This window comes from Pinus tabuliformis, chromosome J, assembly GCF_031772625.1.
Source record: "Pinus tabuliformis cultivar Carrire ecotype Pingquan chromosome J, CPIR1, whole genome shotgun sequence".
Taxonomy (NCBI): Eukaryota; Viridiplantae; Streptophyta; class Pinopsida; order Pinales; family Pinaceae; genus Pinus; species Pinus tabuliformis.
In genome coordinates, this window is record NC_142295.1 from 1360425573 (window position 1) to 1360569751 (window position 144179).

The window sequence follows — 144179 nt, forward strand, 5'->3', positions numbered from 1 at the left end:
ATTCCAATTTTGATTTGTCCTTGAATCAAAATTGAGAATTAAAATTTGAATTTAGTCTCACCAGCTGTTTGAAAATTAATTAATTAATTCATCTTGAGTTAATTAGTTGAAGAAATTCAAACATGAAGTCTTTGTGAAGACATGCAATAGTTATCGAAGTCTTTGTGAAGACATGCAACAGTTATCCCTTTGATTGAGGAAGTTATCCCTTAATTAAGGAGATAAGGATGAGTTGTATTTGAGTTGTAATTAGTTAGCTCAGTTAACTGAGTTAGTCCAGTTAAATTAGTTGTAAACAGTTGGAGGAACTAATTGTGAGTTTAGTCAGTTAATACATGCATGCATGCAATTAGTGTTCTCCAGATAAATGAATATTCTCTCATAAATAACTCACGCATATCAGTTCAGACAAAGGCCCAGTTGAGATTAAAGGCAAGGACAATGTACTATCAGTTGCTAGGATTTTCCTATAAGAAAATCTCTTGCATGCAGAAGGAATTCATTCCTTCAGGATTGTGCAGTTACTACAAAGGTCAAAGCAGTGTGTGAGGTGAGAATCACACAGGTTACAGCTGGAGGACCCAGGAGAAACTGCGCACGGAAATAGGAGGCTTGGAGGACTGAAGGAAGGCATATGTGTTGTATATTATGTCTATGAGCAGCAGTGAGGGATTGTACTGAGAGCTGGATAGCTTGAGAGCTCAAGCTTTGTGTAATCCTGAGATATTTCCACTTGTATGATAATACAGATAACACGGTTTTTAGCTGAGGCTTTCCCCAGAGTATTCTTCTGTGTTTCATGTGTGATTGAATCTTCTTCTCTGTTATATGTGTTCTATTTTATCTTGCTCAAAATCGATTAAGCTTCCACAAGTTTGATTGTAGAAGTAGATTAAGTATTTTGCTTTAGTACATTGCATAATCAATTTAATCTACAGTGAGAATTTCTACATGGTATCAGAGCAAAGGTGATCAAAGCGAAGAACAGTATACAAAGAAGGGAGAAATTCGAAGTTTGAAGTTCTTGATTGTAGGTACAAAATCGATTTCTTATCACATCTCAAATTTCACCAATGGCGGTCAATGGCTTGAGACTCGAGTATGCCCTGGATGGCAGCTCGAATTACATAGCATGGAAGGATCACATGGAAGCGATATTAGAGGACAATGGTTTGAAGGACTTCATTGATCAAGAAGTCCCCAAGCCAGCAACAGCTAATGCCAAAGAATTGGCGGAATGGAAGAAATGTGTGGCGAGAGCGAGGAGGATTCTTCTAGAGGGAGTTCGAGACCATATTGTCTCGAGTCTCCATGGGAAGGAGACTCCGTTTTCAATGTGGAAGACATTGAAGGACCTATATCAGAATAGCAGCGACCAGAGGAAGCTGGCGCTGAAGGACAAGCTTCGGAAAATCAAGTGTGAAAAGGGCAACACGATCTATACATATTTGAACAAGCTCACCACCTGCAAAGATGAGCTTGGAAGTGTAGGAATCACAACAACCGATGATGATATGGTGAGTCTTGCTCTCCTCGGTCTTCCTAAGAGCTGGCATAGCTACCAGGACTCAGTGAACGGAAGAGAGAAACTGCCAGATTGGGAATGACTGTGGTCGGATCTGATGCAGGAGGAGATCAGGAGGAGCACTAGAGATGGTTCTTCATCCAAGGAGGATGAAGAAAATTTCGCCTTAGCGAGTAAGGCAAGGAAAGGGAAGGAGAAGGATTCTCATCCCAAATCGAGTTCTTCTCATGGAGGGAAGAAGATTGACAAATCTAAAGTGAGATGCTTTAATTGTCATGAGGTGGGCCATTATGCAACTAATTGTCCATTGAAGAAATCCAAGAAGGGATCCTCGGAAGGATCTGAAGGTGAGGCATTGGCCTCTCAGTTCGAATTGGATTTTACCCTCATCGCATGCATGGTTTCATTGATGATGGGTTGTGGTTGGTTTCTTGACAGTGGAGCCTCATTCCACATGACCAGCGATAAGAGTTTGTTCAGTACCTTGGAGGAGAAAGACCTCTAGATGCGCATAGAGATGGGTAATGATGAAAGGTATAGTGTTTCAGGAGTGGGCACGGTTGCTTTTCAGAGGGAGCATGGAGCTCTCATCACCTTGACAGATGTGAAGTATGTGCCTAGACTGAAGAAGAACTTGGTATCGATCGTGATGTTGGAGGACAAAGGCTATGATGTAGTCTTCAGTAAGGGAAAGGTTTTCCTTAGACACATCACCACGAGACAAGTGAAATAGATCAGTTCACGAGTCAAGAACCTGTATGCTCTTGAGGTTCAAGATGCATGCAAAGCCTTAAGGAGCAAGGCAAATGTTGGAGACTTGGTGGCTGAGAGGGAGAGTACATTACCTCTCAACATACAGTGCCAGAAGAAGTCTCAGACAATTGTGGAGGAGCCACAACTGGTGAAGTAGCTTCAGGAGGTTGTGGAGTAGCCACAACTGGAGAAGCCGAGAGGAGACCGAGTGGAGGCATCCACTCATGTAGAGACCTCCAGTAGGGGGAAATTTCGAGCCAAGTGGGCAGAGGGATCACATGCAACCATACCTCTAGGTGGGAGGTGGGGCGATCTGAAGTGATAGTCCCAAGAAGGATGAAATAGGGGCAGGATCCTTGAGGTACCTAGCCTCTTTGATTAGACCTTGCTACGGGAGCCTCGACGAGGAGTAGCAAGACTAGCTAAGTGGGTAGAGACAGATGCGGATGGAGGGGCAGAGGAAGCTTCAGCATCAGAGGGTGTTTTTAGCCGAACAGGGAGGTCAGTTGGGAGATCAGTTACTTACTTCTCAGTAACTGAGTTGCAGTGCAGCATTGGGAAGCACGGTGCAACATGATGAGAGGAGGTGCAATGCGGATGTAGTGCTGGGACAAAGGACCAGCAACAGCACGGATGCAGCGGGAGGAATCAGTGAGATCGATGCAGTCAGAGATCAAAGTGATAGAGGCTAGAGCAGTCAGATACTAAAGAGCGCAAAGAAGGACCAACTAGGCAGAGTCAGCAGAAGCACAGAGTTTTCAGTTGACAGAGGCAATAGAAGTCAGAGACTTTGATGACAGAGGCATCATTCTGATTCAGGTTGGATATTTTTTTTTGTTTCTGCATTGTTGGAGCAACAACACTAGTGAGAAGTGTTGCATGTAGAACATTCCAAAGGTTTAGGATCGGGATTGAGTTGAATTCCTTTCTTGTTGAGAGGGAGTGTTGAAAATAGCAACAAGTAATGATAAAAATAGAAATGCTAAAAATAGCATTGCTATAAATAGAATTTTAGGATATATTCCAATTTTGATTTGTCCTTGAATCAAAATTGAGAATTAAAATTCGAACTTAGTCTCACCAGCTATTTGAAAAATAATTAATTAATTCATCTTGAGTTCATTAGTTGAAGAAATTCAAACATGAAGTCTTTGTGAAGACATGCAACAGTTATCGAAGTCTTTGTGAAGACATGCAACAGTTATCCCTTTGATTGAGCAAGTTATCCCTTAATTAAGGAGATAAGGATGAGCTGTATTTGAGTTGTAATTAGTTAGCTCAGTTAACTGAGTTAAGTCCAGTTAAATTAGTTCCAGAGAGTTGGAGGAACTAATTGTGAGTTTAGTCAGTTAATGCATGCATGCATGCAACTAGTGTTCTCCAGATAACTGAATATTCTCTCATAAATAACTCATGCATGTCAGTTCAGACAAAGACCCAGTTGAGATTAAAGGCAGGGACAGTGTACTATCAGTTGCTAGGATTTTCCTATAAGAAAATCTCTTGCATGCAGAAGGAATTCATTCCTTCAGGATTGCGCAGTTACTACAGAGGTCAGAGCAGTGTGTGAGGTGAGAATCACACAGGTTACAGTTGGAGGACCCAGGAGAAATTACACAAGGAAATAGGAGGCTTGGAGGACTGAAGGAAGGCATATGTGTTGTCTATTCTGTCTATGAGCAGCAGTGAGGGATTGTATTGAGAGCTAAAGCTTTGTGTAATCCTGAGATATTTCCACTTGTATGATAATACAGATAGCGGGGTTTTTAGTTGAGGCTTTCCCCAGAGTATTCTTCTGTGTTTCATGTGTGATTGAATCTTCTTCTCTGTTATATGTGTTCTATTTGATCTTGCTCAAAATCGATTAAGCTTTCGCAAGTTTGATTGTAGAAGTAGATTAAGTATTTTGCTTTAGTACATTGCATAATCAGTTTAATCTACAGTGAGAATTTCTACAAAAGGCGAGGTAAAAACCAATTTTTACATGAGTGATTTAGCAAGCAAGAATGAAAGAGAGGCAAAACCAGTTTTTACCTGCTTAATTTAGCAAGCAAGAAGGAAGGTAAAACTAGTTTATAGACGCAACAATTGAAAATATCATATAATCTTTCTCTTTACAATTTTTCATAGACAAAATAAATAGCAAAAAAGTATTTTCCTTTTTCACTTCTAAAAATGGAATTTATGTTGAAAGCACATTTTTTTTCCTTGTTTACTAAGGAAAACATATGAACCAACATTACTAAACAAAATGTTCACGTCATTCACAAAAATCTTTTCATCAAGTTCTCTTGTATCATGAATTGCATCATAATTATTTTCTGTAATTCTTATGGAATTGCATCTTAATTATTTTATGTAATTCTTATGTTTGAAACCAGAAAGTTTTCTGTAAGTCTTATGTTTGAAACCAAAAAGGTTTCCTGCATAAGAAAGACACTCAAAATAGCTAAATCCCTTTGTAAAATGCCATAGCAAACCAATTAAATCACCTTTAAATTACAAATTGATAAAATTGGAAATTCCAAAATCATATTCACACAAATATAATAAATGTAGTGTCCATACTCCCATGATTATATGCTTCGAATTTCGAGCTTCAGATTTTGAGCTTGGAAATGGGCTTTTCTTCATACATTACTTGGGTATAAAAAAATTCAGTTGTCTTTAAAAAAGTCATCGTTTGAAGTATGATTGATGTTGCACACAGAAACTAATGACTAACTCCCTTGCTGGATCCCCTTACTGAATTGAGTACAAATTAGTCGAGACATGGTGAAAGCAGAATCTTGCAAAAGTAAAAAAAAAAATAGCCAAACCAAACAAGAGGCACGGTTGAGAAATGCATACCAAAACCAATTAAATAAAGACCTTTTGAGTCCACAGACTTTGTCATCCTCTTGTTCTTATCATCCCAAAGCTTGGTTAGATCGAAAATTTGCACACCTTAACTGCGTAATCCAAGGGCAGAAAATATGCATCTAAGTCTCAATGGAAGCCTATAGAAAGAGCAATGCACCGTTTTTTTGGTAACCTCATCGTTCTAGTTGTTAGTGTATTGTATGGAGACAGATTTGAATTTGGTGGAGGCTTGTTGTATTGGGTATCAAAAGCCTTCAGTGCCTACTCATTCTCTCCCCCATGCAGTTCCTTTCGTCTCTCCCCCATGCAGTTCCTTTCGTTAGTGTAATAACACCCAGCGAGGAAATCAAATGCAGTTGTCTATAATGCGATTTTTTAGAAGTTTTTTCGGTGGGTTTTTCTGGTCAAAATCCGGCAGCAATTTATTAGAATCGCAAGTTTGATAACTAGTTTCTGCACAATCAAAGCTTCCCTGGGGTTTTCCAGGGTGCTGAATCCAAATATGAAGTTAAAAAACCATTTTAACTGCAACAAATAAAGATTTAACCTCAATTTCTTTCGCCGGATTCCGTCACCAGAGTCTCCAAAAAATCACATTATAGACAACTCCAAACCAAATAACCTCTTTGACATTGTCTCACTGGGAGCGAGGTATCCATTATAGCCGGTGGCAGCTAACATATCTCACTGGTAGTGAGGCATCCATTATAGTCGGTGGCAACTAACATGTATTTGTCCCTCATTACAGGCATCCATTATAGTCGGTGGCAGCTAACATGTCGTCGTCCCTCATTCCTTTTACAAAGTGGATCAAGCAACAGTTATTGACCTGGAACCGATGGTTGATCCATTTCCAATAATGGTTTTTCCCACCGCTAAAACCTGCTAAAACATGGGAGGTCATAATATTAATTACTTAAAAAGGCAAAAACGGGATGCCTCCATGTACCTCATTCAAAAAGGAAGCCTTCCTCCATGCACCATAAACATACGATACGCCTCGGAGTCCCATGGACACAACTTAAAGCATGTGGGCCAAGTGGCTGACGATGGCCTGCCATTTGGTCAATACATACAAATGTTTTGTAAGACTCTAATATGCATTAATGATTTGCATTTCAAGGTTAGGTACGCATCAAAAATTTGAACATGTATTAACTTTATTGGATGTGGCTAATACAAAAACATCAATGTTAAAAACAATTATGAAGTTGCATTTATTTTAGTTGCTCATGGTATCATCATTATTTTACTTAAACGATTTTTTTATTATTTCTTTTGTTGAAAGCTGTTTTTCTATGAAATCCTTAATTTTAACTTTCCAAGTCGGCACAATTTATTCTATAAACAAACATTTCATTGCCCTCTTTCTAGTTTGGTGTTAAAATTGATTTTGATTTTGCCAAAAAAATATCAGCTATATTAAATTGAGAATTTGATAGTGAAACTTCACCTTCGCGGAATCTCTGATATGATTCTGTGATATTAAATTTGACTTCATATTGGGAGATAATTCTTGGTCAAATATCCATGGTTACAAATTTTCTTAAGTTATTTACACATCTGCGTTTTATGAAGAGGAGTTAAAATTTTTAAATTAATGCGTTTTATGCAAAGGAGTTAGAATTTTTAAATTACTACGCCAAAATACTATTAAATGCCAAGGAATGATAATGTTCTTGTATATTGGGAGATATTTTTTAAAATCATATTTCAAACATCCATACATCCTAATTATCTTCTTAACATTCACAAATCTGTGTTTTACGAAAAGAAGTTGAATTTTTTAAATTAGTGCTCCTAAATATTAAGTCATGCAATTGAAGTTATAGAACTAACATTGTAAAAGAAAGAATCCATAGGAATTTAATTATTAATTATCGCATTTATTGCTTACAAAAAAAAGTTGCTTTAACGAAGTGTTTTTTTCCAAAAATAATTTCAAAGTGTTTTGGTCTTTTGTTGGAATTTGTTCTTCAATAGAAGAAATTTAGTTTTTATAAAATTTTTAATATAAACTGTGTAGATCGAATTGTTTTTTCCAACCTCATAAAATCATTCCTATTCTCATCTATAGAAAATTATGATAAACCAGAATAAGAAAATACAAATCACTCTGAGATATCTTAATAAAAAAATTGGAAAAAAAATCTACCCATCATAAGATTGAATTCTTGTCAATCTAAACCCACTATTCATAATCAAGGATTCGTTGTTTATAATCTTTTTAAAAACTTCATTTCATAAATCTTTATTAAACCGTGACCTCTAAACACAAACTTCTTAATAATAATAATAATAAAAATACAAAAACAAAACACAAACTTTATAAAAAAAAAACAAAAAAACAAAACAAAACAAAACAAAACACCTATAATATACTTTCACCTTTATAGTATATAGGTTTTTTTTTTTTTTTTTTTTTTTTTTTTTTGTGTTTTTGTGTTTTTTTTTTTTTTTTTTTTAAAATCTATTCTAAACACCAAAATTCCAGCGGCCGAGATTGCTCAATTCTTGTGAGTTATAACTTGCGTTGTGTGCAAATCTCTAAAATATAGAGGGTTTTTTAATTTTCTGGCTGGAAGCGCCTAGGGCTGCGGCCCTCTCTCTATTCACAGAATTCAACAAGTCACTGCTTCTCTGCTGCGAGGTGGCAAAAAAACAAACTTTGACTCTTGCTATGACTTAACGCTCACGATGTGGCTCTACAAGCTGCATCATTTCTTCTCTCAGAAACATGTCTTCTTATTGCCTTTTCATGGTTCCACCAGTGCGTTGCGTTGAAAATGTGCACATCTCCATTATACCAAAGATGTGACAATCCATGGCATCGACTTTAAGCGTGGTTCGAACCTCAGGTGGAGCTCCTATAGGCGGGCGGTCCTAGAAAACCAAAAAAGATGCCTCTATTGTACAATTACAATCTTCAAATTTGCAGGACATAAATTCCTTGTGCTTTGTGATGGGATTTTCATGGACTTTGCAAATCCGAGTCTTGTTTGGAATTTCTCAGGCTAGTGTGCAAATAAGAGACTCCCATTGATTCCTTCCAATGGAATCTCCCATAAACACCACACGACCGTTCTGAATTCTCTCGAGAAAAATGTTTGCATTGAACCTGAAATTCAACTCAAACAATATATTAAATAATATATTTGATGAATGTTGAGAAGAAAATGAGCTCAGAAATACATGCACAAACAAACCAGTGATTTTAAACTTACAAAGACACAACATTTATCAACATTATATACAGTATTCACCGTCTTTGCGCATTGAGCAATTTCAAAGGAGGTGGCAGCACAATCGAAGCTCATTTCCTTTTTCAAAATCATGTCTGGATGTTTCATTTCTTGGCTCCTTCTGCCGATGATATGAAGTGGGTCATGCAAAAAGATTAGGGGAAAGAGTAATGGTCTTATTATTGTTACTATATTCTATAGAACTGAGTTTGAGGGGGCTTAGGTAGATAAAAACCCATTAAGAATTGTTGAGATACCAAAATACAGAACCAACAGTTGAGCCACTATAATGGCAGAGAGCCAAGATATTGTCGCATTTCGAACAATACAACAGATTCTCATTGTGGATGCAACAGGAATCCTGGAGGGCTTCCTCTGGAATTCAAGCGAAAAAACTTAGAGTTTAACATCCTTTGTCCTATTCAACAATGAGTCTGCAGAGCTGCGCTTTCTTGTTCTCTTTGAATAATTGGGGATTGGGTACCTGTATTATGATGGCGTAGCTGAACCGGAATGACAATGAAATTTGAATGTTTCTCTCTGGAATGCAGTCTCCCCTTCATGCAAACACACCATAATGCTGCAAGTTGCAAGATAGTAGAGGGAGTTTGAATTTCTCGATGATGAGTTGGAGTTAGTGCAGCTCGAGCACGTGGAGGGTGGCATGCATTAACGAAATGAAGAGTGGAGGACCGAGCTAAAGAAAGAAAGAAAGAAAGAAATCATTTTAACGTCCACTAGACTAAAGATAGTTTATGGGATAGATTGCTTTTTCATCTGCTTGATGTTGTAGATGTGTTAGAAAACCTTCATAGATGAATCTAGCTAGTAAAGGTTGAACACACAGCATTGCAGAGCAAAAAAACTAAAAGAAAATCAAAAGAAAAAAAAGAATGATTGATTCAGAAAATAAGTTACAATGCTAATGATATAGCATTACTAGGTGAAGATCCCAAGGTAATGCACCATAGTGGTGTTCAATGAGAGGACTCGACACCTACAGCAAGTTCCAGAGAGAACTAGCCAGTTGCAGAGTGAAAGGAGGAGCAAATCAGGGAACAAATCATGCAGAAAGGATCTTGCATGTAGTCCCATGCATGCATGGATAGTGAAAGGCGCCAATCTGGTGAAGATTCCAATGTTGAAGCCTTGCATGTTAGTGAATGCTCTAACTAAGTGTCTGCATGTGCCAGTAATGAAGGTCTTAGGTGTGTAGTACCTCCAACACCCCCCTGAACACCACTATGAGGAAAAATAGAAAATGGGCCCTGGAAACTAAGGCCAAAGGTCACCCAAAATACAGTGCAACTTATACTAAAATAGAGGAAAGAGGGAAACCTTGTGGGAAAAAACCCCCTCAAAATACAATGTAACCAAAAGAAAAGAGGAAGAAAACACCGTTGCTAAGCAACTATGTCCTTCACTCTAAGATGATCGTGCAGAGAGTGAAATTTCTACTCAGTGAATGTCTTGGTGAAGATATCTGCAGTCAGTTCTGCTGAAGGACAAAACTGCAAATCAATGACCCGATCATGTACTAAGTCTTTGATGTAGTGCATATGGATCTCTATGTGCTTCGTCCGCTGCTGCTGTACTGGATCCCTGCAAAATTTGAGAGTGCTCTGGTTGTCACACCAGATGACAGTGGGCTGGTGGAACTGGACGCCCAACTCAGTGAGGAAGTGTTGTAGCCACAGAGCCTGAATGGTGATGTTGACTACTCCTCTGTACTCGGCCTCAGCTGAAGAGAGAGCAATAGTAGCCTGCTTCTTGCTCGACCAACAGATAGGGCCAGACCCTAGACTGAGTGAATATCCGGAGGTGGACTTGTGATCAATGTTGTCGCTCGCCCAATCAGAATCTGTGAAGCCAAGGAGATTCAGTAAAGTGCCTGTTGCATAATGAATCTCGAAGGTGATGGTGCCCTGCACTTATCAGAGGATGCGCTTGGAAACTTTCTAGTGTAGCTCATGCGGCTCCTGCATGTATCTGGAAACTGCCCCTCCTACACATGAGAGATCTGGTCTAGAGTGGGTGAGGTACAATAAGCTCGCCACTAGCTGTCAGTAGAGAGTACTGTCAACTAATGGAGTGTCACCTCCATCCTCAAGGCGGACCCCAAACAAAAAAGGAGTCAGTGCTGGCTTGTAGTTAGTCATGTGAAATCTCTCGAGGAGATCACGTGCATACTTAGCCTGAGAGAGTTTGATGCATGTGGCATCCTGGCTGATCTCAAGACCAAGAAAGAAGTGTAATGCACCAATGTCTGTCATCAAGAACCTATCATGCAAGGTCCTCTTGACTGCCGCAATGGCTGAAGCCGAGCTGCCGGTGACCAGGAGATCATCCACATACAAAACTAAGATAAGAAAAGAATCATGTGTCCTGAGCATATAAACATTCGGATCAGACTTACATCTTTCGAGGTTTTTTGATAAGAGAAAAGAATCCATCTTCGCATACCAAGCTCTCGGGCCCTGCTTAAGGTCGTAGAGAGACTTCTTCAGTCTGCAAACCAAAGATGAATCCTAAATGAAACCATGTGGCTGCTCCATGTAGATCTCCTCAGATAGGTCTCTGTGAAGAAAGGCATTCTTCACATCCATCTGTTGTACTTCCCACCCCTAGGCAGCCGCAATGGCAAGTGCAAGGCATATGGAATCCATCTTTGCTACTGGAGCAAAGGTCTCATCATAATCAATGCCATGCACTTGCTGGAAGCCTTTGACTACTAGCCTGGCTTTCTGTCTGGTGTTTTGCCCATCTGCAACACTCTTGGTCCTATAGACTCATTTGAATCGGACAAGTTTCCTTCTTGAAGGAAGGGGGACCAGACCCCAGGTCTGGTTCTCGAGGAGGGAGTTGTACTCCTCCTCCATGGTGGACTCCCAAGAGGGATGCCCAACAGCCTCAACATAAGACTGTGGATTAGAACACTGAACCAAATGACAAGGCCGGGATGTCATTGGTTCAATTACATTGAGGGCAAGAGGAGGCTCAATAAATTTTGAGCTAGTCCTCCACGGATCATAATTATCCCCCACAAGACCATTTCTAGCAGCTGGGTGGTCTTGTGCATATATCTCACTTAAGCTCCTTGTTCTCTGATTTATGATAGGAAAGTTGATTCACTGCTGGAAGCTCGATCTGGGCTTGGATGTGGATCATCATATGCATGCACTGGATTTATACCTGAAGACTCTGTCTCTGCATCTGCATACTCTACCTCGGCATTTGCATGCTTTGTATCTGCATCTAAGTGTACTGAGTCATCATCCTGGTCATGAGGTAGATAAAGGTGTCTGCATGTGGCAATTGAGGTGCATGTGAAGACTTTCCTCAAATTGGACACTTCGCTCAATGATGAGCTTGTCCATGGAGGAAATCAGGAGTTGGTATCCCTTCACACCATCAGGATATCCAGCAAAGATGCACTCAATGCTCTGTGGATCAAGAGCACTCCTCTTTTCAGAGGGGATCCTAGCCCATGGTCGGGAGCCGAAAACACGGAAGTGGATGACCTCCGATTTAGTGCCACACCAAGCCTCAAAGGGGGTCTGATCCTTGACAGATCTATGAGGAGATCTGTTCTGGATGTAGTTAGCACAATTAAGTGCTTCAGCCCATAGCTTATGAGGTAGTGACTTAGCATGCAGCATGCAGGAATCCATCTCTTTGAGAGATCGGTTCTTTCTCTCAGCAACTCTGTTCTTCTGCGGAGTGTATGGAACTGTGTGCTACAATTGTATGCCAGACTCAAGGCAAAGGTTCTGAAGTGTTGTGTTAACATATTCCCCCCCATTGTCTGTATGAAGGGCTTTGATCTTTCTCTCTGACTGTGTCTCAACTAGTGCTTTGAATTCTTCAAAGTGCGCAAAAACTTCAGATTTGGCCCTGAGAAGATATACCCAAGTATACTGTGAGAAATCATCAATAAACACATACCTTGCTTTGTTGATGGAAGGATGAGGAAAAGGCCCCATGAGATCACTATGGATCAGATCTAGAGGAGAGGATGCTCTGTGAGTCTTGTCGATGTCAAATTTTTCTCTAGGATGTTTGCCAAGGACACACCCTTCACAAACTCCTTTGCAGAAACTGATATTTGGTAAGCCTTCCACCATCTCATGCTTGCTTAGTTGTTGCATATACTTGTAACTTAAGTGACCAAACCTCTCGTGCTAAAGCCTACTACTATCATCAGCATGTGTAAGCAATAAGGAGGATTCAAATTCAACAAATTCAATGTATATAGTCTAGCTCCATTGTTTACCTCACCGGTTGCAATTTTGGAGTTGTTATGTAGGTCATATATGTTCACTACATCTGGAGTGAATTCCACTCTGTTTCCGGTGTCGGAATGAGTGATCTGATAAACTGAAAGCAGGTTTACAGAAAGTTTTGGAACATGAAGCACATCTTCAAAACTTCTGTGTAAAAGTTCCACTCTACCTTTTCCGGTGACCTCAATAGGTGAGTCATCCCCCATGAGGATGGGAGGTCCTTTGCATGCATCCAAAGAGGAATAGACTTCCTTTGCTGCAGCGATATGATGTGATGCACTAGAATCTATAATCCATGCATCAGAGGAAGAGTTAATTGCAACTAAAGCATGAAAATTGTTACCTTTCCCGTGTAGCGGATCCTTAGTTTTCTTCTTGGCGCCCTGAGGGATGTGGTCCCCAAGGTTGTCCTTCTAAAGGATTTCTGCCATTTGGTCAATTTTTTTGTTCATGCAAGAGGATTCCAGATGGAATCCTCAAGTGACAGTAGGTGCATTTGTCTCCTTTCTTCCCTTTCTCATTTCTAGAGCCGGAGGAGTCATTGAAGGGCTTGGTGTACCCTCCTTCTTTGGATGGGAATGCGCTTTTCCCTTGTCTTTTTGCTGCTGATTTTTCTGATTTGAATCAGATCTGTGATTTTTTTTGTGGCTACCATTATGCACAGCAAGTGCATGCACTTTTAGAGGTTTGATTTTCCCCATGCCAATGAGTTTATCTTGCTCAAAAGTGAGGGACTCCATGAACTCTTTGAGAGAAGGCATAGTGTAGGATTTACCGGTTGCGAGCCTTACTGAATGAAATGTAGACACAAAGACGGGTATTCTGGTCTGAGCTTTGACATAATAGAGAGAACTTGGCGACTCTCCTCCTTGGATTTGTCAATTCCACAACCCTTGAGTTGCAACAATAGATCATTATATTTGGTGAAGAAGTCTTGAATTTTGTCATAGTTCTGTGGATCCAATGAGAGCAGCTCCACTTCGAGTAGATGTCCTTTCATCTCATCCTGTTTCCCGTAGAGTTCTTCAACCTTTTTCCAAATCTCATTGGGAGTACTGCAGGAAGATAGATGAAACTACAACTCTAGGGAGATGCACATGCATATGGATTCGTGGGCCTCATCCATGCGGTTGAGGTACTTGGATTTCTCTATGGCTGAAGTGGGTTCCACTTCTGCAGCCATGGTAACCCTGTACAACCCTTTCTGACGAAGGTATCGAGCCATTTGGTCCTTCCATTCATGATAGTTGTACGATCTTAAGATTGATGCTTTGGAAAACTCCATTTTTCTGTCGATCTTTGATCTCCAAGCTGTAATACCTGTAAAATAAAGAACTGTTGCGCCTTTTATCTAGCAACCTGTGGGCTCTGATACCATGTAAATGTGTTAGAAAACCTGCACAGATGAATCTAGCTAGTAAAGGTTGAACACCCAACTTTGTAGAGCAAAACACTAAAAGTAAATCGAAAGAAAAAAAGAATGATTGATTCAGAAAATAGGTTACAATGCTCATGATATAGCATTACTGGGTGAAGATCCCAAGGTAATGCGCCATAGTGGTGATCAATGAGAGGAATCGACACCTACAACAAGTTCCGAAGAGAACTAGCCAATTGCAGAGTGAAAGGAGGAGCAAATCAGGGAGTAAATCATGCAGAAAGGATCTTGCATGTAGTCCCATGCATGCATGGATAGTCAAAGGCACCAATCTGGTGAAGATTCCAATATTGTAGCCTTACATGTCAGTGAATTCTCTAAGTGTCCGCATGTGCCAGTAATGAAGGTCCTAGGTGTGTAGTACCTCCAACACACCCTTGAACACCACTATGGCGAAAAATAGAAAATGGGCCCTGGCAACTAAGGCCAAAGGTCACCAAAAATACAATGAAACTTGTACTAAAATTGAGGAAAGAGGGAAAAGCTTGTGGGAACCCCCCCTCAAAATACATTGTAATCAAAAGAAAAGAGGAAGAAAAGACAGTTGCTAAGCAACTGTGTCCTTCACTCCAAGACGATCGCGCAGAGAGTGAAACTTCTGCTCAATGAATGTCTTGGTGAAGATGTCTGTAGTCTGTTTTGCTGAAGGACAGAACTGCAGATCAATGACCCGATCATGTACTAAGTCTCTGATGTAGTGCATATGAATCTCTATGTGCTTCGTCTGTTGCCACTGTTACTGGATCCCTGCAAAATTTGAGAGTGCTTTGGTTGTCACACCAAATGACAGTGGACTGGTGGAACTAGACGCCCAACTCAGTGAGGAAGTCTTGTAGCCACAAAGCCTAAATGGTGATGTTGACTACTCCTCTGTACTCGGCCTTAGCTGAAGACAGAGTAATAGCAGCCTACTTCTTGCTCAACCAACGGATAGGGCCAGACCCTAGACTGAGTGAATATCTGGAGTTGGACTTGCGATCAATGTTGTTGCCCTTCCAATCAGAATCTATGAAGCCAAGGAGATTCAATGCAGTGTCTGCTGCATAGTGAATCCCAAAGGTGATGGTGCCCTGCACATATCGGAGGATGCACTTGGCAGCTTTCCAGTGTAGCTCATGCGGCTCCTACATGTATCTGGAAACTACCCCTACTGCATATGAGAGATCTGGTCTGGAGTGGGTGAGGTACAGTAAGCTCCCCACTAGCTGTCGGTAGAGAGTACTGCCAACTAATGGAGTGTCACCTCCATCCTCAAGGCGGAGCCCAGACAGAAAGGGAGTCGATGTATGCTTGCAATCAGTCATTTGAAAACTCTCGAGGAGATCTCATGCATACTTAGCCTGAGAGAGTTTGATGCACGTGGCGTCCTGGCTAATATTAAGACCAAGAAAGAAGTGTAATGGACCCATGTCGTCATCAAGAACCTATCATGCAAGGTCCTCTTGAATGCAACAATGGTTGAACCCGAGCTACCGGTGATCAGGAGATCATCCACATACAAAACTAAGATAAGAAGAGAATCATGTATCCTGAGCATGTAAACATTCAGATCAGACTTACATCTTTCGAAGTTTTGTGATAACAGAAAAGTATCCATCTTTGCAAACCAAGCTCTCGGGGCCTGCTTAAGGCCATAGAGAGACTTCTTCATTCTGCAGACCAAAGATGAATCCTGAATGAAACCATGTGGCTGCTCCATGTAGATCTCCTCAAATAGGTCTCCGTGAAGAAAGGCATTCTTCACATCCATCTAATGTACTTCCCACCCCTGGGTAGCCGCAATGGCAAGTGCAAGGCGTATGGAATCCATCTTTGCTACTGGAGCAAAGGTCTCATCATAATCAATTCCATGCACTTGTTGGAAGCCTTTGGCTACTAGCCTAGCTTTTTGTTTGGTGATTTTCCCATCTACAGTATTCTTGGTCCTGTAGACCCATTTGCATCAGAGAAGTTTCCTTCTTGAAGGAAGGGGGACCAGATCCTAGGTCTGGTTCTCGAGGAGGGACTTGTACTCCTCCTCCATGGTGGACTCCCAAGAGGGATGCCCAGCGACCTCAGCATAAGATTGCGGATCAGAAGACTGAGCTTTTTCATAATTAAAATATAAGACATCCACGTTCCCAACCTCTAGGGATTAGTGGTAACAGCTCGAATGTGTTTATTTTGAAATAGGATTTTGGAAAACATTTAATTTTTACGAAATAAAATATTATTTTGTAATAATTTAAAATTAAAATTGTTTTTGAAAGTAATGTTTTTATTATAATTTTAATTAAATTGTTCATTTATATTTTATAGTTAAATATTTTTTAATTTGTTTATACATGTGTTTATTTTGGAAGTAGGTTTTTAGAATTTTAATTTAATTATTGATAATTATTAGGTGGATGGTAGTTGATATATACACATACATGTTTTATGGGAGGTTTGCAACTCAAAAGTTTTTCTCCCACAGTAGCGATGTGATTTAGGTTTTTAGCTTTCGTCGGTTCTAGCACCTGCCTGATGGGTCCCTGATTGTGATCTGTAGATGATCAGGATCTTTTAACGTGAACCTATGTTTTATTGGGCTTAAAGCTTGAATGCAAAATATCAAGCTTGACAAAAGCTATTAAAAATTCGATGACATAAATAAAACAACTACAGATAACACAAAAGAACACAAACGAGGTTGATAACGAAGTTCACCCAGTGTGGGTTAGGTCTTTGGTTCGTTTCCAATAGAGTGGCCTCTTAAATTATGATGCAAAATGACTCAAATTACATCAAATCCCAAATCTCCAAAGCTCGCTCTTTACTTATGCAGCTTCTCAAAAGATTCTAAAAACCCTTCACAAAAACTCTCCTTTGAAAATCCTCCAAAAGGACAAAAATTCTATGACTTATCACAAAAACAGTGATGACCACAGTACAAAATTACAAGTGCTTGGCCTCCCTACGAATCTCAACAATGTGTCTCTTTTGTAGCTGCACAATGACCTTTACAAACTATTGTCAACCTATCTCTCCTTTTGTTGCACCTCAAACGGGTTGAAAGTGTGTTTAACAAAGTATACGCAATGTAAAAATAGTTCGTAAAACATAAGCATAAGGCCTATTTCTCACAACCACAAAGTTGTAGCTCAATGGGAAAACGTTTTACAAATATAAGTTTTTGGGTCTGCAGTGCCAAGGTCGAACCTGTGGGGGTTACAGTCGTTTGTTACAACAACATATTAAAAATGACAAATTTGTTTTAACAAATATACCATATGTAAACCATACGGTAAAAATAACCTTCGTTATAACCATATTGCAACCACATGATAATTCAACATTATCCGTCATTCAATGCATACTACGATGTCGGCGTTATAACCATCGAGGTATAGTCTTGTTGGTAGGTTGGCTGAATTTTCGTTGAACATAACCTCTTGTATTATATGCCTCCAACCATATATTATATTTGTGGAAAATAGCCACGGGGACTTCACTCAATGAACCTCTAACATAACACATGCGCTCGTGGTATACTAAACAATACCCTTAATTTGACTACATATTGGAAAATACCTCGAAAAATCACATTATTTAACCCCCTAGCAATACAAACCCAATACACCTTCCCAATTAAAAAAACCCCCTACTTTCACTAGATATTGTAGGTATTCATTTTTTCATTAAATTTGAGCTCCATTTTTTACACCTTCAAATATAAAAACCCTTCACCCCCTATTATATACTCAATATATTATGTCATTTTTTCCTCAATATATATCCCCCAATATGAACCCACGTGGCATGGTATTTCTCCCCTAGTGAATCCCCTGTGCAAATAGCTCCAACGACGCACCAAACATCATCCATGTGATCATTGTTGGTTGTTGTTATAACCAACATATTTAATATATAATACGTGGCATTTGATTTCGTAGCAGATTTCACAGTTTCGCAGCATCTACCTAATCGTCTACCTTATGCCACATGTTAGCACCATATGTTGCCATGTCATTATCACATCAACAATCATCTTTCTACCATGTTAGTTTCCATATATTATGTTGCCATGTTGACTTTGATTTTTTGTTGAATAGTAAAAAATCTTCAAATTGTGATATTTTCCTCTAACAGACTCGGTTTGACATGATTCAAATTTCGTTGGAATCATCTCATCAAGCTCTTCAACTTGACACTACTTCCATCGAAGTTTGGGGACTTTGAATTTTAGGCCATCCTAGATCCTCCTGGATCAATCCTCCCCATTGGGAAGCTTTTGGACCACCAAAAGGTAAACTACTCAACAAATAGGTGAGGGTATTTCTCCCTCACTTTCCTGATCTCAATCCACCATGCCTTGCTCAGATTCATTCCCTTAAGACCCACTCGAAGATATTCCACATCTCCATGATGTGAAGTCCTTGTCTTCCTGTCTAGAATGACATCTTCCTACAACTTATCCAGATATTCAGGAGCAAAATCATCAATGGAAGGAACTTGAACACTCTCATCTTGATCCATGATCATTGGTGGCTCATACAATTTCAAATTCTCCACATTCACAACTGAATAAATCTGCATATATGGTGGTAGATCTAACCGGAAAGCATTACTTCCAATCTTCTCCAAAATAGTAAATGGGCCATACCGGATTGGCTTGAGCTTCTTACCTTCCCATGTTAACCAGCAAAGATAGGTTAACCAAACTCGATCACCAACTTGGAAATGATGATCCATCCCGTGTTTATCATGTCTAGACTTATATTGGGCTTGGCTCATCTCCAACTATTCCTGCACTGCTTGATGTACCATCTGAATATTCTCTATGAATTTTTGGGTCTTATCTTCATATTTTTGTTCATTAGAAACTTCAAATGGAGATCTTTGAGTTGACGAATGCAATCCACTTGCATCGATATCTATCTCAAATTGCTTCTACAAGTCTGGCAATACTAACATAGGTGCAGTACTAATTTTTTCTTTCAATGTATCAAAGGATTTTTGTTGCTTGCCTCCCCACTGAAAGACATGTTTCACACTAGTCAACGCATGTGAAGGAGATGCAATGAACGAAAAGTTAGCAATAAATTTCCTCCAATACTGGATTGCATGTAGGAAACTTCTAACTTTTGTTACTATTGTAGGCTTTGGCCAATTCATAATTGCTTGAACCTTAAAGGGATCAATTTTCAATTCACCACCCCTTGCAACATAACCCAAGTACACTAATGATGTCTTGCCAAAATCACACTTTGACAACTTCACATACAACTTCTCCTTCCTCAAAGTATCAAATACTTTCCTAACATGCTTGATAGCTTCATCCCAAGTTGTGCTAAATACCAGAATATCACCTAGATAAACAATCACAAATTCATCTGTGAATGGTCGAAAAAACATCATTCATCAAATGCGTAAAAGTTGTCATGGCATTGGAAATCCCAAAAGGCATCACTAACCTTTCAAACAAACCATGCTCAGTTTTGAAAGCGGTTTTCCAAACATCACGTTTTGCAATTCGAATATGATGATAACCACTTCACAAGTCTATCTTAGTAAAGTAAATTGCATCTTTCAGGTGATCTAACAAATCATTGATACAAGAAAGAGAGTATTGATTCTTTACTGTGATCTTATTTAACACGCGAAAGTCGACACACATTCTCCACATACCATCCTTCTTTGGTACCATCACAATAGGTGATCCACATGGAGAGGTACTCGGTCTGATGACTCCCTTCTCAAGCAACTCTTGAACTTGCTTCTTAATTTCTGCATTTTCAATCACGAACATCTTGTACATTCCAATATTAGGAAGAGGGGCACCTTCTTGCAATTGAATTTCATGTTGTATCTCCCTCTTAAGAGGCAATCCTTCAGGTTCCTAAAAAATATCATCATAGTTAGAAATGAGTTTAACCAATTCATCCTTATGAGACAGATCACAACCCTTAAAAGCATCAAATTGTCCAATATCCTTTTCTTTCACAACCAGAAGTACAAAATTCTTGCTAGCATTAATGAGTCACTTCATTTGCCCTGCACTAACAAGTGATAAATTAGTCTTCATGTTGTGCGCTCTTACAATATACTCAACCCCATATTTGGTGAGGTGATATTTGTTCTCATGTCTAAAGATACAACTTTCCTGTCATACAAATAAGGTCTTCCCAAAACAATTCTGCAAATATCAAGAGGAACCACATCTAACTTAACCTCATTAATAAATTTCAAAGTGATAGCAAATCTCAATTTAGGCTATTTCGTCACTCGCAACTTCGCATTATCACAAACCCAACCAAGAGAATAAGGTTTCTTGTGAGGTGTCGTTTCTAATCCCAACTTCTTGACAATTGCCTCAAAAATCAAATTCACTTGGGAACCAATATCAAAAAGAGTATCTACTTGTGTATTCTTAATAATCACCCTCACATGAAAAAGCTCACTTCTTTTGCTTTCATCACTAGGAGATGGAATAAAAGAACTAGCATGAACAAATGCTTTACCTTGTACTCCAACAGTTGTGACTTGTGATTCATCACCTGAATCCAATCCCAAATCTTGTTGCATTGTCACAACAACCTTTGGCTTTCCTTGACCTCCAAACCTATTAGGTCTTTGATCTAGATGTAGCTTCGAATAGTGAGCATCATCATGCCCTTCCTTCTTACAATGTGAGCATGTTGATGTTACCTCTTCTTTCTTCATTGTTGCAACTTTCTTACTTTCCCTCTTTCCTTCAGATTTACCTCCAATGAACTCGAATGGTTGCTTCTTCGCAAATCATTATGCACACTCTTTCCCCTAGGCTCAATATGAGTAGCTTGGACATATACTTCATCCCAATTAGTGGGATTAAGCATCAAAAGAGTATGGCAAAGATAAATATGCAATGCACCAACATATTTCAAAAGTGTTTATGGAGAATCTAATGGAATGTTAAAATTCGATGCTTTCTTCTTAAATTCTTCAGTAAAACTTTGTACGCTTTGTCCTTTTCCTTGTCTTAAATTTTTTCATTCCATAATTGTTTTATGAGTATAAGCTAATGGATAAAACTGCTTCTTTAATGCATTAATGAATTCCGACCAAGAAGAAAGGAGCTTACCATTCTTTTTGCTGGCTTCTTTAAGTTTGGTTTCCCACCATACCAATGTTATGCCTTCAAGGTGAAGAGAGGCCAACTGAATCTTTATATCTTCCTCATCTATCTGCTAAATATGGCAATAAACTTCTATTTGTTGAATCTAATTATCCAATCTCTCTGCATTAAGCTCGCCATTATATAGTGGTAACTCAAACATAACATCCAACTTCAACAATGGCTTCTTTAAAGCAATATTCTTATGAGGATGTGGTGGTGGTAACGAAGAAGAAAGAGGTGAAGAATGAGGAGGAGATGGAGGTCATGAAGGAGGAGGAGAAGTAGGAAGAAGAGGGGGTTGATCACCCTCGTTTTTTTACTTGACTAGTACCTTCTCCTTTTTGAAGCTCTTTCTCTTTATAGAGCTCTTCCACCTTTGACTACAACATAGCAAACACCTTGAGAAAATCCAAGAAGACTCTTGTCTTGGTGAAGACATCTCTCCTCTTTGAGTGAATCTCCTTAAACCAATTTCAGGATTGTAAACTTCAAGTTCACCTTCTCCCTTCTTAAGCTTAGACCTGGTAATCATTCACACTCAACAACCAAATCAAACTAGCTCATCAAGCTCTGATACCAAACTTGATTAGGATCTTTTATCACGAGCCTATGATTTATCGGGCTTAAAAAATGAATGCAAAATACCAAGCTTGACAAAAGTTATTAAAAATATGATGACAAAAATAAATAAATAAAAACTACAGATAACATAAAAGAACACAAACAAGGTTGATAAAGGAGTTCACCCAATGTGGGTTATGACTCTGGGTCCGCTTACAATGGAGTGGCCTCTTCAATTATGATGTAAAATGACTCAAATTACATCAAATCCCCAATCTCCAAAGCTAGCTCTTTACTTTTGCAGCTTCTCAAATGACTCTAAAAACCCTTCACAAAAACTTGCATTTGAAAATTCCCCAAAAGGGAAAAAATTCTATGACTTATCACAAAAACAGTGATAACCACGCTACAAAATTACAAGGGGTTGTCATCTCTACAAATCTCAACATTGTCTCTCTTTTCTAGTTGCACAATGACCTTTACAAACTCTTCTCAACCTATCTCTCCTTTTGTTGCACCTCAAAAATGTTGAAACTGTGTTTTACACAATATAGACAATGTAAAACCAGGTCATGAAAGACAAGAGTAAGGCCTATTTCTCACAACCACAAAGTTTTAACTCAATGAAAAAATGTTTTACATCTATAAGTTTTTGGGTCCGCAACCCTAGGGTCGAACCCGTGGGGTTTACAACCCTTTGTTACAACAACATATTAAAAATGGAAAATTTGTTTTAACAAATATGCCATATATAAACCATATGGTAAAAATAACAATATTGCAACCCATGATAATTTATTGTTATCTGCCATTCAACGCATATTATGTTGTGGCATTATAACCATCCATATATAGTCCTGTTGGCAGGTTGGCAGGATTTCTGTTGTATTATTGGGCAGAGTTTTCGTTGAACATAACCACCCGTATTATACGCCTCCAACAATATATTATATTTGTGGCAAATGGTTCCAACGATGCACTAAAATTCATCCACGTGATCATTGTTAGTTGTTGTTATAACCAACATATTTAATATGTAATATGTGGCATCTGATTTCGTAGTAGATTTCACAGTTTTGCAACATCTGATTTTGTAGCAGATTTCATAGTTTTGCATCATTTGATTTCATAGCTAATTTCATAGTTTCATAGCATCTGCCTAGTCACTTACCTTATGCCATATGTTACCATGTCATCACGATGTCATCAGTCATTTTTTTCCCACGTTGGTTTCCATGTTGACTTTGACTTTTTGTTGAATAATAAAAATTGTTCAAACTATGATATATTCCTCATATGGACTCAGTTTGATGCAATTCAAATTGTGTTGGAATCATTTCATCGAGCTCTTCAAATTGACACTACTTCCATCAAACTTGGAGAATTTGAATTTTAGGTCGTCCTAGATCCTCCTGGATCAATAACATGGTTTTTGTGTGAGATATATCAAATGGAAATTAACATTGTCGACTACCTAGATAACCCACTAGTGGGCATACAAATATGGGCCCAACTGGAGGAGTTTAGGGCCCATTTCTCTTCTCTGTCGCAGATGTTGTCGGAGGTTGACTTAATGCCCTTTTACTGGTACAATACCTTGTTCTCCATCCAAATATAAAACTCACGTGATGGACTTGGGTTTTAGCCCTTTGAATGCAATGAGGGCTTCCCCTCCTCTCGTTTTTGTACCAACTCCCCTTTCTCGTTCTGCAGCCTCTGTTAGTTTCACAGTCACACATTTTCGTGCACTCAACCTTGCCATGGTGCCTTCCGCAAGTCATAATTGCAAGTCTTCCCTATCACAAGATCTTATTGCTCTTCTTATTTTTGGGTTGGGTCTTGACCCTATCACCCCCCGCCCCTCCCCCCACCCTATGGTTTCCTTGAAATAAATGTCCTTTGGGAATGTGACTTTCTCGAGCCTGGGGCCATCTACCCAGCTAGTAGGAAAGGAGCCAGCTAGTCATAGTAAAAAATGTGTGAAGCATAAGGTCGTAGAGACATTTACTCCTGGGGAATGGAGTAAAGTTGAATGACATCTCCAAAATGGAGGAAACGATGGTGGTTGGAAGGTTTGTGAGTAAGTAGGTGATGATGGCGGTCTTGTGGTGATGGACTAAAAAAAAATTGCCCCATTACTGGGTTATAACCCAAGCTCCTTGATACTAGCTAAAGGATGGTTGGGGTGGTTGTTGAACTTCAAAGAGGATGGGGAAAGGATTTTATAGCATAGATGGACTTGTGGCTCTCAAGCGTTATATTTGAAGAGATCGACCACAAAATTTGACGCTTGTTCAAAATAACTCAGTATTGTCCCTATCTAGGTAAGACTCTCTGCCCTCCCTTTGCAATTCTAGACTAAAGAAGTCTTTAAATTAATAGGCAACATTCTTGGGTTATTCTACAAAGTGGATATGTCATATAGGGAAACTCGGTACATGGAAATGGTTAGGATTCTTGTTGGAATAAACCTATATGTTGGGCTCCCAGACTCTATATCAATTAAGGTGGGCTCCAAAGTGCATAAATAGACCTTAGACTATGAGGGTATCCCCTTTCATTGTGTTAGGTGTCATTCTTATGGACACTTGGGAGGGGAATTCCCTGTAGGGAAAGTTAAGAAAATCTGGATAAAAAAGCCCCAATCAAGCTCAAATATGGATAGTGTTATGTCATAAGACTTGGCAGAAGGGAACATGGGTACTGAGAAGAAATAACCCTCTCCATCCCCAAGCCCATTTTACAAAGAGGATCATCCAATCATTCATTCGAATGAACAGGCCACCCCAACAACACAGTTGATGGAGGTTTTCGACAAGGCCAGTCTAGAGAATGTTGCTTCTTCTCTGGGTATGTCTTCAGTACTTCCCCCTGTTTCCTTTTCACTATTTGTGGATGAACTAGTTGTATATGATGTTCCTTCCCCCATTGACTTCTCACAGGAAAATTGCAATCTAGTGGGAGTCATTAGCCTCGCCCTTTCTCCACCATCCCCGACTACTCCTTCCTCGAGTTTTCCTTCGCTTGTGGGACCTTTATCCCTTCTCCCCCTATATTGATGTGGGCCCCAAGGGGCTCTCACCCTTAAAATATTATATCTATCTTGAATAATCTTGTCGAAAATCCTTCTTCAAAAAAATTATTTCCTAAGTCTGGTGGGGTTTTAGGGTTATTGTCAAAACTACCTCCTTCACCACAAGGAAGAGGTAGGAAGTCCCACATCTCTATGCCCATAAAATAGGCATCTACAAAAGTTAAATTTGGGAAGAAAATATCTTTACTTGGGGTTTTTAGAGCATAGACCCCCTTATCAAGGTTGGAATGAGAATCCTTTTATATAAGATTAGGGGACTGACCAACCCCACAAAACAACTCAGCCTATGAAGATTGATAAATGCGCTCTTACCACCAGGGAAATTTTCTACAAGAAACCATGATGGAAGGCTTTGAGGTTGTTACTATCATTTTTGCTCTATTTCCTTCCTGATCTTTTCATTATTCTTATGCGAATGGTAGATCATGAGGTTTAATTATGGGATGATTGGACACAACTACTCAATGCTCCCGGCCCTAGGCTTCCTCGTCATGCTTGGCAACACTCTTCTCTGCAAAGGGCTCTGATCTATCCTTTTTTGGTGTAAATGTATATGGCCCCTACTAGGACCAGAAAAAATATTGGGAAATTTTCTTCAATGTTCTATGTTTTGACCTTGAAAACATGTGTTGGGGGAGACCTCAACTTCTCCATTGGAGACTCAAATATTTGGGGGGAATCAGTTCATCCAAACACCCTATAAAATTATTTTATTGATTGTATAGACTTTGTGGGCCTTGTTGATATCCTTCCAGCAAAAATCCTCCTGCCTTGGCCAAACAACCGATTTAGAAGTGCATATGTGGCTAAGAGATTAGATCAATTTCTTATTTCAGAAAATATCTTGGACCAAAATCTACAGTTCTAACAATGGGTGGATCCAAATGGAAACTTTGATCACAAACTTATTATTTTGGATCTGGAGCTCGAGCCCTCCAAGCCTTCGATTTCTTTCAAGCTAATCCCTAGAAGCTAGAACACTCCTCACTCTTGGAAACAATCAAGGAAGCTTAGTCTCCATATTGTCATGACTTGGGATCTCCCCCCCATATTCAACTCTAAGAGAATCTAAAAAAGGCCAAAAAAAAATCTCCTCTTGGGCCAAGGAGAAAAAAACCCAGGATGGCAAATTGTTGTTGGAAATAAAATCAATGCTTCAAGATTTCCAACAAAATATTGACCCCTCCCCCCTCTAAGAGGACTAGATAAAGGACCTTAAGCATTTGGAAGATAATAGAATGAGCTTACTCTTAGACAAGGAGAAGGAATGGAGGTTGAAGAGTAGAGCTATATGGCTTCAGGCGGGAGACGAAAACACTAATTACTTCGACAAAATTGCAAACAATATGAAGGATATAAACACAATATGAGAAATTACTCAAGTTGATGGCTCTAAAGCAAAAAAATTCAAAGAGATAGCAAAAGAAGGATGCTCATATTTTAAATCCATTTTTAAGAAATCAGAGAGAGCTAATATTGATAAAATTATACTATTGGCAAATTACTTCCCCAGATTTGTGGAGGAGGAAGCCAATGAAGATTTGATGATGAAAGTTACTATAACAAAGTTGGAATCATTGATGAATAGTTTTCAAAAGGATAAGAAACTAGTTCCCGTACGGGCTTCTGATTAAATTTTCTCAAGCTTGCTTTGATCTTCTTTGGGGAGGACCTCTTAGGAGTGGTGGAATACTCTTAAGATAAATGGAAAAATATTATCTCCCTTTAACACCACATTTTTTTCCCTTATTCCCAAGTGAGATAAGCCTTCTTATTTTGGTTAGTGAAGGCCCATTTCCATTTACAAAAACATATACAAAATCATCTCAATGATCATAGCCCTTAGGCTGAATCCCATCCTCTCTAAGAACATCTCCTTGGAACAATTTGGATTTCTAAAGGATTGAAAAATACATGAAGCAATTTTCCTTGATCAAGAGAGTTTACATTCATTACATACACATAAACAAAAGGAAATGATCTTCAAAGTTGATCTCTCTAAGGATTTTGACCAGGTGAACTGGCTATACGTCTGACATATCCTACTTCATTTGGGTTTCTCCCTCCCTTTCTATACTAATTCTATAACTACATTAGTATGTCCCCTTTGGAGGTTATTATTATACATGTCTTGGCATCCCCCTTTTTCAACCCACACAAAGGCGTAAGGCAGGGATGCCCTTTATCGCCCCTTCTCTTCCTCTTAACAGTTGAATGCTTAAGCAAAGCACTTTTAGATGTGAAGAGAAGACACATCATAAAAGGCATCAACATTTCTCAGGTGTTCTCACTTACACATATTCTCTTCAGTGATGATATCATCATCTTATTCGATATGGACATGGGAAGCCTGCTAGCTGCTACGCACATCCTGGACAATTTCTCCCTGGTCATAGGTATGATCATAAATTAAGAGGAATCAAAGTTTATCAAGTAGGAAGACTTGGTCCGAGTACAACAGGTTTTTTTTGTAAAAATTCCCAACCCACTTGGAGGGACAATAAAATAATTAGGCTTCCATATAAAGCCTAATAATTACAAGAAAGAGGATTGGGCCTAGTTCATTGCAAAGATTGAAAGCAGACTCATGATTTGGTGTAACTGATGGTTGTCATGAGTAGGGAGGCGCGTGTTGTGCAAGGCAATTATTGAAACCATCCCAGTATATGTAACAACCTTAGGTTAAAAGTTTATGTAATAAAGTTAATAAAGGCAAAATAAGACTAAGGTCATGGGACATGTATTCCAAGCTGAATATTGAGCAAAACATAGTGATGGGGTATCATTGGTGATTAATTAATGGATGGCTATGGAAATTGGCAAAGGAAAAATGACATAAATTGGCATTTTATTTATGAAATAATGGGAAATAGGATAGAAGGAAGGCGAAAGGTCACAAAATTTCATGAGGAGGAAATTGAAGGAAAAATAGAGGAAATTGAAGAAAATAGAGGCCTCAATGATAAAAAGGCTTATGAGGATCAATTCACAACTTTTGTTAGTTGAACCTTCTATTAGTTTTAGCTTGGAGATCTCTCTATATTCTCTCTCTCATGCTCTTGTACACCTAGAGTTTTCTTGGAGCATTCTTGGAGCACTCTAACATACATTGGATTTGGAGAAAGAAGGAAAGCGCAAGGGAATAGGTGGATCAACGACTACAGTTGGATTGCTTTGCAGGTAATAGATTTACATATGTGATTTCCTTGTTGATTTATGGATGCATGGTATATGCATGTGATTATCTAGTTATGTTATGTCATTTCCATGGAGGATTGCCTGGATTGACAGTGGTTTTAGCCTTGCCTTGCCATTTCCTAGATAGCCATGGTGTTGTGGGTTTTTCCACTTGATTGTTTTCCGATAGGTGCTCATAATTCCTTGTGGGTTGGAACAAATGCTTTGGAGCCTTGGAACAACTTGGGTTGAGTTACTAGTCTTGGAGCCTAGGTTGGACAAATTCTCTCAAGCCCTTGGTGGGTTGAGTTACTAGTCATGGAGTCGGGTTGGACAAATGCTCTGGAGCCCTAGAAGGTTGTGGGTTGAATTACTAGTTCCTAGAGCCTTGAACAACTTGGGTAGATATCAATCTAGTTAGTGTTAGTCATGTCTGACCGTGAGGTGGAATCACTGGTTAAGGGTTGAGGTGGTTTGGCCTTTGGAAGCCCTGGTTTGGTTTGTCTTGGTTTATTTCATCATGCTTGGAATATGGCGTAGGGATGATTGGTTGAAAGAGAAAATTGGTTCAGCCAAATCTATGGTTGGGTGGTATGTGGAAGTCCTTGACTTGGTTGGTATTTTCCTATGTTAATATGAGACATTTTGCTATGGAGATTTATGAATAGATGTGTTCATGATGATGGTTATCTTATGGTTGTTCTGCCATGGTTTATATGCTGGTTATATGTTGGTTATATGATATGTATCATCTATGGCTCTTGTCATGAATGGTTTAGTTATTGATTGATTGTTGTATTTATGGACTAATAAGTGGTGTTGCAACTATGTGGAGAGGGCATAAGGCATCCTCAGTGATTCTCAAATAAATATCAAACTTTTATGATCATATATGAATTCATACCCTGTAGCTTACATGTTTGCAATGTGTTTGGCAAAATGCTTGTTATGTTATAGGCAGTCTAGGTCAAGTTTTGCCTTCAAATTTGTATGTCTAGCATTGTTATCATGTCATTATTGATTTTGAGAAGTTATAGGAAGTTACGAGTAGTGGTCTGGAGGCTGACCTGGAATCTAGTCTCAGATCTCGGGTTGACGCTCTTTGAACTAGAAAAATTTGGTTGCAACCACATGGACGCAAGCTTGTGCATACGGTTGGAGGCTCCCAATTGCATGAATGTGTTTTTGTGGGAGAATTTGAGGGCCCAGGGATAAAAAATAGAGGTCTAGCTTAGGGTTTATCCACCTAGGGTGGTTGTTCAACCCCCGAGTGACTTGTGGCTCCTGCAGGAGGTGTTGAGTTTTCAGTTTGTCGTCTTTAGTCAACCCCACTTCCTTAATTGGATCTAGGAGGTCGGTTCAAGTCACAGTAGCTCTTCCTTTCATGTTTACCCCAGCAGGCCGGTGAAATTGGGTAAATGTGGTAGGGGTGGTTACAGATTGGTATCAAAGCTCTCAAGTTCAACACTTGGATTGGATGGGTGGAATGTGTTTGTCATGCATTTCTGTCTAAGTATTTGTTATGTGTGTATTGCGATAGTCATTGTTGCAGTTGTATCATTATGTAGAGGTTGATGATGTTGATGATGCGATGATTGATATGTTGCTTTCATTATATATACACATATGTTGTGCTAATCTGGATTGATTTTGCAGATGAGATAGCCTCCCATGAACTTTACTGAGGTATGTTGATTATGTTTATGTTCGGTTACCTACAATGGTATGTTTGCAAGAAGTAGAGGATCAAAGATGACAAGCAAAATGGTTGACTATAGTTCACGTGATTCTCCCTGCAGATCATATGAACAACATGGTGATGAGTACTCCCCTGACATAACAGATACGTTGAGAAGTTTGAAAGCAGAGACCAAACATTGTAAGGTAGATAATGACAGGATCATTCAGTCACTAGAAAGACTTGCTAGGGAACAGGAGAAGTAAGCGGAAGTTAATGCAGTGATACTTCAGATTTTATCAGACTTGCAGAGGCAGGGACCGCTAAGGATCAATCGTGGATAGGAGGAAAGGACCAATGGGGCATATGGCAGAGGTCTCAATCATGACACATGTTGGATAAAGAGGATATAATCAGAGATGGCATATTTCTAGATACACTTGACTAGAGGGGTAGTGATCATAGGTTCTATTCTAGTTCTAGTTCAAAGAGACAATATCATCATCACTGTCACCATCTGTATAGGAGGAGTGAGAAATAATATCTTCCAGAGGAATTCAAGAAAGCAAAGCCTCCTATATTTGATGGAAAAATGAAGAAGTCACAAGATGCAGAAACTTGGTTGCTTGGGATGAATATGTTTTTCAAACTACATGATTACTTAGAGAACACGAAATCCAAGATAGCTATTTTCAGTCTTAAAGGAAAAGCAAACATTTGGTGGGAAGATGTGAAGAATTTCAAAAGCATTCAAGAAGAAGAGCTGAATTGGAGTTAGTTTGAGAGACTTTTGAGGAAGAAGTATATATCTGAAAGATACTATGATGACATGGCAAAGGAATTATATGAGCTTAAGATGGGATCTATGACCGATGAGGAGTATACTAGAAGATTTTTGGATTTGTTGAGATATGTGCCTTATCTTAAGGAGGAGAAAGAAAAGATTCAGAGATTCATCAGTGGGTTTTCAATGTCATTTAAAGATAGGATGGAGTTTGATGAGCTTAAATCATTGGAGGAAGCCATCAGAAAGTTGAATCACTATTACGAGCAATCGAAGCACAAGACTGAATCTAAACACAATTAGAAAGGTAATGACAATACTAAGGGAAGTGGGAAAAGAAGCGAGGGAGACTACAAGATACAAGTAACAAAGAGAATGCATACCCGCACAAGAAGTTCAATACAGATGACATAGGATAGGGATTTCACCCTGAGGAGCTAAACAAGGGTGAGGGCAGAAAGCCTTTACAGTGTTGGACTTATGGTGGAGAACATTGTAGGAGAAATTTTCCATAGCAATAGGGTGGCATACCGTAGATTTACAGTGCTTAGGAGGCACATACAGTTGGGGATGTTGGACAAAGTATTCCTTGGATTTATGCAACATTGGATAATAGGCAAGTTGATCATCAAGCATTTATTATCGAGATGGAAGGTAAGCTTTGTGATCAAGTTGTTTCTATTTTGATTGACCCTGAATCTAACTATAGTTATATCAGTCCTAACCTGGTGGATAAGTGTGGTTTGAATAAAGAAGTGCATGCAAAGTCTTGGTTGGTGCAGTTAGCTACAAGTACTAAGAAAAGAGTTCATCATTGGGTAAGAGCTTGTGCATTTGAGTTGAATGGTATGTTTACATAGCGCATCTAAATGTGCTTTCGTTGGGATCATACAATATGTTGTTGGGTATGGATTGGTTTTACATTCACATGACTAAGGTGGATTGCTATGATAAGGCTATTGAGTGATTGGATGATGATGGAGAGAAGATAATATTACAGGGTAAGAAGAAGCCTACATCAGTGAGGATGGTTACAACTATGCAGGCCAAGCGTAATAGCAGGAAAGGGTGTGTATTATTCGTAGATCATATTTCCAGTGACAAAGGTAAGGATGTTGAGGATGAATATGTTTTGAAGAGGTATTTGGTTCTGCAGCAGTTTCAGGATGTGTTTCCAACATATATTTTAGGGTTACAACCTCACAGGGAAGTGGAATTTTCTATTGAGTTGATGTCGGGAGTAGCACCAACATCGAAGGTACCGTACAAGATGAGCACTCTAGAGTTAGTGGAACTGAAGTTGCAGTTGAAGGAAATGCTTAATAAGGGATACATTAGGCCAAGTGTGTCACCTTGGGGTTCATTAGTGTTGTTTGTGAAGAAGGATGGTACTATCAGGTTGTGTATCGACTACAGGCAGTTGAACAAGGTGACAATCATGAACATGTACCCTTTTCCGAGGATCGATGATTTGTTTAATTAATTGAAGGGAGCAACAATGTTCTCGAAGATTTATTTCACATCATGATATCATCAGGTACACATCAAAGAAGAGGACATCTACGAGAATGCTTTGTAGATCAGGTATGGGCATTATGAGTTTATTGTGGTTCCTTTTGATTTGACTAATTCTCCAGCTACTTGCATGTTTTTTATGAATAGTGTGTTGTGTCCTTCTCTAGACAAGTTGTATTCATTGATGACATGTTGATATATTCTAAGAATGAGGAAGAGAACGCAAAGAATCTAGCAACAGTGTTAATATTGCTAAAAGAGCATCAATTGTATGCCAAACTTAATAAGTGCAGTTTCTTTTAGACGAAATTTCATTATTTGGGGCATGTGGTTTCCAAGGAGGGTATAGTAGTGGACATGGAAAAGATCAAAGATATCATGGAATGGGAAACTCCTAGGAATGTGGATGAAGTCAGGTCTTTTATGGGACTAGCAGGTTACTACAGGCAGATCATCAGGAACTTCTTGTGGATTGCCTATCCTATTACATCTTTGCAGCGAAAAGGAAAGAAATTTGAAAGAATAGAGGATTGTGCAACTAGTTTTGAGCATTTGAAGCAATTGCTTACAAATGATTCAGCTCTAAAGATTGCATATCTAGATAAAGACTTTGTGGTATGTATAGATGCTTGCAAGAGATGACTTGGTGGAGTCCTGATGCAGGAAGGACAGGTAGTATGCTATGAGTCAAGGAAACTGAATGAGTACAAGCATAATTATGTGACGCATGATCTTGAGTTGGTAGTGATTATTCATGCATTAAATATGTGGAGACACTATCTTCTTGGCAGGAGGTTCATCTTGATGAGCGATCACAGTGGGTTGAGGTACTTGTTTGACCAACCTAATATGAATGCCAGGCAAGCTAGGTGGTTAGCTACACTTAATGAATTTGACTTCAAGATCAAGTACATTAAGGGAAAAGAGAACAAGTTTGCAAATGCTCTTATCAGAAGAGTGTAGGTAAATCACATTGCAATTATGAGTTCATATGGGACAAATTTATAGGATCAGATCTTGCAGGCATGACAATAGGATGACATGTACTAGCAGCTTAAGCACAAGTTACAGTAGTAGGGTATAGGTGAACAGGATGTGGATTATCATCTCACAGTAGATGGTTTGGTCAGATTTAGGGGCAGGATCTATGTGTAAGACAAAAGTGAGCTGAAGAAGCTTACCTTGTGGGAATTTCGTGTTAATTCATATTCAGGTCACCCAGGATGTATGTATATGTATATGAATTTAAATACCACATCAAGTTATGTTATAAAGCTTCGATAAGAGATATAGCTGTCATGATTTCATGTTTGTTATGTTGGTTTTGATTTCATCAAGAGGTTCATTGTAAATACTACATCAAGCTAAGTTATAAAGCTCCATGGGAAGTATTTTCGGGTTTTCAACGATCTTTTTGGTCATAGGTGTCATAGAAGGTGTTCCTGTAAGGGGGAGGGGTCCGTAATAGCCCTAGGTTAAAAGCTCATGTAATAAAGTTAATAAAGGCAAAATAAGACTAAGGACATGGGACATATATTCCAAGTTGAATATTGAGTAGAACATAGTGATGGGGTATCACTAGTGATTAATTAATGGCTATGGAAATTGGCAAAGACAAAATGACATTAATTGGCATTATATTTATGAAACAACGGAAAATATGAGAAACATAAGGTGACAGGTCATATGAATTACATGTGGGGGAAATTGAAGGAAAAATAGAGGAAATCGAAGAAAATAGGGGCCTCAATGATAAAAAGGCTTATGAGGATCAGTTCACATCTTTTGTCACTTTTAGCTTGGAGCTCTCTGTATTCTCTCTCTCATACTCTTTCACACTTAGAGTTTTCTTGGAGCATTCTTGGAGCACCATAAAATACATTGGATTTGGATAAATAAGGCAACTAAAAGCATGAAAGTGCAAGGGAACAGGTGGATCAACGACTACAATCGAATTGCTTTGCAGGTAACCGGTTGCATGTGTGATTTCCTTGTTGATTTATGGATGCGTGGTCTATGCATGTGATTATTTGGTTATGTTTTGTCATTGGCATGGAATATTTCCTTGATTAATAGTCGTTTTAGCCCCACCTTTCCATTTCTTGGATAGCCATGGTGTTGTGGGTTTTTCCACTTGATTATCTTCTGATTGGTGCTCATAATTCCTTATGGTTTTGGGGTGGAACAAGCACTCTTGAGCCCTAGAACAACTTTGGTTGGGTTACTAGTTTTGGAGCCTAGGTTGGACAAATGATTTGGAGCCCTTGGTGGGTTGAGTTACTACTCCTGGAGCTAGGTTGGACAAACTCTCTGGAGCCCTGGAAGGTTGTGGGTTGAGTTACTAGTTCCCGGAGCCATGGACAACTTGGGTAGAGACCGATATGGTTAGCATTAGTGATGTTCGACCGTGAGGTGGAATCATTGGTTAAGGGTTGAGGTGGTTTGGTCTCTGGAAGCCCTAGTTTGGTTTATCTTGGTTTATTCCATGAGATCCCACATTCATGCTTGGAATATGGCGCGAGGGTGATTGGTTGAAAGAGAGAATTGGTTCAGCCCAATCTATGGTCGGGTGGTACGTAGAAGTCCCTAACTTGGTTGGTATTTTCCTATGTTAATATGAGACATTTTCCTATGGTAATTTATGAATATATGTGTTCATGATGATGGCTATCTTATGGTTGTTATGTCATGGTTTATATGTTGGTTATTTTTTGGTTATATGATATGTATCATCTATGGCTCTTGTCATGAATGGTTTAGTTATTGATTTATTTATGTATGTATGGACTAATAAGTGTTTTAAAACTATGTGGAGAGGGCATAGGGCCTTCTCAGTGATTCTAAAATGATTATCATACTTTTATGATCAGATATGCATTCATGACCTGTAGCTTACATGTTTGTAATGTGTTTGACGAGATGTTTGTTACATTTTAGGCAGTCTAGGTCAAGTTATGCCTTCAAATTTGTATGTCTAGCATTGTTTTCATGTCATTATTGATTCTAATAAGTGACAAGAAGTTTTGGGTAGTGGTTTGGAGGTTGACCTAGAATATAGGCTCAGATCTCGGGACAACACCCTCTGAATTGTAAAAATTGGGTTGCAACCACATGGATGCAGGCTTGTGCATGTGGTTGGAGCCTCCCAACCACATGGATGCCTTGTTTTGGATGTGATTGAGGGCCCAAGGTTGAAAATAGAGGTCTTATTTAGGGTTTGTTTACCTAGGGTGGTTGTTCAACCCCTGTGTGAATTGTGGCTCTTATAAGAGGTGTTGAGTTGTGAGTTTGTCGTCATTAGTCAACCCCACTTCCTTAATTAGATCTAGGAGGTTGTTTTTGGTCATAGTAGCTCTTCCTCTCATGTTTACCCTAGTAGGCTTATGAAATTGGGTAAATGTGGGAGGGGTGGTTATAGTATACTAGGCATTGTTAGCTTGAATTCCAAAAGGGATCTTAAACAAGACCGTAGACTGTTTTCCCTAACTACTTTGTCATCCATCTTTATTCCAAAAGCTTTAAGAGGTTGGGGATTAAAGAACCTATATTGGTTCTCCATGGTGCTAGCAACACAATGAGATTGGAAGTTGGTTAAAGGGCAAGGCCTTTGGGCATTGGTCATGGAATCCAAATACATCTCTCTCCTCTCCCTTCTAGAATGGATTGTATATCCTAGAAAGATTGCGAATAATAGCTTTATAACTCAGAGGGACATCATAAATGTAATAGATTTTATTCTAAAAGGGCTCAAGTGGCGCATTGGAGATGGATGACAAATCCTTATCGGAAAGGACCCATGGATCGGTAGCAGAAATGTGCATTTATTATATGAGCCTCTCATCCAGATGTTAAATGAGAAAGGCATTTTCTACTTATCTCAAATCTCCGACAGATCAAGGTTTGTTGGGCTTTAGTCATGAATTAGGGCTCAGACATTAGAATTGGAAGTTTTACAAGTTGAAGAATGGGAGAGATATACCATAGCTCTTACCCAGAGCCTCATATCTCTCTCTCAAGCTAAGGACAATTGATATGGCTAGTGGATCCACATGGTTCATACTTGCCAAAGTTTGAGTACCTGTACTATATTCAACACTCCATGGATTGTCCACTTCCTTAGTGGGCAAAAAAATTTATGGAACTCAGCCACCCGCCCCCCCCCCCCAAAAAAAAAAGTTGTTTATGTGATTACTATTGATGAAAAAATCCCCCACTTGGGACATATTACAAAGGAGGTCTTTTCAGGGACTAGTAGATGCTTGCCCTGTCTCTTGGAGGCCGAATCCATCAATCACCTCTTTATACACTGTCCTTTTACTATAAGTGCTTAGGTTGAGTTAAAAAATATCATTGGCAATGTTCAGGATTGGGAAGGTCACTTTGTACAAGATTGCTTGAAAGCTTGGCTTAATCATAAACCAAAATACTCGATAAAGGCCCTCCCCCTAGTGGTATGTTGGAGTGTTTGGTTGGAAAGAGATGGAGCAATATTTGAGGATCAAGGTCAATATTTCTTAAGAGTGGATTTGAACAACTTAAGCATTGCATATTTGCTTCCCCATAATAGTACACTCATAAAACAACCTACTCATGATAGACATGACATCAAAAAATATAAGTCATGGGCCTTCTTTAATGGGGCTTCACAACTTTCCCCTTCCATGGGAGGTGCTAGTGGAAGACTATATATCTCTGATACACACTATTTCTCTTTCTCATGTGGTATTGGAAACTCCATAAATAATTATGCAGAGCTTTTTGCTCTAAAGCTCCTATTGCAACATGTTGAACATCTACATATTGTTTAGACCTATGTCTATGGAGACTTCATGAACGTAATAAATTGGTTGATGGGAAGGATTGTTTGAAGAACCACCCACTTCTACCCCTATATCGAAACATTTTGATCAAAATTGAGAAACTTTACTTATATATTGTAAACCCTCCTCCCACATCTACCCAAGTCACTAGCCATCCCGGGTAAACATGAGATGAGAGGCTACTATGATCATATTCGGCTTCCTATGTGACCTTAAGGAAGTGGAATTGATGGAAACATCGCACACAATCATCCAACATCAGCTTCAGAACCCTCAGGAGACATGTCAACCACTCAGACAGCTTGTCCCCAGGTCCCACTATTGTTCTAGATCTCTTAGGCAATAATTGCTCTCATGCTATGGGCAAGGGAGTGAACAAAAACCCAAAGTTGCTCTCATAAGCTTGCGTGGCAATGACCAGAGACCAAATTTTCCAGTTCTGTGCCAGCGACCCTGGGATTTAAGCCACTTTATCAGGCCCAGAACCCATGCCACTGCCCAAAATGGAGTGAAAGCTCAAAATCAGTGAAAGTACAAGGAAGCAATGATGCAAAAGAAATGAGTTGAACAAAACCATAAACAGACCCCTACTAGCCATGACATGCGTTTCGTCAAACATATCATCAACATGTAACCTACAGGTGTAAACAACATAATTAAGTGTAGGGATCTCATACTTATCTGATAATCGCTATGAACCATTTTTCCCTCATGTCATTTGTTGCATTATCATCTATTAGGTCATAGACACATTATCCATTCATATACAAGTAAAAACATGTTGAGAGCCATACATAGTTGTTGTCATAAAATATACATATAACCAACATAATAGGAACAGAAATACCATAAACATATCAATCATTAAGAATCCACATATACATCAATACATTTACACATGAAAATCAAGGGAATGAATTTCTCATTAATGAATGTAATAAATGAACCAGAGATGGGACTACCACGTTCTACCAGACCATAGATTGGCTGAGCCAAGTCTCTCTTCATCCAATCACCCTCGTGCCATATTCCAAGCATGAATGTGGGACTCAAACCAAAATAACTCAACCAAGGCATACCGAGGCTAAACCACCTGACCCTCATCAATAGAAACCGGGATTTACTGTAATCCATCCCGGATCACTAGGCCAACACAATGAACACATCATAATAGGCTTCACCGTGATCCCCACCCGATCACTAGGACAAACAAGCATGGATTCCACTAGATTTCTCCACCTACACTGTGAGGAAATTTCTTGTCTCCTAGTCTCTTAGGATTTACCACAATCCAACCTAGATCACTAGGCCCTGAACCAAGACCCACTCTCCAGGCTTTATCGCATATCCCAAGCCCAAGATTACTAGGCCCAACAGAGAGCAAACCACCTCTTGGCTTTAACTTATATCCTGTCATTCACCGGCAAGGATTCCTATGCCCACAAAGGCAACACAATCCTGGCTTTACCGCAACACACTGTCTGGATCAGGGGTCAGTAGGCCAGTGGCTTTACAGTGATCCATAGTTTGGTTCAGGGACCACTAGGCCATGTGCTCTATCATTCGGAGATCCACCCCACTAAGCTTTGAATCCATCTAGAAATCCATCTCAACCAAAACGTGAGAACCCCATCACACCATGACTATCCAGAAATGGCAAGGCTAGATTGAAAACATTGTTACACCTGGAAAAACCAAGGCCATGATAGAAAAGAACCACATGCAATACCATGCATGCCAAATATAGCAAGGAAAATACACATGCAAGTCGATACTTACAATGAAGCTTGCTATAACTACTTGATCCTGCCTTTCCTTGCTTGATCATTGCTTCCTCTTGCCTTCTTTGCCTTTCTTGCTCCAATGCCAAAATGCTCCAAGAAAACTCTAAGTTTCCAAGAGTATGAGAGAGAGAGAGAATAATGAGAGATCTCCAAAACTCAACTGACAAAAGGTTACCAATTGATCCTCATAAACCTTTATATGAATGAGGCCTCTATTTTCTTCATTTTCCATTATTTTCCTTCAATTTCCTCCTCACATGCAACCTGTGACCTTTCACCTCGCTTTTCTCCTAATTTCCATTATTTTCATAAATAATTGTGCCAAAATGCCATTTTTCCTCTCCAAAGCCTTAGCCATTGCCTTTTCCAATTTCCTTAGCCATAAACAACCAAATGAACACCCCCTAGGATGTCTTTCCCAACATTCAGCTTGGAATAAGTGTCCCATCGACTGTGGTTATTGTTTTTAACTTTTATTACATGGAATTTTCACCAGGGTTGTTACATATATCTTACTCACATGTATATTGGGAATAAAACCAAGAAGTTGGTGACTTTTCGAAAGAAGGATTGGTGTTGGCTCCAATTAATGGAAAATCCAAGAGGTCAATGAGGTTCACACAACTTTCTCCAGTTATGCCATTGGGCATAACTAAATATACATATCAACATATTATAGTTTTTGGATACCAATGATACTATTTTTATGATGGGACTATCAGTTTTGGAATATGTTTATAGATTTTCACAAATACATCATACAAACACATCCCTTCAAAGCTAAGCAACAATTTTATTACGAATTCAAGATAAAATAATATATGGATACTTGTTGGGTCTCCAAAATTTCATTCATTTCACCCTCTTTTGTTTCACTTTGCTTCAAAATTTTCCATATTTCGTAGCTCCATAATTATGCACTAAGACCATCTTCATGATCAAATATAGGTTTAGACATTTGATTTTCCAATACATTTATTTTGGTAATTTGAGAGAATTTATGGTTAAATATTATAAAAACAACATGTATTCACTTATATATAAAAGTTGGATGAGTTTTGTGACATGTGTAGGCTAATTTGAAGAGTTTAGGACAATCATATTTGGCCTCCAAGACTCAAATTCGAATTTCCTCATTAAACTATTAAAGATTTGAGATAATTGGTCAAGCACAATTCTTGGAGAAGAATCATGGAAGTTTTCATAAGTGTCTCCTATCAAAACTAGGAGAGATTTGTGAGAGGATATGAAGAGATGTTAATTGCTAGATGTCAACACATGGTTGTAACCACATGAGATATTTCTGGATCTAGTAGAGATTTGTGGATCTACATTTATGAGTTAGTTATATTACTTTTTGTATAAATAGGAGTGCTTACTCCTCTCAAAAGGCATGGAAAGTTTGGGAGCTGTGCTCATGCTTCAATGTTGAGTTTTGAATGGTAAGTATTGGCATTATGCTTATGAATACCATTGTAGTTCATTTTGATATGGTTGTGCCTTCATTTGGTGTTTGATCAAGAGTTTTCTCAACTTTCCACCTCTCATGCACTTTGGGATGGCCACCTAATGAGTATGGGATGTATTCTAATGTTTTATTTTTTAGTTTCTTTATGTTCATTTTAAGTCTTTTGATTAGATGCATTGTTTACATTCTTTCATACTCATTCCATTTATGTTCTTTTGCAAGTTAAGCGTTATTTCTCTCATTTCATAGATTCATTGCTTTCCAATTTGTTTGATAGATACTCAAGAATTATTCTAATTTGACAATGCACACAATAATAATTTCAATTGATCCCTTACCGTTTTCATAATAGGTTGCCTTTAAATTTCATAGTTTGAGAATTTAATACTTTCTTAGTATAGGATTTGTTGCTTTCTAGATTAAATTTACTTTCAAGTCATTAGAATATATTTACTTTCCTGCTAGTAAAACAGATTCACTTTCATGTCACTAGAATAGATTTATTTTCATGTCAATAGAGTAAGTTTATTTTCTTGTCAATTGTCATTTCAATTTCATAGATTAAAAGATTGCTTTCCAAGTTCCGAATTTGAGACTTTTGAAAAAGAAAGTGTGTGCATACTTATCTTAGATAGTTTTCATGAATAGGTTTTATTTCAATTTTTCCATTTCTTTCAATAGATTAGGATTCCGTTTTGAAATTGAAAGTTGATTCCTAGTGTTAGGGTCCTATAGTCTAAGAATCAATATGCCTATCTTACTATTTCATTTTGGGGGTTACTTTGTAAAGTCTAGCCTATGAAATCACTAGGTGTCATAGTCTAAAGGGTCTGTATGTATAAGGAGTCATATGAGTAAAGTTCATTGTAAATTTATGTGTTATAAAGGGGGTATTTGAACCCAAAATCGAATTTGTGAGAGTCTAAAGTCCATGTGGAGGCATAAATTTCAAAATTTTCAAGTTTTCCTCATTCTTACTCCATTGTAATCTGAGCTCTGAGAAGGTTTAAGAGGTTGCAGAGGTCGAAGGGAGGTGTTTGAAGCTCAGGTGAAAGAGGGCATTGCGCATCTGCTGCACAAACCACCATTACTGTGCAACTGTTGCGCACAAATCTTAGAAGCCCACGGACTGTTAGGTGATAAGGAAGGATTGCATATATTTGTTGTTGAGATCTAATGCCCAAGCTGCTTTGGAGTGACCTTCAATGCAATTCTTTTCTTTGATATGCTTTGCAATATTGTGGATAAATTATAGTTGGTGTTTCAGAACCCATTTTCTTTCAAATATAATTTCCCGCTGGTGCAATATATGATTACAGAGCTAGTTGGATCAATGTGAATCGAAGCCTCTGACTGGATGAGAAATGGTGGTTATAATTTCCGCCTCACTTTCAAGGGAAGATCAATTTTGGTTGTGACTCTTTATACAATAGGAAATTGAGTGTCACTAAAGAATATTTGCACTCAAACAACAATCGATATGTTGCACTTCAATTTACTCAGCAAGGATTTGGGAACAACGAAATGTATTCTCAATTACCTTCATGTACAGACTCAGATTTGAGTAATTGTTCTAATGTACAAACATGTGGACAAAGAAAAATTGATACATGTTGTCCTTGGGAAGTGAATGAGGAAAAATATGACTTTAAAAAAGTCAAGAAAATGAATGGAAGTAAAGATCATGCAGCTTCTGTTGTTGATGGTTGTCAAGATCAAGCATGGACAATGGATAAATTGATGGATGGTACTGGGCTTGAAGGTTCCATAAACCACTATCTGAACTGTACAAATGCAAAATATTATGAGAAGGGTGATATAAGGTGAACGTAGATGGTTTTTGGTCACTCATAATCATTTTGGAGCAGTGAAATTCAATATAAGTTCAAATTTCAACTTCTGTTGCGCAAACTGAGAACAACCATTTTGGAGGTCTGTAAGCATGGAGGGAAGCACTCAGAGGGTGATACATCATAACCAGGTCATCTCAAGCACATCTACACACTCAACCTTGCACAGAACCATTTGCAACCATATCAACCATGGAGGTTTGCTGCACTTTTCTGCGAAACCGATTGTTTTGGTCATCATTTTCAAAAGAGACTTCCAACCAAATGGAAAAGAATTTCAACAAAATGAAAGAGGTTTTTTCTAATAATCGGCCAAAGAACAAAACTCCTTCAGTTCATACACATGTTTTACTATTTTGGTGATATGCAATGCTCTTGGAAACCTATGTTTCAAAATGAAAAATTATGTATTTTTCTTCCTGTTTCAATAATTTTATTTTGGCACGTTTTTCTAATAGAGGGAAGTGATTTTTTCAAAACTAAAAGACGGTTTTATCTATAATAGGCCAAATAACAAAAACCTCTCTCAGTTTGTGCACAAGTATTATGGTTGGGAAATTACAAGTGTCAATTGGAGACCCATTTTCCACAATTTCTTGCTGACAGAATTCTGAATTTTTTTGAAATTCGATTTGTAAATTCAAAGTTTTCGAAGGTTTGAAGTATGCTGGGTAATTCAAGGTGAATGAGATGGTTGACTGGTCATTATAATCATTTTGGAGTGGGAGCTGTCAATACAAGTTCAAAATTTCACTTATGTTGCACAAGTTGCGATCAGTCGGTTGGGAAGTCTGTAAAGGTTGAAGAGGGTATCTCAGAGGTTCTACACCAACACAACATCATCTCAAGCACACCCATTTGCTCAGTTTTATCCAGAACAGCCTGCAACCATGCTGAGTTGGTAACCTATTGCACTTTGTTGCACAAGTATATCAGTCATGGTTATTTTTGCATATTGGTATTTTGGGACCTTCTAGAAGTATGTGATCAGATAAGTGTGGATAAGCTAGATTATGATTTTCTAGACATGATGTTGCTAAATTTTTATTTAAGTTTTAAAACATGATGTTTCTAAATTGGGATAGTCTTGATCTTCTTTGCAGATACATTCTATCTAGTCTTTTTAGTTTCCATGCAATGAATTTTTCCACCTAGTGGCAATTTCGAATTCCTTATTGTATCTAAGGAGGACAAGACATGAAAAAATGGTTCATTTGGGTCTAAACTGTGAGAGGCTAAGGCTATTTTGTATGCATGTATTGCTTTTCCAAATGAATTGAAGAAGGTGAATGATATTTGGACAAGGATACTTATGTCATGCTTATTGGTTTGTTTTCCCTCTGCGAATCCTATGTATTTTATTTTCAGATCTCTTTCTAAAATATAGTTTCGTATTGTGTAAGTTATCCATTCTCATCTTGAAAGAAGTTTTATTTCAGAATTCATGTATTTGATCTGTTTAATTTCAGTTGATCATATGTGTTACTTTTCTTCTACGACAAATCTAAATTCATATGTGACTTGATGCTCAGTTTGTCAATTTTTCTCCTACCCCACTCATCCTTCCACTACAATGAACTTTGATTAATCACCAGTAAGTTTTCCTATCTTGCCCCTGTTGAAAATTGCATTATGTCCCTTATTCATTTGGATCTGTAACTCTGATCCAAAGTAATTCTTTCCCTCTGCACCCACCTTCCAAAAATCAAACCAAAAATCATTTTATGATCATCATAGCCAGTTTAAAACCCAAATCCTATCAGTTCCCTAGGTGATTGGTAGCACGAGATAGTGAGAGAGCCCTCTCCAAGGCTAGGGGGTTGGACCTTAGCCTACAAGAGGTTTGTGGTTACCCATGTGATCCTTTTTTTTCAGCCTAGAGGTCAATTACAGGGTGCTAACACCTAGCATATATTGTGCATGTATACTTCGCAAGTTCGTGAACCTTGGGTTTGACAATTTAATGACAAGTAATTTAACTAACAATTAAATTACCCAACAATACTTCAAGGAAACCATGTGACACACTTTTCTAAGTACCATTTATAGGTTTTTATTTTTCTATATTCCATTGATATTCAGATATGGGAACTTATCTATTTTGGCACTGGTGGGACAAATTTGTTTCTACTGGACAAAATCTTTGGGGGCTATAAAGCCATAGAATGCTACAAGCATCTCTAAATTTGTTTTATTTTGACTTGAAATGAATTACAAGCTTTTTTTCCTTCGAAAAAAGGTGGATGGTAGGGATTTAACCTCTCTGGTATATTCTAGAATATTCTTAGTAGTAGTCACAGATCAAAGTGGAGATGTTTAATTCTTTCATTATTCAATATGGAATAGACACATTACATCTAGAAAAAATATTAATATTATAGTTCAATGTGAAGGAGATGTGTAATTAATTTTATGTTCATTTGACATGTGGTAGTTGATATATATATATTTCAACGTCACTTATGAATAAAACATTTGAATCTGCATATTAAGTAGCATAATGCTATATCTATTTTATATATAGAGATAAATAATTTAAACTAGAAATTGCCTTATTTTTTTTATTTTCCATTTTTAGAGAGGTGTGTAATTTATACAACTTGAGTGGGTCTAATGCTTAAGAGCATGTGTTTCCTTCTAAGCGGTCACAAGTTCAAAACCATAGGGGGTAGAGTATGTATGCCTTTGTAGACTTAGCAGTCAAATCGTTGCATAGAGGTAGGTCCATTGTCCCACAAACAAGGGGGTCTCATACACCAATTTCATGTTTGACTTGGTTGTGACCTTAAAATTGGATAATAATAATAATAATATTTCAATATACATCTAACGCAAAACCTATCTATTATTGGTGTGTTGCGTAAAACTAAGGATATGTGTAATTCCTTCTAAGCATGGAGTTGACACACACAAACATAACAAGCATAGATCCATGTTTACCCATATCTATGAAGCATTAACACGGATAAAATCTCCCCATGTGCAAACCTCTTTTCAAGTTTTGCACTCTAACAAAAAGTTTGCATACACACACACACATGCATATTGCATATTAAAATATTGTAATTATAAATATCCCATATATATATATATATATATATATATATATAATATAATATAAACTTTTATATTTTTAGATTATATTTTCTCTAATATTATAAAAAATATATTTTTAATTTATATTTTCTATAGTATTATAAATAAATAAATAAAATAAAAAATGATAAAAAATTTATAAACTAAAATTCATGGCAAACATCACAATATAAGAAGAGATGCATAATTACAGTCTAGGGTCCACTAGATAATCACGAAACATCTCACAAGCATAGGATAACACTTTTATGCCCACTCTTTGAAGTTCACTTTGTTAAAACCAATATAGGTCAATCTTAACTACAAAGCTAGCAAGAGGGATAAAATTTCTTTAAAGTGAAAAACTCTTTTAAATGCTAAAAGAAATATGTGTACTTCAAGAGATTTGGTCCCTTGTAGATCCATGGTTAAGATGTGTGTATGTGTGTGTGTAATTTTTCTTTATTTAAATTACATTTTTGAATGCATAAATGGATTCAAGGACTTGAACATTCCATTGGGCACTTGGATTGTGCATATTACACAACTTAAACTTTCAACTCTAAGAAATCTTTGCTAGATTTTAGACAAAAATGTAAAATGGTAAGACTACTTTAAATGTTTTAACCATAAGAATTTATTTTTTCAATTTTTTAAAACCACATATAATATATACATAGTTGAGATTGAAACATTTTATTTTATATGAGCAAAATATTTTATTTATGGAAGTTGTCTACATTAATTAATTTTTTTTTATTAATATATTTTAAAATACACCTCAATATTAATTTTTTCCCCAAGGAAAAATCGCAATTGTATTCCAAGAAAAAATTACATTTTGTAGATGCCAAAAAGCATTAGATCATACCAGTCCATGTCTAGTGCCTAAGAAAACAAAGCTAAAAAAGAGAAACACAACCAAGAAAATATTAAATACATTTGGGAGTTAAGTGTGAAAGCACTTAGCTACCCTTTTCTACCCTTCTTTTTCTCCATTTTTCGCCAACCACCAAGGTTGGGAGTGGAAGTTAGAATAGGCATCTGATTCACTTTCACGTTCACATAAACTTCTTTATATGAATCTAAACTCTTTGGAGCATGAATTCTTTTACTGCCACTTTCACGAGAAATATTCTTGTTCTACTGCATTTGAACTGTAGTTTTTGTTGCTTTATTAATGTTCATACTTTGAACCATAATTCTTGCCTGCTCAACTCCTCCTTCCACTAAAATTTCTAGTGGAATCTGCTCAACAATATTTGTAGCATTCTCTATATTGTCTTCCTCCTCTGCTTCAAAGAGGTGTTTTTCTGAAAACTGCCATCCTTTTGGAGTTTATATCTGTTTTATTTTTCTTTTTGGGTCTTTTTTTTTTCCCGAGAACACGTATTTTGTAAATGTCCTGTTTGTAGACAAATACGACATCTAAATGTTGTGTTTTCTAATTGTTGGGTCCACTGCAAGTAATTATGAACCAGAAGTACGGGGTCCGGTAAACATTTACTAATATCTACCTCTACACAGATCCTGTTGGCATTATGGTTAGAAGTCTTTGGTGATCATGCTTATGAGGCTAAATGATACATCTTGCTGTTTGATCAAAGGAATGGTATTGCAGGTTTGGATGCTGATGCTTATGGTGCAGATCATATATGGTGTATGATAGTGGCTAATGACTATCATGGTCTTGAATGGATTGTTGGTCTTTGTTATAAAGACCTTGCATGTGCTCAGGGGGAGCATGGACGGATTGGTACATCTTGGCATATACAAAGGGGGAGCCCAATCAGAGATTTCAACAGGTACTCAGGGGGAGTATGGACAGCAGAGGGAGAGAACTTCTTGGTCTGCCCTTTGCCCTTGATGTCAAAGGGGGAGAGTGACTTGGTGTGGTGGTTGCCATCAAGTCCAAAGGGGGAGATTGTTGGCATTATGATACAAGTGTTGTCCTTGATGGCAACTCACTCAGAGGTATGATACAGGTGATGGCAACTCAATCAGAGGACAGATCTTAGTACAGCAGGTCAAGAGAGAGATATACGCAGGTTAACCTTGATGAAAGCGCGTATACACGCGGGTGAGAAGAACAAAAGGCGCGTATGCGTACACACGCAGGTTCACAGAAGGAAAGGCGTGTACATGTTGGAAAACTAAGTATTGGTCCGTGGTATTTGGTCCATGGTATTTCGGTATTGGTCCGTGGTATTTGGTCCGAAGTGTTGACCCCAGGTATTGGGTCCAAGGTATTGTTTCTACATGGTTTTGGACCATGGTATTGAGAGAAGCCTAAACCTATATAAGGAGAAGATCATTAGGCCAAGGGAGGTGTGGAAGTGATGAATATCTGATGAAGTGTGAGATCTAGTATGCTGGTTATGGGTTTGATCTGAACCAAAGATGCACTCATGTGGATGATGATGAACGATGGATCGGGATCTTAAGGCTTGGAATGTTTATCATTATATGGTTTGATTATGGATAGACTAGATCTAAATTATTGACGCATGTTTTATTGTATGAGTGTTATGATCTGGGTATGACTGATGTCTGGAACAACTGCAAAATTATGAGTAAATATTTTTAGATCTGTACACGGGTTGGCTTTGGTGAAAGCGCGTATGTACGTTGGTTTGGTTCATCATAGTAGCATATACATTATGAGATATGATATTTGAAGTTGCAGTTGGATCTGGTTTTTGTTGCAGAGTTCTGTTGTCTGTTCTGTGTTCTGGTGACTGTGTTGTTGACAGGGTTTCAGTGTTTCGGTATTTTAGTGATTCAGAGATTGATGATGCAAGTGTAGTTGATGGGTGCATTGCAGTGATGATTAATTTTGTGCTTCAATGTTGTTGATGGGTCCAGTATGAAAATTGGTATCAGAGCAGGTCCTTCGGTAGAAGCTTGATCGCTTGAAGGAGATCCGTAGAACAATGGGAAAGAAAGCACATCAAAAGAGGAAGATAGCTCAAAAGAACAATGACAGCCTGTCGTTAAGTGGAAGCAAGTATTCATATTCTGTTATGAAACCAGCTCAAGAAAAGATAGAAAAGATAGATCAACGCCTTAGAATTCAGCCTCTTCGAGGGGGCAACCTCCTTTACATTACATAAATGAACAATTCTTGGATGATTCAAATGACAAAACCTCCTTTCTATATATAGGAGTCTAAGGAGTCACAATATAACCCAGCCGACCTAACAATAATAATATAAAGCCACAAAAATAACAATAGAGGGATTCTATGGGGCACAATAATAACAATATGGGGATAATAGGGGCACAACAATATTAATAAGGGATGCAACTACAATAGTAATGGGGTAATCACTAGTATTATAGGGACCCAACATGCCCCTCTCCTTCAAAAAAGTGTTGTCCTCAACGCTTGAGTAGTTCTGGATGCTTCTGTATAAAATTCTCATCCTCCCATGTGGAATCTTCAGCGGATAAGTTCTTCCACTTGATAAGATACTCCGAAATTGATCGATTTCGTAGCTGTCGATTTCTTGTTTCTGTGAGCTTCCCGTTCCAATATAATTTTTCCTTCCTCGTCAAGTTCTGGCAATATTTTTTGAACTGGGAGCTTGTCGCCTATAACCTTCTTTAAACATGAAACATGGAAAACTGGGTGCAATCGAGAAGCTGCAGGAAGCTCCAATTTGTATGCCATAGTACCAATCTTTTGCAACACCTTGTACGGACCATAATACTTTGGTGATAATTTATTATCCTTCTTAGCTTGCTTGAGGGACATTTGCTTATATGGTTGTAGCCGTAGGAATACCCAATCACCTACATCAAAACTTCTTTCGCTGCGATGTTGATCTGCCTGTTGTTTCATTCTATTTTGTGCCAACACGAGGTTATCCTTTAAGAGTTGGAGGACTTGTTGTTGATGTTCGATGTGATGTTCCACTGCTTGAACCTTAGAATTTTCTCTTAAATATGGTGTGATGGATGGTGGCTGATATCCATAAAGTGCCATAAATGGGGTCATTTTTGTTGTTGTATGGAAGGAAGTGTTATACCACCATTCAGCCAGAGGCAACCATTTGACCCATTGTGTCTGTTTATCAGATACAAAGCAACGAAGATATCCTTCCAAACATTTGTTTACTATCTCATTTTGCCCATCAGATTGAGGATGATAAGATGAGCTATGAGCTAAGTGAGTACCAAGACAAGAAAATAATTTTGTCCAAAAATTTCCAGTGAAAATGGGATCTCTGTCACTTACAATAATCTTTGGGTTTCCATGTAGCTTTTGAATTGTTTCCATAAATGCAGTAGAAACTGTACTGGCTTTAATGGATGTGATAATGCACAAAAGTGTGCATACTTGGTAAGTCTGTCAACTACCACCATGATGACACTCTTTCCCTCAGACTTGGGTAAACCTGTGATAAAATCCATTGAAACCTCCTCCCAACGTTGGCTTGGAATGGATAAAGGTTGTAATAGACCCGGTGTCTTAATTGTTTCAACTTTATTTTGTTGGCAAACCAAACATTCCGCCACAAATTTTTGAATATTCGATTTAAGGCCATCCCAAAAAAATTCCTTCTTAACCCTGTGGTAAGTTTTTAAAAATCCTGAGTGCCCTCCTAAGGGAGAAGTGTGCAATTCCATAAGAATCTTTTGCTTTAGTTGGGAATTCTTACAGAGGTATAAGCGATCTTTGTACCATAAAGAATCATTTTGCCAGCTAAATGTATCAGACGTACTGGAATCTTGTTGTAACTTTCGAATAAGTGCCCACACTTCTTCGTTATTCTTCCATTCCTCCCTTGCTTCATTTATCCAATCTAGTTGGATAATAGAAATGGCGCACAACAATGCTTCCACATCCTCATCCTTTCTTGAGAGTGCATCTGCCACCACATTTTGCTTCCCTTTTTTGTAGATGATTTCAAAGTCATAACCCAACATCTTTGTGACCCACTTTTTTTGCTCTTCAGATGATAATCTTTGTTCTAAAAAGTATTTAAGGCTATCATGATCCGTTTTTACCTTGAAGTGTCTTCCCATTAGGTAGGGTCGCCATTTCTTAAGTGCATGGAGTATTGCCAACATTTCCTTCTCATAAATAGCTTTGTGTAAAAACTTTCCCTTGATTGGACGACTTTCAAAAGCAATGGGTCTTTCATCTTGCATTAAAACAACATCAATTCCATTTCCTGAAGCATCACATTCCATAATAAAGGTTTTTGTGAAGTCCGGTGTAGCTAAGACCGGTGCTTGGCACATTGCCTCTTTAAGATGTTCGAAGGCCTTTGTTGCTTCTGGAGTCCATGAAAATGCATCTTTCTTCAATAATGTTGTTAGAGGTGCTGCTATTCTCCCATAATTCTTAACAAACTTGCGATAATACCCTGTCAACCCAAGAAATCCTCGCAGATGCTTTATGGATGTGGGGATTTTCCATTCCTTAATGGCTTTAATTTTGCTAGGGTCTACCTTAACTCCTTCATGAGATACAATATGACCCAGATATTCCACCTCTTGTACTCCAAAGAAACATTTGGATCTTTTTGCATATAATTGTTTCTCCTCCAATAGTTGTAGCACCCTGTCAACATGTTCAACATGATCCTTCCAAGACTTGCTGTAGATTAGTATATCATCAAAAAATACTAACACAAATTTTCTAAGGAATGGTTTGAAAATGGAATTCATCAAACCTTGAAATGTTGAAGGTGCATTGGTAAGGCCAAAAGGCATGACCAAAAATTCATAATGACCCTCATGAGTTCTAAATGCTGTTTTTGGAATGTCTTCAGTCTTCATTCTGATTTGATGATATCCTGAACGAAGATCCAACTTGGTGAAGTAAATTGATCCATGCAATTCATCCAGTAATTCATCAATGACGGGAATGGGAAACTTATCTTTAATAGTGAGCTTGTTGAGCTCTCTATAATCCGGACACATGCGCCATGATCCATCCTTCTTGTGCAATAATACTACTGGAGCAGAGAAAGAACTTTGACTCGGTTGAATTATACCAGCCTCTAGCATTTCTGCAACCATACGTTCAATTTCACTCTTTTGGGCATAGGGATATCTGTACGGCCTTATGTTTGGAGGAACACTTCCTGGAATCAGATGAATAGCATGATCATGATCACGAATAGGTGGGAGACCTTTGGGAGTCTCAAATACCTTGGAATGATTGTCCAAGACTTTTTGGAGATCTGGAGAAATAGATGATTGCAATGTGGAAACATCTAGTGAGCATAATTGTGCAATTAAACCTCTTTGTTCCTTTTTTAAAAGCTTTGTCATACCGTTAGAGCTGATTATCTTTCCCGGTTTCCCTGCAATACCTTCAACTTCCTTTCCTTCCACAGAAAATTTCATGAGAAGTTCTTGAAAATTAAAAGCTATTGTACCCAAGGATTGTAGCCATTGGACTCCTAGTACAACATCAACACCTCCCATTGGAATGGAAAGCATTGGGCTAGTCAATACATATTCTCCCATCGATAGCTTGATATTATGGCACTTTCCAGAGCAATTTATTGTTCCTCCATTTGCAACCATCACTTGACACTCTGGTGCTGGATATAAGAAGCAATTCAATTCTTTTGCTACCTTACAATGAATAAAATTGTGGGTACTTCCTGAATCAATCAACACTATTACCTTTTTCTTCTTGATTTGTCCTTCTATCTTGATGGTTTGAGGAGTGGTAATTCCCGCCAATGCATTACAAGATATGGTCATATTCATTTCTTCTTTATCTAGGCTTTGTTCCTGGAGTATATCCTCTTCTTTTGACCTTTCTTGCTCCTTTTCTTCTTCCTCTTCGCAATCTATGTAGAATAATTTCTTCTCAGCACACTTATGACCTTTAGTGTATTTGCTATCACAACTGTAACAAAGCCCTTTTGCTCTTTTTTCTTCCAATTGTTGTGGTGTCAACCTTATAGGTTGTGGAAGACTAGGAGCAACAACACTTCCATCTTTATAGTTGTGAGTGGTATGCTTCCTGGTTGCCATAATTTTGCTTTCCATTTTTCTTGCTAACCTGAATGCCTTCTCTAATGAATCAGGTTCCCAAAGGCGAACATCATGTTGGATATTATCCTTTAAAGTCCCTATGAACACATCAATCCTATGCTCCTCTGGAATATTTTTTACCCTTATGTTCAATTTTTGGAACTCCTCAATGTGCTCCATTATTGAACCCTTTTGTTTGAGACTTATCAATTGGCTAAAAAAAGTGTTGCTTTTTGTATCCTCATAATGTGCTGTCAATTCTTCCGTAAAAATTGCCCAAGTGATAATTTGTTTACGAGAGCAAAGCCATTGATACCATACAAACTGATTTGGTTCCAAATATAAAGTTTCAATATGTACCTTTTGTGTGTTTTGCACATTATTGAGATCAAAAAATTGCTCCATCTGTAATATCCATGTTGCGGGATCCTTGCCATCAAACTTTCTCATATCGATTTTTGGAATATGGTGGGTCTTCGATCCCACATTAGAGTCTAAGAAATCATGATTAACATTTCTTTTGTTCACATCATGAGTTTCCTTTACTACCTTTTCACCATTAGTAAGTATTTCTTGTAGAAAATTTGTCAAATCTGTCTTCAAATCTGCCATGTCTGTCTTCAAATCTGCCATGTCTCTCTTCAAATCTGTCTTCAAATCTATCTTCAAATCATCCATCTTAGCTTCCACGCCCTTTATCTTAGATTCCACGCCATTTATCTTAGCTTCTGTTAGATTTTGTGAGAGTGACATTTGTTGCACTTGTTCTTGTAATTTTGATATATCATGTAGCATTTCTTCCTCTTCTTCATGAGTCAAGAGCTTTCAAGTTGCTTACTAGGTGTTTGCATTTTCTTTCCTCGGGGCATCAATTACCGATAATAATGCTCTACTATGCCCTTTGAATTCCTTCAAAATAAATTTTCAAACCAAGCTTAAGCAAAAATTTAAAAAAAATCTACACACCTTTTTTCACTTTGTAAGAGCTCGATATTGCCTCTGATGTATCTCTGTACTTTCTTATCATCCAGTTCTGAAATTGTGACCTACAGTAGCCCTCTGTGTCCTCTTTCCAATGCCACCAGTCTGACCCAAATTGGATTCTCCAAGGAAGAGTTATGCGAAATCTCCCACAGTGACTTGATTATAGGCTAGTTCAGTAGAGCAAACTTGTACGACGTGCCACGAGTCATTGTTTCGACCTTCGGCTTTGAGAAATATCTACAAGAAACTTCAGTCCGTCCTCTTTCTTTAACTTCTTACGAAATTTCAATTCGATGCTCAGAGAGAAAGTTATGACGATTTTCCCCAGGTCACCTGTTTGGAATGTAATTCAAGAGTCTGCAAAAAGGCCGACTTCCTCAGATCATATCTCCGCAAATATAGCGCAAAAAGCTCTGAAATTCGGACCCGAGGTTTAGCGTGATGTCTTCTCAAATGGGTTTTTTTTTAGCGTTTGAAACATCACAGAAATGCCACGATGACCTATTTGGAGCAGCGAAACCCTAGAATCCAAAGCTCCGATACCAAATGTTATGAAACCAGCTCAAGAAAAGATAGAAAAGATAGATCAACGACTTAGAATTCAGCCTCTTCGAGGGGGCAACCTCCTTTACATTACATAAATGAACAATTCTTGGATGATTCAAATGAAAAAACCTCCTTTCTATATATAGGAGTCTAAGGAGTCACAATATAACCCAGCAGACCTAACAATAATAATATAAAGCCACAAAAATAACAATAGAGGGATTCTATGGGGCACGGTAATAACAATATGGGGATAATAAGGGCACAACAATATTAATAAGGGATGCAACTACAATAGTAATGGTGTAATCACTAGTATTATAGGGACTCAACAGATTCTGAATCACCTCAGATTAAAGATGAACAAGCAAATGAAGCATCAGATAAAATCATAGATCAACAAGATCTACTTAGCAAAAGGGAGAGTGCCCTCAAGGAAGAAATTATCAGCTTAAAAGCTCAGCTGGAATGTGCCTTCAGAGTTCATCAAATGCTACAGGAGCTGAACAAAAAACAAGAAAAAGAGATTCTCAAACTAAGGCAACAAGTGGAAGAAGGAAGAAAGTCTGAAGAAATTTTGAAGAAGCAATGTATGGAAAAGGAAGAACAACATCAGGTTGAGGTAAATATCTTGAAAGGTAAATTAGAAGAAAAGGATAAACTATTACGATTTCAAGATAGTACTAAGATTTTGGATGATATTCTTAGTAGTCAAAGGTCGCCTGCTATCAAAACTGGTCTTGGTTTTTATGAATCTGTTGAAGGTGAATCTAGCTCACAAGGTGAGGCAAGGAACTCTAATGAGAAATATGAATTTCTCAACAAGAAGATGAGAGGACAACCCCATCAACAGCCAAGGAAAGAAATTTCTTCGAACTATGGAAGTGATAGACGATTATTTCCCCTGATGAACAATGTTGAATTTTATGTATGTCATAATCTTGGACATGTTGCAGCCAGATGCAGAAGTAGAATGGTTCAAGTCCGTCACACAGAAAGATCATCACGTTCCAGGTACTTCAAGGGATATTGTTTTGCTTGCAATATGTTTGGTCACAAATCCATTGACTGTTATAGGAGGAATATGAAACATGTAAGATGTTATGCATGTAACAAGCTTGGACGTATAGCAAAGGAATGCAGGAGAAGATTTTGGGAACCATACCAAAAGGAGAAAACATCATCACAGTTGAAGATATGGAAATGAAAAAGTGTTTGATTTGATAATACTGATTCACCCCCCCCCTCTCAGTATTATTTCCAACAGATCCTAGCAAAAGTAAAAATCCCCTTTACGCCTCTATCTAGATCCAACATTATAAACTTCTCTGAAGTATTTCCAATTCCTTCTAATACTTTTTGATGCGAGAAACATAGTGGGAGATTATGTAATTTGACCCAAATTGACATTTTGGAAACCACCATGGTATTAGCATCAAAACCCAGGAATCATGGGGTCATAAAAATGCTTGCACTTCCCCATAACCATGGACCCTCTTTTAAGGCAAAATCCAATTTTTCAATGTATCAAAATTTATGACAAAAAACCATTGGAACATAAATGAATATCACAATTTACCGTCCAAGTGGAGAAAACCCACTGATGTAAATCCTCCGACTTGGGCCAAAATTCATTGAATCTGCATATAACTGCTCGAGAATGAAAATCAGTGTAAAGTGAATTAACATAAAGAAGGTTAATTGTCATAGTCAGAACTTGATTCATATGTTTCATGGTGTAGGGACAAGGAATATTAGCTATTTGGTTAGATTTGTTTTGTGTCTCTACCTTTCTTTTTATCGTGTCCTTAAATGAAACCATACCCTTAGAACTAATGGATCCTGGACGACCACATTGCAACCTTAAGTTTATGGAATGGATGAATCTTGTTCGATGCCATAATCTTGCAGTGCTCTCCCCACAAAAATCAAGCTTTGTAACGGCAGTAGGATTCCCAATCTATTCTAAACAACTTGTTTCAGATCTCGAACCAAACCCCCTTTTTGAACCTTGATAATAACCAATTTCCCTTCTAGGGTTTTCTTAAAAATCTAAAACCTCTCCCTCATGTCCAGATCTGAATTAGAATACTCCATATCATGATTTGTTTACAATCTGTTGTATTCATGAATGTTTGAAATGGAACCTCCATTACTTGATCTGGCTTACAACACTTACAAACACTCAGATCTAACAATGAATTCCCCATTTTCGATTCCTCCAACCCCAAATCTAGGCCCTTATCATTCATCACAGGGTTGGAGGGTCCCATTGATCTGCAACCACAACTTTTGAAATTTTGAAGCTCTATATTCCCCTCCATCGTCAACCGCCAAGCATTGACAAGGTTGATCTTCCATAAATACGTGTCTACCATACGACTCCAAAGAGAGATAGATTCCCAAACATCTTCATACTTCACCATTGTCTTTGTGTGAAGCACAAAAACTTGGATCTCACACAAAAACCTTTGAAGAAATTTTGGCGCAGAGTCGTTCACAACTCTCCACTTATATACCATAGTAACCTAGATGAAGGTGTCATTAATATTGTGATGATGGAGTAGCAAATCTAGATGCCCCCCTCTGTGTCTGCATAGCTCTTCCTGATCCCTATCCATGGTGATGATAACGTAAGACTTGAAAACCCTACCTTTGTATACGCTTACCATCGCTCTAGAGTCCATTCACAATATTAGTTAATTATGTATATTGGAATCTTTTATTTATAAGCAATATTAAATTTTATTATTACTAGCAATTGCCCCTAAAGGGGCAAAGATACACCGAAGGAATCAAAGATTTGGGAAGATCATCTTAAAAATCTAAATCATTAAATATAAAATCTCTTATTTTCTAGTAGAATAGTGGATTATTTAGATAGTTTCAAAGTGAAAGTACCACCATTCTTCTATACTATGCATTTATTCATAGCAAGGATAAACATGAATTAATGAATAATTCCCTAGGAAAAGTAAATGAGAGTCAAACCCGGGTTGGCCACAAGGAAAAATGGTTCAAGAACCCTTTCCACTTGTGATATTTTTATTAGATGGAGGAGGACGAAAATGAGACGTTGAGATTGGCGTTTGCCCAACCCAATCCATAGAGAAAACACATTTAGTGTAATTACACGTATCAATCTTTGGTTAGACATGCTAAATAAATTATTGAAAACCTAATCCCATAGAGGAAACACATTTGGTGTAGGCAAAGATACACTTAGACACACTGATTCAAAAATCCACGCCAGAACTCTTCTCTGAGCCCTGTTGTTGCCGAGTAGTGCCATGCAGGTTGGATACAAACCCAGGTGGCAACAATGCATATTGGTTGTTCGAAAACTATGCAGAAGGACATTTCCTCTACTATAAGCGCAGTTCAATTAATTATCCCTGAAACCAACCATGGTAAACAACACATTAATTGTGTCTACGTTCTGCAAAGTATCCATTTCTTGCGAGGATGGGAGCGGGACAATGAATACTATAGCGTTAAGTCTATTGTAGTTTTTGAAAATGAGAGGACGCTCGCTATCACTGAGAGCTGAAGATTTTCGAACTCTGCGAAGGAATTCACCAGCAAGCTATTTTTCTTCTCTATTTTTCTTCTCTCAATGGATACAAATGATAATTTCTATTAACCTCGAGTACCTCAACCTGACACTCCTTTTCCTGCGCCTGACGCTCCAGCTCCTCCGCCTGATGCTCCTCCATCTGCGCATAATTCTTCGCCTGCTAGACCCGCCTCTCTGCGTCGAACACTCGTTCCCGCGTCGCGCCCTCCGCCTCTGCCAAAATCACACCACCCTAATGTTGAGCCGTAAAATGCGCCTTTCAACCCAAAGAAAAACTAAAAAAATATTTTCTTTTAAACATATTGTTTGTGTTTTATTTTAATTGAAAATATTATGTATATGCTTTATTTTAATAGAGAATATTTTGTATGTATTTTATTCTATATAGGTTTATAAAATTTTGCAACACTACTATAAAGTCCATGGTTTATATTGGATCAATTATCTTATGTAAATTTCAAACTAGTAATTCTACCTAAATGTATATTTGGAGAGTGAATAAGTACATTGTCTTTTACTTATTTTTAAATAACAATTACGAAAAAGAAAGTACAAACTTGTAAAAGTAAAATAGAAAGTTGTTTTACACCTAAATAGCCCTAACCAAAATTTTCTTTATAGAAATAGTTAATTTTTTGTTAATACATTTGACTACCTACATACCATATTTGATCAACTTTAAGTATCTTTGTTGTTTGGTTTAGTATTTTTTGTTTATAATTTTTTCATATTAATCTAGCAAAATAGTAACATAAACTTCTCCATTGCAACCATTTGACATCATTACAAGGCATTGATTTTGTAGTGGTTGACTACAATCATCTAAGTAAATCCTCCCATAGCCATTTTGGTAAGAGATAAGCTTAAAGAGTGGGGACTTAGACCAAGGTGATAGTGGACCGTTGTCCTATGTGTGTTAGGCCAATAGGATGTATAGATCATCAACAACCTTGCTTAAAAGAGCAGTAACATGACCTTAAGGAGATTTGACCCCAATTGTTGAGTAAGATTTGTCCCTAATTGTTGAGTAAACAATTTTCAAATTGCAAAATCATTAATTTTACTCATTTATTTTTAGCGTTGGGATATTTTTATTATTAATTATTCATTGCCCTAGCTTCCCCACCCATGGATTGTTGGAATTCACATTTACTAGCAAAGGGGGGAGTGAATTAGTATAATGACAATTTTAACTTATTTAAATTCAATCAAGCATCGTAAACATAAATCTCATAAATTGAACAAGTAACATAGGATATATGTGGAAATCTTTAAGGGAAAAAAACCACAAAACTTCTTTGTGTGAAAGATATTATATGAACCAACTTGTTTTTACATCAATTTGTAGGTACCAACCAACGGGAGACACCAATCCCCTCCGCTGCTTTGTAGGCACCAACCAACAAAAGACACCAATTCCTTATGTTGCTTGCTAGGCACCAACCAAAAAAAGACACCAATTCCTTATGTTGCTTGCTAGGCACCAACCTATAGGAGACATCAATCCCCTTTGTTGCAAATATTCATAGGCACTAACCTACTTCACTGATACTTCTTGCTTATTCACAATGTATGTTAGTTGCTTCTTCTTTCACCAAGTCTACGAGTTGATATTTCCTTCGTCGAGTTTATTAATTGTCTATTTCTTCACCAATTCTACTTGTTACTTCTTCCTTCACCAAGTCTGCTTCTCCCAAAACTTGTTGCTTTTGTATTCTTCCCAAGAAAAAACCTCAAGAACATGCCATGTATCCAATTATGCAAATCTAGTGTTGAAACTTCCCCCATAGGTAACTAGAGATCTATTCTATGTCTCCTCCATATCTTGTATTCTAAAACATCTCTGAAAGAATGTTATAGCAAAATTGTCATCCTGACCTGTTTGAAGCATGTTTCAAGAGTATTCAAGAACATTGAATCCCTTAGATCATATATTTGAAATTTCTACCACATGTACATTGAGATCTCTTCTCCATCTCCTCTAAATTTCATAGTCTGAAACATCACAAAAAGAAAGTTATATAAAAAATTCCAAGCTGACATGTTTTAAGCATGTTTCAAGAGCATTTAGGGACACTAACTTCTTCAAATTATATCTCCAAAATTAGAATGAAACAAGGTCTCAAATTTCTATCAAAATTACCTTGAGATATCTTCTTTGTATTCTTTATATTTCAGAGTTTGAAACAAATTAGAAAGAAAGATACAGCAAAATTCCCAAGCTGACATGTTTGAAGCATGTTTTAGGAGCATTAAGGAAGAATAACCTCCATAGATCATATCTTTGAAATTATAGTGAAATGAGGTATGAAATTTATACCATATGTACCTAGATATTCTCCTCTATATCCTCCAAAATTCACAGTCTAAAATATCACAGAAAGAAATTTATAACAAAAATACCAAGAGGACCTATTTGAAGTAGATTTTATGTGCATTCAAGAAGTTTGACTTTCTCAGATCATATCTCTGAAATATAGTAACTTAAGGTCAGAAATTTTAGTCATATGCACATGAAGATGTTATATCTGTATCCTACAAATTTCACGTTCCAAAACATCCCAAAAGAAAGTTATAGCAAAAATACCATGTTGACCTATTTGAATGTGATTTCAAGAGCATGTAGGAAGCCTAGTTTCCTTAGACCATATCTCTAAAATTATAGTTAACTAGGGTCTGGAATTTTATCCATAGATAAATTAAGATCTTCTCTCTAGCGCCTCCCAGTTTTAGGATCTGAGACATTGCAAAATCAAAGTTATAGTGAAAATGCGAAGATCGCTCGTTCACCCCATAAACAACATTTTTGCTTCCATATTTAGACTCCAAGAATCACCCCAAAGTTTATTCATTGGCTCCTCTTGCAACCTTGGATATCTTCTTGCTTAGATGATGTTAAAATGCACTCATATGCCTTTATTTATAGTGTTTGTACATTCACTTGTGGGCCTAACTTGTAAAACTGGTTATGTTTGTCAGCTTGTACTTTGGTTTGATTATCCTAACAAAATATTTCGTATCTCCTCATTCTTATTGAATTAGAGGGAGCGTCATATACTATTGGAAAGGTCTTGGAATAATCTTTCCAACCATATATCCTATGCTCTCATTAGAGGTAGGTAACTCGAGCAAAAAATCCTTAAAATATGGGGTATCCAAATGTGGCATCAAAAGTCCAAAAACAATGTTTCTAACATTCTTCATTTTCTAATATTTATCTTGGACATAAGTAGTCTCCCCCTGTCTTTGATCTAAATGACAAATATTTCCAACACCAATATCTTATAGTGTCTTTACACTTGTGGGTGGTCCCTAGGGGGGTTTAGCTTGCTACTTTTTGTGTTTTCTATATCTAAAGGTGCAAACCAGAAAATTACTTAATCATTTACAACCATTTACCAAGGTCAATAGCATGGTATTTGTCTCTCAATTGATACGGGTTCTTAATGCTCAACTTGGTGCTATTATAAGAGTTATTTCTTGTATTTTGATTGTTTTTTTGCTTGTTGGTCTCCATTTTTCTATAATCATATTTTATTTCCAAATTAACAATAACACTAATTAACTCCAATCTTCACTCTAGACTCCATTATTAGGCATTGGTTCTTTTCTTTGGTGAAGCATCTTTGTTGGGAATACTCCCATATTTTTTTAATAGAAGTTGGACTTAAAGAGTGGGGACTTTTGCTTAGGTGATAATGGGCACTTGTCTTATGTGGTACCACCTTAGCCTCTCATGAAGACCTTAATGCGACCACTATTTTGGGTGATAATCGGTCCTCCACTAGATTTTCTATTATCATGTTCATATATACCATGTCAACCATAATCTCAAATTCATTAATTGATCCCCCATATGAAAGTAATCATGATGTCTCTACTTAATAATAACATCCCACTTGCTCCACTTCCTTGTGGGTTCTCTATGGAGGCACCATGAAAAAAACCACAAACAACTTAGATCTACAGGTAAAGGGGTTATTATGTGAGAAGGTTTGAGGGTTCTACTCTCTTTGAAGTGTTAAAAAGCATGACAAATCTTGAAATAGACGTGTTAAATGTTGAATTTTGTAACTATTTTCAGTCTTTGTAATTATTATTTTTGTACTTAAAATATTTAAAGCTTGTTCTTCATGCTCTTTTCAAAATAAGAGAATCCAAATTTTTTAAATTAGAATTTATGGCTCCAAAAGAAGCCAAACCTACCTCCTCCTAGTCAAGTTGGCCCCTTCAAGTAATCAAGCCAGCTATGTCATGAAAGGCACCCATTTGGCCTATTAGATCTCTATATATATGAGGAATTCAACCTCTTCTCAAGTAAAATTTGGATCTAATCATAAAGACATCATATCTTCTGTTAAGCCTTGCGAAGGAGGCATAATAGTAGACAAATTTTTGGGTTGAAGGACCAATTCTTTGTGATAATATTTTATATTGAAGGACTGAAGGTACTTTGTGGAAAGGTCGAAACTTTGAGGAACGAATTTTTATGAAGACAAAGAAGTGCAGGACGAATTTGTACTAGAAGATGTGTAGGATGAATCTATACCAAAAGTACCACAAGAGTTGGAGGACAAAGTTCTATGGATGAAGAAAGAGGACGAAATTTTTCCCTAGTTGAGCAGATCAGAGTGAGTTTCTTGGGCAAATTTTTTGACTTGACGAGGAGGATGGACCAGGTTTGAACTAGTGCTTGACTTACATGTATCTCTATTGAATTAAAGGATTTCTCTAAGGAAAAGGTTGTTGGATTTCCCCCCATGAGGGTTTTCCCAGGGTAAAATTCTTGTGTTATTTATGTGGTCGTCTCTTCATGATCCTACTGTCATAAATAATATATTGTTTATATCTTCTCTGTAATTACTTAATAATGGAATAATGGATAAGAATGTGAAAAAAAACTATAAATCATGAGAAATAATTATCAATATAGAAGACCTTATAAAAAATCAACATGGTATGAGAGCTATGGTGAAGGACTAGCCTTGAAGAATGAATCATCTTTGTCTCGAGCAATTATAGGGTTTCTTCTATCACTGGCCCTAGTTCAAGAACACATTCCAAAAGAAGGTCGAGATCTACCATATTTTTTAAATAAATTCTACATCTTATTCTACCAAATCAATGATAAAGATTTCATCTTTGACCAGGTCGAGTTTAGAAAGAAATGACATCAAGGTGATGTGAAATCAGTGCCCTATCAATTGTCTATCTAAATCATGAAAAGGAACAAGAAGTGGATGAAAGCAACATTGATGATTCATATTGTTTATGCCAATCTCAGTCCAAGCTGTAAAAAGGGCCAAAGCCCTAGTTTAAAGTCGTAATTTCATCACTGAAAGCCAACCATGACTCATTCTTGCATAGAATATTGAAGCCTTAATTTTGAGGGTAGGTCAAAAGGTTCCAGGTCATGGAAGAAGCTAAGATAAACCTTAGTGTGTTTGATTCGAATCTCTAAAGACCTCAATCCAAAAGACTTAAGGGTTGAGATATCTCAGAGTCTGTCTCAATAGGTCGGTAAGCCTCAAACATGATCTCAGAAAGCTCGAAAAAAGCTAAAAATAAAACCTAATAATATGATACATAAACCTAAAAAAGACCTCAAGCCATATTGTAGCAAAATGAGGAATACCTCTCTCTCTGAACAACCAAGTTATTTACTTAAGGAAAGGAGCCTTACCCGCAACAATGAGTTGATTTGTGAAAATATTGATTTGTTGATCCTATATGTTACATTAATTATTGGACATGTAAAAATACTTTGTAAAAGAGATTATGATGCAGTTTATAATGTTATTCATATCCTCGAGAGAACTCCTCAACAAGAAGTGCCAAAGAAAACTAGAATTAAAAGGAAACAAACTATTATTTCAATGATTTTCGAAAGTTTGAGTCCCTTGTCAGAATTGAAGAAGCTAAGTTACTTGAGAAGACAAGTTGATGCCACTTTGATCATATTTTGATCCTAGATTTGTAGAAGGCACTAAAGAAGGAATTGATCTCACAAGTGCGAAAGTGGCTCATGGATCTCATGTCCAATCCTCCTTGAAGAATTATTAGGATGAAGATACAACATTGTTTAAAGAAAATTGTTGTAAGCATATTACAATAATGTTCAAATATGACAATTCAATGCTTGAATGAGAGGTCTAGTTGGAAGCATAGAGTAAGACTTATATGAAATTTCTCTTTGGAACTATTAGTAAAGATGATCTCAGTATATTGTGAAGGTTTGTGAAAAATGCATTAGAGGACTATGTCAATGCTCTGGAAATCATATGAAAGGGATATTTAAAGAATCCTTTAAAGACAACTATGTATAAATGTAAGCTACAACTCTGGGATGCTAGATATACATTGATATGTCTTATAATTGTATTAAATATAAGTCTAATAAGGCTTGAAGAAAGCTTGGGTAACTATACAAGCATTGAAACCTTATATTATTGAAGTCTTGGAAAGATGCATTGCATGTGCTAATGATAAGACCTATGTTATAAATATCTTGCACATCAAGGCAATGAGGAAAAGGATCACATATATGCATTTGAAGAAAACATACCATAATGGAGAAAGTTCATTGAGAAGAAGGTGGGTCTCTCATCGATATCATAAATTAAAGGCTCTCTTGATAAGGACATTTTCAGACCTAGTATTATAACTAAAGACATATTGAACTTAAGTGTTTAACTGAACCTGCTTGGGTGTTGAATATAATTCTCTTGCACATTGAAATGAAGACCAAGTCTTTAAAATTTCTACTACTATTACAATGATTTTGCGAAAGTAGATTTTATTGGTTTGGAGTAACCAAGGATCATCATTGGACATCCTTGATTAATTAATCAATAACATTGGGATTCTAAGGTTTTGAAAATTTGAATATCTAGGGTTTGCAAACCCTAGCAAGCAACAAGGCTTTGATAAGAAAGCCCTAGGGTTTATGGACAAAACACTAGGAATGGATCTAAACCAACATTTCTACTAAAAGAGGAAACACTAGCTCATGCACAGAAGGAATCACATCATACTAATGATGAGGATGAGGTTGATTTGCAAGATGGATGCAAGAAAACTAAATATCAAGAGGGAGCTGACATTTCCCATAATCTTCAAAGGATAAGTATTTTATATCTCTCTTCTTTAATCATTACTATTGTTGTTAGTTTGACTAATAGTTAGTCTCTTTTCTTTGTATCCTTTTCTTGGTTGTAATTGTTCTTCCATGGCCCCCTAGTGAGGATTGCAAGTACATAATGAAGGTTGCAAAGGATCTAGTAGTAGATGAAAAGGATGGAAGAATAAAGAAAATCTTGTGACAAGAGGACTTGTGTTGAGATATATTGTACTAGATGATATTTGGACTTAGAGGAAGCAAAAAAAATCAGCAAGATTGAAGTATGCCTTGATATATGATGAAAGGAAATCAATAGTGACTTCTAAGATGAAGTATGCAATAAATGGCAACTTAAGAAAAGGTACAAAGTAAAGGATTATCCCACCAAGAGGAAGAAGACTATGAGGTCAGGTACACTTCTGTTAAAATTTCATTATCTTTATGATTTCTACTGTAAATTACATTAGATGAATGTAGAAATCATCCTCATTGATGAAAGAAGAAGTGTACATAAGAGCTACCTCAAGCTTGTGAGGGACATGAAGAAGTATTGTAATTGCAAAGCAGAAGGAGATTTTTGTAAAGGCTCCTCAGACTTCATACTCTTGGATTCATGGATCAAGGATGATCTTATATGATATGTTTCTAATGGAAGTAGAAGGACTCGTGTGTCAAAGGGAGCAATTGTGGCAGAAAGAATTGCTTTCGTAACATAAGGAGTAGTCAAAGAGTCTTGTTTTATCTTCATAGGGAGTTGACCTCTGAGTTAGAGATGAAGGAATGTCATTATCAGGCTAGATAGCTAACACGCTAAAAGACAACAATAGTAGAGGGAGCAACCACAATTACCACAACATGATATGTTTGAGTTTTAGAGGGAGCACATAGTCAAGGTGACAGGAAAGCAATTGTGGTGATGTAACCAGTGAAATGAAGTTGATTAGTTTTTTTTAGGAGTTAAGGCACGTTGCTCAACATGAGTTGGAGTACCAACATGGTACATTTGATCAAGGCAAAGTCAATTATGTTTTGATATTTGTCTTAAACTATGAAGTACAGGTGCAAATTTAGATTGGGCAGAGAGTGTTGAAGACACAAAGAGTTCATAAGGATATTGTTTCAGTTTGGGCTCCACTGTGATTTCATGGATGAGTAGGAAGTAGACTTATGTCGCAATCAGTACTATTGAGGCAGAATATATTTTAGCTAGCTTGGCAAGTTGTGAAGTAGTATGCCTTCAAAAGTTACTTGCAGGATTGTTTGATCATGTGCTCGAGCCAACCTTGATATATTGTGTGAAGCTGACGTAAAACCTAGTTTTCCATGACAGGTTGAAGAACATTGAGATCAAGTACTACTTCATCTATGACATGATGCAGAAGGGAGCAGTGAAGCTCCAATATGTCTCCACTAACAACAGATTGTTGATATTCTTACAAAGCCTTTATCAAAAGTGAAGTTTATATACTTCAAAGACAATCTTGGGGTTGTTTGCAATGGCTCTCTCATCTAGAGGAAGTGCTAATGAGGTAACATCATGGACTGACATTCTCCCCGTGTCAATTACTTTGACAGAATTAGGGATATTAGCCCTGTGTCAAGTACATTGAACTAAATTAAGGAGAATGGACTGACAGAGCACTGAAATTCTTCCTGTGTCATGTATGACTCGAATTAGGAAGAATGGTCTTAGAACATCATGTTCATTTAGCATTAGGTTGTGGATTGTGAAAGTATAGTTTGGCCTTTGTAAATTCACCATGTTTCATTCGGGATGCCATGTGTTAGGTACCGACCTGAATTATGGTGACTGGTTGTATGCTAAATGATATCCCATGTGTCTAAATTACTAACTTGAATTATGGTGAGCACACACCATAGATTTGAAATACTGAATTAATGATGGTGATTAGCAACACAATTGATTTACCATGTGTCTAAAGCACTGACACGAATTATGATAAGGATATACCATAGGTCTAAAGTGTTGACTTGAATTACAGTAAATGGTTAATGTTATTGATTTATCATGTGTCACAGTTGTTGACCCGATTATAATAATTTACTTTACCATGTGTCACAGTCATTGACCTGATTATGGTAATTGGATTTTTTATACCTTTTCTTAGAGAAATTTGTCAACATGAGAACATCTAGAGAACCTTTATGAATACCTCCCTAGTTAAGAGGGAGTGTTGAATTTTGTCACTATGGCCAGTCTTCGTAATTATAATTTTTTTCCTTAAAATATTGTAGAGCATATTCTTCATGCTCTTTTCAAAAGAAGAGAATTTGAATGTTTAAAATTAAAAATTTTGGATCCAAAAGAAGCCAAGTCAGCCTCCTCCTAGTCAAGTCGGCCCCTTCAAATGATGAAGTTGGATCTTTCATGAAAGGAATCCAATCTGCCTATTTGATCTCTCTATGTAGGAGGCATTCAACCTCTTCTCAAGTACAATCTAAATCTAATAATAAAGACATCATATCTTCTATTAAGCCATGTGAAGGAGGCAGCATAATGGACGAATTATGGGTTGAACGACCAATTCTCTGTGATAGCATTTTGTATTGAAGGACCAAAGATACTCTAGGGAAAGGTCAAAACTCTAACGAACAAATTTCTGTGAAGACGAAGAAGTGTAGGACAAATTTGGACCAGAAGATGTGCAGGATGAACATGCACCAGAAGTACCACAAGAGTTGCATGACCAAGTTCTATGGATGAAGAAAGAGGACAAAATCATGCCATAGTTGAGCAGACCAAAGTTAGTTTCTTAGGTAAGTTGTTTGACTTGACTAGGAGGATGGACCAAGTTTGATCTAATGTCTTACTTAGATGTATCTTTGTTGAATTGAAGGATTTCTCTAAGGAAAAGGTTGTTGCATTTTCCCCCATGTGGGTTTTCCCAGGGTAAAATTCTTGTGTTCTTTGTGTGGTTGTCTCCTCATGATCCTATTGTCATAAATATTATATTGTTGATGTCTTCTACGTAATTACTTAATGATGTAATAATGTATCAGAATGTGAAAAATATCTAAATCATGAGAAGTAATTATCATTATAGAAGACCCTACAAAAATCAATAGAGTCTATAAGGTGCCCTTGAATATGGCTTCATTTCTTGTTATTTAAAAAACCCAAAAGACTATGATTGGGAGAGCGTGATAATTTTGTCATACTTCATGGTTTCTCAACCATGCTTCCATAGTGTAGGAATTTACAGGGTAAGTTCCTCAGAAAGAACACCAAAAGGACACCGCTCACAACCAGATCACAGATCAATACACCAGTATTTTTGACGTGGTTAAAACCCTCAAAGAGGGAAACAGTCCACGGCCTGTGCCAACGTGGCTACTACAGGCAATTTATTAATCAAAGAATGAAAATTTACATAAGCTTCTCTCATGCACGGATTACCCGAACAATGACCCTCCATGCGCTTTAAATAGAACTCATGGACCAATCGGGTGTCAAGCCATGGATCAAGTGTCGGTAATACCGAGGAGAGAGTGAACCGTCGGATCACTACATATCGTGACCGTCGGATTGTAAGTTACAAAATGTACAACGGTAAAGAAACACACTTTACCTAACTCTATACTAGACCAAGTTGAACTTAACTATTTCCTATGTGTCGGAATATCCTAACATCCCCCCTTAAGAACAACTTGGTAGGATTGAAGGATTTACAAATATGACACAATAGGAGAAGGAAGGAGGCACTAGAGCCTATCCCCCCTTAGTGACAACTTCCTGAACTCCAAGCATATATCGAAGTTTAGTGAACTTCGCCTCTGTGAGAGCCTTTGTGAAGATGTCGGCAACCTGATCATCTGTTGAACAATATTGCACTTCAAGAACATGGTCATGAATGAGCTTTCTGATGAAGTGCATGTGTAGTTCAATGTGTTTGCTGCGCTGATGCTGGATTGGATCTTTGCATAGCTGAATGGCACTTTGATTATCACACCAAAGTGTGGTTGGATGCTGCTGCTCAAAGCCAAACTCTGATAGGATCTGACGAAGCCACAAGGCTTCCTTACTAGCTTCCACGGCACCACGATACTCTGCTTCTGCTGACGAAAGAGAAATGGCAGCCTGTTTCTTACAAGCCCATGTAATAGGTCCTGAACCAAGAGTGAAGACATAACCGGCAGTAGACTTCCGATCATCAGGGTCACCAGCCCAATCAGAATCAGTGAAACCAACTAATAGAGGAGCTGCTTTGGCACTGTAATGAATCCCAAATTGTACTGTACCTCGAACATAACGAAGTATTCTTTTAGCTGCTTTCCAATGACTTTCACGGGGGTTTTGCATAAAACGAGCAACAAGGCCAACAACAAAGGAAAGGTCAAGACGAGTATGGGTTAAATACAAGAGTTTTCCTACAAGTTGACGGTATAAGGTAGCATCAACTTCAGGAGAAGTACAAGAGACTGAAAGTTTGACTCCAGACTGAAAGGGAGAAGGGGCTGGCTTACAGTCTTCCATGTGAAAATGACGAAGAATATCACAAGCATACTTGGACTGGGAAAGGGAAATACCCTCCTTGGATTGCAAGACTTGAAGACCGAGAAAATAGTGTAAGTGTCCTAAGTCTGTCATTTCAAATTTCTTTTTAAGGCTGGACTTCACATGGTTTATAAGGTTGGGATCACTACCAGTAAGAATAAGATCATCAACATAAAGAACAAGGATGATAAGAGAGTTGCCCACTTTCTTGGTGTAGACAGTATTGTCAGAATAACACCTAGAAAAGTCAGATTCTAAAAGAAAGCTATCCATTTTGGCATACCAAGCCCGAGGAGCTTGCTTGAGACCATAAAGGGATTTCTTAAGTCGACATACAAGGCTGGAGTCTGTTTGGATGAAGCCAATGGGTTGTTCCATATAGATTTCTTCATGCAAGTCCCCATGCAAGAAGGCAGATTTAACATCCATCTGATGGACTTCCCATTTTAAAGAGGCAGCAAGGGAAAGAACAAGGCGGATAGAGTTCATTTTGGCAACAGGGGAGAAGGTTTCAGTGTAGTCAATGCCTTCAACCTGTGAAAAGCCCTTAGCAACAAGACGAGCTTTATGTTTATCAACTTTCCCATCTGGTCCATACTTGGTTCTGTAAACCCATTTACATCTAACAAGTTTGCGTCCCTTTGGTAGAGGAACAAGATCCCATGTATCATTTGCCAACAATGAATGATATTCTTCATTCATAGTTGCTTCCCAATGTGGATGGCCTGAAGCTTCTGCAAAAGTGTCAGGATCATGATTTACTGGAGCTTGAGCCAGTAAAGAAGAGGCTCTTTCAAACTGAGAACGTGTACGTCGCTGATCTGTAGGATCACCGACAAGATCACCTGCTGCATCCCGAGTAGCACGGACCCATCTTGGAAGTTGAGGATCCTGAGAAGGTGGGGGAGGATTGTCATCCTCACTTTCATCATCTGAAGAAGAAATGTTTTCAAAAGTAGAAGAGATAGGAAGAGGTGGCACATCCGCCGGACTAGGCTCGCAGGCCGATTTATTTTCATCAAATTTTACATCTCTTCTAATGATAACATTTTTGGACTTAAATGGAATAAGTCTATAACCTTTTACATCTTCAGAATATCCAACAAAAGTACATTTCTCACTCTTAGGTTCTAAAGCTTTATGCTTTTCATCTGGAATATGGGCCCATGCTTCACTTCCAAAAACACGAAAGTGACTTACATCTGGTTTAATGGAACTCCAAGCTTCTTCTGGAGTGATATTCTTTAGAACCTTAGTAGGAGTGCGATTGATTATATAATTTGCACAATTAATTGCTTCGGCCCAAAAACTAAGACTGAGTCCTTTAGATTGCAGCATACAATTAGCCATTTCCTTTAAGGTGCGATTTTTCCTTTCAGCTACACCATTTTGTTGTGGAGTGTATGGAACAGTATGTTGCATTTGAATTCCATTTTCGGTGCAAAAGTTGATGAATGTGTTTTTAACATATTCTCCACCATTATCAGTTCTTAGCTTAAGAATTTGATGTCCAGATTGTTTTTCAACAAAGGCTTTGAAGGCCAAAAATGTGTTAAATACTTCGCTCTTGAGTTTTAAGAAGTATACCCAAGTGCGTCTGGAGAAATCATCAATGAAAGTTAAGAAATACTTGCAGCCAGAGAATGAAGCAACAGGAAGTGGACCACATAAATCACTGTGCACAAGCTGTAAAGGGGTTGAGGCGTGCCAAGAGGCACGTTTTTCAAAACTGTCCCGATGATGTTTTCCGAGTACACATCTGGAACAAACACCATCTCTGCAAGATACCATAGGAAGACCTGTCACCATATTTTCTTTACATAGATGCTGAAGGGAGCGATAGTTTAAGTGACCAAATCGCTCATGCCAAAGTTTACTCACTTCATCATTATGAGCAACAAATACTGAGGGAAGATTTGATGACCCAAAGTTGTGAAACTTATACAACCTTGTGGAATCATCAGCAATACCAGTAGCTAGAATCTGTTTAGGATCTCTCAGATCCTTGATTACAACATCATGAGGTGAAAATTCAACAATTTTACCTTCACCTGAATGAGTTATCTGATATACAGATAGAAGGTTGCAGGATAAGGTTGGAACACACAATACATCATTAAACTGACCATTGTCTAGATGAACAGTTCCAGTCCCTACAACATTAAGAGATCTATCATCACCAACATATATATTTTTGGTGTTACAATCATTTAAAGAAGAAAACATGGCTTGGTTTTTGGCCATGTGATAAGAGGCTCCAGAATCAATGAGCCACTCATGAGAATGAGAAGAAGAAGATACATTTAATGCATAACCAGACTGAGATGATTGACAACGACATGCAGAAAGTGCCATTCCTGAAGTTGAAGTTGAAGTATGCTCCACATGGATGTTATGTTTCTTCATTGCGGCTTCCAAGGCTTCCATCTTCGTAAAGCATTTAGATTCTAAGTGGCCATCTCGATTACAAAAATTACAATGTCTATTAGTCTTCTTCCATTTGTTTTTATTGGTCTTATCATTTTGCTGAAATGATCTTTCAATTTGAGGCTGAGTTTGCTTAGGACCCTTGTTTGGTTTAGGACCATTCTTTTTAGGATATGACTTCTTAGGATTCTTTGAATTTGGTTGCTGCTGGGCGGCTAACGCTTTCTTGGAAGAGTTTCCAAGATTAAGAAGACCAAGGTGTAAGAGTTTTTCTTGTTCTCTTATTAAAGAATCACAAAAAGAGTCAAAGGAAGGGGCCTTGTAGTCTTTTCCTTGACAAATGAAAGCTTCCCTTGTAGAATGGAAAGTGGAAACAAATATAGAGTAGGCTGGTCCCAACTTAGTAAGGATGGAATAAATAAGGTTACTATCTTCTTTCTTAACCTTAACACCTTCCAAGAGATATCTAAGGGTCTTGAATTTGGACAAGAAATCTTCAATGCAAGAAAAATTATTAGGATCCAATGTAAGCAACTCATTTTCAAGTTGATGGGCTCTAATTTCATTTTTAATCCCAAAGACTTTAGTGATTTGTTCCAATGCTTCATGAGGAGTATCAAGTTCTGCAATATGGAATCTAAGATCAGGAGAAATAGACATCCCTATCAAACCACGTGCTTGATCTTGTCTATTTTCCCATTTTGCAGCCTTGTCTTCATCTTTTGGTTTCTTCTCTTGGCCTGTGGCTATTCTGTAGAGACCTTTAATTTTAAGTAAATCTTCCATGTAGGATATCCATTGGAAGTAGTTAGTGCTGTCGAGAATGACTTGGCATGGACTTTCCATTTTTAAAAAAACTGAAGCTGAAGATGCTGAAAGTAAGTGTTCCAATGGATAGATCTCAAAAAATTAGGCGGTTTTAAAAAAAACGGCTCTGAAAAAGGCTTCCGGATGAAGAAGTTATGGCTTTTTGAAAAAAATTTGTTGAAGTTGCCGACAAAGTGCGCGAATGTGCGGAAATGAAAAAGTCCGCCCCCACAAAATGGAGACTTGAACCCAAGACCTCTACTCTCTTAAAATAGCTTTGAACCAATTGATCTATACAAAAAATTTGAGAGAGAGAGGGGGGGGGGCCTTGGTTTGCGTGCTTGCCTTGAGAAAGCTCTTTTTCCCTACAAAACACAAAACACAAAACCCAACACGGACATGCAAAGAAAATGAATCTTATGGCTCAAAGTTAGCTTTAGCCAAAAAACTAGATATTTTTAAAAAATGAACCTTGCGGCTCAAAGTTAGCTTTAGCCGAAAAACTAAATATTTTTCTCAATGTTTCTGATTTTCCGAGATCACACTAAGGTGCAGGGAAAAGAGCATACGCATGAGAAAAATCCTTCCTTTCTGTTTCTGATTTGCCCAGATCGCATAGAGTCGCAGGGCAAAGAGCATACGCAGAAATGAAAGGTATAGATTCGGTTAAAAAAAAACTAAATAAACCGAAACCGAAATAAGCAGAGAGAAAATAACAGTAAACTGCAAATAAAGACTATATACCTCCAGATCTTAAAAATGACGCAGCTAGGGCTACCGGAAACCTTTTCGCGTGAAACGAAAGGGGTTCCTCACTGGAACAGATGCTCCGAACACAACAGAGCAGTCCTCTCGTCCCGAAAGCAGTCAGAAACAGCAGATCTAGGAAACGGCAGTCGAATGCAGTTCTACCGGCTTCAGATTTGGATCACCAACTGACGCGGCCCTCAAATAGCTCTTATACCATGTAGGAATTTACAGGGTAAGTTCCTCAGAAAGAACACCAAAAGGACACCGCTCACAACCAGATCACAGATCAATACACCAGTGTTTTTGACATGGTTAAAACCCTCAAAGAGGGAAACAGTCCACGGCCTGTGCCAACGTGGCTACTACAGGCAATTTATTAATCAAAGAATGAAAATTTACATAAGCTTCTCTCATGCACGGATTACCCGAACAATGACCCTCCATGCGCTTTAAATAGAACTCATGGACCAATCGGGTGTCAAGCCATGGATCAAGTGTCGGTAATACCGAGGAGAGAGTGAACCGTCGGATCACTACATATCGTGACCGTCGGATTGTAAGTTACAAAATGTACAACGGTAAAGAAACACACTTTACCTAACTCTATACCTAACTCTATACTAGACCAAGTTGAACTTAACTATTTCCTATGTTTCGGAATATCCTAACACATAGCATCCTCTAAATACTCTCCTCTCCATTTTCCCACCCCTTTAGGCATGCCTTTGATAGCATATCAAACTTCCTATGAGAAGTGTCAATGTAGTAAAGGATGGAAGATAGACTCAATGTTCTCCTTACATAATGGGTAGATACCCAAATCGTGTTATGCTCTCCTTTGAAGGTTGTTCCAAGTGAGAACCCTATTACTCAAAGCTAACCATGTGAATTTCCTCCTCTTGTGGGGGAATGCATTTCCCAAAGTACATGCCACCACCATTTGGATTATGCTTCAATTGAGTGAATAAAAGTGATCGTAGAGCCTCCCTTGACAAAATATTCTCAACTCAAGCACACATTAGTTTATTCATATATTTGATAAGTGAAAACCTATAATTGTTCCATTCTTCAACTAAGAATTCTTATAGCTTAAACTCCTCTGCAACCATATTCCCAACAGTCTTCTACACTTATGTTATAAGTATTAATTAGTGTAAAGAAATGGATAGTTTATATCCTCCTAATAAGATCATTTGAGAGCTAAAACTATGCATTGATTCTAGCCTAAGGTTCCAAGCCTATCAATACATTATGGAAATCCAATAAGCCACAGTAGGTGGTTGCTTACCAAAATATTTACACAAAAGGTACATATTACATCTTAATATTTAGAACCCAATCAGTTTCCTTGACATCAATGGAGTTATTATGTAAATCACTTGTCACTTGGACCATTTTTATGGAGGAACTGATAACACATTATGAGCAGGGAAAATTTTAAGAACGACCCTAAATTTATATGTATAATAAATGGGTGAATCCCCATGATACATAGGAAAAATGGGAGGCGATTTTACCAATAATATAATATGTATATATAATTTCTTTGGCGAATCTCTCACCAGATTATATTATCTTGTAAAGTCATGGTGAATCTGTCACTGAATAATAAAACATTGTGAAGTCTTACCATATATGATAATAGGAAAACATATTCATTAAACTGTAATATATTGACATACATGTTTGGAAAAAAGAAACATAATTTTCTCTTCCTACAAACAATGTTGCAAGTTTCAGTGGCCGTGTTTGTCAAGCTTCTTACTGTATACTCTTTCATACCCTTCTATTACTTTTGATAATATTCCACAACAAAGTTCTTGTAGGCGTTGATCTTGACCACCAGTTTTGTCAAGGTAGGAGAGATTAATCTTTTCTCTACCACTTTTTTCAAGCTATCAAATTTCTTTCTTATTCCGTAGACACCAACTGCGAGATAAAAAAAACACACACATCAAGTTTGTTTACCCCAACACGCCAACAAGTAGCAAGCCCCAACTATATTATATAAGAAAGTAGTAGGTATCCCAAAGGCCTGAAGGGGATCTAATGGAAAGAAGTGACCATTGTCAGGAGCCTTCCAATCAATATATAAATATATAAATGCAGATTTATTATTATTTTAATTGGAAATCTTCAATTAAATAATAAAATTTAATTATGGCTCTCCCAATCTAAATTGCTTATTAGAATAATTCACTACCTTCATAAGTCTTGCATTTTTTATTAGCGTTGTAACATGTGGATTAATTTTCTTTTTGGTGCACAATCTCCGCCTTTTAGGACAATATGGTGCAGTGGCCCAACCCCTACAGATCATTATGACAAACTAAGAATAACAGAGAAGATGAAGGTTGTATAGACCAACATATTTTTCAAACAACTAATCCAACATGAGTACCTTAACTTTTTCATGAAATCAAAAAAACCAATATTAATGGAGATATTGGTATTTTTACTCAATTTTGTGAAGTGACTAAATGTAGTTTTAACCATTCACCTTAAAATGTTTTTTACGATATAATTTCCTAAGTCTATTTAATATCTTCATTATCATAAAAACCAACAAATATCCATCTTATCTCCACATCCACCACTCTTAGAGGGATGAAATCTATTTATCTCTCTTGGTAGACGCGAAATTGAGATGGATCTAAGCTGATAGAATTTCCCCTTTAAATAGTCTATGCTCACATGAATACCATGGTATTACCATGGGTCAATACCATGGGTTATCATAGAGCTTAAAAACTAGTATTAGTAATTTATAAAAATTAATAAAATTAATAATTGATTTTTATTTTAACCAAGTTAAAATGTTTAAGTGACATTAAATTACAAGATCCATTTTTACTCTTGATCTACCAAGCCCCGAGAGGGATCAAATATTTTTTCACTCTATGCTAGTTTGCATATCACGATATTTGATCCCTCTCGGGGCTTAGTAGATCCAGAGTAAAGATGGATCTATGCTGATTTAATTCCCCCTTTAAATAGGCTACATTCCACATGAATACCATGTGCCATCTTTATTTTTATTAATACTAATATTAGGGTTAATAATGTTTTTTTGCATGGTATTAATAATAATTTGGCCCATGATATTTGACCCATAGTATTTGGCCCATAGGCTTCACCTAAATATAATGCATTTTTTAGTGTTTGTAAATATAAAAAAAATATTTTATTTATTTACCATACCTCTCGTTTATTTATATTTTTTTTAATTTACCATATCTCTTTTATATATATGGTATTTGGCATATAAGACTCACTTAAATAAAACCTCTTTTTTGAGCCTTCTTAAATGGAAAGAAGGTTATGGGCTAAATATAAAAATAGATTTTATTTATTTACCATACATCTAGTTTATTTATATTTATATTTATTTACCATACCTTTGGAGTAAGTATAAAAAGAGGTTTTATTTATTTACCATACCTCCACTTTATTTATTTACACCCTTGCGTGTTCGTAAATATAAGGTGACTTATGGAGTAAATATAGAAAAATGTTTTATTTATTTACCATACCTCTCATTTATTTATATTTTTATTAATTTACCATACCTCTTTTATAAACATGGTATTTGGCCCATAGGATTCACTTAAATAAAACCTCTTTTTTGAGCCTTCTTAAATAGAAAGAGGGTTATGGACTATATATTAAAAGAGGTTTTATTTATTTACCATACCTTTTGGAGTAAGTATAAAAAGAGCTGTTATTTATTTACCATACCTCCACTTTATTTATATTTTTATTTATTGAGACCAAATACAACCTCCCAAACCACCTCCCAAACCAGAAAATGGGTGATTGAAAACGAATTTAACATTGCAAAGCAGAAAATCGGGCGATTGTAATGAAATATAACCTCCCAAAGCAAACGAATTGGGTCAAATGAGTCTTTTCATAGTTTATCCACCCATTTTTTGGGGGCTAAAATGAAAAAAAATATTTTTTTTTTTTTAAATAAAAGTTGGGTTAAATATATGAAATGGGTGTTTTATAAAAATTTCGCCCCTCTAAAATGAAAAACCCCTTAAATTTCGCCCCTAAAATTTACCATGATTATGAGGATACAAAGAGTAATATCTTCTTTAGCATAACGATAAATCTCAAACAAAAGGGTTCAGTTACACAGCACATTGAGAACTTCCAAAGATTGAATATCAAGGTAACTAATATTCCAGAGGAGCATCTAACTAATGTCTTCATAAGGACTTTAAGAGATAACATCTACAAGAGTTTCGCCTTTGGGAACCAAAGTCATTGGAGAATGCGTTCAGGGTGGCAAGAAATGTTGAAAGCAAAAATAAGGCAAGAAGGAGGTCTACTACTCACAACTATAAAGATGGAAGTGTTTCCACTCCTAACCTCCCAAAACCTGCAAGGTTGACACCACAACAATTGGAGGAAAAAAGAGAAAAATGGTTTTGTTACAATTATGATAACAAATACACTAAAGGTCATAAGTGTGCTGAGAAGAAATGATTTTACATGGATTGTGAAGAGGGGGAAGAAAAGAATATGAAACATAAAAAAAAGAAGATATACACCAGAAACCAGCCCCCGAGGTTGAAAAATAAGAAATAAATCTGACCACATCATGTAATGCATTGGCGGGAATTATCACTCCTCAAACTCTTAAGATAGAAGGATATATCAAGAATAAAAAGGTAATAATGTTGATTAATTTAGGTAGCACCCATAATTTTATTCATTATAAGATAACCAAGGATTTGAATTGCTTTCTATATATAGTACCAGAGTGTTAAGTGATGGTTGCAGAAAGAGGAAATATAAATTGCTCAAGGAAGTGCCATAATATCAATCTAACCATAGGGGAATATGTATTGAATATTCCAATGATTGACATTACATTGGGTGGTGTTGATGTTGTATTAGGAGCCCAGTGGTTACAATCTTTGTGGACGATAAGTTTTAATTTTCAAGAAATTTTCTTGAAACTTTTATGGGAAGGAAAGGAAATTTAATTAAGGGGTATTAATGGGAGACCTGGTAAGATAATTAACTGTATTGGCATGACAAATATTTTGAAGAAGGAACAACAAGGGGTAATTTCACAATTATGCTCACCAGATGTTCAAATAAATAAGTCATCCACTTCTCTAGATCTCCAAAGAGTCCTTAACAATAATTCCAAGGTATTTGAGACTCCCAAAGGTCTCCCACCTATTCGCGATCATGATCATGTTATTCACTTGATTCCAGGAAGTGTTCCTCCAAACATCAGACCTTACAAATATCCCTATGCCGATAAGAGTGGAATAAAACATATGGTTGTAGAAATGCTAGAGGTAGATATAATTCAACCTATCTAAAAAAAAAACTCTTCTCCAGTAGTATTGGTGCACAAGAAGGATGAATCATAGCATATGTGTTCGGATTATAGAGAGCTCAACAAGCTCACTATTAGAGACAAATTTCCCATTCCTGTCATTGATGAATTGTTGGATGGATTACATGGAGTAATTTACTTCACCAAGTTGGACCTTCGTTCAAGATATCATTAAATTAGAATAAATACAGAAGACATTATGAAAAAACATTCAGAACTCATGAAGGTAACTGTGAATTTTTGGTCATGCCTTTTGCCCTTACTAATGCACCTTCTACACTTCAGGGTTTGATGAATTCCACTTTCAAACCCTTCCTTAAAAAAATGGTTTTAGTATTTTTTGATGGTATACTAATCTACAACAAGTCTTGGAAAAATCATGTTCAACATGTTGATAGGGTGCTCAAACTATTGGAGGAGAAACAATTGTATGAAAAACCCTCCAAATGTTTCTTTGGGGTGTAAAAGGTGGAATACTTGGGTCATATTGTGTCTCATGAGGATGTTAAGGTAGACCTTAACAAAATTTAAGTCATAAAGGAATGGAAAATCCCCACAACCTTAAGGCATCTTCGAGGATTTCTTGGGTTGATAGGGTATTATCTCAAGTTTGTTAAGAATTATGGGAAAATAGCAGCACCTCTTACAAAATTACTGAAGAAAGATGCATTTTCTTGGATTCCATAAGCAACTAAAACCTTTGAACATATTAAAGAGGCAATGTGCCAAGCTCCGTCTTAGCTACACTAGACTTCACAAAAACCTTTATTGTGGAATGTGATGCCCAAGGAAATGGCATTGGTGTTGTTTTTATGAAAGAAGGAGGACCCATTGCCTCTTAAAGTCATCCAATCAAGGGAAAGAATTTACATAAACCTATTTATGAGAAGGAAATGTTGGAAATACTACATGCCCTAAAATAATGGCTCCCTTGCCTAATGGGAAGACACTTCAAGGTAAAAACAGGTCATGATAGTCTTAAATACTTCTTGGAGCATAGATTATCTTCAAAAGAGCAACAAAAATGGGCCACAAAGATGTTGGGTTATGACTTTGAAATCATGTACAAAAAAGGGAAGCAAAATGTTCTTGCAAATGCACTTAGAAAGAAAGGATGAGGATGTGGAGGCATTGCTTTGTGGATTTATATTATCCAACATGATTGCATAATTGGATAATTGAAGTAATGGATGAATAGGAGAATGAAAAAGAGTTGTGGAAACTCATTCAAAATTTGGAGCAAGATCCCAGTGCAACTAATACTTTTATTTGGAAAAATGATTCATTGTGGTACAAATATCACTTATATATGTGTAAGAACTCCTAAATCAAATAAAATATTCTTTTGGAATTGCACACCTCTTCTATAAGAGGTCACTTAGGATTTTTAAAAACTTACCACAAGTTCGAGAAGGATTTTTTTTGGGATGCCCTTAAATCTGATATTCATATATTTGTGGTCAAATGTTTGGTTTGCCAACAAAATAAAGTTGAGACAATTAATACCCCGGGTATTTTACAACCATTAGTTATTCCAAGTCAACATTGGGAGGAGGTCCCAATGGATTTTATCACAGTTCTACCCAAGTCCGAAGGAAAGAGTGTCATCATGGTGGTAGTTGATAGACTTACCAAGTATTCACACTTTTGTTCACTATCTCATATTTTCAAAGATAGTACAATATCTACTACATTTGTGGAAACAATTCAAAAGCTATGTGGAAACCAAAAGATTATTGTAAGTGACAGAAATCCCACTTTCATTGGAAAATTTTTGACATAATTATTTTCTTGTTTTGGTACCTAATTGGCTCATAGCTCACTTATCATCCTCAATCTGATGGCAAAACTGAGATAGTGAACAAATGTTTGGAAGGATATCTTCGTTGCTTTATATCTAATAAACAAACACAATGGGTCAAGTAGTCACCTCTAGCATAATGCTGGTATAACACTTCCTTCTATTCCACAACACAAATAACCCCATTTATGGCACTTTATGGATATCATCCACCTTCCATCACATCGTCTCTAAGAGATAATTCTAAGGTTCAAGTAATGGAAGATCACATCGAGCATCAACAACAAGTTATCCAACTCTTAAAAGATAACCTAACTCTAGCATAGAAGCACATGATAAAACAAGCATAACAACATCGCAGGGAAAGAAGTTTTGACGTGGGCAATTGGTTATTTTTATGGCTACAACCATACAAACAAATGTCCCTCAAATAAGTTATAAAAGGATAATAAATTATCACCCAAGTACTATGGCCTTCATAAGGTGTTGCACAAATTGGTACTATGGGATACAAATTGGAGTTGTCTACAACTTCATGACTACACCCAGTTTTTCATGTTTCATGTTCAAAGAAGGTTATAGGTTACAAGCTCCCAGTTCAAACTATATTGCCAAAACTTGACGAGTAAGGAAAAACCATATTGGAGCCTGAAGCAATCATGGAAAAAAGAATATGGTAGCTACGGAATCAATCAATATTAGAGTATCTCATTAAATGGAAGAAATTACCTGTTGAACATTCCACATGGGAGGATGAGTATTTTATATAGGAGAATCTAGAACTACTCAAGCATCGAGGGGCATGTTATGTACCTATAATACTAGTGTATCCCCTATATTGTTATTGTTGTGCCCCTACTATTATTATCATGGCCTTAAATTATTATTGTAATGTAGGCCCTAACTATATTTTGAGCCTTTGGACTCCTATATATACTGAGGAGGTATTTTCATTTGAGTTATCTAGAAATTGTTCATTGTATTATTTGTAAGAGGAGGTTTCCCCCTCGAAGTGAACTATAATTGTTTGTTTCTTATCATTTTAAGTCGCAAGGATAAACTCACTTTTTGCAGCTGCTTAAATAGGGCAATCTTTGGATAGGTTGTAATGTGGGCATAACTACACCATCAGGAAGCTTGCTTCTGCGTAAGGAAACTTTTGTTTAAAATGAAAACTAAATCTAAATTTAGTTCTAAGTAATAATGCAGAAAATAGATAAAATTATCCTAACTTGGCATATACAAAGTGGTTTATGCATACCAAGTGCAATGGTTCTAAAAATGGGGATTTAACAAAAAAATTATGTTTAATATATAATTATAGAAGTAGTTCTCATAAATACTATTATTTAATCTCATTCATGCTTTGTTCTAAGAATTATTACAGACTCAAAGATTATCAAGAATAAGTCTTTATAGCATGGAAATAGTTCTTGCAACCACCCCCTCCCAAATTTACCTAATTTCAGCGGTTTGTCAGGGTAAACATGAGAAGAAGAGTTACTATGACATGACATTACCTCAAAGATCTAGTTAAGGAAGTGGGGCCTACAAACTGACCACAAATTGACAACTCATAACATCCCTCAAGGATACAAGACACTTAGAGGCCAAAGGACGACCTCAGGTGACCAAACCCTGAGTTGAGGCTCTTTTCACTAACCTAGACCCTCAACCGCATGCATGGCAAAGCCTAGGTGTGGTTGAAGGCCTCCAAATACATGCATGACAAACTCCGGGTGTGATTGAAGGCCTCCAACCACATGCACAACACTATCTCCATGCGGTTGTGACCCAACTTGCCTAGTTCAGAGCGTGCGGTTTGATGAGGCTCAAATTATATGGACCTTAATGCACCTCCAACTTACTAAAATCAACATCTTTCTTTACATGTTTTAATTATGTTTTGCTTAATGAGGAGAGTAAATATGAGATGTCATGTCTAGTGGTCTAATGTGCATTGATTGCAGATTTTGGAGAAAATTTTGTCTAATTAAAGTGTAGGAACTCGAATGGGGACAAGCAAGAGGGATTCTAGGAGCCAGGATCTCCCTCCTTAACTCCTCACTCACTCGAAGATTCCTCAATCAAATCTCATCAGCTCGGAGTTGCAAGCAGTTGAGTCATGAAGTTCATTGGCAGTCAAGCCAGAGATAGTTGAAGAGCAGTTGATCTCGAGATTGGGGCCAAGCCTCCCTAAATTTAAGGAAGTTGTTGGTAACTTTAGTTGTATAAATCAAGTGGCCTAGAGCCTTATTAGGATTCATGATTTTTGTTCAAGATAGCTAAGTAGTTTTCGAGTTAAAGCATTGTAACCAAGCACTCTTATGTATTTCTGATTTATTTAATGAAAATAAGAAACATTCCCTTGATCCAGCACTAAGTTGACTTAGAGGGATGAAGCTCTTGAGTTAGGTCCCAACCCTAGCAATAGAGGTTCCTTTTGTTGTATATGTATGCTTAGGTTATACTCATAGTTAGTTGTTAAACTGATTTTGGTGTTGTTAATTTGCAAGTATTGGTAGATTTAATTAGTTTGCTTCCATTTGTGGATAGTTCTAATAGTAGCATTATAAGGATAATAATATATTCCAAAAAGGCTGGAAACAAGTGGCTTTCACCTAATTTCTCCATTTCAAGGATCATGGTTTGAGGAACACTTCTCATACAACCCAAAAAGACAAATTCTTGCTTTTTGTGTAATCTAGGGTTTTCTTGCTAATTAGGTCATTACCTTTCAGTTTCATAGGGTAAGTTGCAATTGGTATTTTCTGATCTCTTAGGTTTTGCACTGATTTCATCTCGCTTTCATATTGGTTTCAAGCACTTCCATGCATGAACTTAGCAAGTAAATGGTGACAACTCTGTTTTCTTCTATTTGAATAAACCTTTCTTGTTTTTGATGAATTCATGTATAAATGCCAAGAATGATGTGTGTTGTTGCAAGAGTTTCTAAATTTTGGGGAGACCTCATTTCATTAGCCCCGGCCAAAGCCATATCCACCCATGATTGCCAAAAGTCACTAAGGTCTCAATTCGAATTCTTGTCTTATGAGGAAAACTTGCCATCTTTGTTGAGCAAATCCAACCATCGTAAAGCTTTGGCTTGAGTTCTAAGTAAGTTCCTATGACTCCCATGCCTTATTCCCTCCTTATTCACCTTTTCCAAAATCCATCCCACCTTCTATACCATTCCCTAAACCTTCAGCCTATTCTTGTAGTAAAACAAGGGATCCTGTAGGTGAACTAGTACTTCCTGTAGACATCTTGTAGGAAAACCTGTAGTAGCCTGTTTTGAGTCCGAATTGAGAAAAACAATCACTAAAAGCCAGGATTAGGTCCCTACTTAACCTCCAAGCCATCTGAACCATTTTACTCCTTTTCCTTCACACCTGTCTCCCCTACCAAAGAACCAAGCAAGATTAGCATTTACATTTTTCAAGCAAAAAGATAAAAAGGAAAAAAGTTCTTTTATATTTATTCTTGCACATAGTAGTTAGTACTCTCTAGATCAGATTTCATGCTTAGATTAGTTAAAACCTCACATGTGTTAAAGTAGGGTTCTTTTGCAAGCAAAGTATGTTAGCAAGTAGATAGAGGATTTCATGTTGTTTTGCAAGCATTTCTTTTAGTCTTTCCTTCATGCAATAGACAACATTTATTTTCTTCCAATTAGGGTAAATTTCCCTTCTCCAAGTTGGTAATTAGACTTCTTCTAGTCAATAGAAGGTTGGTTTGAGAAACCCTAGTGGTCTATCACCCCAGCTCAACAATGAAAAAGAGTAGACCAATTACATTTATTTGTGTATACAACACTGTCACCTCCAAGTTTGTATGAACCCCAGGTTGATGAAGTAAAGTTGGTAGCCCTAGGAGTTGCAGCATCCTTGCTGCAATACTGGTGCTCATCACTTTTTGGCATTGTTTTTAGGGAGGTGTTTGAGTAGATGTGATTTTTGCTTTCTTTCTTCCTTTTCTTATCTCTTTCATTCTGCAATTAGTTCCATTCAATAAATAGTTGCAATTCAATTTTGTTTTCTTTCAATTCTGCAAGTAGTTTAAAACTCAAAAAGAAAAAACACTCCTTTCATGCCTTGTAGGAATAGGGATAACTTAGGAAAATTTCTACCAAATACCCCCACCACTTCAAACAACCAACCTTCCCTCTTCTTCGGTGGTTGTGAGCTAGAGGACCCCTTAGGCGAACAACCAAATATTTTTGAAGAGACTATAGGGGAAGAAGAAGAGACCATTCCAACTGACATAATGGTTGAAAATAGAAATGAAAGGGGAGATAGGGAACGAATTGAGGGTGCCTTTCCCATCAGAGAAACTAATGGGGATGCCAAGATGAAAAACATAATCCCCTCTACTCTTCCTCACTTCCATGGCATGACCTCAGAAGATCCAGATACTTTTTTGTTTGAATTTGCTATCATATGTAGAACTTATGATTACACCTATGATGATCAGAAGTTGAAATTATTCCCATCCACTCTCAAGGATGCAACCCTATGATGGTTCATGGGTTTACTTGGGGATAATATCACCACTTGGGCTCAGATGCAATAAGATTTCAACAACAATTATAGGGACTACTGTAGGTCCAAATATACCAAAGAGGAAATTTTTAGAATGACCTTGGGACATGATGAGTCCTTAGAGGATTATGAGGAAATATTCCAACTCAGCTACAAAAGGGCCAAGTGCACACTTGATCCTGAATCACTTAAGTTAGTCCTTCTTAGGCGAATCAGGGAATACCTTCTAGAAACCCTAAACCTACTATTAGGAGGGGACATCTACCAGTTACCCTATGATGATATCAAGACAGTTTTCAAGAATCATTTTAGGGTAGCTAGAAAGAAGGGTAGGGTTAGTCAAGCAGTGGTCAGTTCATCCTCTTCCAATACATCCATAAAATGTGAAATTGGGAACATGTTGGAAGACTTTAAGAGTGAAATGCTGCAAACCCTTTCTCTGCAAATATACACTATGCAAATCAAACGGAAGCAGGAGGAAGTGGAGAGAGCATTAGCCATCTTCTTCCCTAGATGCACAAGGAGGCACCCTAGGAATGAATGTCCATTGAACCTTATAAAAATCTACTCGATCTGTGAGGAAAACCACTCCACAGACAAGTGCCCTTCTTTGCCTAGATTAAAATTTGTGTATCTGGGAACCAAAGGGGTGACTGAACAACTCTGCTACATAAATCAAAGGAGGCCTCATGGACCTCGACCATTCCGGGAAGGCATGCAAGGGTCATCCTATTCATATTAAAACCCTAATCAAAACACTTCCACTCCCACTTGGTGCCCCCAACTCATCCTTCCTGGTCTACACCTTCTCCTTGGTCTTTTACACCTCAACACCATTCCCAATCGGCCAACCAACCATATCAGCCATATACTCCTCCACAACCTCAGTGGAATGCACCATCCTAGGGGTGGAGGCCCCCATACAACCAAGCTCCATCTTTATTGCCTTCACCTCCTGTTGACGCTATGAATGTTTGCTACACCAACAAGGGGAACTAACCCGATTGCAGACCCCAATCAGATCTACTTTCATTTGGAATGGCTAGTTCTGACAGGTTTTAGAGGATCCCGTAAACTGTTATATGTGTTGAAAGATTGCTTCTTGGAGGAAGACTTCAATTAAATCAGCAAACAAAATAGCTAACCTATATGCATCAGATTATATCTACACTAATTCTAACTACTTATCCTAGTCCTAACTATTCTAATCTATCCTGTGTTGAGTTATGCAATGGGTATGTATTTACTCTTAATTCCATCACCTTTTTCCTCTTTTCTTATCTCTTTCATATCTTGATAAACTAACATATTGATGGATTATGATAGAAACGAATGAACTACTCTCGATTAAGATTTAGCCATCATAACTAACTCTTATTCCTTTTTATACAGAGAAACGACGAACGGAACAGCATAAACCAACAAAGGAAGAATGAGGCGCGTCGGTTGCGGTCAGGTCGGAGGACAAATCAGGAGGATCAATCCTAAATATGAAGGGTGTCAGAAGATAGCATTCAGTTGTGAATCCCTCAGGATCTCCCGATCTTAAGGGATCACATTTATCTTTTACCTCTTTTTTACTATAAAAGTAAAAATTGTAGGAGGAAAGGGGATCGACTTTTTGTTCATTTCAAATTGTAATTTTAAAGTACAGACTCTTGCTTTGGAGGAACACGACCATATTGTAATGAGAATTGAGTTCAATGGTTAATAGATAATTTACGTTGATGTTCATTCGTATCGCTGAAGTAGCTCAACAGTATTTGCTGGTGGCTAAGGGCCCGGCCTCTGGTGGATCAAACTACTATCCTTTGTGTTATACCTTTCTATTTCATGCAAGTTTGATTGGTTTGATATTTTTTCCATTTTCTGTGAGTTTATATTGTTTTCTATTTACCGATTTCCTATATTGAATTTAGCACATTTTCTTTACATGCTCCGCAGCATTGTCATTGGATTCTATTTATGCCTATTGTAGATTAAATTAATTAGCAGCTAAGACAATGAACCTTGTTCATTAAAATAAGAGTGTGGTTAGTATCTAATCAGCTGAAAGAGTTTGGTTACCGCTACTGAACTCTCGGTTGACTTCATCTCCATATAAATTGTTTAATTGGGATTGAATGTGATTTAGATAGAATTAGCTAGAAGAGATTGGTTACTACTACCGAACTCTCGGTTGACATCATTTCCATTTAAATTTCTAGTTTGAGATCCGATTACGTTTTCAATTGAAGATTAAGTCTTGATGTAATATTTCCATTAACAATTGTAATTTTTGAGTTGTATCAAAGTTTTATATTTCATTTTGAAGAAAAAAATACTCTTTGGATTCATAGTATGAACATATTGTGTACACTCTTGGAATAAAAGGACTTGCCCGAGTTGATGATTAATGTGAGGTAATTAGGAGTTTTAAAAGACACCTTTTAGCACCCAACATTTTGGCGTCGTTGCCGGGGAGAGTGTCGCCATTTTACAAAGAGTGATGTATTTATGATAATTGCTACTAGGAAAGAGTTGGGTATTGAAAACGGAAGGTAAGAACCTAAGTAATGAGTAAATAAAGTGCTTGCTCCTCCGCCCGCTTTTCAGCACAATTACAAAAAATTAAAGTAGGTGTTTGATGTTTGTCTGCTGAGAAAGAGCTGGGTATTAAAAACGGAAGGTAAGAACCTATGTACGGAGCAAGTAAAATGCCTGCTCCCCCGCCCACTTTCCAGCAGAATTGCTACGAATTTAGGGTAGAAACATTTGAATTTTTGCATGAATGACTAAGAAGAAAGTACCAGAAAACAATACAATCCCACACCCCAAACCTGAAAAATCTAAGGGACTGGTGACCCTTGGACGATCAAATTTTATCGATGACATCTTAAGAAAAGTTGAATCTCAGCCATTAGTAGGTCCCCGAACCGTTGCTTCTAGACATCCTACTGTCTCCCTTCAAGCCACAGGCTCACCATCTATAGCCTACGCTGAGGTCCATAGTAAAACTGAAGGGACTGAATAGAGTTTTCAAGATATTGAAAATTCACGATCAATTCCCTCACAAGAAGGGAATTCTTGCAACGTCTGTGAAGGAGAAGGAAAAATAGGGGAATCCGAGGTTAAACCAGCAGAACCAAGATCTCCTGAGGTAGTAATTGAGCAAAGGACACCTAGTGTCCCAGATTAAGGGAGCGTTGTTAGAATCATTCCCACCTCTTCTAGACATCCTAGGGACAACTCTCCAATGCTAGAGATCCCAGAAGGATACTGGCATATCTTTGATCCAATGGCCAATAATCCACAAACACCCCAGACCTCTACATTACAGTATCTTATTGTTGACATAGCTGGCAACACCCCCATGAAAGTTATCCCTCTACAAAAAATTCCCACCTTTCATGGACTCACTTCAGAAGATCCAGATGCATTCCTGTTTGAATTCAGCGTCCTATGTCATGGTTATGATTACACGACCAACCCCCAGAAACTGAAGTTGTTTCCATCCACTTTAAAGGGAGTAGCCCTGCGTTGGTTTATGGGACTGGGTGGAAGCACCATCAATGATTGGGACCAAATGAAAATTTCCTTCCTTAAAAAATATCAAGATTATTGCAGATCTAGAGAACTAAAAGATGAGATATTCCAAATGGTAGCAAGGCCTAACAAACTTTGGAAGAGTATGTGGAGCGTTTCCAATATAACCTCCAAAGGTCTCCCTATGCAAATCTGCCTGACAATGTTCTAAAAACCACGATGATTAAGGGGATGAAAGACCAGTGGATAGAGACACTAAATATCATGGGTAAAGGTGATATCTATCAAGAAGACTATGCTAACATTATTGATTTGTGTATCAGGTGCTCGAGGGGCAGTACAAGACTGAAACCAGCTGGACGCGATGCGATCACCAGGGACAGCAAAGTCTCTGGCAGAAGCATTACTCGTACTGAAATCGGCAACCTGCTGGAAGATTTCAAAACGGATATCCTGGGAACCTTGACAACACAATTAGACATCATACAAGCCAAGCAAAAACAGGTTGAAGCATAATATAACCTGGTTATTTTTTGCCATCGATGCAGGAATAAACATAGTCATAAAGAATGCCCACTGGATATGGTACAGACCTGTGCCATATGCACTAAAGAACATGCCACAAAAAATTTCCCATCGCTCCTAGGATTAAAAGCGGTCTTCAAGGAGGCAAAGGAAGAAGCGGAACCAGTCTACCTGTTAAACCAGCATCACCAATGGCAAGCACGACAAACAGGTATGCCTACCGACCCATCTTCATTCTTTCAGCCTTCACAATATAATTCTCAACAATACACAGGAGCTACATGGCAGAACCAGCCACCTTTTCCTAATTGGTCACCACAAGAATTTTCTATGCCACCTTGGTCCAATCAGTCAAATCCGAACAATAGTTGGCCAAATTCCTCTTACTTTCCATCATTCTGGAAGAATAATCCATATCCATCTCAATGGTCCCCCTCCACTTCACAAAACCAAAACTGGCAATCAAGCTGGCAAAGACCCACGAACCAGCCAGTAGGGACAGTCCCCCTGCCTCAACCTATGCTACCAGCACCTTACACATTGTAGCAGAATCCTCAACCCAATCTACGACCATAACTCCCAGCCTAGCCCAACCCAAATCCTGACAATAGAACAGTCCAGTCGGTACAAATTATTGAAGGTCTGGATTCGGAAACCAAGTTGAGAGAATGTAATGAACTCAAATTGAGGTCTGGACGAATAATTGCACCAGAGAATGATAAAAATATGCAATTGGAAGAACCACTACCTGTAGAACAAACACCTCAAAGGGAGAATACAGTCAAGTAGAAAAGCCACGAACAAACTATTACCTCTTCTCTACCATTCCCAGAAAGATTGATTATACCTTGCCTAATCGAATATCCCGACTTTGATCTCCTGGGAGAATTAAAAAATCTTTGTGTAAAAATACCCCTCCTCCAGGCTATTCAGGACATTCCAATCTATGCAAAAACCATTAAGGAATTGTGTACCAAAAAGTCTACGAGGAAAATAAAGGTAACACCAACTGTCCACGTAGTCGGAACTTTGTCTGATTTATTATTAGGCAGAGAGATACCGGTGAAATATGAAGACCTAGGAAACCCTATTGTCATAGTACAAATAAATGGATGCTCCTTTCCCAATGCGTTAGTCAATCTAGGGGCAACCATTAATATTCTCACAACAACAACCTATCAGAGACTTGGCATCACAGCCTTAGATCCAACTACGACCTTGCTGGAACTTGCTGACTGTTCAGTTATTAAACTAGAAGGGACATTATAGGATGTAATGGTGTCTGTAGATTCTTGGGAGTACCTAGCAGATTTCTTGATTATTAATCCTAGAAACCAGCTAGATGGACTTCCACTAATATTAGGAAGACCTTGGCTAGCAACTACAGATGCTTATATAAGCTGTCAAACAGGCAGTATGACTATAGCCAGAGGAAAGAATGTGAAGAACCTAGCTTTATACCCTCCAGCTCAGCCAAGCCTAACCATAATAAAAACTAGGAAGCAACCTGTAACATATTTAACCGAAAATATTCGATCACCACTAACTGTAACAGATGCTCTTGAATTTAAGAACCAAACAGAAGATGATATTATTAACACTTACATTAACCACCCAGCTGTCGTATCTAATCTAAAATGTCACATGATTGAAGCAGTCCTTGATAATGAAATTGAAGAAGATCCTTTAAAAGATATCAATGACCAAACAATACTAACAACAATTGTCTATAATAGCAAACCTATTGAAATTGAGCTAGGGAAAGTCCTTAACATTAACAAAAACTTGAGTGATGACCAGTAGCAGAAGCTTATTCAAATCCTTAGGAAATATAAAGGGGCTTTCGCTTGGGATTACCCAGATATGAAAGGGATTGACCCCCAATTATGTATGCACCACATCTACACTGAAAAAGATGCGAGACCCATTCGACAACCTCAACGAAGATTAAACCCTCACCTAAAGGATGTTGTTAAAGACGACCTACATAAATTGTTAGATGTAAATTTCATCTATCCTATATCTGATAGTAAATTGGTTTCTCCATTAGTTGTGGTTCCTAAAAAGAATGGTAAATGGCGTATATGTGTCGATTGCAGAGAGCTTAAAAAAGAAATGCAAAAAGATCATTTTTCCCTTCCATTTATCGACCAGGTTCTAGACACATTGGCAGGTAAAAAATTCTTCTCTTTCCTGGACAGCTTTAGTGGCTACAACCAAATCCAAATTGCCCCTGAAGACCAAGATAAGACCACCTTCACCTGCCCCTGGGGGACGTTTGCTTACAGGTTATTACCTTTCAGACTGTGAAATGCATCTGCTACATTCCAGAGAGCCATACTCAGTATTTTTTCAGACTTGATAAACGAGGGATTAGAGGTGTACATGGACGATTTTAAACTCTATGGAGATGACTTCGAGTATGCATTACACACACAAGAGAAAGTCCTGGAAAGATGCATTGCTACTAGGCTCTGCTTAAGCCACGATAAATGCCACATGATGATGACAGAAGGCCTGATCCTGGGTCATTACATCTCAGCAGCTAGAATTCAAGTAGATCCAGCAAAAATTCAGGTAATCCTCTTACTAGCTACCCCCTGCACTCAAACAGAGGTACGTAGTTTTTTGGGATTTTCTGGATATTATCGGAAATTTATAAAAAACTTCTCCCAAATTGTTGCACCATTATATGCTTTGACAGGAAATATCGATTTTATATGGACTGACAAATGTGACATTGCCTTTGCAGAATTAAAACGGCTAGTATCAACAGCCCCAGTAATACGGGGCCTGAACTAGGATTTACCATTCTAGATTTCATTCGATGCATCAGATATGGCCATTGGAGCAGTTCTTGGCCAAGAAGAAGACAAGAAACCCTATGCGATATACTACATCAGCAAAAACTTAACTCCTGCTGAGTTGAATTACACAGTGACCGAGAAAGAGTTTCTAGCTGTAATATATGCTATTAACAAATTCAAACACTATATAACAGGATACCCTGTGGTCTTGTGTACGGATCACTTTGCTATCAAATATTTAGCTAATAAACATATTATGAATGGAAGAGTGACACGATGGTTAATCCTTTTGCAGGAATTTGACATAACGATCAAGGATCGAACAGGAAAGGAAAATTTGGTGGCAGACTTCCTCTCACATGTGCCAAGAACAGATGACGCAGTGGCGGTAGAAGACCATTTCTCTGATGAGCACCTGTTTGCTATGACCGTGAAAACACCGTGGTACGCAAATGTCGCGAATTAATTAGCAGTGGGAAAACTACCCAAACACATGACGCCCAGAGAAAGAAAATTAATAGTGCAACGTAACACTCGGTTCTCCTAGATTGGAGGATACCTCTTTCACACAAGAGCCGATATGCATATCCGCAGGTGTATCAAGGAAGACAAAATCTACGATATCCTAAAAGCCTGTTATGATGGACCTTGCATTGGACGCTTTGCAGACCGCAGGACTGGACATAAAATCTTACAGATGGGCTATTATTGGCTCACGATTTTTAAGGACACCAATAAATTTGTCCAGGCATGCGATAGATGCCAAAGAATGGGCTGCGCTGGCTAGTCTGACGAGATGCCCCTACATCCACAATTAGTCATCGAACCTTTTGAACATTGGACGTTAAATTTCATTGGCCCAATAAATCCATCATCTAATCAAAAGTCATATATACTGGTTGCAACGAAATATGTGACTAAATGGGTGGAGGTAGTAGTATTACCAAGAGCAACAGAGGAAACAGTAATCAACTTTATTTTCGAAATTTTTGTGCGATATGGCTTGCCCAAGGAAATAATTAGGGATGGAGGGCCATAATTTGTAGCCCATAAGATTGTTGCTACACTAAAAAATCGTCACCTTTTTCACAGAATCACATCTCCATACCACCCGCAGGCAAACGGCCAGGTAGAGAGTACCAACAAAGTAATCGAGGCCATTCTAACAAAGACAGTCACCTCACATAGACGCAACTGGGCTACCCGATTGCTAGAAGCCCTGTGGGCATATCGCACGACTTGGAGGAATACTACAAGATACTCCCCATATTAGTTGGTGTTTGGTAAGGAACCTATCTTCCCCATAGAATTTGAAATTCAGACATTGAGGATAGCCCAAGAAGTAGGGTTGGATTTGAATGAAGCACAGATTAACAAATTACAACAAATAAATGAATTGGATGAAATCCGGCTATCAGCTCTTCAACATACTGCACTTATTCAACAACAAAGAGCAAAATGGCATGATGCCCTCATCAAGAAAAATATATTCCATGAAGGCGACTGGGAACTTCTGTACGATTCTAGGTTCTAGGATTTCCCAGGAAAACTCCAGACTAGATGGTTAGGTCCCTACGAAATAAAAGAGGTGCACGATAATGGCACCCTTACATTAGCCACCATTGATGGGTCTAGCTACTCTTTTAAAGAAAATGGGCATCGGGTATGCCTCTACCACAAACCGCTTACAAGGGAATCCTTTTGCCAATAGATACGCGAAGATTCTACGATACAAATTCTCGCTACAGAAGGAAACTCTTCGAAAGCACCAGCCCCATAAAGAATTTATTTTTGAAACTTGTACATACAATTGTTTTTCTATTTTTTTTCTATTCGATTGTATTTGCTTAGAACAATAGGAATGATTATTTGTCGGTTTTTTTTTCCTGTTTTCCTTTGCTGTTCCCTATAGGGAACAACCCTTTTCGTGTGTGTTTTTCTTTGTTGTTCCCTATAGGGAACGACACTTTTTGCGTGTGTTTTTCTTTGTTGTTCCCTATAGGGAACGACACTTTTTGCGTGTGTTTTTCTTTGTTGTTCCCTATAGGGAATAGTTGTTGTTCCCTATAGGGAATAGCACTTTTCGAGTGTTTTTTTATTTGTTGCTCCCTACAAGGAACAGCTGTTGTTCCCTACAGGGAACAGCTGTTGTTCCCTATAGGGAACAACACTTCGTGTGTGTTTTTCTTTGTTGTTCCCTATAGGGAACAACACTTTTCGTGTGTGTTTTTCTTTGTTGTTCCTTACAGGGAACAGTTGTTGTTTCCTACAGGGAACAGCTATTGTTCCCTACAGGGAACAGTTGTTGTTCCCTACAGGGAACAGCTGTTGTTCCCTACAGGAAACAGTTGTTGTTCTCTATAGGGAACATCACTTTTCGAGTGTGTTTTTCTTTGTTGTTCCCTATAGGGAACAACACTTTTTGTGTGTGTTTTTCTTTGTTGTTCCCTACAGGGAACAACACTTTTCGCGTGTGTTTTTCTTTGTTGCTCCCTACAGGGAACAACTGCTACCCCCTACAGGGAAAAGCTGTACTTTTCACGTGTGTTTTTCTTTGTTGTTCCCTACAGGGAATAGCTGTTATTCCCTATAGGGAACAACACTTTTCGTGTGTGTTTTTCTTTGTTGTTCCCTACAGGGAACAACACTTTTTGTGTGTGTTTTTCTTTGTTGTTCCCTATAGAGAACAATTGTTGTTCTCTATATGGAACAACACTTTTCGTGTGTGTTTTTCTTTGTTGTTCCCTACAGGGAACAACACTTTTCATGTGTGTTTTTATTTGTTGTTCCCTATAGGGAACAACACTTTTCTGTGTGTTTTCTTTTGTTGTTCCCTTCAGGGAACAACACCTTGTGAGTATTTTTGAGAACACCCTTTCTTCCCCTTGCATGATCATTCCTAGCCCATCCTAGTTCACTCTTTATGATCATATTTATGGCATAAAAGTACAATACATATCTAAGGACAACAAGTATGGAGTCTACTGAAGCAGGCGAATATCTTGAATATTATCATCTTTAACAAGATTGCTTTGTGATGATCAAAAAAGAAAGGACACAATTATCTATATCACTTCACTATCCTCATTTACACTATAAATGAAATTGATTGATTATCTTTACCATGCCGGTCTCCCCTGTCTCGTATAATTCTCTCTGTTTATTATCAATAAGATTATGGGTATATTTTTTTTCTATTGATATGTTCAAACTTCTTCTGCCATCCCTACTCTTAAGGAGTACTAAGCCACCCTCTATATATAAAACGGGGAGTGTTAATATCTATATATATATATATATATTTACTAACAATTTTATGATTTTTTTCCACAGATGGAGGATAGGGAGTCTCATTATGAGCCAGCCTGCCATGATCATAAGAAAGGAGCGAAGTGGCATTCCCACTATGGCCACCACACTAGGGATATGATCCAATGGATGCATCAAGAAACAAAGTCCTTGGAACATGAGGTCTCATCACGAGCCAGCCTGACCACTTTCGCTACTTCCCAGTGAATGGAAATGTGTTCATCTGGTTACCATGCCAGCACATTGGTCTCTACTATGGACATCATAATGCACTTCCCCAATTATACATAGAGGACCCTGGCTCCCAAGGGTTAGAAATCAACTTTGTCGAGGTTATGGATGCCTACAGGCAACAGAAGCTCTGCTTATGGTATTGAAGTTTTATTTTCTACATCAATAATTATTACAATGCCCTCTTCTTATTTTTCTATTTTTTTCTACGGAGAGATTATTTCCCTAACTTACCTTGAACCTTTATGCATGAGTTAATCTTTTAAAATCAATCACAACATTTTCAAGTGGAATAATGGCGGTAAGGTATCATCTCCTGCGTATGTTGTCCTTTTTATTTATCGCATCACCTCACGACATCTTATCACTTATTAATAATTCTCGTTACACGCCTTGTTTTCATTACTCCAATATCATTTTATGATCCTTTCATTAATATACGTACCCTGTCGCTTTTATTACCCAATCCATCACCCCTGTACTTCACCGCCAACACATCATATTTTCATCCATTCGGTCGTAGGCGACCTATCATTTCGAGAGGAGGCGAGGACCTCCAATATACTCATGCATGCGTTGTCATCTTTTCATTTGATTTTGTAGAATAATACGACATCCCATAATCACAGAGTGTGTGGTATTATAACAGTCCTCGATTTAACAATATTTATGTTTATAAAACATCACTTGATAGAGCCATTACAAACATTTGTTGTTCCATCTCTCGGCTCTTCTCGTTGTTGTGCTTTCTCCACTGCACTAATCGTTTGCAGAAGAGGGAAGAACTCAAGCATCATGGGAGGAAAAACAGTGCGTTGAGAACCTTTAACACTGGCTGTCTCTGATGAAGCTAGGGAAATTCTAGCTCGCGCAGGATGAACATCATATTTTACAAGATTTCAACCCCCCAATGAGGAAATCACCATTGAATTTTTACAGCATCTACAGAATGGACAATCCTTGGTGAGAGGTAGACAAATCACCGTAACAGATGTTGTGATAGCAGAAGTGTCTGGGTTGCCGGCAGAAGGACCAATATGGGCTAACAAGCGATTAAGGCTGCATGACACTATGGATATTTTTAGGGACGAAGGACAAGAGCTAATCAAGAAGGGTAAAGGCATTCGACCATCTTCTCTCGGAGAGCCATGGGGAGAATTGGCATGAATTGTCCAGAACTATATTACCTACGATGGGCGTAGAGACGTGGTAAGGTCGCGACAACTCAAACTTTTAGCAGTTTTAAAACAAAAATGCTTTGTTAATTTGCCTGCACTGTTGAATTCATTATTGCATGACACTGCCAAGAGGCTAAGACGGTCTCAACATCCAGAAATAGTAGTTAGCCACCATTGTCTAATCAGGTTAATAGTTAGTCACAACCTTGCCCAACAACAATCAATCTGGGATGATCTCATATCGGCCCTCGAAAGAGGTGAAAACCTGCTAGCACCTAACCCTGTTCCAAAAAGAAAAAGGACTGCCCTTTCAAGAAGCAGATCTCACAAACACAGATGATCTACAAGGTTGAATTCAGACTAGGGAACGTTTGAAAATCCTCAAGGCAGCGCTAGTCAACCCATAGAATTATCCAGCTTGGTAAATGTACAAGACTTGCAACCAGAGTCAGGAGGACAAGATAACCCTAAACCAGAACCTGAGGAAGGAGCACGACATCTTGACAATGAATGAAGAAACGAAGTGGGGCCTCCTCCAACACCAAATATGAGTTCTCAAGATGATATTTTGCACGATTTCGAGGCAGGGATGGCCCAGGCCCTGGCCAACATGAACGTCTACATGCAGCCTGAAGAACCGCTTAATCCTAACTTAGGAGAAACCCAATCTCTATGGAATTTGTCTTCCTCAAAAGATACAAACTGTGAAGCGGAAACAGATATAGAGGCTATTCAGGAATTAGAGAACCAATCTGGTGACACGCTCCTAATGGAAAACAATCATGAAGGTCTAGACATAGAAAACATAGGCCAAGAAGAGGAAGCAGAGACAGAGGTTATTTGGGAATCTAATAATCAATCTGGAGACATGGTCTTATTGGAACAAAGCCAGGGTGAACAACCGGGCTCTTTAGAGACAGAAGCTATTAACGAGACTATTAGCAGACCAATTACTCCTCAGAAAAGGCACAGAGCCAGAATGAAATTGAAGAAGCTAAGAAAAGAACACCAGAAGCTTCGTAAGATGGTCAAGAGGCTCCGAAGAAAAATAAAAGAAATCACAATGGGAAAGGTTTTGAACAATACCCCTGAGGTAGTAAATGTGGCCGTGCAAACAGAATTATGTGAAGATAGGGCTACAGGAACTCAAACTAAGCTCATACCTACTCAAAAAATCATCACTCAAGAAGGACCGCATGCAGATTTAGTAGACGTAGCTACTCAGACGGAGGTTTGGACCTCCTACAATAAAGAAGTACAGACAGAAGATATCCCCTCTTATAGCATAGGCACTCAGACAGACATACAAGCCAAAGACATTATGACGCACCATGACCCCATTCTACTAAATCTTCAGGAGGGATTGGCACAAGCTCGGCTCACGTTGGAACGATTTGAACAAGAGACCATTTCCCGGTAGAAATATCAAGAGCTGTAGAAACAGCTTTGGGAACTGACTATAACAGAGAACGAGACTTTTGACAGGTGTAGAAAGGCGGAAGAAAAAATGGAGAAGATCAAGTTCAAGCTAGACAGAGTCATAAGTCAGACAAACACCATCTGCTCACTGTATTCGGATGTCCTAACATGCAGGTCTCCCGCCACCAATTATGCCTTGTTTCTATTAGAACGGTACCTGTTATTGAAAATCAAAGCCGTAAGAGCTGGTAAACCAATTGAATTAGGGACAATTGAAGATTTTATAAATTGCTACAAGCAACATGGTGTAAAGGTCCAAAGGCTTCTTTATGAGTTTTATCTGCACAATTTCATATTAGAAAACAAGATGGAAAAGAACCCTAACTTTTTTGTAGGAGATGTTTAATTCCAGGCTTTTATTTCGTTTACAATTAACAAACTCAAATGGTTTAAAGCTTATAATGCATTTCAAAGACAGGAACATGGATTGGATCTTTGGGTGAGAAGTGAACCTAAACACCCCTTACAAATGTTTGCCAACCATAAGAGTCTGATGAAACGAGAAGGGGTGATTAAAACTTTAGGGCCCATACATAAGGAGATTGTGCAAAAAGGAATATCATATTTCCTCTCCATTCAAGAAAGATCTTTGACTGCATCTAAGCTCAGATGGATGATCTCCACTAATAATGTGAAAGATAGGGAACCATTTAATTACAAAAATTTTAAAGCTGCTGCAGCCCGTATGGTCACCTACAACAATATTATTTTGAGAGAAGGACCTTATTGGTTAGGATGCCAATTTCAAAGTCCCATTATTTGGTATCCCCCTGAAGGGTATCGGGCTGACTACAAATTGCCTGAAGGACAGGAAGGGCCCACCTTTGCGCTCCTGGCTCAACATCATGGTTTTAGACCAATTTTTGACGCTTTCTCTCCAGCCTACTCTTTAACTGCACTGCATAAGAACTATTTACTTTTCATGAGGACATGAAACAGGGTAAGTAGGGGAGTATGTTGAGTTACGCAATGGGTATGTATTTACTCTTAATTCCATCACCTTTTTCCTCTTTTCTTATCTCTTTCATATCTTGATACGCTAACATATTGATGGATTATGATAAGAAACGAATGAACTACTCTCGATTAAGATTTAGCCACCGTAACTAACTCTTATTCCTTTTTATGCAGAGAAACGACGAACAGAACAACATAAACCAACAAAGGAAGAATGAGGCGCGTCGGTTGCGGTCAGGTCGGAGGACGAATCAGGAGGATCAATGCTAAATATGAAGGGTGTCAGAAGATAGCATTCAGTTGTGAATCCCTCAGGATCTCCCGATCCTGAGGGATCACATTTATCTTTTACCTCTTTTTTACTATAAAAGTAAAAACTGTAGGAGGAAAGGGGATCGACTTTCTGTTCATTTCAAATTGTAATTTTAAAGTACAAACTCTTGCTTTGGAGGAACACGACCATATTGTAATGAGAATTGAGTTCAATGGTTAATATATAATTTACGTTGTTGTTCATTCATATTCTCTGAAGTAGCTCAGCAGTATTCGCTGGTGGCTAAGGGCCTGGCCTCTGGTGGATCAAACTGCTATCCTTTGTGTTATATCTTTCTAATTCACGCAAGTTTGATTGGTTTGATATTTTTTCCATTTTCTGTGAGTTTATCTTGTTTGCTATTTATCGATTTCCTATATTGAAGTTAGTAAATTTTCTCTACATGCTATGCGGCATTGTCATTGGATTCTATTTATGCTTATTGTAGATTAAATTAATTAGTAGTTAAGACAGTGAACCTTGTTGATTACAATAAGAGTGTGGTTAGTATCTAATCAGCTGAAAGAGTTTGGTTACCGCTACTGAACTCGCGGTTGACTTCATCTCCATATTTTTGTTTAATGGGGATTGAATGTGATTTAGATAGAATCAACTAAAAGAGATTGGTTACTACTACCGAACTCTCGGTTGACATCATTTCCATTTGAATTTCCGGTTTGAGATCTGATTACGGTTTCAGTTGAAGATTAAGTCTTGATGTAATATTTCCATTAACAGTTGTAGTTTTTGAGTTGTATCAAAGTTTTATATTTCATTTTGAAGAAACATTACTCTCTAGATTCATAGCATGCACATATTGTGTACACTCTTGGAATAAAAGGACTTGCCCGGGTTGATGATTAATGTGAGGTAATTAGGAGTTTTAAAAGACACCTTTTAGCACCCAACATCCTGCAGGAGCATAACAGAAGGAAGTTAAACATCATATATAAATTCCAAGTTCTAATGAATCAATTATTGGTTCACAGATGAACAAGGTTGTATTAAATCTTAATTGCAATCTAATTACTTATACAGGAATACACATTCCTTTCCATACAAATAAAACTTGCAACTGATGTTTAACAAGGTCTCGAATCGGCAATCGCTCATGAATTAACCATGGTAACAAATCATATTTGAATATCCAAGACTAGTCACGAGTTGTCTGTTATCAATATGCAAAAAACAAATCACATTTATATTTATGCTAGCAACAACATCCTGATTCTAAACACATGAAAGGAGAGGCAAATGAATATGAAAAAGGCTCTTTCTTGACTAAACAGTGTTCTTTATTTGCAATAAATCAAAAATCGTTCTCTCAAAAAAACGCCCTCCTCTCATCTTCGAAGGTAATACTTATACAGCTGGAAATAACTCTCGGTCTTCCCTTAACTTTTCACCTCCCCCCTGTTCTTTTCAATATACAAATAAGAATATATAGAGGTAGAATAGTCGGTGTAACTGCTGAAATGTAGAAGGCATATCTGCTGCAATGCTTCCTTTTCTGGGGAAATGAATGGATGTTGATTAAAAGAGAATGATTGCGTGTCATCCCTTCGCACCTGTATTGAGCGAACATTATTCCCTATCATTTCCTGAAGGAAACTGAAGACACCGCGCTCATCATTCCACATCTGGCATGATTGAAGGTTTGTTTGGAGGTAATAACATCTTGATGTATCGGCGCTGTGCTTCCTCTTGACATGGAGTGTGCCTCCATTATGCACTATGGCGGTTCATATCCCTTTTTGCAGAATATTCCTTTGCAATATCAACACCGGTGGTCTAGAGGTGTCATCTTGATATAATTCGCCTTTATCCACTACCAGGTCCACTCGAACTCACTTGCAGAAATAATTCATATGAGAAATTTGACAAACATGCTCATAAACAAACCTTGCATTCAGCCACAATTTCTATTTAATCTTACAACGCAGAGCAACTATGATTATCAAACCACCGAACCTGCTGTGACATGTATTTTTGTTGCCCATAATATTCATTTTTACTCAAGGATTGCTTTAACAATGCTTCAAAAGTGGACCATTCACTTTACGAGATTTTCCCTTGAAAACCCGGACCGGAGCCTTTTATCACAATACACAGGAAAACATGGGAAAACCCGTGGCCGAGCCATAAGGCCAAACTTCAAATAATATATACCCGGGCGTATAATTATCATCGGGTCCGTTAATCGCATAACGCCTTATGTTTAAGCTTTGGGCTCTGCCGATTGTGACTTGCGATTGGCCAGACCCGAAATATATATGTGTCGCGGTTCATAATCCCCTCGGGTCCGCCATATAAGACTTTCCTTTGAAAACCCAGACCAGAACACTTTATAAAAAACACAAGGAAAACATGGGAAAACCCTCAGCTGGGCCACAAAGCCAGACTTGAAATATTATGCACCCGGACATATAATTATCGCCACTTCGCATATTGCATGGGCTTCACTTTCACCGACTGCTGATTGCAATTAGCGATAGGGGAGAGCGGACCTAAAATATATATGTGTCGCGGTTCATAATCCCTTCGGATCTGCCACATAAGATTTCCCTTTGAAAACCCTGACCACAATGTATTATCGCAATACATGGGAATACACGGGAAAACCCACGACCGACCATAAGGCCGGACTTGAAATATTATGCACCCGGGTCTAAAGTTATCATCGGGTCCGCCACATCACATTATGCTTTATGTACATGCCATGGACTCTACCGATGGCGATTGCGATAGGGGAAAGCGGACCCGAAATATTTATATTATGTTTAATGATCTCGTCGGGTCCGGTGCCTCATGGTATGCATTGTGTGTCAATGTTGATTGCGATAAGTGAAAAAGGGTAAGTTATGCATGTTTTGTGAAGCATTCTATTATAAAGAGTTATAATGGGAATAAAGATGCGATAGAAGGTTTTGTAGGTTGAATCCAAATACAACCATAATATAGAGTGGGGTTTGGTTATATGCATGGGCATAGAGCACCATGAAGGTTTATGGGGATTGAAAAGTCCCAATGAAGGAATTGAATGAAGGACTAAACTGGGACATGAATGAACCATGCAACAAATATTTGTTAAAGGAGGGTCTTGACCATTAAGAATTGAAGATTTGATTCGGCACAGAGCTAAAATCCCGGAGAAAAAAAACAAATCATTCGGAGAAGTGAAAGATAAAACTTCTAGGGGACCCATTCAAATTTTCTATCAGAGCACATTTTGATAGGATGGTGGTTGTGGCCACAATAAATGGCGAACTGTTGGGTGAATCGGTTATCTCTGTTTCCAAATAAACCTTGGATCAATAGAACATCAGGGTGTTAAGATAAACTTGAAATGCAAACTGTACATATGGACAGGCATGGGTTCCACTTTAACATTAATTGATTCAGGCGAGATAAAGACAAATAACTTCTTCTTACTGATAGGGTTTTGACAGGTATTCTCCAATGGTAGTATTATTGGATTTATTGACCCTCTTTTACCTATTTTCTACTTTCAAAAATCCTTTCATGGCTATCACTGGTCTGTCAATACCTGTTTAGGTGTGTACCTGAGCTCTTTATCACTCATCAAACTTGATGTAGATATGTTTATCTACACTTTATGTAAGAATTTCAGTGCTTCGTTTTCGTATCATTGAATGGGGCGCAGTCATGGATCATGCCATATTTTTAAACCGCTTAAGCAAGGTTGGGCTTGCTGTGTCAACCGGTACTCTGAGCCCAGCAATAGTCCCTGCCCTAACCGGCTTCCCAAACAACCTGTCCTTCCAGATTGGCACAAGGACTTGACATTTCATTTTCTTTTAAATAGGTCATTCTAGTTTCAAGCACAAGGACTAGAGCACAACTGGATTTTCCACAGGGTATATGACAGTGAGCTTAGCCCATGAAAGGAGGTTTACTTGTAGATGACAGGTATTGGAAACTTAGCGTGGTGGACGAGACCAATGGAGAATAACTACAAACCTTACAGACAAGTATAGGCTAGGTCTGAGTGGGATTTTAAAATGCAACGTTCCGCGATGCCAATCTAGTTGTGGTTAGACATTTCTTCATTTTACAAGATACCCCTACATGCTCTAGGTATCTAGGTCATCAATAGATCCTACCTAGATCCCAATGGATGCTAATGAGTGGCTTCGGTTTGAATTCCACCGTTGATTTTCCAGTTCTCATGGGCTCATTGAAAGTTTGTTTGATTTGCAAGGTAACGATGGATTTAGGATCAGCAGACCCATCAGCAGGTTAATGAGGGAGGAAAAAGCTGAAGGTGGTGAATGAGGGCAATCTGAAGAGAGTTATAAGAGGTGAAAACGAGACTGGAGGACTGAAATCAGTTGGCTGAAAAGGACTGAAATTCAAAACAGAAGGAAAATAAACTTTGCGGAAAAACAAGAATGGAAAGGACAAAAATATAACTAAGCTAATAGCAAAAAATGAATTCTAACCTACTCAGGAGGTAACCACCATGTGGTAGCTACTGGAAGTATCTCTTAAGATGTTGGTCATTAACAAGGATTTTTTTAGTTTCTCCCTGTAAAGTTTTCAATCTGTAAGTTCCCTGACCAGTTTTTTCCTCAACTTGGAACGGGCCCAGCCATTAGTGTTGGAGTTTCACGTACTTACCCTTTGGGGTGACCCTATCAGCCTAGAGGTCATTTGTTAGAGCGTTGTGCCAATTCCTCTGGTTGTCGGTGACAAATGCACATATTACGCGGATGAGGTTTTTATTTGAGGACTCTGCAACTCCATTTCCCTGGGGGTAATAGCTTGATGCATATCTTATGTGAATTGATTTATCGATAGCGAATTCGGTCAACTTTAGTGATGAAAAATAAGACACGTTATCAAACATGAGAGCGTCAGGGATGCCAAACCTGTTGACAATAAATTTCTCAATGAAAGATATTACCTCGTCTTTACTCTCATTCATAAGCCTATCATGCTCCTTTTCATCAATGAGTGCATTTTTTAATGTCTTCTCGCAATGCAGGAGCTCAAGGATCTGCTCGTCACCTTCGAATGCCTGCCAATTTGAGATGTTATCAGGTACAGATGGTCTGAAAATCAATTCAACATAATATTTATTTTTCTTTAATCTAAAGTCAGGCAAAAGTTTTGCAGTCATACCAGCGATCAGATTGGCATCTTGGTTTTTCCCTTGAGGTATGTATGTCATATTAAAAGAATAAAAACTGTCAATTAAGCTCCATACCTCATGTTGGTACCTTACCAAGTGTGGCAAATTGCAGTGTATCCTTTTCCTTACCTAGTCCACAATTATCTGTGAGTCACCAAAAACTTTAAGATTTTTTACCTTCATATCAATGGCCTTTTTCAGGCCCAGCAAGCCTTCATATTCTGCTGTGTTGTTGGTGAATGTGAACTCCAACCAGCTGGCCATCAGATGTTGGTTCCCTCACGGGTCAATGAGAATGCTCCCAGCACCAGCACCTTCTAGGCAGTTAGTGCTATCAAAATAGAGTGTCCAAAACATAGAATCTGATGTTATATCAAATGAACTGCCTTCTACGAAATTGGCCCTATAATCTACCATATTACAGGGTAGCTCATTAGTCGGACTACGGGGGAGAGCTTCCAATCATGTGTTTATCACAGTTTCTTCAATTGTCTCTACATGAAATTCTCAGCAACAGGTTTCAATGGCACAAACATCGAAACTATAATTCCCAAGGATAGAGTTGGTAAACATTACAGGTTCATTGGGGTCGTTTAGTTCTGTCACTACATACTTCATGTATCTTTCTTTATCAACTCTTAGCATATCACCTTTTCCCTTCTGAGGCAGCAAAAGATGGGACCAATCAATTAAGAAATATCCATTCATTTTTGTTGACCAGTCCCTACTAAGCAGCATTCCATGAGCCTCGGGTATGTCGACTACCACTGTGTCAATGACTTGTGTGTATTGTGGTTTGGTAACCATCTGAATCAACACATCTTTCAATTCTCCAATTACTTTCACATTTGTTCTATCCAATTGCATAATTCGAGTTCCAGTTTTCTCGGGTATCGCGCGAAGTCTTTTAGCAACAGCGTAAGGCATAATAGTGGACGAGGCACCAGAATCTACCAAGCAATTGTGTACGTTCATGTTGAAGATTTCAAATGTGATGAGGAAAGGTGGATTCAAGGATTTTGATTTCCTTCCTATCATGGTTGCATTGACATCTTGGGGCGTTCGATTTATTTTTGCCAAAGTGGCTTCCATGGCTGGTGGCTTTTGGGATGTACTGGAGGTACTAACGGGTCTAGACACCGAAGTTTTGGTTTGACTACTTGGATTGGTGGGAGATTTGCAATTTCATTCATTCATAGCTTTCAAGAGCAGATCTCTTTGTTGCGTTAATTTTAGCAAATCGAAGTATGTGATATTAGCTCGGGATTTCTTAAGATCATCCACAATATTGTAACGATGTTATAAATAGGGTAGGGCAGAGTAAACATACCTGTTTTTCCATTCTTAGGTGGGAGTTTACCATTTTGAGTCGCCTTTGTTATAATCTCCTCCATTCCTGCTTGTACTCTCTCCAGAATTCCTTTTCATATCGATGACTGTGTTTGTCAACTTCTTAATGATCCGATGCAAACCTTCCACATCTGTGGTATCCTTTTCTTTGATTTCAGCCCCTTTGTTATCACTCCCATTATTCTTCTTGGATGCTTGAGAGGCTTTCTTTTCTCCGGTTGTATGATGACATGTTGTGAGACTGATCATTTCATTCTCGACTTTTACTACTTCATCGATAGCACCCTATAAGGTTTGTGCGTTACTCCTTTTGACCCACATCACGGTAGGGACAGGGAGAGCAGTGATGTAGAATTCCATGAGCACCTCCTTAGTAGGTCTAGCGTTAGCCGAGATTCTGTTGAACAAAGTGTTGAACCGGATGTTAAAATCCTTGACCTTTTCTTTGGTTTCCATTTTCAAACGAGATAGTTCTAAAACTAAGGCCGCAAGTGTTTTGTCATCACCATACTTGTCTAAAAAGGCCTATTGAAAGGCAGCCCACGAGGTGATCGATCCTGTTCTCAAGCTAAAGTACCATGTGGAGGCCACACCAATCAGAGTAAAAGGGAATAGGCGACATACTATATCTTCATTGACTACCCCCAACATGCACATGGTCAAGAAAAAAGAGTGAATATGGTTATCAGCGGTGTCTCCTCGCTCAGGGTCAAATTTAGGCAGTACTCTTTCTGCATTCTTGGGTAAGGGATGTTGCTGCCCAGGTACCGCTACAGCATCCTAAGCGAGCCAGGGAGGGAGTGCTCCCAGAGGAGGTGGGAGTTGGTTCCCACCCGGTTGAAGTTGATTCCCACCTGGAAGAGGAACGTTAGCCATATTATGGATGGGGAGGTTCTAGTTGAAGTTTTCTTCGAGGCGTTCTTTATTAGGATTTCCCAAATCAGGCCAGGGATTACCTTCAAAGATTGGATCCTTAGGAATTTCTTCCCAAGGAGTGTCGATACTTTGCAAGGACTCTAGCATAATATCTTCAAGAGACGAGGCTGCAGATGTCTCTTCGTTTATGGAACAGATCCTTGGCTTTCTTTTAGTTGTTAGACATAAAGAGTGAAAGATGGGGAGCTTAGAGAGGGAATGAATGTAAGCCCGAGTAAGTACTCTGACTGGTTGTTCCTGAGTGACAGGATACTCCCACAGTGTCTCTTCTTCGAAATGAGGCTTTTCCAAATGGGAGGAAGGATTTTTCTTACCTTTACGATCCATGCATTAATCTTTTCGAATCCATGACATTTATAGATGAAATCATAAAAATTTGTGGAAGGCAGTTCAGGCCCTCCTTCTAGCACCAATTTGTTGACGTTGCGAATGTTTGCTACGCCAACAAGGGGAACTAACCCGATTGTAGACCCCAATCAGATTAGCTTTCGTTTGGAATGGCTAGTTCCGTCAGGTTTTAGAGGATCCCATAAACTGTTATATGTGTTGAAAGATTGCTTCTTGGAGGAAGACTTCAATTAAATCAACAAATGAAACAACTAACCTATATGCATAAGATCCTATCTACACTAATTCTAACTACTTGTGCCAGTCCTAACTATTCTAATCTATCCTGCATGAGTATAACAAAAGGAATTTAAACATCATATATAAATTCCAAGTTCTAATGAATCAATTACTGGTTCACAGATGAACAAGGTTGTATTAAATCTTAATTGCAATCTAATTACTTATACAGGAATACACATTCCTTTCCATACAAATAAAACTTGCAATTGATGTTTAACAAGGTCTCGAATCAGCAATCGCTCATGAATTAACCATGGTAACAAATCATATTTGAATATCCAAGACTAGTCACGAGTTGTCTGTTATCAATATGCACAAAACAAATCACATTTATATTTATGCCAGCAACAACATCCTGATTCTAAACACATGAAAAGAGAGGCAAATGAATCTAAAAAAGGCTCTTTCTCAACAAAACAGTCTTCTTTATTCACAATAAATAAAAAATTGTTCTCTCAAAAAAAGGTCCTCCTCTCATCTCTGGAGGTAATACTTATACAGCTGGAAATGACTCTCGGTCTTCCCTTAACTTTTCACCTCCCCCCTGTTCTTTTCAATATACAAATCAGAATATACAGACGTAGAATAGTCGGTGTAACTGCTGACACGTAGAAGGCATATATGTTGCAATGCTTCCTTTTTTGGGGAAATGAATGGATGTTGATTAAAAGAGAATGATTGTGTGTCATCCCTTTGCACCTGTATTGAGCGGACGTTATTCCCTATCATTTCCTGAAGAAAACTGAAGACACCACGCTCATCATTCCACATCTGGCATGATTGAAGGTTTGTCCAGAGGTAATAACATCTTGATGTATCGACGCTGTGCTTCCTCTTGACATGGAGCATGCCTCCATTATGCACTATGGTGGTTCATATCCCTTTCTGCAAAATATGCCTTTGCAATATCGACACCGGTGGTGCAGAGGTGTCATCTTGATATAATTCGCCTTTATCCGCTACCGGGTCCACTCAAACTCGCCTGTAGAAATAATTCATATGAGAAATATGACAAACATGCTCACAAACAAACCTTGCATTCAACCACAATTTCTATTTAATCTTACAACGCAGAGAAACTATGATTACCAAACCACCGAACCTATTGTGACATGTATTTTCGTTGCCCATAATATTCATTTTTACTCAAGGATTGCTTAAGAATGCTTCAAAAGTGGACCATTCACTTTATGGGATTTTCCCTTGAAAACCCGAACCAGAGCCTTTTATCGCAATACACAGGAAAACACAGGAAAACCCGCGGCCGAGCCATAAGGCCAGACTTCAAATAATATATACCTAGGCGTATAGTTATCGTCAGGTCCATTAATTGCATAGCACCTTATGTTTAAGCTTTGGGCTCTGCTGATTGCAACTTGCGATTGGCTGGACCCGAAATATATATGTGTCGCGGTTCATAATCCCCTCGGGTCCGCCATATAAGACTTTCCTTTGAAAACCCGGACCGTAACACTTTATTGAAAACACAAGGAAAACATGGGAAAACCCGCAGCTAGGCCATAAGGCCAGACTTGAAATATTATGCACCCGGGTGTATAATTATTGTCAGGTCCGCTCATCGCCCCTTCGCATATCGCATGGGCTTCACTTTCGCCGACTGCCGATTGCGATTAGCGATAGGGAAAGCGGACCCGAAATATATATGTGTCGTGGTTCATAATCCCTTCGGATCCGCCACATAAGATTTCCCTTTGAAAACCCCAACCACAATGTATTATCGCAATACATGGGAATACACGGGAAAACCCGTGGCCGACCATAAGGCTGGACTTGAAATATTATGCACCCAGGTCTAAAGTTATCATCGGGTCTGCCACATCGCATCGTGCTTTATGTATATGCCATGGACTCTGCCAATTGCGATTGCGATAGGAGAAAGGGGACCCAAACAAAAAAAAAAATATATATATATATATATATATATATATATATATATATATATATATATATATATATATATCTATATATATATATATATATTTATATATATATATATATATATATCTAGATATATATATATATATATATATATATATATATATATATATATATATATATATATATTATATATATTATATATATATATATATATATATATATATATATATATATATATATATATATGTTTAATGATCCGATAGATCGCGGTGCGCCTTATATACAAGCCCTGGGCTCCGCCGATTGCAATATGCGATGGGCTTCGAACCTGAAATATATATATTATGGTTAATAATTCCGTCGGGTCCGGTGCCTCATGGTACGCGTTGTGTGTCAATGTTGATTGCGATAAGTGAAAAAGGGTAAGTTATGCATGTTTTGCGAAGCATTCCTATTATAAAGAGTTATAATGGGAATAAAGATGCGATAGAAGGTTTTGTGGGTTGAATCCAAATACAACCATAATAGAGAGTGGGGTTTGGTTATATGCATGGGCATAGAGCACCATGAAGGTTTATGGGGATTGAAAAGTCTCGATGAAGGAAATGAATGAAGGGATAGACTGGGTCATGAATGAACCATGCAGCAGAGATTTGTTAAAGGGGGGTCTTGACCATTAAGAATTGAAGATTTGACTCAGCACAGAGCTAAAATCCCGAAGATAAAAAATAGATCATTCGGAGAAGTGAAAGATCAAACTTCTAGGGGACCCATTCAAGTTTTCTCTAGCACATTTTAATAGGGTGTTGGTTGTGGCCACAACACCTCCATCTCAAACACAACTCCTACATATTGCTCCACCTAAACAACCTCAGATGTCTGCCCAACAAAACCCGAACCCGAACAATAGATAGGCACAACAGGTCTACAGTGGAGAAGCATCCTACCATGCCTATGTTGTGGAAATTCATGAAATTAACCTTAGGTATGGGAGAGTTCTCTCGGATAACCAACCTCCATCTCCACCTAGGGAGAGTGAGGAGGAAAGAGAGGAAAGTGTGCCTAGAATGAATCCACCCCCCTTTCCTGAAAGGTTAACCCATCCAGTCTAGCACACCCCAGAAGAGACTGAACTTCTGGGTGAGTTGAAAAATTTGTGTGTCAAAATCTTGCTTCTCTAAGCTATCAAAGATGTCCCCATTTACAACAAGTTGATCAAAGAGAAGTGTTTCAAACATCCAGGGAGGCGAAAGAGAGACACCCCTACCATTAATGTCATTGGACAATTGTCTGACTTAATGTTGGGGCGGGTAATTTGCCCGAAGTATTTAGATCTTGGGAGTCCTATAGTAGATGTACACATCGATGGCACCATTGTTCCCCATACCTTGATTGATCTTAGGGCTGCCATCAATGTGATGACTAAGGACACTATGCTCAAGTTGAATCTTCAGGGATCATTAAGGAAGACCACGACAGTCTTGCAGCTTGTAGACCGATCCACAGTAGCTCCTGAGGGGATTTTTGAGGATGTGATGGTCTCCATTGATTCCTGGGAATACCTTGCAGACTTCTTAGTTCTCCAGCTTAAGACCAAATTCAATGGTTATCCTCTCATCCTTGGGAGGCCTTGGTTAGCCATTGTCGATGCCTACATAAGTTGTAGGGCTGGAAATATGACTATAAAAAATGGGCATCTGTCCAAACAATTGGTCACGTAGCCTCATGTTCAGCCATCCCTAGAACATGAATTAACTTTATGGCTAGAAGAGGAGGAAGAAGATGAAGTCTACTCCTCCCAAATCTATACCCTAGAACTGCCATAAGAGGGGGACATCCTGATGAAGATGATTTGATTGAACATATCCTCTAAAATCAAACTCCCAACACCATGTCTCTGGAGGAAGTAGTGAAGGAAGCTAAGGAAAACCATCGAATTGATCTATGTTCAGCTAAATCAAACCCTACTCGTGTCAAGACAATAGAATTCAGCCCTGAAAGAGCATTGAAAATCAACCCCTCTCTCTCTCTGTACACCAAGAAGAAGAGTTATGTAACATGCTAAGAGAGCATTTGGATGCCTTTGCTTAGAATTACAAAGAAATGAAGGGAGTGCACCCTTCAGTGTGTACTCACCACATTTACATTAAGGAAGGTTGCAAGCCAGTTTGTCAACCCCAAAGGAGAATGAATCCAACCCTCAAGGATATAGTCAAAGAAGAACTACAAAAGTTGTTGGATGCAGGATTCATTTACCCTATCTCGGACAGTGAGTGGGTGTCTCCTCTAGTGTTGGTTCCGAAGAAAAATGGAAAGTGGAGGATCTGTGTGGATTATCAAGAGCTAAACAAAGCCACAAAGAAGGACCATTTTCCTCTATCTTTCATTGACCAAGTGTTAGATGGTCTGGCAGGAAAGAAGTTCTTCTCTTTCCTGGATGGATTCAGTGGGTACAATCAAATCCAGATCAACCTAGAGGACTAGGATAAAACCACCTTCACCTATCCTTGGGGTACTTTCACTTATAGGGTCCTTCCTTTTGGTCTATGCAATTCCCCTGCCACTTTCGAGAGAGCAATCCTGAGTATCTTTGCAGATCTAGTCCATGACGCAGTAGAAATTTATATGGATGATTTCACACCCTATGGGTGTGACTTCCAGGAGGCTCTCTCTAACTTGGGAAAGGTGTTAAACAAATGCATTGAAATGAACTTATCCCTTAGTCCTGAAAAATGTGAATTCTTGATGACTGCAGGGACTGTTCTAGGTCACTCAATATCCCAGGAAGGACTGCAAGTAGACCCAAATAAGATAGCCATCATCAAAAGGGTCCCTACTCCACAGAAGCAGAGGGATGTCAGAAGTTTCTTAGGGTTAGCCGGATACTATAGGAGATTTATAAAAGATTTCAGCAAGTTAATTTCTCCCTTATTTGGGTTATTGGCCAAAGACTCCGAATTTTTATGGTGAGAAAGTTGCCAAGAAGCCCTAGACACCCTAAAGGACAAGTTGACTACTGCACCTATTCTCTGAAGCCCAAATTGGGCTCTTCCTTTTCACATTCATGTCGATGCCTCTCACAAAGCTATAGGAGAAGCTCTAGGCTAGATAGATGACAAGCTACCTTATGCCATTTACTTCATCAGTAAGAATCTGTCGAAAGCCGAGTTAAACTACACAGTAACTAAAAAAGAACTCCTAGTTGTTGTACATTCATTTAATAAATTTAGACATTACATTACTGGTTACTAGACATTTATACATACTGACCATGCTGCAACTAAATATTTGATGAAAAAACCTGATGTAAATGCCCAGATTATTAGATGGTTACTTTTATTGCAACAATTTGATCTAACTATTATTGATAAGTCTGGCAAAGAAAATGTAGTTGCAGATTTTTTATCCATATTGACTTTGCCTGTAGGGGAGGAAGGAATGGTTGATGATCAACTACCAGATGAACATTTATTCTCCATTTCAGTTCTCCCTCCATGGTTTGCTGACATAGCAAAATACTTTGTATCTGCACAGTTCCCTCCAAATTTTTCCTCTAAGGAAAAAGGAAAAATCATAAGAAAAAGTGCCCCATTCACTTGGATTGGGAGCAATCTCTTCAAGATAGGTCTAGATCAAATTCTGAGAAGATGCGTTAGGGAGGAGGAATTTTTTGATATTCTTTTGGCCTGTCATGATGGACCTTGTGGAGGTCACTTTGCAGCCAAAAGAACAACATTCAAGGTACTACAAGTTGGCTATTACTGGCCAACTCTCCACCAAGATGTAAAAAGGTATAAAGGTATAATAGCCAGTGTGATTAGTGCCAAATGATGGGGAAGCCTACCCCTAGGGATGAAATTCCCCTGCAACCTCAAGTGACTTTCGAGCCATTTGACAAGTGGGGCATGGATTTCATCGGGCCCATTGACCCTCCATCCAGATAGAAGAAGTACATCATTGTGTGCACCGACTACTTAACAAAATGGGCTGAAGCCAAAGCTATTAAGGTAGAAAAAAAGAAAATATGGTTGAATTATTGAGGGAGATTATGTTTTATAAGTTTGGATAACCTAGAGAATTGGTCATTAATCAAGGCAGTCAATTTACATCTCACGTGATTGAAAATATGTTAAGCCAGCATAAGATCAAGCACATAAAATCCACTCCTTACCACCCACAGGCTAATGGGCAAGTGGAAGTCACTAATCGAGCATTGGAAAACATTCTGACCAAGGTGATTAGCAGCAACAGAAAGGATTGGGCAAATAGATTAGTTGAGACCACCTGGGCCTACAATACCACTTGGAAGACAACCATTGGCTTCACTCCTTATGAGCTGGCATATAGGAAGAAAGCCTTGTTGTCCATTGAATATGAATACAATACCTTAAGGATGGCAGCACAACTAGATCTAGATGTCACAAGGGCACAACATGAAAGATTGCTCTAGCTGAATGGGTTAGATGAATTTAGGATGCAGGCCCTCCTGCACACAAAAGTGACTCAAGTACAAAGGAAAATCTGGCATGATAGAAATATCTAGGAAAAACTATTTTAAGAAGGCGGCTGGGCCTTGTTGTATGACTCTCGGTACAAAGATTTCAAAGGCAAGTTAATGACCAGATGGTTGGGACCATATATGATAGAAAAGTGCCATGACAATGGCGTTGTTCAAATAAGAACCATCGATGCAGAAGGTATCCCTTTGCTTGTCAATGGGTACAAGTTAAAGGTCTACAAAAAGCCCTTATCAAAGCAAGAATTCATTAATAGCATCAGCAAGGCAGTGATGGTGATTGAAGAAGTCTCAACTTCCACCTCACCTGAGTCCAACTTTTGGGTTGAAAACCTCTTGAGGCAGCCCAAGAGTATTAAAAGAAAAGAAAAAAAATCTCTGGGTGAAAACCTCTTTTGAGGCGCCCAGGGTAGGCAACAAGGATGAAAACCTCCTTCGAGGCAGCCTAGTTGTCTTTTTAAAAAAAAAAAAAAAAAAAAAAAGAGAAAAACATACAAAAATAACAATTTTGTTTTTGTAGGTTTGTAAGAAGATGATGTGCATGAGCTACAGAGGACAACAGGCCCTACCATAAACCATGTTTTTCTTCATCCATCTCATCTCCTCCATACTCCCCATGTTCTTCCATCCATACTCCACTCCAGATTCCAATTCCAAGCAATTATGTGTTTTCTACAGGATTCCCTGTAATACTATAGGATTTTCCTATAGGTTTTACAGGAGGCCTTGAAAAAGTACAGGAAGGGCAATCCAGTGGAAAAATGGTGACACAAGCCTGTTTTCGGATATGAAAATAACCATTGACCTCACCACACCTCAGCCAACACCCTTCATGACCATGTCACCCCTGTATCCATACAACAACATAGCTCATATTCCACTCCATAACCACATCCTCCACTCATTCCAATACCCATGCAACTTCAGAAGCAAATAAGAGATGCAAAAATTCAAGAAAAAGGAAGCTACAGGACATCCTGTAGACATTCCTGTAGCAGCCTATTCCACAAAAAAGACCAGAGAAACTCCATTCCACATTCAATACAAGGATTACAATGATGAGGAATCTCCTCCAGAGCTCAGCAGCAACAAAATCCAACACATGTACATCATCAAAGGAGCAACTCATCAACTTGAAGAATATGCAGCTAAGTCAAAGAACAACGAATTAGCACCACTCTCCAACATGCATCAGCAAAGCAAAGGACCAACAAGTATGTCATCTCACCAATACTCCCTCATAGGTACGAATGTGATTAAACTGTAGGAATAATGCAGGAAGTTGATTTTATAAGCGAAGGTGGCCAGTTAACTTGGCCATGTTTGGTCAGATAATGAAAGAGAAAGCGTTAATCAACTCCACATGTGACAAGGTCACATAAAAAAAGGGGGAATGAATAAAAAAAGTGGTTAAGTTACAGATAATGAAAGTGGGAGATGATTATGAGGAAAGGTGATATGATGAACTTGTAGTGCGACCAACGATCCGAAAGGAGGTATTCATACTTGGCCAACTAGCACATCACCCAACGAAATCATCCACAAATAGAAATAATCACTGACTCCCACGCAAAGTATTGGTTATTTTGAAAATCTGAAGGCATAGGTAAATTCGAGGAGTCATCGAAGGAAATTGTTACTCTCGGCATCCCTACAGTGACAACCTATAGGAAACAGTCAACACCTATAGCAAACAAGAGAACCTACAGGAGAGCTACAAGATATAGGGAGAATTACCACACAAAGTTACAAGTGGACACCGAGGGCAATCAATTCGAGAGTTCTCATCACCATAGCATAGAAAAGGGAGGTAGGTACCATACCTTCTGTGTCTCTCTTTTAAAAGGAAGAAATCCTCATTTCTTTTGAGTATTTGCAATACACATTAAGGTAGAAAGAAATATGTGAAGGTCAGTGAAAGATACCTCATAATCTACCAAAGTTCTTAAACTATAGCCACCCAAACCTCACTCAGACAAGAATTTCCAAAAAATATGATAGGAGGTTTCAACAAAAGAGAGCCCACCAACACAACTCGAATACACCAGCATCCTCCTGTAGTAGAAATCTTTACAAGGCATCAATGAATGGGGTTCTTTGAGCTACTGAGGGGATAAGATGATGTTGTGGCTATAGAATTTGCAATGTCCATCATACCTCTCACTAGAGCCAGTGCCACTGCTGTAATGAAGGGTTTGTCAATAGAAACTACCCCTAAGAGTATCAGTAGGATAACTACACTACCCCTAGGGTTGCAGTGGAGAAAAGAGGACAAGACTAACAACACTCTTGCAAAGAAGGGTTTTTTCTTAGAAGGAGAAGAACCAATGGAAGACAAAAATGGGGTTAGAAGGGAAAGAATTCCATATCCTTGGAATGAGGTAAGTTACCATATCATCAAGTATATTTCCTGTGAAGGTAGATATAGTGTAGTGTATGGGTACCACTTTAGACTCCTCCATGAGCTAAGATTTAGAGAGGAGACACCTCCTCATAACAGACTTAGTGTACCTTATTTTCTGTTACAATCAATAATAGACATGAGCATCAAGGTACAAGAAGGAAACATCAGAAGCTAGCACATCATGGGTTGATCAAACTCATCCTGGAAGATGCTCTAAACAATTTAAGAATCCCTATTGCATGGACAACATTCCCATACATGCAGAAAGGAGGAGGAATTTGAGCCATTTAGTATGACAGAGTCCCTACTTCTAGTGAGAAAGAAGAAGAAACAGAGGATGACAAAGAGGAAGAAACAGAGAATGGAAAAGAAGAAGAAGATGAAGGAGAGGATGAAAAAGAGGATGAAGTACAGGAGGATGAAAAAAATTCTGAAAAACAAAGCAGGGAAGAAGAAGAATCACCAAGGGTGTCTCTAGATCCTACAGAGAAGGAGATAGCAGCTACTCTAACTGCCCTAAGTACACCTGTCAAATCAAAGGGAAAGAGACAGAGGCAAACTCCACTTTACTTCAAGACAAGGAAGAGCACCCGGATTAAACAAGGGAGACCTCAGACCCCTACCAAGACTCCAATTATCATAGAGGACTCGCCCAAACAACAAGAGAAAGTAGTCCCTCTAGGGAAGAAGGAAGGAGAAGGAACATCAAAACAAGCTTCTCCCAAGTCACCAGTCACCTATGTTAGGATACCTATCACTAGGTCAGCCTCAACAAAAGGAAAAGGTCTCCTACATGAAACAGAATCAGACCTACAGGAAACACAGAAAAAAGATCAGGAAAGGCTGCAAGGGCAAAGGGAAGGAAAAGAAGAAGGAATTACACAAGAAAAACTTGAGGAAGAGGCCCAAGAGCTGAAGGATCCTAGCCCACAGCCAAAACCCAAATCCTACTATAGATTCGTTGAAGGAGGTAGGGTGATACCACAAAAATTTTCCATTCCTCTATTCTTTGAACTTGAAAAAGAGAGAGAAAGAACACATCGGTGGATGCAAATTGCTAAATCAAAAGGGGTGGAGGATGTAGGCCACATGGAAGAGAAGCTGCAAGAAATGGGCAGAGAATTAAGTAGCATAAGAGATAGGGAAACAATGATGAAATCTCAATTAGAGGCTGAGAACACATGGCTAAGAAAGCAGCTACAGGAAAAGGAAGGCCAATTGGAAACTATGGCAAGTTTATCCATGGAGGCAATTCAATGTAGGATGCTAGCAAAGTCATATGCCTTATACCTCAAAGAACAATGGTTACAGTTTCAGATAAAAACCCTAGCACAAAGAGGAACTATGCCTTTCCAAGACTACAGGAAATTCATTGACCTTTGTGATCAAAGCACCCTGGAGGATAGAGCAAAGATATCTGAGTTCTACCTACACAATTTAGCTCTAACAAATTTAAATGTGTGGGACCCAAATCCAAAGCTAGGGGACTTACAACTAATGGCCTTGGCATCTTGGATGAGTCATGAGGAAGCCAGAGCTACATAAATGAAAAGGGTATTGGCAAGAGAAGAAGCAAAACCCCTTTTCATCATAGCAGAACAATCTAACCCAATGGTTGTCATCAACACTCACAACCTCATTGCAAATGATCCCAAGCTTGCACCATGATACCTTGTTGTACAAGAACAAGCAGTCACTCATTTTGAAGACATGTTAAGATTGCTAGGAGATGACAGCCAACAAGCCTGCCAAAGGAGATGGAACACCTTACCCTACAACCTAAAGATCAAAGAATATCATTCTCCTGATAGAATGAGGGATGCACTAGAGAGAGTCCCAATGTATAAGCAAACATTACAGAGACTCAAGGTCAACTGGATTGGATTAAAACTTAGCCCACCATTGCTTTTAGGTATGTTAGAGGGGAGAAAGGAAGAAGAAGAAAGAAAGAAGTGGGAAGAAATAGAGAGGAATGCAGGGTTTTATCCACAAGAGGAGGAGACTATAGCAGAAGTCTGGAATGTCAGGGAGGCCACCAAAGCAATGAAAGACATGGACATAGATTGAGTTGCTCAAAGGATGAACAACATTTTTAGTAGGGGAGTGATGATGAGGCTCATCAATGGTTAAATTGTATGGACCTTAATGCACCTCCAGCTTACTAAAATCAACTTTTCTCATCATTCTTTACATTTTTTAATTGTGTTTGCTTAATGAGGAGAGTAAAGATGAGATGTCATGTTTAGTGGTCTAATGTGCATTGATTGAAGGTTTTGGAGCAAATTTTGGCTAATTAAAGTGCATGAACTAGAATGGGGACAAGCAAGAGGGATTCTAAGAGACGGGATCTCCCTCCTAACTCCTCACTCACTCAAAGATTCCTCAATCAAATCTCATCAGCTCAAAGTTACAAGTAGTTGAGTAATGAATTTCATTGGCAGCCAAGCCAATGACAGTTGAAGACCAGTTGATCTCGAGATTGGAGCCAAGCCTCCCTAAATTTAAGGAAGTTGTTGGTAAATTCAGTTGTATAAATCAAGAGGCCTAGAGCCTCATTAGGATTCAGATTTTTTGTTCAAGATAGCTAAGCAGTTTTCGAGTTGAAGCATTGTAACCAAGCACTCTTATGTATTTCTGATTTCTTTAATGAAAATGAGCAGCATTCCCTTGATCCAGCATTGAGTTGACTCAGAGGGCTGAAGCTCTTGGGTTAGGGCCCAACCCTAGCAACAAAGGTTCCTATGGTTGTATATGTATGCTTAGGTTATACCCATAGTTAGTTGTTAAACTGATTTTGGTGTTGTTAATTTGCAAGTATTGGTAGATTCAATTAGTTTGCTTCCATTTGTGGATATTTCTAAAATGGTCCTTAGATCTTAGCCACAATTCCAGGTCAGCCTCCAGACCACTGCCCATACCTGCCTAAGACTTCCCAGAAACATAATAGACATGGAAACAAAGTTAAACATTCAAACTTAGAACCAGAACTTGACGTAGACTACCTAGAACACACTAGACATTTCCTCAAACACATGAAAAACATGTAAGCTATAGGTCATGAGTGCATATCTAATCATAATAGTCTAAGATTCATCTGAGAATCACCAAAAAGGTCCTATGCCCTCTCCACATAAGTGAAACAATGCTATTAGTCCATACATTCATCAATTGATCAATAACTAAACAATTCATGACAAGATCCATAGGTAATCCACATCATATAACCAACATATAACTAGAAAATAACCAACATAGGAACCATGGCAACGCAACCACAATATCGCCAACTACAAATGCTCATAGATCAAAATAAGGAAAATGTCTCATATTAACATATGAAAATGACAACCAAGTTAGGGACTTCCATGTACCACCCGACCATAGATTGGGGTGAAATTCAATCACACCAATGCCATATTCCAAGCATGAATGTGGGATCTCTTGGAATAAACCAAAACAAAACCAAACTAGGGCTTCCAAAGGCCAAACCACCTCAACCCTCAACCTCAGTGATTCCACCTCCACTGTCAGACACCACTAACACCAACCAAATCGGTCTCTACCCAAGCTGTCCAGGGCTCCAGGAACTAGTAAAACAACCCACAAACTTCCAGGGCTCCAGAGTGTTTGTCCAACTGGGCTCTAGGGACTAGTAGCTCAACCCACCAAGGGATTCAAAGTGTTTGTCCCAACTTAGGCTCCAGGACTAGTAACTCAACCCAAGTTGTTCTAGGGCTTCCAGAGTGTTTTTTTCTAAGCCACAACCATAAGGAATGATGATCACCAATCAGAAAGCAATCAAGTGGAAAACCAATAATAGTATGGCTATCCAGAAAATGACAAGGCAAGGCTAAAACCACTATCAATCCAGGAAAATATACATGCCAATGACAACCCATAACTAGAAAATCACACGCATATACCATGCTTCCAGAAATCAACAAGGAAATCATACATGCAACCTATTACCTGCAAAGTAATCCAACTGTAGTTTCAGATCCACCTATTCCCTTATGCTTTCCTATTGTCATTTGCATTCTTTCTCCAAATCCAATGTATGCCAAAGTGCTCCAAGAATGATCTAAGAATACTCTAAGTGTGCAAGAGTATGAGAGAATAGAAGAGAGCTCCAACTCTGAACTAACAAAAAGCTACACTGACAAAAGTTGTGAACTGATCCTCAGAAGCCTTTTTATCATTGACGCCTCTATTTTCTTCATTTTCCCTTCAACTTCCCTCTCATGCAAATATGTGTCTCTTCAGCTTCCTTTTATCCTATTTTCCTTTATTTCATAAATAAAATGTCAATTATGCCACTTTACCTTTACCAATGCCTTTGTCAATTTCCATATCCATTAATTAATCATGAGTGATACCCCATCATTATGTTTTTCCCAACATTCAACTCAGAATACGTGTCCCATGACCTTGGTCTTATTTTATTTACATGGAAAATCAACCAGTGGTTGTTACAGTTCTCATGCTTAAGTGATTGTTATGCCAATGTATATTAACAAATTTCTAAGCAAATAATTACCAAAAAGTCATTAATAAACAAGATCACACTTTAGGACTGATAATAATGTTGGGTGTGGAGCCTGATTATCTTCTTTATTCAGAGGTATCATCGCATTGGACCCCAGTTCGTAATGTGGCGACAATGTCGCCTGTAATATTTGCGTTGCAAGGGGGGTCCAGGGGGTGGCAATGATCTTTAGGAGCCCCCCCTAGCAGAGGATCGGGTGGAGCCCTCCCCGCCCCACCCGAAGCTAAAAATAGATGTAAAATTGCCTTGTAAAATGTTGTAATTTCGTAGTCAATCTGGGTCATTCATTAGGCGGAGATTTGATGGTAGAAGTTATGTTTAATTTAGGGTTTTTTTTCCCTAGAAGACAACCCCTCGCTATATATGAGGGAATTGTATTGCGTCTATGTAGATCTGTATTCTGAGCGAGAAAGAGAGAGGAGATTGAGCGAGAGAGAAGAGGGAATTACAACGGATCTGTTGTAGGTTGTATCTCTTCAGTTTGCTGGATAATATAAAAGGAAGGACTGGTTGTTTCTCCGTGGATGTAGCCCAAATTGGGTGAACCACGTATATCTGCATCTCTCTTGATTTATGTGTTTTCTATGTTTATATTTCTGCAATATGTTTTATGTGTTACACTCTGTAATATATAATTTTCTAACAAATAACATTTGGATCAACACAGGAATTTACATGAAACAATAACAATATACATTTGCATGAATCAACATGAAGATATAAAATCAATACTGAAGATAAATTGTATTAAAATTAAATATTTGTAGTTAAATTAAAATTAAATATTTGTAGTTAAATTAAAATACAAACAAAACCTTAGATATTCAACCTTATCCACCACTCTGCAGATCTCATAGAGAATCCTCCAAACAATGCTCTTTGGATTCTCAACTCTATAAATAGAGGATAGATCTACAACAATATAAAGTTTGCTTGAATAACAGAGATCAAATCCCAGAAAGAAAATCCCTAATTTTAATCCTAGATGTATAGAAAAAATTCCCCTCAAATGTCTACTTTCAACAGTGCAACAAAGTTTTCATAAGGAAAAATCCCCCCTCTCGTGCAAAGAATTTTCTCTTTTATAATACATCGAGATTTTTTTTTCAACAAAAGTATGTTTGTTATGAAACCAACTCACAAAAAGATAGAAAAATATAGATCAATGCCTTAGAAATAAGCCTCTTTGAGGGGGAAATCTCCTTTACATTACACAAATGAACAATTCTTAGATGATACAAATGACAAGACCTCCTTTCTATATATAGGAGTCTAAGGGGTCATAATATAATTAGAGCCGACATAACAATAATAATGTAAGGGCACAATAATAACAATAGTGGGCTTCTATGGGGCACAATAATAACAATATGGGGACTACATGGGCACAACAATATAATAAGGGGGTTGTACTAATAACAATAAGAGGTTACACTAGTAGTTTAGGGACCTAACAATGTTAGAATAGACTTCATTAAGAAATCAAAATCAAATATTTATAATTGACTGGAACCATTCCATATAGGAGTTCTAGGACATAATTCGCTTCTTTTTTCAATAGATTCTCTCTTTTCGATCTCTATCAAATTTTATTTTGCCCTATTTTACCAATTTTGGCTTGAATTATAGTAGTTTTGACTTCATATTTTTAGTGATGGCAAAGTTTTGTTCCCCAAAACTTTGTAATTCATTCTTTCTCAACAAATAGAGTCTTCTTTTCTTTCTTTAGTTTCTCATTCTTTTGCTTTGAGTTTTCCAGTACAACTTTAAGTCCTGATTTGATGCCTTAATGGGCGGGATTATATTAAATTTTCCAACAATTTCTATGTTATCTTGTTAAATGAGTTTTGATGAATCACTCAGAACCTGCACCATTAAAAAAATAGTAATTAGTAAAAAATTAAATAAATTTGTGCATATAAAAGCAAATAACAAAGAAAATGAAAGGAATATCCATGTTTTCATTTGGCATTCATGCATTCATATACTTTTTCACTTATTGTTGCCCATTTTTATTTTATTTATAAGTTGATGTTAGTTGAAATTAATTTCATTCGTTATCATTGAGATGCCCTTAAAACTGTGATTCAACAATTTGATGCCACCTTTTTTTCCAAGGGAAAAATCAATTTTTTTATTAAGAGTATAAAAAGTTACATAGGTAGATGCAATAAAGCATTCATGATCAAGACTGTGGATCCACAAGACCCAGAAAGTGAAAGCACAACATACTGAGAAAAGTGGATAAAACATCACTTACTCAATACCAAAAAGCACAAAGAAAAAACTTATAAGAAGTCTAGTACCATATAATTGGGTCTCTCCCAGCATCACAGAAAACAACCCATCCATATCAAAAAATAATTATTCAAAATTATGATCGTAAAAAAACATATACAACAGAAAAATAAATAACATTTTAACACAACAAAACTGAAAAATAGTCCTATACAGCCCACAAAAAACATAACAGTGGATGTAAGAGCTAAAAAAACCACATTTGACAGGGCCATTAAACAAATGGAGGTAATTTTGATGCCATGATGCCACCTATTCTATTAGTCTTCTCATTTTACGAGCTAAGTTACCCTCTTTTTGTCATGATAAATAAGTAATCTTCGAGGATAATTTTCTTAGGCATTATTGAACCTTTCAAATCTCATGTTGTCAATGATTGTAGTTTAACCACCCAAAATTTGATTGAACAAACTTGTAGTTTCATTACGATTACTCCCTACTAGTCAGATTCTTTTCTTATAATAAACTCGGTGATTTCAGACCTCAAATTTGTTGATATATTGTAGATCTACTTGCACGAAAATCTTATGTTTTTAGATTTACCATATAATATTTAGCACAATTTGGATACTCAAAGTTTCGTAGTATTAATATCTCATCTGCATCATTCGTTGCACTTCTGGATTTTTAAAACTGTGTTGGTTGATATGAAGGCGAGATACCGCCCACGTGGTGAATATTTATCATAGATTACAATTTGGCATTAACTGAAGTCAGCCTTGTAAAAATCTTAACTTACAGCCCAAAGATCATCAATACCGAATATTTCACAAACAGAACTTGATGTGATAGATGACATACCTTGATTAACAGCGGAAGATGTAATGGCTGCCATCTCTCTGATCTGACTCCTGACTGTTCCTCGACTGTTCCTCTTTTTCAGAATTCGGTTTCTCTCCTCTTGCCCTCACTTCCTTTATGTGCTTCTTGATGGAGAAGAATGCAACTCTTATGTGTGGGAGAGAGAGGACCCAATCCTTTATATATTATTTAACTCTAATCTGGTACGTCCATCATATACCAATTCAACGCTTAAGATCTAATGCTTTAATGCTTAGATCGGGTCACATTAAGATTAGAAATTGCTTTAACGTTAAAAGCATTTGCTGTTTCCAATAGCAGATTTCTAACATTCTCCCACTTGACCCGACTATTCATAATATTAAGCGTTGAACATCATACTATGATAAATTGCTGAGAGTTATGGCGGTTGTGCACTATTAATTCAATGCATTCCCTTCCATATACTACAATACCAGTAATCCATCAATTCATACTCATAATTTATATAAAACAGCATAATGGTCCACATAATGTCTTATATCATAATGATTAAACATAATATCTTTATAAGACTTTCTCTTGTTTAAAATTACATAAAATACGTACTACTATATTAAAACAAGAGACACATAATTGTATATCAGAAACACATAAAAGAGCTCAGAATGTCACACATCAATTATTATTAATACAACCAAGATCCATTCTTTGAACATGTTCCTTAAATTGTCTTGGTTGTAACCCTTTCGTCAAAGGGTCTGTAATCATAAGTTCTGTCCTGATGTGCGTGATTGACATTCTTTGTTTCTGAACCTCATCTTTCACAACAAGATACTTCAGATCTATGTGTTTGTCACCTTTAGAGTACTTGTCGTTCTTTGAGAAAAATACTGCTGCAGAATTATCACAATAAATTTTCAGCGGCTTGCTAATGGTGTCGACAACCGCAAGTCCTGAAATAAAGTTCCGCAACCATAATGCATGAATTGTGGCTTCAAAACATGCCACAAATTCTGCCTCCATAGTGGATGATGAAGCAACGATAGTCTGTTTCGCACTTTTCCATGATATGGCACCTTGAGCAAACATAAACAGGTAGCCAAAAGTCGATTTTCTAGTATCGATGCATCCAGCAAAATCTAAATCGCTATATCCAATCACTTCCGATTCATTGGATGAGCATGTAATATTTCGTTGAGAGAAATTCCTTAGTCTCATGCAATATACTTAAATTATTTGCAGCAAGCAAGACATCATCAACATAAAGGACCAGATAAATAAACTTGCTCCCACTGATCTTTCGGTATATACAGTGATCAACCATATTTTCCTTAAAACCAAAAGATGTAATAATGGTATTGAACTTAATATACCACTGCCGGGATGCTTGTTTAAGCCCATATATTGACTTCTTAAGTTTACACACCAATTGTTCTTTACTTTCTACAGCATGTGAAAACGAAACTGGATCCTTATTGATTCCAATATCATAATCTGATTCTTGCATATAAACCACATAATCATTAGAAATAGCTGACCTACGATTTCTTTGAGGTCTTCTTAATGCTACTTGTTGTGGTTCATGCATATCAGCATTATGTAAGTCATTTCCTTCAGGAAGTACTTCTTCATTTTATATGTTTTTCATTATTATCATGCTGTTATACAACAGCTGGAACAACATTTGGAGTAATAGTAGATGGAGGAACTATTCTAGGTAATGTAACATTTACCCTTGTTTCCTTTATTTCTACTATTTCTCTTCTAGTACTGCCACTGACTTCACCATTCTTAATGACAGATCGAGATTTTTTTTGAAGCAAATAGACATAACCATAACGGGAAAAATCGTCAATGAAAGTGATGAAATACTTTTCTCCATTAAAGGTTGGAGTGTCCATAGGTCCGCAAATATCAGTGTGTATTATTTCAAGAAGCTGGCTGCTTCTAGTGGCTCCTTTCTTATTATGTTTGGTTTGTTTACCTTTAATACAATCCACACATAATTCTAGATCACTAAAGTCCAAATTTGACAAAATTTCATTATTTACTAGTCTCATCATTCTTTCTTTGGATATATGACCTAGTCTTTTATGCCACAAGAAAGCAGAATTTTCATTCACCATGCTACGTTTACATCCAACATTATTTACTACATTCAACAAGGAATTCGCACAAGTGTCATTCAGTTTCAATTTATATAAACCATCAATTAGAATACCAGAACCAACATTATCAGTATTCTCATATAAATCAAAACAGCCAGATCCAATCATACATCTAAAACCAGGAATATCCAATTTACTTGCGGAAAAAAGTTTCTAGATAATGAAGGTACATAAAGAGTACTGTATAAGTCTAATACATATCCACTTTCTAGAATTAGACGATAAGTCCCAATGCCTTCAATTGAAGATTTCATTCCGTTTCCCATAAAGAGAAAATGATCTTCATTTGGGTTTATGGTTCGGATCATAAGAAATCCCTGCATATTATTGGAAACATGAGTTGTAGCACCAGTATCAAACCACCATGTATTAATGGGAACTTCAACTAAATTTGATTCAAAACATACGAAAGATAGATAATTACCTTTCTTTTCGAACCAAGCTTTCCTTTTCGGACAGTCAACTTGATAATGTCCTTTCTTTTTACAGAAATGACATTGAACATCCTTTAGTTCCTTCTTTTCCTTATCCTGCCCATTCTTAGCAGGTGCCTTTTTCTTCTTGAAATGACTTGATTTTCCTTTCTTTTCTTTACCAGCTTTATTACTCACAAAACTTACTGAGTGATTCACTTGATTTTTCAACCGTCCTTCTTCCTGAACAAGTCTACTGGCCAATTCATTAACATTCCACTTATCCTTTATAGTGTTATAGTTAATCTGAAAAGGCCCATATTCAGAAGGTAGCGAGTTCAGGATGAACTGGACAAGAAAAGAATCCTCTACTGTAAGTCCCAGGGAGTTTAACCTTGCTGCAAGATTAGTCATCTCTATAATGTGCTCTTGCATAGTTCGCGACCCATCAAACTTCATGGTCGTGAGTTCTGCCATAAGAGTACCAGCGAGTGACTTATCAGCTGAACGAAAACGCTCTTCCACAGACTGCATATATGCCTTAGCACTTTCTGTTTGTGGAATTGTTGACTTGATGTTGTTAGCAACAGTCATCTTAATAAACATAAGGCTCAATCTGTTACTACGTTCCCATGCTTTATGGTGTAATTTTTCTGCCTCAGTACTATCTCTTGTAAGAGCAGCAGGTTTATCCACAAGGAGTGCCAAATCAAGATCCTGTATACCTAAATGGAAATCGACTTGTTCTTTCCATTCAGAAAAATTAACACCAGTGAACAATGTAACAGATGAAGCATGTGTATTCATGGTAACTCCTGCAAATAAAAATTGAAATATCTATAAGCTCATAACTAACGCGATTCAGATGTAGACATAATAGTATAATATAGCACTCCTTTGGGTAGATACTATCTTATACTTAACATAATTAAATACCAAAACATAAGTAGGTAATAAATATATTCAATTAAATAGAACTGACATCTTTGGATGATCAATATTTATTTAATCAAAATATTTATCAAACCTCATCATGTCAACTAGTTATAGAACAAGACTTTCCTTTGGGTAAGTTCTCAGGTTCTATCATTAGTGACGCCAGTTCTTAATTGGTATTATTATAACTGGCAATTTCCATCAATAATCATTATGTCACTTATGCACTAAATGATTATTCTGATTTTGACCACTTTGGTGATTAACAAAATCATAAATCTCATGTGCACAAATAACTTATAACGCATACCTTATGCAAAACAACATTCTGATTTTGACCACTTTGGTGATTAACAAAATCATAAATCTCATGTGCATAAACAATCATTAATGTATGCAAAACAATCATTCATAGAGCAATTACTTTTATGCCCAAATTTCAAACAATTATTTTGTACCAATAAACTTTAACCGTGCAAAGCCAAAACAGTAAATGATGCACGAAACTTAACCCAATTGAAACCCCTTTATTTCATACTTCAAATATTCAGATCATGCATTTCTAAAACTTACGCTTACCATTAATTCTTTTTGGCATTGAAACCATGCATGCACAGACAATTAAAGAATGCACACTTTCAAATATTTGTCCCTGCTACGCGTCACATTATTTTTCCCTTCATTAATTTGCAAACACTGCAAAACTTGATGCAAGCATACACTTTCGTGTAAATTCAACGTTTCATCATCAAAACTCTTCAAATATTTAATCCTTCATGATCAAAATAAATGTGTCAATAATTTCAATCTGGATTGAAGGGAAGACGCCCATATGAATAGTAACAAGGAATTCAAAACAAATATCTCTGTCCATAGTTACGTGGTCTCCGAGGATCATACATTTTATTTTCATTTTACTACGGACCCCTTTACATTATTGTTCACGCATGCATGTAAATGAGACAAGCAATTGTTCGGGAATAGGGATGTGGTCTTTAAATGCAACATTACAGCATAATACTCATTTGAATATGAATGTAAATTCCGAACAAGCAACGAAAAGTATGCATGTCCTACGTGCAAATAAAAGTCTCCAGCGAATAATTCAAATGCTTCCACAGGAGTCAAGGCAGGAAGATAGCCTTTGGGATGGTATTAAACATTCATTCCAACATACACAGCTTCCCAATTTTTATTAAGCCTTATGGAATAATGACCAGTGAAACGGCATTACGGAGAACGATCCGAAAATTCTTGTCACTTTTCGAATGTTTTTAAATGAACATTGAATAATAATGCGTTCCTCATTTCTCCGAATTTTCGTGAGGTCAATCTTCAGCTTGTAATGTTGTTATGTACTCTAACACGCAGGTAAGCATTATAACAATACTCCGGATGGTTTTACAACGCGGTGTGAGAAGCAGAAACGGTTCAGAAAAAAACAAAAAATGATTCAACAACAATATATTAGAATTTGACAGAATATTTTAAGCGGCATAACCGATAAGGTTCAATAGTTTATGACAGAAAGAAACCTTCTTTGCTTGCCTTGCCAGACATTAATACATTAATAAGTGCCTTCCGACAGGTCGACGCGTTCCATGTATGAAAATAATGGAAAAATAAGAGATAACTTGATGTCTAAATAGTCAATGTAAAAGGTCAATCCAACCAGACCAAAAAACCTGAACCGGAGCGTTAAAGGTCCTATAAAAAGACTTCATAACTGGCCGAAGGCCATCAAAACTGTAGTTACATGCACACAGAACAGGGCAAGGACCAGACCTATTACTTCCATGGAAGCCATTAACTGAATCAAAGCTTCTAAAGATGACTAAATCAGTGCCACAAGCTACCAAGGCGGTATAGCGAGAAAAGGGATTCATGGAATCCAACGAGAAATTTTATCCTTGACATTTAATGAAAAATAATTTCATCATTGAAAACTAATGGCTTACAATTAACGAAGTCTTCAGATGGGTTCCTCGGTTCATCGTCATGCGATTATGGAAATAGACAGTATATGCAAATTTAGAAAAGATGACCCTCAACCAACAAACCCCACAATTTCCCGAAAGGCTCAATCACATGAGATCAATTGCAATCATAGGAAATATTCAGTTATTGATTGTGGCTCTGATACCAAATGTAAAAATCTTAACTTACAGCCCAAAGATCATCAATACCGAATATTTCACAAACAGAACTTGATGTGATAGATGACATACCTTGATTAACAGCGGAAGATGTAATGGCTGCCATCTCTCTGATCTGACTCCTGACTGTTCCTCGACTGTTCCTCTTTTTCAGAATTCGGTTTCTCTCCTCTTGCCCTCACTTCCTTTATGTGCTTCTTGATGGAGAAGAATGCAACTCTTATGTGTGGGAGAGAGAGGACCCAATCCTTTATATATTATTTAACTCTAATCTGGTACGTCCATCATATACCAATTCAACGCTTAAGATCTAATGCTTTAATGCTTTAATGCTTTAATGCTTAGATCGGGTCACATTAAGATTAGAAACTGCTTTAACGTTAAAAGCATTTGCTGTTTCCAATAGCAGATTTCTAACAAGCCTGAGATGGCATCATCACGGAACATGAAATAGAATGAATGTAAAGCTATATCCAATGTAAAATTTCCCATCTCTCGGGACAAAGAATTTATCGTATTAAGCAATTCAAGGATTTCGTGGTATCAGGTTTCTTGGTTATGGTGAATGTTCCCTGTGGTGAATGAAGGCCCGAGATCCCAGGCTAAAAATTCAATAGTGTGGGCACTGGTTTAAGCTTAACTCTAGATGGTAGATACTTGTGGAAGATTTTAACTATTGAACGCGATTTTCATTGATTGTCGCTTTGGATTAACGACTTTCCCCTTGGAATTTTTGTTACAAGATGGATATGAGCCTATTTGTGATAATTTGGCATTCATGACACCCCAAACGATATTAAAAAATAATGATTTATATATTTGTGAAGCATAAATAATATGCAAGAGATTTTGATACCAATATAATAAAATGTGAGATACATGATTAGCCTACATTCTAAATGTATATGCAACATGGATTTATTTAGTTGTTTAATATATGATGTTTAAAGTGTAATTTATTAACTAGCCTAGATTCATTTTAATCTCACATCTATTAAGCGTCGAGAGGGATCAAATCAAAATATGAGAAAGAGGTTTGATCCCCGAGAGATTTGATCTTTCTCAACACTTGATAGATTCGGCGTTAAGATCAATCTAGGTTGGTTATACAATGCTATATAATATCTATATTTGTATCTATATGTCTCTTTGTTATTCCTTCTGTCTATCTCACCCTTCAAACATACACACTCTCCCTCCATATCTATCTATCTCTCTCTCTCTCTTCCCTTTCTCTCCCTCTCTCCCTCCTCTCCCTCTCACTCTCTCTCTTTCCACCTTTCTGTTGGAAATAATACTGAGAGAGGGGGTGAATCAGTATTATCAAGTTCTTTTAATAAATCTTCCTTATTTATACTTTGAATTATTTTTGCATGTCAGTACCATAAAATAATGAGCATGAACAAGAAAAACAGATAGACACACCAAAGAACACCAGATATAAGGTGGAAACCCAATGTGGGTGGAAACCCAATGTGGGTGAAAACCACCTGCTACAATATGTCTCTATCTTCTTTCAAATTAGAAACTCCTTTTACAATGATTTTGTACTGGTGCAGTCCTTTACCAGTACGCAGGCTGCAACCTGCAGAGATCTACAACTCTCTCTCATTTTCCAATCTCTTCTGGAAGGGAGCTACAACCCCCTACTACTTTTCTTTCAATGAACTCTTTTCATAAATTTTCAAACTGGATCCATGAACATCAAATGATCATCAAGTACATGTAAATCACACAGTCAACTGTAGTAACCAGATCAACAATAACAATAAGCTAAACCCAGAACACTTTATCAACAGAAAAATTCAGCCAACAAAAAGTCTTAAGACAGATCCGCAGTTTTTCTTTATCTGGCCTGCGTGGCTACACACTTCACCTTCCACTCCCCTGCGTATACCCGCAGAGAACCTTCTATTGCACTGCGTATCCACGCACCTGCACCTTCTGTCGTGCCGCGTACATATATTGTAGCTCCGCACCTGCGGCTTCTGTCGCGCCGCGTATATTTACTGTCCCTCCGCACCTGAACCTTCTATCGCGTTGCGTACCCACGCACTGCGCCTTCTTCTGCTCTGCGTACCCACGCACTGCGCCTTCTTCTGCTCTGCGTACCCACGCACTGCGCCTTCTTCTACTCTGCGTACCCCCGCACTTGCACCGTTAATCACCTGCGTACTTCTGATTAGGGCCAAATTGGCAGTCCACCAGTGTACCACAGATAGTCAGATGCACAGATCTGATCATGCGCTCGAGAGATCACACTTCATAGATTCACTTTCAACTTCACCTTTACATAGATCAAGCTTTTAAACCAATAACCCAATATTTCAGATCTTAAGATATTCAATTTGCAAAAGATACTTTAGCCAAGTGATCTCCTTTGCTTTATATAGGCAAGCTCTTATTAAAATCATGGATCAATACCATAGATAACCAAAAACATGGGGCTCAATAATAATAATAATATAAAACAATACCACGGGCCAAAACCATAGAATCAAGAACGGCGGGCTTAAATACCACGGGCCAAACATAAGAAACCCCACGTGAGCACGCTTCTCTGCCTTGAAGTGAGTGAAACTGGGGTTCGCACCTTTTACATGGTGTACTTGCGTGTATGTACGCACTTTATCTATGATATTCCTGCGGGTCCGCGCCTTTTGTACTGTGTACCTGCGTACTTCTTAATTTCCAACATTTGAGAGCCTGATCAGAGCATTGCCACTTAAGAGAGTTGCCATCAAGTACAACACCTGTAACATAGAGCCATACCAGAATCATAATGCCAACAATCTCCCCCTTTGGACTTGATGGCAACCTCAAGATCTTCAACGTCATTCTCCCCCTTTGACATCAAGGGCAAAGGGTTATGCTCCCCCTAAGAACATGCTCCCCCTGACTATAAACTAGATCTACAAAGAAAAACCATAATCCACCAAACACCATAAATGACCATGAAAGAGATAGAGACATATTGCAACAATATTCAGACCAGCATCCATGATCTCCTTCTGCACTTCCTCCATAATGCCAACAATGCATTATATGCTCCCCCTGAACCTGTGCCATTCGATCTTCAACCAAACCGCAACCCGGCACATGTACGCATGAGCCTTGCGTACAACCAACCATCAAAAGAGGTTCAACAACAAGATGATGCATCAACAACCCCCAGCTTTTTCCTGAGGTATTCAAAGGTCTCCCTGGGCAATGGTTTGGTGAGTATATCAGCAACTTGTTCCTTAGAAGGAACATACTCTAACTTGACCTTTTGTTCAAGTACTTGTTCCTGGAGAAAATAGTACTTGATCGGTATGTGCTTGGTCCTTGAATGCATGACTGGGTTCTTTGAAATGCTAATTGCACTTGTATTATCACATAAGATGGAAATGGGTGGTATACAAGTGATTTGAAAATCCTGCAAGGTCTGCATCATCCAAAGGAGCTGAGTGCAGCAAGCTGCAGCAGCAACATATTCCGCTTCAGCTGTAGACAGGGCAATCGAACTCTGTTTCTTGCTGAACCAAGATACTAATCTGGAACCCATAAAGAATGCACCACCACTTGTGCTCTTCCTGTCATCCACGCTTCCGGCCCAATCTGCATCTGTATAAGCATGAAGTGTGAGATCTGTATCTCTAGGATACCATAAGCCATAGTTTTGAGTTCCTTGAAGATATTTAAAGATTCTCTTTACTGCTTGAAAATGAGTTTCCTTTGTATTTGCCTGAAATCTTCCAACTATTCCTACTGCATGCATTATGTCTGGTCGGGTACCTGTCAAATAAAGTAGACTTCCAATCATAGATCTGTAGGTTGGTTGATGCACTGCTGCTGATTCATCATTTGCACTGAGGGTACATCCTGTGACCATGGGTGTACATACTGGTTTTGCATCTTCCATGCCATATTTCTTCAAACTCTGCTTGAGATACTTGGTTTGAGACAAAAAGATCCATCCTTCCTTTTGTTGGATTTGCAAACCAAGAAAATATGTCAGTTCTCCCAGCAAGACATTTCGAATTCTTTCTGCATTACCAAGGCAAAGCTTTGACGCATAGCTTCTTCATTGCTGCCAAAGATAATGTCATCTACATATACAACAAGTATTAGCAATTTGTCGTTCTCAACTTTTATATAAAGATTGCTATCTGCTAATCCTTTTGAAAAACCTTGTTGATGAAGATATTTGTCCAAACGATAGTACCAAGCCCTTGGAGCTTGTTTGAGACCATAGAGAGCCTTTTTCAATCTGCATACAAGATTTGGATCATTTCCAAGAATGAAACCATCTGGTTGCTCAATGTATACTTCTTCTTCCAAGTCTCCATTCAGAAAGGCTGATTTTACGTCCATTTGAAATACTTTGAAGTTTTGAAAGCTTGAGAGAGCAAGGAACATTCGGATGGTCTCAAGTCTTGCAACAGGAGCAAAAGTTTCTTCAAAATCTATTCCTTCTTGCTGCGCATACCCTTTATAAACAAGTCTGGCCTTGTTTCTAATTACTTCTCCATTTTCATTCAATTTATTTTTGAAGACCCATTTTGTCCCTATAACATTCTTATCCTTTGGTCTAGGAACCAGCTCCCAAGTGTTGTTCTTTTCGATCTGCTCAAGTTCTTCATCCATTGCTTTGACCCAACATTCATCTTTGCATGCCTCTTGCACATTTTGTGGTTCAGTGGAAGAGAGTAATGCCAAATAACTTAAAGCTTCTGCAATTGTTCTTCTTGTTTGTACACCTGCTTCTTTCTGCCCCAAAATCTGAGATTCTGGATGATTCTTCTGAACATATCTGGATGGAGTCTTCTCTTCTATCCTTATCTGCTCCTCTGGTTCTTCTTGAGGTTCTTCTTCTTCATCATTCTGTCTTTGAGGGTAGTCTTCATCTTCTTCGATATCTTCATGATTTACTTGCCTAGGAATGTATCCCTTCTCATCAACCACTACATCAATGCTGTCAACAATTCTTCCAAGTATTTTATTGTAGAAGTTGTATGCTTTGCTGTGTGGAGAATAACCAAGAAGAATGCCTTCATCTGCTCTAGGTTCAAGTTTGCCAAGTTGCTCATCAGTATTCTTAATATAGCATTTGCTCCCAAAGATTTTGAAGTGCTTTACCGAAGGAGTCTCACCATACCAGAGCTCATGAGGGGTTTGAGTGTTGTTCACCCGGACATTTGTTTTGTTGAAAATAACAACTGCAGCATATGCAGCTTCACCCCAGAAAGTTGCGGGAGTTCCAGATTCATCAAGCATAGCACGAGCCATTTGTTGGACTGTTCTGTTCATTCTTTCCACCACTCCATTTTGCTGAGGAGTTCTAGCTGTAGAGAATTCTCTTCTTATCCCATGTTCTTCACAGAAATCAAAAAATTCATTTGAGGTAAATTCCCCACCTCTGTCGGATCTGAGGCACTTAATTTTGTACCCTGATTCATTTTCAACCAAGGCTTTAAAGGATTTGAATTTTTCGAATGCTTCATCTTTGTGCTTCATAAGTCCTAACCAGACAAACCTGGAGAAATCGTCAATGAATAATATCAAGTATTCTTCTCCTCGAGGTGTCCTTTTCCTGAATGGTCCACATACATCTATATATACAAGCTCAAGAGGCATGCTAGCTGATCCTTCCTTCTCTGGAAAGTTAGTTCTGGTTTGCTTTCCAAACTGACATGATTTGCATATGGTGTTGTCTGGAATTTTGATATCTGGAAGACCGCGAACTGCTTGATATTTGCATGCTTTCCTTATTTGTGAAAAGCTTAGATGCCCCAACCTCCGGTGCCATAACCAGTGTTCATCATCCTTGCTTAAATAGCATTGTTGTTGTCCTTCTTCAAATATGTATAGATTATTTGGAGTTCTTTCACCTTTGATCACCGTTTTACATGTATCAAGATCGCGAACAAGACATCCATTTGATCTAAATATCACCTCGGTTCCTTGATCACACATCTGGCTGACACTCAGAAGATTATGCTTCAATCCATCAACATACAAAACATTTCCAGCTTTGACCTTCTCTTTTAACTGAGCAGTGCCTTTTCCTTTTATAGCTGCAGGAGTATCATTTCCAAAAGAAACTTTCTTTCCCTTTTCTAAAGCAGAATATGATTCAAGTTTTTCTTTATCACCTGTCATATGCTTCGAACATCCACTGTCAATGTACCATAGATTTTCATGTCCCTCTGCATAAAATGCTATCCCACATCTTTCTATTTGTGGTTCCTTTATTCTCCATGTTTTGGTGCTTGAGGCTTGTTCCTTTGTCTGCTGAAACCTGCTCCTGCATTCAGAATCTTCATGACCAAAGTTATTGCAAATAGAACATTCAACTTCATTTTCAAGAGCCGAAAAGTTGTTATAGGTCCTTTTTGTAATCCCGGTCATACTTATTTGTTTTTGAGCTTCTCTAGTCATGATTGTTTTATATGCAACACATTGAGCTGCTTTGTGACCAAAGTTATGGCAAGAGAAGCATTGTCCATTGAAGAAACTTATGCGGTTATCAAATCTTCCATCCAAATGATTGTAATTTCTATTGTCATTCATTCTTGAAGCAAATTGAGAAGATTTTACCTGTGGCTGGTTGTAGCTTTTGTTCATCCTTAAGACGGATTGCCCCTGGTTTACCTGATAGTATTTGTTTGTTCTTGATGTAATTGGTCCCTACTTTACTTGGTGATCTTCATTGTGTTTTTGCTCATTCCTTCTTGCTGCATCAAGATAGCTCTTTGAGGTGGATGCTTGAGAAGTTTCTTCATTATACCCCAGACCTGTCTTGTTTAGTGGAGAACGATGTACATTGATAATCTCATCCAGAGTTTCAGATCCTTTGACAAACTTAAGATTAATAGCCTTTGTTTTCTCAATCTCTTTTCTAAGACCAACAATTTCACCTTCTAACTTTTCAAGATATTTTTCTTTTTCATCAATCTGAAATTGTAGAGTATCAATGATCATATTCTTTTCTTCTATACATGTCTTGAGTCTAGAAATTTCTTCATGAAAGCTATCCACATCTATAGCATCCATGTAATCATCATCTTCAAATGCCATTAAAAGTTTATAGTCATTACCTCGTTCATCTTCATCACTATTTGATAGACCATCACTATCTTCATGAGTGTAGTAGCTTTTCTTGTTTGCATTTTGTTTCTTGCTCCATCTAGCAGGTTCCTTTCCTTTGTCAATCTTATCCTTATGAGGACATTTCGCAGCATAATGACCTACTATTCCACAAGCAAAACATTTAAAAGGTAACTTACCTCTGAACCTTCCAGTACCCCGTTGAAGATTTCTGACAAAATTTGATTCTTCTTCTTCTTCTGGCGCGTGACTTGCTTCATAGTAGTCTCCTTTGCCTGAAGCCTTGAAAGCAGCTTCTCTCCTGTCTGATGGACCTCCTTTTCTCATTTCATAAGCAGTTAGAATTCCGTGTAGCTGAGACATAGTAAGAGTTCGTAGATTTTCCTTTTCTTCTATTGCAGACACTTTAGATTCAAACTTGGGGGACAGTGATCTTAAAACTTTTTCAACCACAATAGCCTCTTTTATTTCTTCACCCAAGTTTTTCATGCAATTAACAATCTCATCTACCCGAAGGAAATAGTTAGCCACACTTTTATCATTATACATTCTGAGATTCTCATACTGAATCCTGAGGGTTTGAAGTTTAGCACGCTTTACCTGTTCATCTCCTTCGTAGCTCAAGACAATCTTGTCCCATATTTCCTTTACGGATTTATATTGCATAACCTTAACGAATTCTGTTTGAGATAAGCATCCCAGCAGAGTATTGACTACTTTAACATTTGTTTCATATTTCTTCTTCTCAGCCGGATTTGTAGGAGTAGCTGAAGGAAAAGTGTAGCCTGTATCTATGATATCCCAAACTTCTATACCAAGAGATTGAAGATAGGCAGTAACTCTTACCTTCCAATAATTGAAGTTTGTCCCATCAAAAATTGGTGGCCTGATTGATGCTTCCCTCTCGTAGTTGCTCATGATGAACGATCTTCCTTCAAGCGATCAAGCTTCTCTGAAGGACCTTCTCTGATACCAATTGTTGGAAATAATACTGAGAGGGGGGGTGAATCAGTATTATCAAGTTCTTTTAATAAATCTTCCTTATTTATACTTTGAATTATTTTTGCATGTCAGTACCATAAAATAATGAGCATGAACAAGAAAAATAGATAGACACACCAAAGAACACCAGATATAAGGTGAAAACCCAATGTGGGTGAAAACCACCTGCTGCAATATGTCTCTATCTTCTCTCAAATTAGAAACTCTTTTTACAATGATTTTGTACTGGTGTAGTCCTTTACCAGTACGCAGGCTGCAACCTGCAGAGATCTACAACTCTCTCTCGTTTTCCAATCTCTTCTGGAAGGGAGCTACAACCCCCTACTACTTTTCTTTCAAGGACCTCTTTTCATAAATTTTCAAATTGGATCCATGAACATCAAATGATCATCAAGTACATGTAAATCACACAGTCAACTGTAGTAACCAGATCAACAATAACAGTAAGCTAAACCCAAAACACTTTATCAACAGAAAAATTCAGCCAACAAAAAGTCTTAAGACAGATCCGCAGTTTTTCTTTATCTGGCCTGCGTGGCTACGCACTTCACCTTCTGCTCCCCTGCGTATACCCGCAAAGAACCTTCTGCTGCACTACGTATCCATGCACCTGCACCTTCTGTCGCGCCGCGTACATATACTGTAGCTCCGCACCTGCGGCTTCTGTCGCGCCGCGTATATTTACTATGCCTCCGCACCTGAACCTTCTATCGCGCTGCGTACCCACGCACTGCGCCTTCTTCTGCTCTGTGTACCCACGCACTGTGCCTTCTTCTGCTCTGCGTACTCACGCACTGCGCCTTCTTCTGCTTTGCGTACCCCCACACTTGCACTGTTAATCACCTGTGTACTTCTGATTAGGGCCAAATTGGCAGTCCACCAGTGTACCACAGATAGTCAGATGCACAGATCTGATCATGCGCCCAAGAGATCACACTTCATAGATTCACTTTCAACTTCACCTTTACATAGATCAAGCTTTTAAACCGATAACCCAATATTTCAGATCTTAAGATATTCAATTTGCAAAAGATACTTTGGCCAAGTGATCTCCTTTGCTTTATATAGGCAAGCTCTTCTTAAAATCATGGATCAATACCATAGATAACCAAAAACATGGGGCTTAATAATAATAATAATATAAAACAATACCACGGGCCAAAACCATAGAATCAAGAACGGCGGGCTAAATACCACGGGCCAAACATAAGAAACCCCACGTGAGCGCGCTTCTCTGCCTTGAAGTGAGTGAAACTGGGGTCCGCACCTTTTACATGGTGTACCTGCGTGTATGTACGCACTTTATCTATGATATTCCTGCGGATCCACGCCTTTTGTATTGTGTACCTACGTACTTCTTAATTTCCAACATTTGAGAGCCTGATCAGAGCATTGCCACTTAAGAGAGTTGCCATCAAGTATAACACCTGTAACATAGAGCCATACCAGAATCATAATGCCAACACTTTCTCCCTCCATTTCTTTCTTCTTCCCTCCCTCTCTCTCTTGAGTCCTCTCTCTCTCTTTCTCTCCCACATCTCTTTGTCTCCCCCCATTACTCTCTCTCTTCCTTCCAACTTTGTCATTATCTCCCTCCCTCTCTCCTTCTCTCTCTCTTATCCATCTCTGTGTCTCCCTCTCTCTCTCTTCCCTTTCTCTCCCTATATCTCTCCTCTACTCTTCTCTCCCCTACTCTCCTCTCTCCCTCAATCTCTCTCATTCTCTCCTTTGTCACTCCTTCTCTCTCTCCACCTCTATCTCTCTATGTTTTTGTTCTTTCTCCCCTCTCTCTCCCCGTCCAACTCCATCTCTCTCTCTCTCTCTTTCATTTTCTCTCTCTCTCTCCTCTCTCTCTTCCTTCCTTCCTCTCCCTCTCACCTCCCCCCTCTCCCTCTCACCTCCCTCTTTCGCCCCATCTATTCCTCTCTCTTGTCGAGCTTTGTCACTATCACGCTCCCTCTTCTACCCTCACCCGCACCCGCACCCCCTTCTTCTCTCTCTCTCTCTTAAATTTGATCACATTGTATTATGTTTAAGAAAGTACCTAAATTAAAAAACACAATTGATTGTAAAATGTTAAACTTATATTTTGGATCAATCATGTTAAAAAAAATACAATAATGAAAAACTTAAAAGAATCATGCACTATATTTCCTCTATTATTATTAGTCATTTTGCTTGCTCTCATCGCTTGGATCCTTAGTTAAGATGGATCTATCCTGGCTCTTAATAATATTATTTATATTATATAAATTTCACATCTTTATATATAAAAGTATTCTCAGTTTTTATTTTTTTATTAAAATCTTATTTTAATTTCCATGGAAGTATTTTTAGTAGTTTATAAATTTCACATCTTTATATATAAAAGTATTGTCATTTTTTTTCTTTTATTAAAACATTGATTTAATTTCTATGGAAATATTTTTAGTAGTCTTGTGAGGATAGAGGATTTAGATATATCTTAAAAGTAATTATAAGTTTTCTCCTTTTAATTTAATTAAAAAATGTTATAAAATTAAATTAAAATAAAATATTTATAACTTTTTATTATTGTGAAATAAGTTATGGTTTTTGGACATGTGGTATTGATAAGTAATGGTATTAGTCCACAGTATTATAACAAAGCCTATTTACAAGTTAATAAAATCCATGGTAAAGTGGGGGTGAATATCAATGGCTAAGAATCTTATCATATTGTTATAAATATTTTGATTGTGAAATAAGTTATTATTTTTGGGCATGTGGTATTGATAAGCCATGTTAATAATATCCATGGTAAAGTGGGGGTGAATATCAATGGCTAAGAATCTTATCATATTGTTATAAATATTTTGATTGTGAAATAAGTTATTATTTTTGGGCATGTGGTATTGATAAGCCATGTTAATAATATCCATGGTAAGTGGGGGTGAATATCAATGGCTAAGAATCTTATCATATTGTTATAAATATTTTGATTGTGAAATAAGTTATTATTTTTGGGCATGTGGTATTGATAAGCCATGGTATTGTAACAAATACTATTCACAAGTTCATAATATCAATGGCAAAGTGGGGTTGAATATTTAAGAATCTTGTCATATTGTTATAAAATATTTTGATTGTGAAATAAGTTTATGTTTTTTGGGCATGTGGTATTGATAAGCCATGGGATTGGCCCATGGTATTAACAAATCACATTTACAGGTTAATAATATCCATGTTAAAGTTGGGGTGGATATTTATGGTTATTGTTATAAAATATTTTGATTGTGAAATAAATTACGTTTTTTGGGCATGTGGTCTTGATAAGACATGGTATTGGCCCATGGTATTGTAACAAATAATAATATTCACAATAAAGTTGGGGTGGATATCCATAGTTAAAAACATGTCATATTGTTATAAAAAAAATTGATTGCGAAATAAGTTATGGTTTTTTGGCATGTGGTATAACAAAGCCTATTCACAAGTTAACAACAAAATCAAAATATAACAAATTGAATTTTATTATTTTTATTATTAATTGAGCCAAAATTTAAATGTTTACACTCATCTCGGTTTATATTACTTTTAACTTTTTGTTTATTATTTTTAATTTTTTATTATTAATTGAGCCAACATTTAAACGTTTACACTCAGCCCCGATATCACTTTTAACTTTATATTATTTTTTAATTGAATCGACCAAAATTGTTTACATACTTACATTACACTTACACATCTACCCTATATAGGGTTGTAAAGCCCCCTCTTGGAACAATTACAATAAAAAAATTTATATATACATATATAAAGTTTATGTTGTATAAATTTTGGTTTTTAACGTGGATCAATATTTGTTAATTTTACATATTAATAGCAAATAATGTTTTTATTTTATATATTATTTACAAAGAATAATAAAATAATAAATTTTGGTTTTTAACGTGGATCAATATTTGTTAATTTTACATATTATTAGCAAATAATAATTTTATTTTATATATTATTTACAAAGAATAATAAAATAACGCATATGTATATGTGTTATATATGCAAGTTGTTTTATATTAATATAAATATGTACATATATGTTTGTTCTCTTATAAAGGGCCATCATAATGCTCACATGAGAATGCCAAGTAGATAAAGATGTGTGATGGTACGTGTATGTGCTAAGTGTTCCACAAATTCATTAAAAATATAAAAATGGTATAAATATTTGAAAGATTGTAACTTTTTATTCAAAGGTTTGAATCAAGCGAAATTCTTATCATTGGAAAGTTGTAGGAGAGGCGGTAGTAATGACATGATCAAAATGAAACCAAGGAAAACTAAAATCACTAAAATCAAAGCAAATCAAAGGAATCCAAAAGTGACATTAGCAAAATTTATATGGGAGCCCCTTTAATTTATGAGAAATCAAGAGGAGGTGTTGAGGCCTCAACAATTGGTGATACATGGGGATGAAGCAGTTATCTCTGGTGTATAAATAATGGGGTTAAATTTATCAAAATTCAAAAAGATAAGCTTCACATAATCCTCACACATAACACCATTACATATGGGTCCCACATAAAATAGATCAAGCAACATTGGCCCTAAAATATAAGTACTCAACATCAACTCAATCAAGAATCCATGAATCCAAACATAGGGAAATATTTTAATTTTATGTTTTCCTCGTACTATTGAAAAAAAGGGTAGGACTAAGAAGTTTTATGATTAGTATACATATATTGAATGTAAATTTACCTATTTTCCCAACATTGTTTCACTGCCCGTAAGCATCCATAGCCCCGACGAAGGTCTCTCGATACCATACAAACATGACTCACTGCCAGTAAGTGTCCATAGCATTGACAAGTTTACTTGTACTTCCCACACTTAAGTGCTTTCAACTCTCTTATGCTTCCACCCTTTTGATTTGCTTAGTTGGAGAATTGCATTTTTCAATTAGGTGAAGAGAGTGGGGTGGTACAATAGGTGTTTTTATTTGCGGAAAATAGATGTCATACTTGTTACATACGACCCCATAGGTCTTCCCTACATCTACCAATGTAGATGATTTATTTAAATGTGGAGAGATTAGGGATGGATTTAAGGAAAATACTAGAGTTGATTCTTTTCTTTAAAAAGATGAACCATACCACTTGAGAGTCATATTAGTGTTCATCCATAGTCTTTGAGCCAATGTAAGGAGAAGAAACTTGATAAGAATGGTATTTTGGATAAATGAAACCCATTCTAATAAGAGAGTATAGATCTCCCAAAGCTACCAATTGATGTTGCATGGAAAAGATCCCCATATAGATTTTGAAAATAGCAAGAAATCCAACTCTAAGCAAAAAGTGGAATCAAACAACTGCATAAAATACAATCATGAGACTGCGCAAATGTTGCAAAAGCTAAATCTAAAATAAAAGTAGAAGTAGGATCAAACCATTGTATTAAGATAAAAACTAATGAAACTTTGCAAACTTCTCAAGAAAAGAATGAATTAAAACTAATAACAAGCTATGAATAAAAGAAAACTTAAACAAGACAAAATATAAAAGGAAGTCTTAGTCTAAAAGAAAAGTACAAAGTGAAAAATGTATATTTTAATTTACGTTAAGATTGTAATTGATTATGTCATGCAAGTTAATAGTCATTCCTTTATTCAAAAGTAAATCCTTAAAGTGTGGTTATGATTAAAAGTTTAGGTACGAGTGTTTCATCAAGATGTCTTTTTCCTTTTGCTTATCATGTTTCATGATTAATAGTAACACTAACTATTAACCAAATAAGGCTTAATGAATAGTTATTAAAGATAAGACTTATGATAAACATTTAATGAAATAAATGAGAGCAAGTTTGTAACAACCTTAGTGAAAAAATCCATGTAAAATATATATATATATAAGGCCACGGTGATGGGACACATATTCCAAGTTGAATGGTGGGGGAGACATCCTAATGGGCGTTGATTCGGTTTATTATGGCTAAGGAAATTGACAAAGGCAATTGCTAAGACATTAAAGAGGCAAAAAGGTATTTTGGCACATTTATATATGAAAATAATGGAAATTAGGAGAAAAGGAAGGTGAAAGGTCACAAGTTGTATATGAGGAGGAAGTTGAAGGAAAATAATGGAAATTGAAGAAAATAGAGGCCTCATTAATAAAAAGGCTTATGAGGATCAGTGGGCAAGACTTGGTCAGTTCATTTTTGGAGCTCTCTCATTATTCTCTCTCTCTCTCATACTCTTGGATACTTAGATTTTTCTTGGAGCACTCTTGGAGGGTGTGGCACACTTGGAGTTTTGGAGAAAGAGGGCAAAGGAAGAGCAGGAAAGTGCAGGAGGGCATCAGGATCAACAACTACATCAGATTTTCTTGCAAGTATCGAGTTGCATGTATGTTTCCTTTACTAGTTTTGGCATGCATGGCACATGCATGTGGTTTCTTGGTTATGATCTGTCATTGACATGGAGGATGGTCGAGATTGACATTGGATTGCCCAGCCTTGCCATTTTCTGGATAGCCATGGTGTTGTAGGTTTATTTTCTTTGTTTCTGGTTGGTCCTCATGTTTCCTTAGCTTGGGTTGAGCTATTAGTTTATGGAAGCCTTGGTTGGACAAATGCTCTGGAAGCCCTATAACGACTTGGGTTGAGTTACTAGTCCTGGAAGCCCTGGTTGTACAAACACTCTGGAAGCCCTGTAACAGCTTGGGTTGAGTTACTAGTCCTAGAAGCCTTTGTTGGACAAACACTCTAGAAGCGCTTGGTGGGTTGAGTTACTAGTCCTGGAAGCCTTGGTTGGATGAATGCTCTGAAATCTCGACGATAGTTGTGGGTTGAGTTACTAGTCTTGGAAGCCTTGGTTGGACAAACACTCTGGAGCTCGGTGGCAACCATGGGTTGAGTTACTAGTCCTGGGAGCCAGGTTGGAACAAATGCTCTAGAAGCCCTGGAAGGCTTGGATGGAGACCAATCTGATGATGGTTTTGTGATGTCCAACCATGAGGTGGAATCACTGTTTTATGGGTTGAGGTGGGTGGCCTCTAGAAGCCCTGGATGAGTTTTGATTGATTTGTTCTATGAGATCCCACATTCATGCTTGGAATATGGCACGAGGGTGAATGACTGAAGAGAGATTT